At 39.1% G+C, this 143,168-nt stretch overlaps 7 protein-coding genes and 2 long non-coding RNA genes across 23 annotated transcripts; 4 read left to right on the top strand and 5 right to left on the bottom strand.

Moving 5' to 3' along the window:
- Positions 1–185: 185 nt before the first annotated feature.
- Positions 186–9,332, bottom strand: LOC144025886 (myozenin-2-like). 5 transcript variants are annotated; one of them, XM_077532272.1, is made up of 6 exons: positions 9,258–9,332; positions 8,090–8,183; positions 6,522–6,685; positions 4,500–4,653; positions 2,590–2,764; positions 186–417 (listed from the first exon to the last, which is right to left on the bottom strand). In XM_077532272.1, the coding sequence occupies exons 2-6, from the start codon at positions 8,172–8,174 to the stop codon at positions 234–236; spliced, it is 762 nt and encodes a 253-aa protein (XP_077388398.1). In that variant the 5' UTR covers positions 8,175–8,183; positions 9,258–9,332; the 3' UTR covers positions 186–233. The 5 variants fall into 5 exon arrangements, with proteins under 5 accessions (XP_077388398.1, XP_077388400.1, XP_077388399.1 ...); XM_077532274.1 differs by having other exon boundaries at positions 4,572–4,653; XM_077532273.1 differs by lacking the exons at positions 8,090–8,183; positions 9,258–9,332 and adding an exon at positions 7,778–8,045.
- A 2,261-nt stretch (positions 9,333–11,593) lies between these two features.
- On the top strand, positions 11,594–23,526 carry LOC144026293 (soluble guanylate cyclase 88E-like). Of its 3 annotated transcripts, none has more exons than XM_077532882.1 (19): positions 11,594–11,666; positions 11,765–11,951; positions 12,288–12,428; positions 12,945–13,084; positions 13,328–13,462; positions 14,225–14,348; positions 14,438–14,557; positions 14,643–14,760; positions 15,940–16,026; positions 16,135–16,252; positions 17,473–17,602; positions 17,747–17,893; positions 19,290–19,436; positions 19,512–19,668; positions 20,219–20,328; positions 21,381–21,470; positions 22,421–22,567; positions 22,782–22,919; positions 23,021–23,526. In XM_077532882.1, exons 2-19 carry the CDS (start codon positions 11,832–11,834, stop codon positions 23,147–23,149), a joined length of 2,298 nt encoding a protein of 765 aa, XP_077389008.1. In that variant the 5' UTR covers positions 11,594–11,666; positions 11,765–11,831; the 3' UTR covers positions 23,150–23,526. The 3 variants fall into 3 exon arrangements, with proteins under 3 accessions (XP_077389008.1, XP_077389009.1, XP_077389007.1); XM_077532883.1 differs by having other exon boundaries at positions 11,595–11,666; positions 14,643–14,727; positions 22,997–23,526; XM_077532881.1 differs by having other exon boundaries at positions 11,595–11,666; positions 22,997–23,526.
- A 122-nt stretch (positions 23,527–23,648) lies between these two features.
- Positions 23,649–34,197, bottom strand: LOC144025636 (uncharacterized). Its single transcript, XR_013284930.1, has 4 exons — positions 33,991–34,197; positions 33,821–33,896; positions 24,570–24,676; positions 23,649–24,453 (listed from the first exon to the last, which is right to left on the bottom strand). It is a non-coding gene; the product is annotated as an uncharacterized LOC144025636 (long non-coding RNA).
- arl3l1 (ADP ribosylation factor like GTPase 3, like 1) lies at positions 25,567–29,924 on the bottom strand. 2 transcript variants are annotated; one of them, XM_077531886.1, is made up of 6 exons: positions 29,621–29,924; positions 28,057–28,200; positions 27,164–27,280; positions 27,019–27,069; positions 26,044–26,229; positions 25,567–25,940 (listed from the first exon to the last, which is right to left on the bottom strand). In XM_077531886.1, exons 1-6 carry the CDS (start codon positions 29,636–29,638, stop codon positions 25,893–25,895), a joined length of 564 nt encoding a protein of 187 aa, XP_077388012.1. In that variant the 5' UTR covers positions 29,639–29,924; the 3' UTR covers positions 25,567–25,892. The 2 variants fall into 2 exon arrangements, with proteins under 2 accessions (XP_077388012.1, XP_077388011.1); XM_077531885.1 differs by having other exon boundaries at positions 29,597–29,913.
- rgs14b (regulator of G protein signaling 14b) lies at positions 33,757–47,542 on the top strand. 3 transcript variants are annotated; one of them, XM_077531883.1, is made up of 19 exons: positions 33,757–33,971; positions 36,141–36,162; positions 36,301–36,452; positions 36,533–36,625; positions 36,734–36,877; positions 36,956–37,132; positions 37,248–37,323; positions 37,413–37,510; positions 37,873–38,058; positions 38,229–38,302; positions 38,552–38,678; positions 38,953–39,034; positions 39,706–39,758; positions 41,023–41,092; positions 41,390–42,842; positions 45,649–45,696; positions 46,074–46,157; positions 46,217–46,270; positions 46,344–47,542. In XM_077531883.1, the coding sequence occupies exons 1-15, from the start codon at positions 33,858–33,860 to the stop codon at positions 41,635–41,637; spliced, it is 1,716 nt and encodes a 571-aa protein (XP_077388009.1). In that variant the 5' UTR covers positions 33,757–33,857; the 3' UTR covers positions 41,638–42,842; positions 45,649–45,696; positions 46,074–46,157; positions 46,217–46,270; positions 46,344–47,542. The 3 variants fall into 3 exon arrangements, with proteins under 3 accessions (XP_077388009.1, XP_077388008.1, XP_077388010.1); XM_077531882.1 differs by having other exon boundaries at positions 41,023–41,113; XM_077531884.1 differs by lacking the exon at positions 33,757–33,971 and adding an exon at positions 34,871–35,243 and having other exon boundaries at positions 41,023–41,113.
- Positions 47,543–49,402: 1,860 nt separating this feature from the next.
- Positions 49,403–109,599, top strand: simc1 (SUMO interacting motifs containing 1). 5 transcript variants are annotated; one of them, XM_077531679.1, is made up of 12 exons: positions 49,403–49,501; positions 50,201–50,318; positions 90,238–90,408; positions 102,906–104,690; positions 105,182–105,429; positions 105,555–105,624; positions 107,070–107,230; positions 107,474–107,566; positions 107,732–107,863; positions 107,977–108,133; positions 108,660–108,744; positions 108,946–109,599. In XM_077531679.1, exons 3-12 carry the CDS (start codon positions 90,283–90,285, stop codon positions 109,155–109,157), a joined length of 3,069 nt encoding a protein of 1,022 aa, XP_077387805.1. In that variant the 5' UTR covers positions 49,403–49,501; positions 50,201–50,318; positions 90,238–90,282; the 3' UTR covers positions 109,158–109,599. The 5 variants fall into 5 exon arrangements, with proteins under 5 accessions (XP_077387805.1, XP_077387806.1, XP_077387809.1 ...); XM_077531680.1 differs by lacking the exons at positions 49,403–49,501; positions 50,201–50,318 and adding an exon at positions 84,288–84,457; XM_077531683.1 differs by lacking the exons at positions 49,403–49,501; positions 50,201–50,318; positions 90,238–90,408 and adding an exon at positions 84,291–84,457 and having other exon boundaries at positions 108,946–109,597.
- On the bottom strand, positions 52,842–54,282 carry LOC144025530 (uncharacterized). Its single transcript, XR_013284903.1, has 2 exons — positions 53,711–54,282; positions 52,842–53,012 (listed from the first exon to the last, which is right to left on the bottom strand). It is a non-coding gene; the product is annotated as an uncharacterized LOC144025530 (long non-coding RNA).
- adra2db (adrenergic, alpha-2D-, receptor b) lies at positions 86,521–88,367 on the bottom strand. The gene has a single exon (XM_077531687.1). It carries the CDS (start codon positions 88,052–88,054, stop codon positions 86,783–86,785), a length of 1,272 nt encoding a protein of 423 aa, XP_077387813.1. The 5' UTR covers positions 88,055–88,367; the 3' UTR covers positions 86,521–86,782.
- Positions 109,600–111,406: 1,807 nt separating the features above from the next.
- LOC144025528 (CCR4-NOT transcription complex subunit 6) lies at positions 111,407–121,526 on the top strand. 2 transcript variants are annotated; one of them, XM_077531685.1, is made up of 12 exons: positions 111,407–111,651; positions 112,770–112,891; positions 116,180–116,366; positions 116,558–116,643; positions 116,727–116,831; positions 116,901–116,969; positions 117,333–117,490; positions 117,617–117,771; positions 117,938–118,092; positions 118,168–118,401; positions 119,446–119,648; positions 121,149–121,526. In XM_077531685.1, the coding sequence occupies exons 2-12, from the start codon at positions 112,780–112,782 to the stop codon at positions 121,362–121,364; spliced, it is 1,680 nt and encodes a 559-aa protein (XP_077387811.1). In that variant the 5' UTR covers positions 111,407–111,651; positions 112,770–112,779; the 3' UTR covers positions 121,365–121,526. The 2 variants fall into 2 exon arrangements, with proteins under 2 accessions (XP_077387811.1, XP_077387812.1); XM_077531686.1 differs by lacking the exon at positions 111,407–111,651 and having other exon boundaries at positions 111,794–112,891.
- Positions 121,527–143,168: the final 21,642 nt, after the last annotated feature.

Here is a 143,168-nt window from a genome sequence, read left to right as displayed (position 1 = left end):
CAAGCTTTACAAAAGAGTTGTTGGCTGTGACTAATCAGTTTTATGCATCCTGCTAATCCTGTGCTTGAGTGTGAAAATTACAATTTCAAAATCCTGACTTTGCCTCAGCTGCCGCTCCTACTCAGTGTAGCAGCTAAGCACTTTATCTATTATGTGCCCCCCCCCACCCACCCCACCCTGCTGTTGCTGCGGACTAACAGAGAGATGACAGTCTTAAGCTAATTAGTCCTTTTTCATAGTTCATTAGATTCAGGGCACCGATGACCTGCCCATCCCCTGGGCGCTCTGTTGAAATTAGGCCGATGACACAAGCGGTCCACGGTGGCGCCGGGCAGGTTTTGGGATTCTTGGGCCTCGAAGCTAATAACGGGGATCACCCTCGTGCTGGACAGTGCACCTCCAAAAGGCATGGGAGACCTGCAAGTCAAAAGAAGAGCTTTTGATTAATCTTAAAACACAATTTGCGCCTCACACAGTACCATTAAATTCGATCAATATCTCCTCTGGATACGTTCCTGATTGAATTTTAGGTCTGACAAGGGGTCAGAGGACCACATGGGATTCAGGATGACTCAACCTGTTCATCACCAGCTGCTCTGTCCATTAGTTGAGCTCTGACTTGATGGAGGTTTCACAATTTCATCAAAATCTTGGGGGGTGTAAATAGATCAGCCGCAGGGGGCTCATTTTCAGAGCGGCTGGCAGAAAGAAGGTGACATCATGTGCATGCATCTCATTGGTGTTAAATAGGAGGCATGGGGGTCAGGTCTGGACTGCTGCTTCACTTTATGTGGCCCCCCAAAGCAAGTAAAGGTGTTTACTGTACTTCCTGTTTCTTGCTAAACAGGGTTTGATCTTTTAATTGTGACAGAAAGTCTTACCACAGTTGCAGTTGTTTTTTTTGTTTTTTTTTCATTTTACAAGCGTCTTTACCAAATTCCTTCTTGACTTACACTGACCAAAACACAAAAGTAACACTTGTTTTGTTTTGTTTTTCTGAACAATATTGCCTGTACATACAATTATATAGTTTTCACAATCATACCTGCCCACTAGGGATGTAACGACATCCAAACATCAAGATATCCCGATATGAAGGTCATGATAGGATAATTATCACAATATAGAGGGGAGGTCACAATATTATAAAAAAATTAATAAATAAAAATAGCTCATACAAAAAAAAAAAAAAAACAATATTGTGGCACTTACTTACTCATGCAAGCACACGAGTTCCTCTACATATTGACTCGCTTCACAAACATATTCCCGTCATCTGACCATTAGTGTGGACTTTAAACATAGAGGGCCAAAACATGCTTTGTGAAAATTAAACTGCACTCTAAAACTAACCACCAGAGGGTTCTAAAACTGCACAAATGGAAATCAACCTGACTTTTTTTTTTTTTTTTTTTTTAACTGTTGTGCTGCTTTTAATATAGTGACATAACGATGACAATATATTGTGGCAGTTTTAATATTGCGATATCACGATATTGCAGTTATAGTTACATCCCTACTGCCCACTGAAGGAAATCCTAACTATGGTGTAATCTGCAACAAAAATGAGTTATTTTATCTGAGCAAGAAAGCACAAACAAGGTCCAAACGTTTGTCAGACCATGTGACATTGAGTAATAAAAGATCTTAAAAACCAGAATTCTGGAATAATGCAATCAGAGCATAAATGTGCGTAACAAATGGCCTTAATTAACGGATTATTTAGCATTTATGTACAAAGTCGGAGTCTTAACAGATTTACCGAAATGCTATGAAATCAAATGTGGATTTTCAACAAAACTTTCATTTAAGAATGTTCACTACATCATAAATAAAAATCCAAGTTGATATACAGAACCAGGACAGTCTGTAATTAAGAGTTTAAAGAGTTTTGTGGCCTGCCAAATTTGTATTCCTGCCTCATGGAGTATGGTGGTGACCAGATGGCCACTTCCATTAAGATTTTACATATGGTGCACAATAAAATACTGAAAATAAATTACTGTCGCTTAACTTTTATTCAGACCTTTGTTGGACTGGATTTTTTTGGGGGCCATATTTAGTGTAAATTGCTTTTTCATTTTGGTGTAATGACTTGAAAAAGGTTAAAACATTGGAATATACTGTATATCAAATTCAGAAGTGGCGTACACACAAGCAGATAGATGAGCCTATGCCCAGAACAACACAACCCCTTTGGCCATAAAATCTGTTATATCGTGTTCGCCATCTGCCAAAAGGCAATATTTGTCTTTCCTCACGGTGCAGATGCATTTCACCCTGTTCCATGGTTTCGATTCTCCGTGTCTTGCTAGAGCTTTGAAAACTGAGCCCCAGTGGGCCGTCTCGAGTGCCAAGATTGAAAATAGCCACCATGCAGCTATAGTCCAAGGAGGTGCACAGCAGAAGCTGTGTGAATATTTAAGTTGCGGAAACATGGACTTGAGCCCAGATGATTGTGGCGGTTAGATCATCTCTTGGTCTTGCATGACCTCTTTCCACCTCTAATAACTGTACAGACAAAACTAGTGAGATACACCTTCTCTATTTTTTAAATAATTAAAAAAATAATTGTTTCCCAATCTTTACCTGTTGAAGCACCTGTAGTGGGCAAGCTGATGTCTTTGTGGTAAAGGCAGCCGGACATTGAGAGCTTCCAGAAGCTCCTTGTCATGGCGCAAAGCTTCCCTCCATGGAGACCAGTAGGGAATCATTAGCGTGTTGAACTTCTCATGGGGAATCTCCTTCAGTGGGGCAGAGTATCCTGATAAAAGAAAAACTGAATTCAACATGGCACCGAATGAGAACTTGTGGTCATTTTGGCCATACCAATCTAATTATAAACCTTATTCGGAAAGGTGGAGGATTCGATTCACGACTTGACTCGAGTCAAACTTGAGTCGCCAATTTTAGGTTCTGGGTCTATAACTTGTGAAAGATTCAACCTCATGACTTGAATGCCCGTTCACGTGATCAAAATCTGCATTTTCCAGATAAGTGGTCATTTGTTTTGCTTTGGAAAGCAAAGTTATTTTTGTGGAGTTTTGCTAGCTTAGCTAGCAACGATACAGATGAGAGTAGAGGCCACCTCGTGAAGGATCATGGATGGAGCTCAGAAGATTATCACATTGGAATAAAAGGATTATGTTTTTGAAAAAAATGGAGAAAAGAGAATGGCAAGGCTTACAACTTTAGGAAAAATTAGGACAGGTAAAAGACAGGTTAGCTATGTTAACGTCACAGTTTAGCTAAGCTAAGCGATAGCTTGTCAAACGTTAGGCTATATGCCAGTTATGTGTTTAATTGAGGAGACAACATAGATTTTAATTTAGTTTGGATTATATAATATTTCATGGTGAGATGCCCATCCTACACGGTTTACAATTAAGACACTAAAAAACAAAACAAATGTGAGCAATCAAGCAGTGATGAAAACTCATCACAGTAATTACCTGACAGAAGCTAAATGTATAGGTAGCCTAAATACATCGACTGGATTTGAAAATGACCTATTATTATTATTTTTTTGTCATTAATGTGTTACAGTATGTGTGTACAGTACCGCTAACACAAGTACATACTTTTAGTGCAAAGTGACTAATGTACGAACGAGTGTACGAATAAATAATACAAAAATATTTCTTGAGCTAAACTCAAAGACCATTTCTACATAAAAGGCCTATTTCGACTGTCTAAATCTAATATAAATAAAGATTATTCAGAGAAACAAAAATCTCATTTTGTCTGAATCTGTGTTAGTGAGCACTTCTCCTTTGCCAGGATAGTTCATCCTCATCATTGGTGTGGCATTCAAGATGCTGATAATGCAACATGATTATCGCACTGGTGCTCACAACAAAAGGGCACCAGTGCCATAAATGTGTTGCATTCTGTGAGGGAAAATGTGGGTCGCTTTCAATTTTCTGAGTAACATTTTGGAGTGGCAGCCTAAAACACGGCATTTGAAAAAAGGATAAATGGTCACAAACACAGGTTTAGACAGATTGGCGAACAATACCGTATGTAATAGCATTGGCCATTTGGGTTCACATAAAATGGTTTAGATCATTTTTTATCAACTCCTGAAAAATGGAAGCAAAATTGTGTTTATATTTATGCTTAGTTGTGGTTTGACTAAGCAAGGCTTATTTATGACAATGACATACTTAACCCAAGCATTGACTTGACTTGGTTTGTGTAACGTACTCGCTTGAAACTTAAGACTCGTGATTTGCACGTGTGACTTACTCCCACCCCTCCTTCTTACTTCCAGCATCACTACAACATCTCTAATATACAACAGCATATGGTCACAAACTCTACACCATTTATGCCAAGCGGCAATCAAAACAATGCTGTCATTGTTTTGTGACTATGAGGCAGAAAATCTACAAGCGGCTTTGTACAGCCAACCAATCCCCTTGCATTAGGCTGAGCTAGCCGTTATGCTCGTCAGGTCACACTGCGGCGTCCATTGGGCGCAGTTAAGCACCATTTACCTGGAGCGAGGACATCAGGACTGTCCTTCTTTGCTAGCGTCTTCTGAAGGTTCATGACCAGGCTATGCTTACCAGGCATAGAGAAAGCTTGGTTCTCTTTTCCTCCCTGAGGCCCTTGGATGATTTGCGGGGGAGGAACAGCCATCGGATGGGCCTGAGAAAGGGACAATTAGATTGGTTGCAGTCAAAGGGTTTTAGGAGTTGAGTTTAATCATGCCTCTGAGCTAACGGGGGACACAGTTCTGCAAAGTTTTCCAAAGTATGAAAGGAGAGAGGTTATCCGAGCCTTCTTCTGAGACTCTTTATAACAGAACAGCCAGGTGACAGACTGAAGTTGACTAAAGTGAACAATCCAGCCACGTGAAATTAGAAACGAAATGTATTCTTTGAAATGATAACTGAATATACCTGAATCCCCAATTGAGGAAGGTATAATCTTTAGTTTTATGCATTAGACCTGACTATTAATACTACAGTGTTCACCAGAGATTTGATATACTTTCACAAAAAGAGCTAGGGCTGGAAAAAATAATAATCACAATTATTTTGGCAATAATTGAAATCACAATTATTCAAAACAAGAAAATGTTTAAGCATTTAAAAATATTAAGACCAATTTAAAAAAAAATAGAAACACTATAATTATTTAAGTTCCTGTTGGACCAAGCATAATTTAAAATAATATACATTTATAATAATATATATTTATTTATTTATGTTGGCAAAAACTTCAAGTTGTAGTGCAGCTTGTGCACTGTGCAGTAGGACGATCATTTTTATTTTTTTATTTTTTGGTACAAAACTAGAAAATATTAAAATATTTAAAAAAAAATATTAGGACCAATTAAAAAAAACACTATAATTATTTAAAATTCTTTTTGGACCAAACAGAATTTATAATAAATTAATATTTATAATAAAATGAAGTTGGAGTGCATCATTTATTTTTTGGTACAAAACAAAAAAATGTTTAAACATAAAAAAATATATATATTCAGACAAAATTCTTTGAAACATATTTATGCAAGTTACTTTTGGATGAAACAAAATTGATTAAATTAGTCATTTTAAAATTTAAAAAAGGTGCAAATGTATACATTTAAACAACTGAAAAATTTGAATTAATAATCTTTTTTCTTTTTTTTTAGGATGATGCTGATTTTGTGATTGTGAAGTGTAATAATTGAAATTGTAATCGAATTTTGATTAATTGTACAACCCTAATGAGAGCCATAAAATGATCTGCACACAAAAAAATTGGCCTTCTTATGGTAGTAGCCAAAATATTGTACATTAATATATCCTTATCCTTATATTAATATACATTAATAATACTGTACATTAATGTCAATGTTAACATTAAAACGGCCATCATCAGAGTAAAATTTACTGGAGTCTGTTTCCTAACAAAGCTACGGGCAAAATGGGCGCGCTACATATTTTTTCAGTTTTGTTAGAGAAACTAATGTTCTCTTTTTGCCGTTTGATTCAAGATACTCTCAGAGCCAAAAATAGTCCACTACAATCATCAACCACAAAGAAGGATGTGGATTGCTAACATCTAACATAACATGTACCAGTTTGATTATTTGAAAATTTGTATTTGGCCTTTATGGATTGTGAAAAATAGCAGCATGGTTAGCAATGCTGCTCTGCCACACAGATCTGATGTGGGGTTCAAATCTCAACCCCAGTTCCCTCCTGGTACTCCAGCTTCCTCCTACAAACTCAAAACATGCAACTGAAAACTCTAAATTGTCCATAGGTGTGACGGACGTCATCAGCCACCCATTTGTTTATCTAAATGTGCGCTGCGATTGACTGGCGACCATCCCGGAGTGTGAGCCGCCTCTCATATGAATTCAGCTAGGATTTAAACACCTACAACCCGATTGAGGCAAAGCGCTTTAGTAAATGAATGGATGGATTGTGCAAATGCTCCTAATGTATTACCGATTCTCATTTGCACTTGAATCGCAAGCTATGAGTCACTCGTGTGCGAGGAGCCCCTCTGCGTCTTACACTCATGACGTTGCGAGCACTGTTGGCCACGTTCTCCAGCGTGAATCTCTCAGCCCGCCTCTGCCTCTCCTGAAACATGCGAGAGCCTCGATTGGACGGGAGGGTGAGCTCTTCTATCATCACGTCTTTTGGAACGCTGACTTTCTTCACCAGATTCAGACGCCCTGACGTCACATGAGGACAAATATGCTTTAGTACGCGATCATGCGTGAGGTTAGGAAGCATGTTGTCACCCTCTTAACTCATTTGCTGCCAAAAACGTATAAATACGTCCTATTTTAAATGTTTTAGGTGTCCCATGGACGAACTTATACGTTTTTTTTTGTGTGCTTTTTTTTTGCCAGAGCATACAGTCTCTCTACTGCAGAGAACAGTTGAAGCAATGGTACTTATTACAAAAACGGCCAGCAGGTGAGCAGGTTATTTTACTCTGAGACGATACGCCAAAGACACAACTAATATGCTATTTCAATTTAGCTTTGTAAAGTACACAAATTACTTGAGATTTTTCCAACAAGAGTCAAGTAAAACTGAAAGCAAAACTACTTTCAGTCCATGCTTGTCCACTTTATCCCAGTAGTTAAGTTCAGTTGCGGATATGCCATCACAGGAAGTAAATAAAACTAATTTAACTGATTTTTTTGCTGTTGATATTTTAAAGAGTTTACTCCAGAGTTCAGACTTCAAGCCCTAAATAAAATATGTCATACTCACATGTGATGCAGTATTAAATGCAGCAATGTAAGAAAATCAATCCAAATGTTAATTGTCCACTCAAGTTCGCTATAACGGGTTTCGCACTAACCAACCAATCAGAGAATGGAAAAGTACTGACATCGTCGAGCCTGTGAAGGTGAATTTGAAAGCTGATAGCTGATAATGTGAACATTAAATCAACATGGGAGCACATAGAAAACTCAAATCTCACATCCGCAAAGCACCACAGCCGGAGAACTGCTATGAAATGAATAGAATTAGAACTGAGGTTGTAAATGTAGGCCACCACTACGTCCTACTTGAGCTAAACAACAGAGCGCTGCTGATTTAAATAATATCACACATAATCGAGTTGAAATCCACAGAACTCTCGTATGCTATCGAGGTCTAGCAGAGACACTGAAATAGCCTCGAGATGATGTCAGAGGGTGTGCGTTTAATGTTTGTTGCTGTCCGGGGTTGCAAGAGTAACTGGGCATATAAATAGGAATCTCGAGATGAAAGGCGCTCCCAAACGAAAGGATAGTCTTATTTCTCACATATGATAAGTGTTTGGAGAAGCTGGGGCATTCGAGGAGCGGCCCGGGCATGAAATCCGTTGGTGGGAGTCGCGTTTTGCTGAGGTTAGGGGAGCACTCTTTCAAAGCTTAGCTGGCGGGGAGAACAGCAGAGAACAAACACAGCGGATGCGACGCTCCCTGCTGCAATGTTTGGAGAACATGTCGGCGCGTTTGGGGATTTAGATGTGCACATCTGCAGTGTCTCCAGGCAGCCTTGACACAGCTTGTGCCACCAAGTACAGTATCATGTTTATGTAGGTCATCGGAGAGTGCGTCATCTTCATGACTTACCTCCTCTGGCTTCTTTTGACAGCATACGAGCCTGCAACATTCTCTGCTTGGTGACGTCATCAGGGCCTGACTGCGTGAACATCATCTTGTCCCTCTGATGCACAAAGAAATATGGCTCAGGTCTCAAAACCAAACGGATGTAAGAGCTAATTTAAAGTTCATTTAATGCCACAATTTTTTTTCTTTTTTTTTTTTTAACGCACGATTAATGACAGCCCCTTACTTTAAAGCCTGTACTGGGGGAATTCCAGTCGCAACGCAGCAGTCCACGTCGAATAATAATAATAATAATAATAATAATAATAATAATAATAATAATAATAATAATAATAATAATAATAATAATAATAATGCATATATTTGTGGAGACTGGGGTAATGTTGTATTTTACAATTTTACAAATGTGCAGAATTGCACAAGTTACTTCATGTTAAAGATAAGATAACTCTAAATATGAAAAGGAAAGTTGTCATTTTGCATACATGTAAATGAATCCATACTGTAAATGTATCTTTTCCTTCAAAGATATATCCCTCCAATAAAAGATCATTTGATATGCATCTTGATATATTTTAATAATAGGAAATTTTTAATATTTTATGTTAGTTATGTGTTCAATGATTCGGTCTTTCTTTTTATAACACAGGTGAGTTCCTTTAGATAATGTATATACCCTGCAGACAATGTCAAAACAGAGCATGGATTCTATTTATATCTGTTTCTTGTTGTTTTTTTTTTAAATATATCCAGGTGTTTGTTTTTTGATATAACAATTTGTGAGTCACAAACCATGCTGCATTTGTAAACACATTAAAAAGTAAAATTTAACTGCTCTAATAGCTATTTATTCCCCGCATGATTGAATACAAGACACCTGCCGTTATTTGGTTTGAATTAATGTTGCTATTTCACCAGCAAAATCAAATCCAATATGACTTTGGATCCAGTTCTAGACATCTGTTTGGCTAGCAAAACATTCACCATCTTTATAAGCAGTGCATGATATGACATAAGACATTCACCTTGCTGTGCAGCAATTACAATATATTATATTATGATTTATTTCTGTGTTATCAACATCAACAGTATTTCATTGCCGTGTAGTACACACGGTGAATTTTGCCATAATTGACTGCGAGCGGTAATTGTCTTGCATGTGCCGCCTTACCTGAGCGCCCTGATGCCTGTCTGTGTATGTGGGATGTCAGAGCTGATCTGTGGGGTTTATCCCACAGCAGCATAGGAGGCCTCCCCACAGCAATGTGACACTCCCCAAGTAGAGAAGGAATAGCCCGTGTCAAACGCATCCCGGAATGCTTCCGGCTCTTAGCTCACCGGGTTATTTTAACATGAGTGAGGATGGATGAATGGAGTGATTAGCGGGATGGGGCAAGTATAAAGATTTTCATCCTGACCTCAAAGCTTTTTGCTAATAAAAACAGATTTTGGCTGTTTGCGTGTGGGTGCATTAAAACAGCTGGCATGCTGACAGTGACACTAGGTCAGGCTAACTATTCTACTGTGGGCACAAATATTATTACTTACACTTTGCTTTTCACTCTCCCCTGCAAAATGGTGTAAACGTATTTGCTCTATAGGACCACCTGCTTTTAAGATAAAGAACATTTCAACAATCCAAAACTGCTTTTCTTTTCTATTTTAAGATGTCATTAGCCTTCGCTTCCTGACTTAACTGTGCAAGACATTTTTACCATAGTATCAGTATTTTACTAATACGGCGGGGCGTGGAAAACCAAATAAATAGATAGGGTGAGGAGAGGAATCTTCAGAGAGTGCAGGAGTGAATTGCATCAGTCAGTTCCTCTCCTCTCTTCTCGCGAGCCCTGAACTGAGTCTTCTCTCCTTTTTGTGTCGTGTTTAATAGATGTCAAACAGCTAACCCTGACACAATAACGTTTTCATTTTTGCTGTAATTTGTTAGAGCTGGAGCCTATCAAAGCTGACTTTGGCCAAGAGATGCAGGGTACCCCATGACTGGTCACCAACCAGTATATACATGTTTTTTTATTTGATTTGAAGTGATTTCAGTGATTTGTTTCACAACTAGTGCTGTCAAAGTTAAACCGTTAGCTAATCAATTAATCACAAAAAAAGCTATTGCATTTATCATATATTAACGCAGATTAATCATACTAGCAATTTTAGTCAACAAAATTGACAGTTTAGTCGATATTTTCCATCATCATACATTTCATATAATTTTATACAGAAAATTATAACAACTATTTGTAACTGGGGGTGCTTGTGAGTGTGGTTGGTTGTTCGTCTCTGTGTGCCCCGTGATTGGTTGGCAACCAGTTCAGGGTGTACCCCGCCTTCTGCCGGGAAGGGCTTAATAGCTTCTATTTTAGTAAAAAAAAAAATCATGACAAAATTATCACTGCTCCATACAGGGATTCTTGGGTAAATCACGCCGTGATAACAGTATTTTCCGTGAAAAATAACATACATTGTCAGTAAAAGTGTTCCTCTGGCTTCAGCCGCGAGGGGCCTGTTGTTAGTCCATTCATATGTAAGTCAAGTACAAAAGTGCAGCATTTTCTTTCCGTATAGTTCAAATAGCACACTTTGCCATCATTTCCCTTAACTTTTCAGAACTGTTGTTGATTTCACTATTAACTCTGGACTGCTCCACTCACTAACATCACCCGACAGCTGCATTTTATCTGCAATTTCTTTTAGAAATCAATATATGTGGGGTACTAGGTTTACAACAATTCACTAATACAAAGACAAAAGTCATACATCAGAACGCACCACAGCTCAGGTTAATAGACTATGGCACATTCTGCAATAGTGTCATAATTAGAGTAAATACTTGTGTGAAATCACATCATATATGACAAACATTAACATATGGCGGTGATTAGGCTTGCCTTCTTGTGTCATGTCTGTAACATAATTAGATGCATTTTAAATGTGAGAGTTGTGATTTTTCTTCATCACGTTGTTTATGTTTTCACTTTAATACATTTTAATTCCAATATTATACACACTTTGTGGAACCCTGTTGGTCTTTCAAGTGGATTTTATGTACTGCGCAGATTGATTCATTGAGGACAGCAGACGTCTGGGAGGAAAGCATATTTTTCTTTTTATCTCTGTTGAGATTAGATATCGATTTTGCACCTTCCCGGCTCCACAAAGCCACCATCCCTTATTAGAAAGCCTCACGGTCTCCGGGAGAAAATGTGGTGTCATTCAAGCTGGGGGGGGCATCTGCAGACTAACCATTAAATAAGAAGAATTGTTGCCCTTTAACTCCTCTGGTGTCTATTTGAGCACGTTTGTCCAAGTACATAAATAAAAGCAGGGCAGAGCATCTAATTGTTTACTTCCTCCGACTGGTGTCATCTGTGTGTGAGCGATGGCTTCCGTGGTGTGTTCGTGTCATTCCGCAGCCACCAGGTGCTGACAGCTGACACAAGAACAATGCGCACCCGTCCGCACCAAAGTACTTGTGGTAATGAGAGGCCCTTTAAAACCGTTTGCGCGGTTGTCCCTCGGATGAAACCCTGATGGGATGTCTAATCTGATCAAGCACTGAGCTCCGCAGGTAGCGGCGTTAATGGCAAAAGCAAGCACGGTGCAATTAATGACCTGTTGAAACGATTTGCACTAAATGAAGTCTGGACTTTTCTCATTCGCTTGCAGGTGCCTTTGGGAATACTGTTGGAAGCGCGCCGTCTTTGCGGTTCGACTGTCAATCTCGGGTGTCATAATGTATGGTCTGCTGTGTGAGAGTCTGCACGACTTCATCAAGGAGTCGTACGGGGACGACGTGTGGAAGCTGGTCAGAGAGAGGGCAGACGTGCGGCTGCACTCTTTTGTCACTCATCAGGTATCCCAGAAAATGGATATCGACACACATGAATACTGCCTGAGAAAATGGAATTGCCACACAATTGTGTGGATTGGGAAATGTATTCAACTGGAAATTATTCTGGAGGTGTAACTTCAGAGTCATTTTTCAAAAATTCACTTGACTTCAAGGTTTAAGGTTACGTTTGCGGTGTGTGGAAGTATGGGCTATTTATTTTAATTTTTTTAAATCTCAAGGTCTGAGCAAGCTGACAATGCCATATCTCAGTACATACTATACTTGCTCTGTTAAAAAAAACAAAAAACAAAAAAAAACATCTCAAATCTTCTCGCTGGTGTGTTTTTATATTTTTAGGTGTACAGCGAGAGTGTGATTCCTCGCATTGCAAAGGCAGCTAGCGGGGTGACGGGAACGCCCTACAATGAGCTGATGAACTCCTGGGGTGTCTACTTCCTGGGATTTGTGGGAAAGTACGGCTATGACAGGATCCTCAAGGTGACAAGATGAGCTCACGTTCAACTTGTATGTTGTATGTTTGTAGTGAAAATTTTGAACACACAATTGTACGAAACTAAAAGAAATAATGTGAAATAATGGGAACTGGCTTAAATGAATCTAGACTGAAATTGTAAAACACTGATTAGTTTTACAGTCAATATCCCCCCCAATACAACTGTAATGTTAAGCACTATTAATAAACCTAACATAAAGTAACTACTCACCGTTTGAAGTCTGACTCTAAAACCCTTTTCACACTGCACTTACTATAGCATAGCCCCCCCCCCCCTTTTTCCTGCTTGTCATCGCCTCCTTAAAATGAACCAGGGCTTTCTATTGCAACAAAGACTTCTTGTCTAAAGTCGCGGCAGAAATCTCTGTGCTTACTTCCTAGTAGGCTGCTACGTCAGAATTTCCAAATATGGGCATGCTGACAACGGTGGCATTCTGCTAGTTAGTTGTATGTCTAGTGAGAACAAAGAACTGATGTTTCATTTGTGCTTCTGTTCCCAGGTGCTGGGCCGTCACGTCCGTGACTTCGTCAATGGCCTTGACAACCTCCATGAGTATCTGCGTTTCAGCTACCCTAAGGTGCAGCCCCCAACCTTCTTCTGTCAGGAGGAATCCGCCACTGGAGTCACCCTCCACTACAGGTCTGAGAATCTGATGGAGTTCCGTGTAATACGATCAACAGGTCTTTGGACTTGCTTGGGAAAGGCATGGAGAGTGATTAATTCAAGTCCTAAATTAGGGAAGTGGTTGCTGGGGAAGTTCCAGTTTCCAGTTATTGCCAAAGGGCAAGTAAACAAATGTGCAGCCCATCTCCTCCTAACAGCATGTCCATAAGATCAAGACGTGTGTTTATTGAATTCCGCCCCCCCCATTGTGATCTGCAGGAGTAAGCGCAAAGGCTACCTGCACTATGCCATGGGTCAGCTGAGGCAGATGGGGAAGCAGTTCTATGACACGGACATCCATGTGGAGGTCTTGTCTGAGCAGATGGTGGGGGACTACTCCCATGTTACCATGAGGTTGGTGAGCACAACCACAGACAGAAACAAGATTCAATTTCAAACACCACACCGGATTCCTTTTGTGTTTGAACTAATTTGCTCCCAAAAACGTATAAGTTCTATATTAAATGTTTTAAGTGTCCCGAAGACGTATTTATACATATTCTTATGTTTTTATGCTAGTGCATACAGAAGGCTTTGATGCAGCCTCTGAACTGCAGAGAAAGGTTGAAGCAATGGTAGTTATTACAAACACGTCCAGCAGGTGACAGCAGAGTATAAGAGATCAACCAGGGCAATTTTGCAACAAGCTCTTTTAGCTATATTCTAATGCTAATTGCTGCAAAACTATAGAAATAAACTTTTTTTTTTTTCCCCCGATGAAAGAAGAGACTAATCTTTGTCTTGGTAGGTTCCATGTTCTTATAGCAATAGAACACAATATGTGGGCCTAAATCAGTCAAAATCTAGTAAAACAGCTGGGAGTGAAAGGGGGTTGCTTCAGTGAAAATGGCTGCGAGTCAATGAGTTTAATGGCGATTACGACAAACAGGAAGCTTGACCTGGTGCCTTTGCCGTCCCTTGGTCCCGTTGGTATGAATATTTGAAGACTGGTGGCGAATAGAAGGAGCTAGAGAGGGACAAGCTAAGTGCTGTTCTCATTCACCACCAGCTTTGTTTGTATTCTTGGACCTGTGCCGGCATCAGCGTCACAATTGGGTTGATCTGAAGAGATGTCCTTTGCGCCGTAATTTTGGTCATAATTTTGTGTCCCTCCAGGTTGAACTTTGACAACTCTGCTTACCGCTACATCATGAAGGAGGATGAGGAAGAGCAGGAGATTCTGCCAATTACCTCGGATTTCTTCTTTGAGGTCTTTCCCTTCAACATCGTCTTCAGACAGGTAAAAGCAGCATGCACGGACTCCAGTAATACGCTGGAACGAGGCGATGTATCGTGCATAGGAAGTGGCTGATTGATTTGACTCTCCAGGACATGGTGGTGCACAATGTTGGCTCAGGACTTTCCACAGTCTTCCCTGATTTAGATGGAAAGAAGATCAATGACGCTTTCTTGCTGGCTCGCCCCCTGGTGGAGTTCACATGGAACATGGTGATGTAGCTCTACCGAATAAATTGAAAATCATTCACGAGCGAAGGGTGCTGTGACTGTCAACGTTTGCGCTGCGTGTTCCTAGATCATCTCCCATCCCAACAACTTGTTTGAGATCATGTCCAAGGAACCTGTGAAAAGAGAGAGGAATCTCCACAACCGAGTCCAGAGTAAGAGTGGAAGCCATGTAAACAGTCGCAGGGGTGTGTGTCTGCTGGGCAAGGGCTCACTAATATGTGATTTTGCTTAAGCGTGGTTCACACGTACAAACACACGCACAAAGTGTATACCAGAATGTATGGTGTTCCACAGGGTTCAGTTCTAGGGCCTAAGCAATTCTAGCACAGTACTCTCAACTCAACTCAACTCAACTCAACAGTACAACTATCTATTTAGCAAAACTAAAGGAACACTTCCTTGACTCATTTGCTGCCTAAAACATATAAATACGTTCTATTTTAAATATTACTAATGTCCCAAAGACGTATTTATACGTGTTTTTTTTTTTTTAATGTTTTTTTTTAATTTATGCTAGAGCATAAGAAGGCTTTGATGCAGCCCCTGAACTGAAGAGAACGGTTAAAGTAATGGTAGTTATTACAAAAACGGCCAGCAGGTAGCAACAGAGTATAAGAGTTCCATGCAACAAGCTGTTTTCCCCACAGTTTTAAACAGATTTGTGAATAATGATGAAACTTAGCTATATTGTAAACATAATGCCTATTGCGGCAAAATGGAAACTTATAGAAATATACTATAGAGACTCTAATCTTTCTATTGGTAGGTTCCATGTTTTTATAGCAATAGAATACAATATTCGGTGGGTTTTGCAAAATAAGTCAAAATCCAGTAAAACATACGAGAGAAGGGGGTTGCTTCATTGAAATGGGGAATACTGTACAAGAACACCATAGTTTCTGAATTCAGAGTCAGATTTGATGTAAAGGCTGATCTCTGTTCATTTTGTTCACCAATGAACCCTATACCTATGTCTTGAATAAAAAAAAAAAAAAAAAAAAAAAAAAAAACATTAGTTTTCAATAAAGAAGGATTTGGTCAATGTGCATAGAAAACCTCCAACAAGGTTCCGAGCCACTGTTATAGACCATAAACCACGATGCTACAAGATTGCGTCAAAGCACATTTTGTCACATTGAAGTCCCTCAACTCACTTCAACAATATGTCCGTGGCATCAAGATGCCACAAAAAGGCATCAAAATTCTTTACTGTATTGCTACACTACCAGCCAAAAGTTTTCTCCTTCAGTTGCATAAAGAAGATGTGTCCAAATATTTCACAGTCGAGGGGTCACTGTAACTATAATCACAATGATTTAGAATTGTCATCGCTTTTCTCTGAAACTCCTTCTTGTACTCGACAGATTCCGACTACGACAACGCCAATCGGTCTGCTGATGTGGACGTGGAGCTCATGGCTTTTCAGTCCATCATTGGAGACGATTACAAAGGTTTTGAGCTCTCTGTTTGGCACACACAAAAGAAACTCTTTCAGAAGCAAAACAGCAATATGAAGTTTGAGTTTATATGCGGTACATTTCGTTGTGCTCTTATTTAAGACGGTAACAGCGCCAATGCCATGGAGAGCTGGGGTGACGGGAGCCGATGCCTGAGACTGAAAGGACAAATGCGATACATGCCTGAGTGGGAGTCTATCATCTTTCTTGGAACACCTGTGTAAGATTTACATGAACACACTCGACATACACAAACGGGCGCACGCTCGAGGACAAAACCCCTCATGAATACGTTTTACTTGCAAAGCAAAACATTAAGTGCAATGAGCGCTACAGTGAGTGTGCAAATAAAAGGCTGGGCACCGAATCAGTTTGGGGGCCCATTGGAGCGGCTCTCGCCATGCATGAAATGAACTGCTAATTAGCTTGTAATCAGACAGTGCAGCTCTTGTGAGCCTAATGGGAACCCATTTGCAACAGAGAGTGTTTTTCCACAGAGAACATTACCAAAACATCCACATCCTTCTATAAAACGCGCAATTTTGTGCGCTCATGCCTACATTGAAGCAGTAATAGGCATTACATTGGTTTTAAATCTTTATTGGGTAAAACATGGCAATTAGGACCATCTATGCTGAAATGAAAATGAAATGACAAGAATAAAGTCAGAATGTTATGTGAAAAATATTTTAAGCACGAAAGTTGCAACCATAAATGAGATTATTTTTACTATTATATGACCTATTACCTGTAAAACCCAAGTGAATTAAAAAAAAATAATATTTTCAGGAGGGGAAGTAAAAATGAAGACTACCACCATGCTTCAACCTGTTGGACTTATGACTTTAAAAGTTCTACCTTAGTCTCATCAGACCGAAACATATTTCCCACGTGTTTAGAAGATTTGGTAATGGTACAATGAAGCTGCAGTGAACTTTTGAACAATTCGAAATGCCAGTTAGGCCAAAACCTCCTAGAAAAAAAAAAAGTCAGGGAAAGCCTACTAGAACATCTGTAATGTATTTGAAATGGTGACATTTAACACAGGTTTGAATGCGATTAGTTGATTCTGAACACAGCCAGACAGATATCAGTTAAGAGGGTGTGTGTACTTATGCAACAGCACTATCTGTTTCTTTACCTTGCCTCTTTTTTTTTTTTTTTTAAACGAATGTAATTGAGTTTTACAAGACTATTTTTTGTACCACAAAAAAAAATGTCCTTTGTGGGAGTGTGCAGACGTTTTATATCCACTGTATATTTATTTGCCTTTACGGCACCAAATATGGTTCCTTACCCCATAAAAGGATACTATTATAGACGAAAATAAAATCCTCATAATCGCTAATTCTTTTGCAATGTTGATTACCTATTTTTTCAGTTTCATTTTGTCATTCTGCCCCTCTGTCTTTAACTTTGTTTGTGTGCATTTGCGTGCAGGATGGAGAGCCTGAGTGCTATGTTTAAAACTGGCCTGTACATCAATGACCTGAGCATGCACGACTCCAGCAGAGATTTGGTGCTGGCAGGCACACAGCAGTCGGAAGAGCTGAAAAGAGCACTCATACAGGTTATAAAACATTTGATACATGTTGCGTCTTTATTTCTATAATATTTGAATATTATAATATTTAATATTAATGTCTCTAATATTTATATAATCTTAATTTAGGACTGTACATGTTTAGAAATCTCGATTATTGTCTGAACACAGGAGCAAAAGAAGTCCAGCAAGCTCGAGGAGAGCATGAAGATGTTGGATTATGAGATGAAAAAAACAGATGACCTCCTTTACAGAATGATCCCCAAGCCAGTGGCAAAGAGGCTGCGCAAAGGAGAGCCGGCTGTAAACACTTGTGAGGTCAGGAATGGACGGCAAAAAGAGCTTTCTCGTTGCATGACACACTTCGACTCCAGTCATTATAGTCAAATAATTTCCCCAAGAGTCAAATATAAATAAATAATGGAGACGCTAGGAACCACATATCACGTTCAATGTGCCAAAACACAATAACAAATGCTTCATCACAAAAGTCCATTGCTCCTCTTTAGCTCGCTTTCATCTGTCCAAGCTTTGCTATATTTTTAGCATTGGTTCTAAATAAAGATAAGATCCAATTTAGCATCTGTCACTATGGTTAAATATTTTCTTGTACGGTAAGAGGCCATAACATTAGGTACAACAGCACGATCTCAACAGATCTAGGACAAGCGCTCCTATGTAAATACAGACATACGCATGCACACACAGCAGAAGATTTACATTTAATTTCACACTTAAACTCGTAGGTGGTATTTTATTTTGAAATAGCCTGGTCAAAACTATCAAAAAGCCCAAAACGGGTCATAATACCACCCAGGGGGGAACTGGGTGGACATTGGTACTCGAGTGACTATTTTGCCTTCATTGTTCCTCATTGAAATGAATGGAAATGCCATAAATTCGTTCCAGCCTCCTCAAGAAATCCAACAAAAAATGTTTTTTTTTTTAAAATAAGGGAAAAAAATCATTCTAAATTAGAAAAACAAACAGTAATATCATAATTAAATGAAATGTAAAGAATTCACTAAACAGTTTGTGCATCATGATTGATTTATCGTGATTTCTGCTTTGTATACTTTGGCCACATGGGGGCAGTACAATACACACAAACGTATAACCATGGGAACGGTTACGACTCCTCAGTAAGCTGCATATTAGTCACTTTTCACTGTATATAAAGAATATATGGCATATTAGTTATAGACCTTCTTAGTCTTTTCAGCATCAGCCAATATAAAGAAACAATCTGATGGCAGATAACAGATCCATTTAAAACTCAACTTTAGGGAACTAGTGATTTCAATTTTCAGTTCACTTCATAAGAGATACTGCTGACCATGGATAATTTCTGCACCTTTTGTTTTTGTTTGAAATTAAAACTAAGATAAGTGAAAATTTAACATTTAAGATATTTTGAAATTTTTTAAAACTTTATTGAAGAACTCAGTCTGGAGCTATTAAGACATGCCGGTGACTGAGAGCTCCCTGCACTGCACAAAAATCAACATTTTGCAAATCTGCAATGTTCCCCAATAAACATAATTCTTAAAGACATTTAAGTTTGTAGTTATTAAAACATTGATGCCAATAATCGGTATCGGCACAGACAAAACCATATCGGGTGGTTATCTCTAATATATATGCCTGTCTTCATCTATTTTGCTGCAACACCAACGCAATTCATTAGCAATTAGATTCACCGTGTTTCTTGCAGGTGTTCCCTGATGTGACCATTCTTTTCAGCGACGTGGTGGGATTCACTCGCATTTGCAGCCACATCACGCCCTTGCAGGTGGTGTCCATGCTCAACACCATGTACACCTTGTTTGACACGCTCAGCGAGAAGCACAGAGTCTTCAAGGTACGCGCACGTTTTCCTCAGTCGGCTAGTATTTAGTGCGTTCATGTGCTCGAGTCAAGTGTGTCGCCTCGCAAGGTTGAGACCATCGGAGATGCCTACATGGTGGTGGCGGGGGCGCCGGAGAAGACCAAGTATCACGCTCATAACATTTGTGACATGGCACTGGATATGGTGCGCTCCATCGACCACTTGAAAGACCCCTCGAATGGAAACAACATACAGATTCGTGTCGGTGGGTTGGACTTCGCGCCTCTGCTGGTGTTAGACCACATAAACCACAGGTCGTGCGATATGCTTCTGGCAGAATGTCAAACTTGTTCACTCATTTGAAACAGCGTCACGCCAATGGGAGTATCAAGGCAGCGTGAGAAAAAAAGAAGTAGCACAATACAAATGCAACTCCCGAGGCATTCAAACAGTCTCTACCGGGCTCTTCGGGGGAAAAAAAGCTAAAGCAATAACAACTGCCAGTGGTGATTTATAGGATAATAATTCAGAGTGTTGAAAATGTTACCGTTGCATCTTTCATTCCCTTTAAAGAAGACAAACTAGTGATGCACTTTCATAATAACAGCAGTTGATGTTTCATTTTAAAAGTAATTAAAGCTTGTTCTGTTTAAACAAAATGATGAAATGATTTTCTTCCCCAGTTACATCCTTAGTGATAATACATTTATATGGTTTCAGTTATTAACCTCCCCCCTGAGGGCAACCACAAATACAATAGGGCCTGTGATGAAAACAAGTCTTACATAAATGGACCTGTTTTGTTGTGGCTGCAGGCATCCACTCTGGTATGGTGGTAGCAGGTGTGGTAGGACACAAGATGCCCCGTTACGGTCTGCATGGCGATACAGTCCACACGGCGTCAGCCATGGAGAGCAACGGAAAGGTGGGGACAGAAAAATGATATGAACCCTGGTAGTCAGAAATTCACCAATTCATGTTGGCCAGAAGATGGCGCTAAAGCCCTGACGAATAGGGAAGTAGTCAGGCGTAGCTGGATGTTTTTTTTCCCCTTGGTCAACCAGCTTTATGCTACTATGACGGCATATTAGGCTCACGTATAAATATTTTTTTAGAGGGCAGGGGCAACATTTTGAGAAAAAAAACTCACAAATTTGCGACTTTCTAAAGTGGCAAATTTGCGAGAAAAAACTCGTAAATTTTCAAGTTTATAAAGTGGCAAATTTGCGACTTTCTACAGTGGCAAACTCACGAGTAAAAAAACTCGTCAATTTGCAAGTTTAAAAAGTTGCACATTTGCGAGAAAAAACTCATAAATTTGCAAGTTTATAAAGTGGCAAATTTGCGACATTCTAAAGTGGCAAATTTGCGAGTAAAAAAAAAAATCGTCAATTTGCGAGTTTATAAAGTGGCAAATTTGCGAGTTTATAAAGTGACAGATTTGCGAGAAAAAACTCAGAAACGTACAAGAAACACACGTAGCGTAGCTACAGTCCAATCATTTGAGGATTCGTTGGGTGGTTAATGGGACCGTTTATAAAATGACAATGCAGCATGGAGACAGATTCATTCTTAATTTAAATTTTTCTTTTAATTTAAACTACGAGTTTTTTTTCCTCGGAATATTGCCCCGCCCTCTCAAAAAAATATTTATACGTGGCCCTAACTCGCCGCCGTATGCTACATTAGCGCCACTAACTGATATTGTCCTTCCACAGCGGGGCAGACAACGTGAATTTGTGAAATTTACTGCCGCCATCTACTGGTGGGGGTCTGAAGTGCATTATTATCTCAGATTTTTGCTTGTTTCAAGACAAGAAATTGGTCAATTGCTCAAACTAGGCTCGGTCAATATTTCCCTAATCGCTGTGAGAAGCTGTCTGGATGCTTACAAGCTTGGCTCAACATTCAAAGAAGAGGTCATCGAAAAAACTAAAAGCAATTGGTCAAAAACGTCTTCCTTTGTCTCTCATCAAGGAGATGCATATCCAACTCAGCAGCGCCACCTACGAGCACCTGAAAGGAAGCCACTTCATTTTTGAAAGGAGGGGCACCATTACCATCAAGGTTGGAGTCCAAACAACACACTACAGAAATTGTAGCTTTACTGTACTTAATCCGCCATGACAACATAATTAATTGCTGCAGGACATGTGAATAGCACAGTGGGATAATGCGTCGGCAGTAAATAAATGTTATCTGCATACACAAAACCTTCCCCGAGGCGCCAACTGGTGCAAATGCAAGATGTGCGTATCAAACCAACAAAAATAACTGGCAATGTTTTGGCTTTGGGCAGAGAACATATTTAGCATTTTGAATCTGTAAGTGTCGCCTACTTGCTTTTCTTTTTTATGCGCGAGTCTGACTTGTGTAGAGTACATTCGGTGATAATGCCAGCAAAGTTTCTCCCAAAGCAGCCGTCAGGAAAGAATCTTGAGGAAAAAGTGAAGTTTTTTTTATTTTTTATTTTATTTTATTTATTTATTTTTATTTTTTTACTTCCTTTCATAAGACAAGCTGTGCTATGAATGTTTAAATATAGGAACAGCAAAGGTTTTTCCAGGAAGGAACCATATTTGGTTACCTCAGTGGGAGTTCAAATCAGACCACACTTTCAATTGATTTATTATTGTAAAGTATTATAATTTTGATAATTGAGACAAGTACACAGTCAAGTTAGAAAGTTGGAAAATCTAATAAAAAAAAAAAAAAAATCTATTAAAAAACAATATATTAAGTTCAACTTTGTCTGCTGGCCTTCATTTGTTAATTTTCATTTTTTTCACATTGACCCATGAATATAGCTGGAAATGGCAAAAAAAAAAAAGAGCAGCAAAAGACAGGAAGTTGTGTAAAATACAGGCAATTTTCAGTATTTTACATTATGATTTAATCTGACAATTTTAAGGCGACGATACCCATTAAACCAATAGAAATTTAACTGCAACTGAAAATTGGGCCAGGGTATGAATAATTTATGAGTTTAAAAAATGTCCCTTTCTGTAATCCTTAAGGGCAATGTTGAGATCGAGACCTACTGGCTGAAAGGTAAGCGGGACAAGGACGGAAACGCCCAAGCGGCGTGTCCCCAATTTGAGACCCAGACCATCAGTAAGGCCACCATTGCTGAGGTCATCACCGAGGGGGACGCGGAAGGACGGGTAGGAATGCAACAAAACCGTTTTGTGGCCTTCCACATCTATATTGACAATCGCACCATATTTTTGTGGTTCAATAGAAATTTGAATACAGTTCAATACATTATGTATGGAGCCTACATTTTTTTTCGATTTCCTAAAAAATTTCCAACTTTAAGTTGTGTACTTACTCATTTATTTCCATTCTGAACATGATTTTGGATATCCTTACTTCCAGGTTTTCCCACTGGTGCCAGGTGAGGATGAGGATGATGTCAAGTCAATTCACTCTCATCACATCAAGATGGAGAATTCAGGCCATTCCCTGGAGGAGTCCGTGGAAGAGTGTCGGGTGGAGCAGATGTCCGTTCATAAGGTAGAACGGAAAAATTAAGTTAAAATAAAGTTTTGTTTCTTCATTCAAATTCACAATATTGTTTGTTATCTTCTCAGTCCCATTACAAAGATGCCTTGCAGGACTGTTCGGAGGACGCTCACCTGGAGCTGGGGTTGCCCGGGTGTGACGGCAGAGATTCCATGATGGAGTCACGTGACAGCTCCTGCGACTCCAGCTGCTCCAAGAGCGCCATGTGTTCCGTGTCCTGAGCTGGTCCACGCTAAAATGGGAATGCCAAACAGACGCTAGTTGATGCCATAGCTGGGAATTGACTTAAAACACTGAACATGAGCCGTTGTTTAAGATATGTTTTAACCTTTTGGTCTGTTGATGCTAGACATGATGAGCTTCAGTGATGTGTGGTGTGTACATTGACATTGACTTTTTTTTTTTTTGCACCAAAAAATGTTCACTGCTGTGTGATTCAGTTGAACACAATTGGAGTTATTTCTTGCAGTGTTGTCACGCTGTAGATCTGACAGTTGAATGGCTTTGTCCTTTCTCTTTCGGAATGTTTCCGTAACAACAAACTTGTCAGCTCAGTAGAAGTAAAGCAAGTTGGCTTCACAGGGGTGTGCAGACCTGACCTGTTTGTTATTGTTTATTTTGTCACTCCACATTTTCTTCTACACATTGCACCATTGGAGTACAGTATTGAAACTCAGCAAACAGGCACAAACAGCAACTCGAATACCAGCACATGTGGAATTGGCTAGTTCAGTTATTTATTAATTTTAATGATAAAAGCATTGACATTATCAGATAGGAAAAGAAAATATATGTAAAATGTGGATCAGATTCCTAAAATGGAAAATAATTTAATCATTACGTTTTTTGTTTTTTTGTTTTTTTTTAACTCTTCACATGCAGTGGAGGGGAAAGTGAGGCTCTGCCTCTCCTGCCTACCCTGACCGCATATCCCTGACTTAAGGAAACAATGCATCCCACTATAAAGTAAAGAAAATATGATCCTTAACAACACAACGTATAAACACATTTACACAACCCTGTAAACGGTTTATATACAATTAACAAAAAGTGCAAAAAGTGACTTTTTCTTTCATTTTAGCTTTCCATGTGCTCCAAGGCCACATCAACTAGTCATAAATGATTATGTGACGCTTGTATGTTTGGTATATCATACACGCCATTAAACGCAACGATCCAGTGTGCCAGTCAGACACGATTCCCAAATGACAGGCCTTCAGTCGAGGTGCACCTAAAGGTGGCATCCTCTCGATCTATGCTGCTCCCGGTGCCGCTGTGGGACTCTCTTGGCGTTGAGGTGATGGAGCAGTGGAAGCAGAAGGCGTAAAAGAACGCCAGGAGGAGCAGGAGGCAGACGGCGCAAAAAATCACCACGATGACGACGGTGTGCACTTGCATGTGCACCTCCTCCCACGGAAGATGTGTAGTTGTGGTCTGGGGGCGAAAGGTCATCTGTGTGGTGTGGAGGCTCTCTGGTGCGGTTAGTGTGGACATAGGATGGGTGACTTCTGGCATAACTGGAGCCCTACAGGAAAAATAAGAGCATGTACCATTCACTGATATGGTTCAGCATAAATCAGGAACATATGAATATATTGTAGATTAAAAAACAAAAGGGCACAGGATATCTTTTGTCCTTACCGGTGTGTGTGTTTTCATCCAGTCTGTCAGGACGTCTTCTTTTGAGGACTGCGGCTATGATTAAGCGACAGACGTACAAAAGGATGGAGGCTGGAGGAGAGAGGGAGCTGGCGGATGGAGAATAACAAGGAGGTTTGCTATGGAAACTCGTGTGACAACGTGACATCACACTTTGATTCGATTTGATTTTACCCATTCATCCATTTTCCATTCAGTCTTTGTAACATCTGGATGTAAAGTCTTTGGGATGTAGGAAGTACCACACAGAAGCACAACGTACAAAGTGTACATGAGATTCAAACCCGAAACCTCTCGACTGTGACGTGCTAAAACACTTGCGATGTGACAGTAATATTTCTCTTGCACTGCCACCTGTTGGTTAAAGAAGCACCACTGAACAATGCAGTGTGCTTTCACGCTCCAAATGGTTCCCACTGCCTCCCGCAGAGCTCCTTCAACAGATGAAGACGCCCACGGAATGTTCAAGGATTGCTTCTACTTTGTGTTTCCATGGAGATTTTCACCACATTCAGCATCATTGTGTCAGAACGTGAAACAAAAAGGGCCTCCCGCCCTCCCTCAAATATCAAGCAATCACTTCATATGGAAGACAAGCTAACATAGTCTGATGTGCTGTTGAAATGCTTTCAGATGTGTAATTACATCTCCACATGATAGCAAGAAAAGAGCCATTAAATATGAGTTATGACGGCAAAATGCACATCAGGGTCAAACTCAAATACAATGTACGGGAAGGTGAGGGAAAAAAAAAAAAAAAAAAAAACAGCTGCATGGGCTTCTGGGCACATTTGTCCAAGGACAAACAAGTGAAGACAGGGATTCTTTTCAATGCAACTCTGCAAATGACAGCAATGAGAGTAAAGGAGAATGACATACAATGCTCTCATACAGGTATGGTGGGTAGATGATATTTTTGCCTCATCATTTAAGATAAGGACATTTCAGACTGATTAGAAATGAAAGTCACAAAATCAAATGAAGATGACTTAACATTTTATGGTCAAAAATCTGCAAAATACACCCACATCGAACTACAGTATAAATGGTACGGATGGCAACAGTACTAACATATTTAAGCATAGTTTGCATAGTTTCACAAGATTACCGGGCAATGATCTTTGGGATGAGGGGGCAGAAACATTTAGCAATGATAAACACGATACAAACCTAATTTTCTTATCGTAGCCTAAATATTTAATAGCACGACAGACGATATAATGAAATAATTCACATCTGTATTGTGTGTATGTGTGTGTTTTGACATGGAAATGACACTAGTTGCTTGTTGCATGTTGTTTGGGCTCACTTCTTCTTATTCATGATGTTGTTGCAAATCCAGTTCATGCCGTCCTGTTGGACAAGAAAAATAAGATAACCATTTTTAACCTTTCAAATGCACTCTCTTAACGCTTAGTAAGAGGAGAAATAAGGAAAGCCATCGTTTCCAGCTGACCTGAACTCCTTCCCCAGACACCGCTGAGCAGGCCTGAATCTGCCACTCGCGGTCTCTGTACGTATGAAGGTTGAGACCCTCGGCGATCTCGCTGGCCGGCGACGCTGTGGCCAGATCTTGCTTATTAGCAAAGATGAGCACCGGAACGCCCTTCAGGTTTTCCTCGTCTATCAGCTCGGATAACTCCTGCAGGCAAACAAGACGTTAAGCTGCATGATGCATGCTTCACAGTCACAGGCTCTGGGTTTGAATCTCTGGTCTTTCTATGTGGACTTTGCATGCTGTCCTCATGATTGTCTGAGGTTTCTACGAGTACTGTGGCGTCCTTTCATACTCCAAAAATATGCACGCTAAGTTAAGCAATTGTGACTCACTTTTTGTGAAGAACCTTTCATTTTCTTTCTCATCCCGTTACTTGATAAGACTTCTTTTTCAATACATTGTATGAATTTTAAATCTGTCACTGTCTTTTGCTGTTGTAAGCAGTGAATTTCCCCACTGTATCTCATTACATGTGATTATTTGATTATCCCACATTTGGGTCTCGTTTTAGACTAGCGTGCAGTTTTTCAAATATCCAATTTATTCCTGCTCATAAATTCATATATATTCCTGATAAGCCGATGGAAGATTTGCAACTTTCAAGTGCAAGAGTGCTTAATGAAATGGCTGATAGTGAGTGTTGTGCATATAGGAATGCAAATTTGAGACCCTCTTGAGGTTTATTGTAAAAGGAAGTATGCAAGGTTTCAACTTCCCCGTCCATTATGTTTTTGTTTAAAAACATTTTAAAAGGTAATAAGTAGACGTAAAGGACACTTCAAATCCTGTATTGTAACTAGATTGCTTGCTAAGCAACTTAACTGTGAAGTGTGTTATTTATTTAAGAAAAAAACAAAAACAAAGCAGGGGCAGGTTTGTTGCAAGATGTTGTTTTTTTGGTGAGAATAACATTTATTTCAGAATCAAACTCACCAATCCAGTTTCTTCAAATCGCTTTTTGTCCGCACTGTCAATAACATAAATCTGAAAGAAGCAATCGACACATTGGCTTCAGACAGTTGATTGCAATTCACACAGGTGCAAAGTGCATTTTTATTTGACTTTTGCTGTCACTTACCAACAGATCTGTGTTCTCCAGATACTTTTTCCAGAAAGGTCTGATTTTCCTTTGCCCCCCAATATCCCACACGTTGAGTTTCATGCCATGAGAGGCCACACTCTTAATGTTGAAACCCTGTAGCGAAACACAATGCCTGAAGTTACTATGATATTCACTCACTGTAGTTGACTCCAATGTGCTGGAAGGAACACACGGCTGTCTGTATCAAGTTCAAAAGCATCTTTTCAATTGAAATTGTGCAAAAACTATGAACAGACCTAAGGAGAAGAAAACACTTGTTTTCAGCAATTTTGACTTCCCCAAAATCAGATTTTTTAAATTTCAATCCTGAATAATAAGCAGACTCACACAAAGTAACAATATGTGCTTATATTGGCATGTTAAAACCATATGGCCAATTAATTCAGTGCACATTCACGAAGGTCACAAGTCATCTGAATAAATTCCCTACTTTGAGTGCGAGACTGCAGTGGTCCAGCTGTCGCACCAAATTAGATCCTTCAGACGATACCACTCTCCAATATGGTCAAATAACATTACTTTTACTGTGGTGTAGACTTTCTTGCCACATGTGTGGTTGTTATTGCTATGTTTTTTATTGGATACAATTTCCTTTAGAATCAAAAATGTATCGAATGTACCTACTTACTGTTTTAGTGCACATTTAAAAGCAATATATTGTTACTTCAGAAAGAACTCTCAAAAACATTTTAAAATGCAAATGTTGATTTGCAACAACGCTAAATAATGTGATAGAGCTACATGTGATGATTCTGTGGATGTTGCCATACTGTAATTACATGACAAGGCAGCGCTTGGCTGAGTTAGGCAACCCATATGACACACGGACAGAAACTAAGTGACACTACAGTGTCACTACAGTACCTCACCTGTGTAGGTGTGATGGTGTTGACATCCTCCGAGGCGAGGCTCTTGAGCAGCGTGGTTTTGCCGGCATTGTCCAAGCCCAAAAGAACGATTCGCACTTCCTGCTCGCTGGTTCCCTTTAGTTTCTCAATGACGGAGAGTAAGCCCTGAATGGACAGGATGGGCGGGGGAGGCCTTTCAGATGTTGCGTGTAATGTTTTTGTATGGCAAGTTATACATTACAGTATAGTATTGATGCACAAGAGTCAAAATATAATGATACATTGAATCAAGACCTTAACACACGACAGTGATTCCCAATTGCGCCTTGGCATGCAGTGTGTTTAGGGGTGTCAATATTAGTGTGTTAATTTTGAGTTAAAGTTCCTTTAAGGCTATTTCTTTTTTTTTTTTTTTTTTACAAAAGAAAAATGCACCGAGCTATCACCATCGTCTTACAAATGTTATTATGCCATCTAGTGGCAGAAAACGACCTAAACACAAATCTATATCACACTCGTTTTTTTTTTTACATCTTTTTTAATTTTAACTCAATTTGATGCATTATTATAAAATTACTGTATCAATGACTAAAACATGCAGCCATATTTCTATTAATTTAACGTTTTTCCACTTTTCGGTTAATGAGTATGAAAATTTAAAGACAATATTTTATTGTACATTCAGAACAGATATAAAATTTACGATTAATCGTGAGTTAACTATTGAAGTCATGCGATTAATTACGATTAAAAATCGTCTGACACCTCTTGATGAGAGAGATCATAAATTATCATCTATCTATGCTAGTGACGTATCGTGACAGGCAGAACAGTTGAATTATCTTAAGTCATTGCTTCCTGTGAAGCTTCCTAAAAATTAAACCGTCCCGAATTTCACAATCAAAATGAGATCATCATTCCAGTATTGCTCCTTTTTGAGTCATATTTGTTAGTTGGTGTGTCATGACATTTATCTGATGTAAAATGGGTGCCTTGGCTCAATAAAGGTTGGGAAACACATACATAACAGTGCAAGATACAGACTATGAAAAAAATAGGTTAATTTGAACTTTTGTAAAACCTTAACCATACTGAATATCTATAAATAATATTAATAACAAAAGTGTCCGTCAAATAAATGTAATACCATGAAACAAACGACTTGACTATGGACTACCGAGCCTGAAATTGGCAAAATATAATTGACTTGCTCATGATTTGAAGTCAAAGCTCCCCTGGCACAAAGAGCTCATACATCATCTGAGCCCTGTTTTGTAAGACGTAATCTGAGGCTTCATTTAGAATAGCGTCTCCATTCATGTAGTGATGCACGATGTAACGTGATTAGCCTAAATCAAGGTGCGCCAAACAGAATACACACTGCTGTGCGACTAAAAATGAGGCACTGTCGCTTTAAATTGCGATAAAATGGATGATTGCATCAGGGGAGGCATTAAAATTATAATCATGAGCTTGTTTTCACATTTTAACCCAGATGTTGAGCAATACATCACATTTAGTTCATCACATACAGTCTGAACATGTAGAAAAGTTGGCTAACCTGTGGTTGGATCCCTCCACTAACCTTCTGAGCTTCTCCCATGGTGGCGCGTCTCCTTTAGCTTGCCTTGGAGGGCCGATGCTACATTCTCCAATGAGGCTCACTCATGCGCCTTCCAGGTTAGCTAGCCACAACGATACACGCAGCCTCTTTTTTCAACCTCTACCTTCGGTTAAGGGTGTGAACTTGTGTCTACCTGGTCATCGATTGCACCAAACCATCAGTGTGGAGATGGCAAGCAGGAAGAGGGGGAGGGCGAACGGGAGCAGGATTATAGAAGGCCAGAATTAGCCCTAGGAGTCCATACAAAGGCCACTCACTCCATCCATCCATCCGCCCACCCCCTTTCCTCAGTCCATCCCTCCATCTCCACTTGGCAGTGGCTTTACCTGGATTATCTCCTTAGCCACCTGCTACAGGAGGAACCAAGTAAACATTCACACACATGCACATTATCACACAGTTGGGACCGTCTGCCATATGGCTGAGGGCGGGAATGCTGCTAATGCAGGAAAGCAAAGATGAGGATTGACAGTATGCATGGATCCGAACACTTTGCCACCTCAGAAGGATTATAACATTGAATTTATTCCGGAGCGGATGCAGCGACTCATAAATAACCCATCCCCACATCCAATGCTCTCTGGTAGAGGAGCTGATAGCGCCATCGTCTTATGTATCTTTTCCACGGCTGCCTGTCTAAAGCTGCACCGTGTCTGTTAGTGAGCGCTCCTGTGAGCAGGGCATTCAGTGGGATTAGTCTCAGCACGCCTGTTCTGTGTCTGGATTAAAAAAAAAAATTGAGGCTCTTTTGCTCAACTACACAAGCTTTCTGCTCAGTGGGTGTGGCCACTGCTGTGTTACACAGTGGCTTGAACTGTACTGTGCAAATGGTCCTGAAAGCATTCACCATAGGTACTTACTAATACTGTGTATTCATGCTTGAGGTAGATTTTTTTTTTTCCTTTAATTTGCAATATCAGCACTTGTTCAACTAGAATATGGCACTTACAAATAAGACAATCTTGACAAAAATCCATCCATCCATCTATTTTCCACTTGTCCTCATTAGGCTCAGAGTGTAAATCAAATGACGGGCTACGCTGTCAGCCAATAACAGGGCACATAAAACAAATGATCTGTCACCTCACCTCACACCTAAGCCAAATTTTTGACTCTTGAATTAATTAATGACATGCATGCTTTTGGAACCCAGGTGATCACGAGGAGAACATGCCAACCTGAATCGGGATTCAAATCCAAAACCTCAAAATTATTTGGTTGCTTTACAAACCGGGAAAACGCCTGATAACATATACTGTAAATGTGATTAGGGATGTTCAATACCTCTTCTGTTCAGACCGATGTCAGTAAGACTATCCACTCTTTGAGTACTCTCCGTACCTCTAGTACTTATGATGTATAAAATATAATTTAACACAATGACGATCAATTCCTTCTGATAAAGTTGATGGTTCACTACCAATTACTGCAAGGATGACTTACTCGGTTAGATTTTTTTTTTTTTTTTTTGGTCTTAAGTATCTGTGGCTGGCATCAGTAGCCTCCCGATACCTTAAAGGGATACTTGACTAATTGAACAATTTTCAGCAGTGAAAAGTTAATATTTTGTCCAGAATGAATTTGCTAACTTCATTATTTTTCATGTACAATTATGTAATACCTTTAAAAAGTAATTTTTACTACTTGCTGTCGACTGATGATGACATCACATGTGCTGAGGAAATAGGTAACGGCCAATCATGGCTCACCTGTTTTATGGGTTTGTTCAGTAAACTGAGCCATGATTGGTCGTTTACCTACTTCCGCAGTACAGGTGATGTCATTATCAGTTGCCAGCAAGTAGAAAATTACTTTTTAAATGTATTACTTGTACATGAAAAATAATGAAGTTACCACATTAATTATAGACCAAATATTATCTTTTTACTGCTGAAAATGGCGCAATGAGTCAAGTATGCCTTTAAAGTGGAAGTCAACCCAAACATTTTCTTTACACAATATTTTCAATGTGCCCCCCACTAGTCTAAACATAGCAGTCTGATAAATATTGCATTTATGGAATTTAAATTACGCTGCCAAATACAACACTTTTTTTTTTTTTTTAAATCCATCTCAGAGGGCGGCCATTTTGCCAGTTGCTGTTGACTGAAATTGACATCACTGACTATGCTATTTTCAGTGGACAAGTGGCAAAATGGCCACCACCCAAATGGATTTAAAAAAAAAAAAAAAAAAAAAAAAAAAAAAAAAAAAAAGGGGTGGATTTTGCTGCTGAACTCATATTCACAAAGGCAATATTAATCAGAATACCGTGTTTAGACCGGCCAAATAAAGTTTTCTGTACTATCCCTTCCCTAAATGTGATCCATGATTCTTTCCCCCTTTTTTGCTAACCACCTTGGTGGGACGACTGCTATTGTAGATAAAAAGTGTGTCAGTGTAAAAAGAGAGGACCACCATGACTTGCCCGTGTCTCCTTCTCCTAATTTGCATACTTCTGCGCAGACAAAGGCCAGAAGAGGGGCTCACATTTACTTAATGTGATTTGTCATATTTGCTTTCAATTACACTCAGATCAATAGCGTGTTTGTGCCTAAATTATATTGGAAGCCAGATGCTAGGCAGCTTGGCCTTGCGAAAGGACGGGAGACAGATGGCAGCCTGCGTATAATGGCAATTGATTGTCATCATCATTTTGTATCCTACACTGGACTGGGAAGAGATTGAGAATAACACTTTTTCTTTTTTTTAATAGAGCTTTCTTGATTGTCTTTTGACAGTATGTTGTATAGAATTTATCTTACAATCTTTTACTTTATTGAGTAATTTCCTGCAGCTTACAGTTCAAAGGTTCTTTTTCAAATCTCCACTAGCTGAACCACCATTTCAGCTGACTTCTTTCCAGCTAGAGACAGCTATCTTCTTGCTGCTAACAGTGACACCAAGTGGCAAACACTCATAAATGTCAGAGGAAATGTTCACTGCATTGTCATAGGAAGACAATGCAAATTCACATTTTGACAGAATTGAATTGCAGCTGGATGAGTTATTATTAATATATCTTTTATAGATTTGTGTTGGGAGTCATGGCAAGGAAAGGGAATTCAGTATTGATGTTTTGTTGTTGATTCGTATTCAATAGCACAGAGGGATGTAAAAGACAAAAAAGAAGTCTAAAGACGTAAATCCAAAAGATATATCGATAAATAGATACTTTATTCATCCACAAGGGAAATTATTACGAAGCAGAAGCAGCCCACAGTGACACGCTGCCTTTGCACACAAAATGAAACATGAACTGCAACATTGGAGCAGCAATATTCTGTATTATTTTAATCAGGTCATGCAAAGTGCCTCCCACACAATATTTATTTGCACAATGCCCAGCAGAGCACTGCTGCTTTTCAGAGTACAACCTGACATTAACAATTTACACTAACGTACGCCATGGGGCTTATTACTAAACTCTACTGTTTGCACCTTTCAAGGCCCCCCAAAAAACGCATATGTATGTTTCCAGTATGTAAAAGTAGGTTACACAAGCAGTACATTTGAATGTAGCAGCCTGTCTCAGACAATTAAGTTATTCAAAATAAGTTTACCCTTCCTTTATTCTCTCTAAAGCCTCTTTTAATTTCAAAACTATTTCTCACACAATAGTAATTAGTAGTGAGCTAATAGTTTAGATCCCTAACCTGGGGAAAACACTTGCAAGCCTGGTGATAACATGCAATTTCGGTAGGTCGACTCTGAAATTCACACCAAAAAACTCATAACGGCGAAGCAGACAAACCAAAATATTTGAAACTACCTCAGTTTTGTGAGGCGGATGTGCTTACCATCTTTTCAATGTTCTTCCTCAAAATAAATAAAATAAAATGTATGTAAAATTAACAAAGTTCAAATGTTCTTAAATTATTGGTCAACTAGTTATAATTAAATTCATTTTAAATAAAAAAATAATGACCATTGTTTTGCACCACCTACGCCACCAGACCAAGTAAATATAGAGGAATTTTTGACTTCAGAAAATGTAAAAATAACACTTTAAACAACATATTTGATATCCAGGCCTTGGTAGCTAACGTTAGCAGCTAACTAGCAATTAGCAAGGCACCGCAATTAAGCCATCCTATCTCACCTGGTGCAACACCCCAGCGCGAATGTCAGGAGAATCAAAAGCTGTCAATCAATTCCTACCTGCGCGTTCTCTTTGGTTTCCACTCCCGGACGGAGCATGGTTGCTATCAAGGGACTTTATCATCGCTTCTCCCACCTGGCCAAGGTGATGGCAAACAAACAGTTAAGAAGATATGACAAGTGGCGGGCTGAAAAAATGGACAGTGAAAAGGTAAACCAATGTTTCAGACCAGGTGGTGAGCTCCCAGAATTTCACAGTTGTACATGTTTTACCCAATTTCATTTAATTAAGGCATTCATTTTTCCCCCCAATGCAAACCAACCACCTTACATGCGGCTAATCCATGATATTAACCTGGCAAAGTAGCCTAAATAACATGCTAGCACAAACTGACATGACATCAGATGGACAAATGTGTGCGCTACACCAGTGGTTCTCAAATGGGGGTCCGGGTACCTCTCGGTGTACGTGAAGGCACTCCAGGGGGTACTTGAGATTTGAAAATATATTTTAAAAAGTATATGTTAATATTTCTAAAAAATATATGTTCATAAAATGAATTTTATTTTCAGTAGTCAATTAAATTTAGTGTCCAAAAAGCCCAGCATTACCCCCATATCAGAAGTGGTTTGTCCCAATGTGTCATCTGTCAATCACTTAACTATGATCCCAAAAGATGACACTTTATGTTGATAATAATCTGTATGTGCACATTTTTTATTTATAATTAAATGGTGTATTTATTATTTTTTTAAGTTATATCTTTTGATTTCCAAATAGTTCAAGAGACCACATAAATACAAATGGAGTTCCAAAGTTTAACAACCCAGACAATGATGGCACAGCACTCTGTATTATTCTTATTCTTATTCTTATTCTTATTATTATTATTATTTTATTTATTTTCTAAAATTATTTTTATTATTTTATTTATTATTATTTATTATTCAATCAGAAATGCTTTGCGCTGGGTTAGGGGTACTTGGCTAAAAAAAATATTTCACAGGGGGTACATCACTGAAAAAAGGTTGAGAACCACTGCACTACACTATCGGCAGTCAAATGTATTTTCAATAAGTTCTCAAGATAAATAAGATGAACTACAACCGGTGGCAAATTAATCAAAAGTATGAAACAAGTTGAGTGGTATTTGTGGTGGTTTTAGTTGCTTACGGGAGTTCACTTTTCACTTTTTTTTTCTAACACAAGCTCTCAGTTTCTCAAGATATTGCTTGAGAACAGTGTGATGTGATCATAGTAACTTTACTTCCTCTTTTGTGGCCTGTTGCTATGGTAAGACTCCCAGGCAGGAAGTGACCAAGGGAACCCAAGTGAAGAGGTTTTTGGTGTTTAGGTGGAGACCTTCATTGTGTCATCAGGCAGCGTGGGTGTCGCATTAATTGTACTTGGACATCCAAGTGCGGTGTCGTGGTTACCATGGCAAAGAATTGTAATTCTCGAGGGATTCCTGTTGGCCACATGGTAAGTAAGAAAGATTACCAAAAGTGTTTTAGTTTTATTCGATTAGAAAGGTCTTTCATATCTAAAAGGGCGAAGTAAGGAGTCCTCAGATCTCCATGTAGAATGGTTTGGATGTTATTAAAGTGCTCATAAAGTGTTTGTGAGGGCGTTTGTTGAGCAGTTCCTATTGCTACTAAAAATGGACAGTGAGAAACCACACAAGGCCTATTTGCCAATCTGTCATGTGTAGGCTGTGTGTGATCATGCCTGATGGCATACTTTTGTAATGGAAAAGACCTGGATGGGCTCATTTTTATTTATAGAAATGGGCATGCGACGCTTTTCGTTTTGTGTGATGTGCCTGTTCCTGTCATTGGCAGTGCAGACGCTTGTATGAAAATTTGTTCTGTTTTTGGATCATTTCAAGTGTGCACTGATGCCTTTACGATTGTGTGTGTGTGTTTTTTTTTTTTTAAAGTGTTTTGCTGGACTCCTGTAAGACACACTTTGAGGTGTTCAAGAGTTGTTAATATCTGCTGTCAACGCTTAACGACGCTCTCACTGAGAACCAAGTAATTTTCGGTTTGTTCTCAGCATGAAGGCGTCTCAGGCTCCAAAAGCTGAATGAGAGCCAACCATCAGTGTCACAACCACTTCCTGCGCAGCCCGTTTGTTGCTACTGTAAATGAAACAAAAACATTTAACATGGTTTGGCACTTCAAAATCTGCCTTTTAAGGTCATAATGAAGCATTTTAAGATCACTTGTTCTATCTAATGCTGTTTATAGTTTTACTCTTTTGAATAGAATCTCACTTTAGAGCCAAAGCATCCTAAATCCAATGTGTCTTCTGAAAAATGGTTATATCAAAGTTGTGAGCTTTCTTTTCTTCACCCCATCTTCCACTTTCTGTTAACAGAGCCTTGCAGTGTCAGACGGAGGTGAGCATGAAGTGCCTGCTAATCGCAGAGTGGAACAAGTCGATGCACGACACAAGAACATATCTGATTCAACCTCATTCTTTTGTTGTGCTTATCCTTTCTTGTAAATGGGTGTGTGTGTTTTGCCGATGTGTGCAGAGTTGAATATGTCTACATGGAGCAGTACAGGCAGCAGCTCCAGCCTACCTGGGACCCCGGGCGGAGAGGCCTACCCAGCGAACAGTGTGCTAAGCTGGGCTGTCTCCTTTGAGAAGCTCCTGGAAGACCCCAGTGGAGTCAACTACTTTACAGTGGGATGCAACACATAATCAAATAGCTGTTTAGGTAGGTGTGCGCCTACGGTAAATTGTCTTGTGCATATTTCTTGCAGGCCTTTCTGAAATCTGAAGTGAGTGCGGAGAACATATTATTCTGGCAAGCGTGTGAGAAGTTCAAGAGGATCCCGGCCACATCATTGGATGAGGTATGACTGCTTTCCCTCCTTTTTATGCTGATGTCATTGGATCGGTCTGAGGATCAGGTTGCAGTGAACCAAAAATGAAAAATCCTGTTTCTCGTGATGTATTTGTAGCTGAAAATAAGAGCTCGCTCCATCTATGAAACGTACTTGTCTGAAAGTGCTCCCCACTCCATCAACATCGATGACACGGCCAAGAAAGATGGGAAAGACTTGCAACAACCCACTCCTGATATGTTCAACAAGGCTCAAGCACAGGTCTGTTGAAATAACATTTACACAATACAAACAGACAATTACAACTTTGGCCACTTTCCCCCCCTTTGTGTGTGCCAGATATTCAAGTTGATGAAGATGGACAGCTACAGACGCTTTGTGCGCTCTCCTCTCTACCAAAGCTGCACCTTGGCAAGTGTAGAAGGCAAACGTTTACCTCAGCTGTCTGCGGAACCTTTTCGCACGGTATCCTGGGAGGATATGGCCAATCGGAGCCCAAACTTAAGTGACAAAAAGGTAGCACCCAGGCAGGGAAGGAAGATAAATGAAAAGTCAGTGAATTGCTTTGCAAAACTGATCCGGGATCTGAGTTTTAATAGCCTTGTAATGAGGTCATTACTGTCTCAAACAGAGCAAGAAGTCGGATGAAAGCACTTTCCCAGCTGGCAAGACCAACAGACAGCGACAGAAAAGGGGCTCCTGGGGAGGTGTGATCTTTTTACTTGTTTATCTAAATTAGACTTTAATGTGAATCATTCAACTTTATCTCATTGTATTCTCTTCTGTCTGATCTTAGACTCATCCCACAGCAATGTTTCACTTTATCACAGAGAGCAAAAAGCTGTTAAGTCGAACAGTAATGTGGAGCTTGACTCCCTCTACAGGCCGACAGAGGTCAGTGCAGCTTTCACAATGATTTGAATGCGTTAATATTAGTTTATTGAATAAAGGCACATATTAAATACATATAAAGCTCATGGCAAGCTTCCATAGAAATATCACAATTATATATATATTTGAAATGATGATTTTGTTTCCATTTACACCCAAATTTTCTTACCTGGTGTCAAATATGGGCCTGTTTTGTTGAACACAACGCTGATATAATCTCAGGAATTGAAAATTGACACACTTGGTGTGTTCTAGTTTGTAGATGTTAGTTAAGTTCTTTGTTTAACCAGCTGAACTGATTTTCTATCATATGTAAATTACTTCAAGAATCTCTTCAAATTTAAAGATATCCCCAAATTCTTTAGAATGGCCAACCGTGTCCTCATTCGCCGGAACAAGCCGGCTATTGCTGCGTCTACCTGCCTGACGGGAGTGCCTCCCTGGCTCCCACCCCTTGTGGCCTGCCCATCAGGGACATGATGGCCGGCCTATGTGAGAAAAGAGGCTTCTCACTGAAAGATGTCATCATCTACCTTAAAGGCAAGGACAAGGTGAGGATGTGGCAGGTCATGACTAAGTCTTTTGGAAGAAAGAAACATTTCACATCCCAAATTTGCTCGACAACAGGTGTTATGCGATGATTGCTTTTCCTTTGCCAAGCTTCATTAATGTTTCAAATGAAGTCTGAATGACGCAACCTCTGGTCCATGTTCCTTTGCAGCCATTATCACTGGACCAGGACTGCGCTGTACTAAGAGATCAGCAGGTTTTGCTTGAGCTTCGGGTGATGTTTGTGTGAGTCATTGTTCTTGACTCATTTCCGAGGGTTATATTTGGTCTTTCTTACCCTAGCAGGTTTACGCACACACACTGTAACATTTCTGCTCTCACACTTGTAGAGGGAAAGCCATTTTAACACTTGACACTTTATTGGTTATAATTTGTTATGATGTGAAGTTAGATTTGCTGGTGTTTTTTTTTTTTTTTTAGTCGCTTGGCTGATTTTGATATCCTGTTCTAGCTTTTTCTCTTTGTGTGTTTCAGTCTGGAAAATGTGTTTACTGGAAAGACTGGTGGAATCATGGCAAAGTCCAGTAAGACATTGCAGGATGCCCTGTCCACAGTCTTACAAAAACATAGTCTAAAGCCTCACGAGGCCCTGGTTACCATTGTGAGTATTTCTAATATTTCTTTCTATACGCACAAATTTGTAGTGTTGGAGGAATACTGACATCATTGATATTTTATTACACTTTTTTTTTTCTCCAGTTCTTGACACAGAATTGCAGCTATTTGATATTTATTTTTTCTTATTTATTTTTATTTTTTTTTAAAGATTATGATAATCAATGTTGTCAGCATTGTATCAGACACATCTTTCTACCAAGCTGATTTGGCAAGTGTACTGTGTAATTATGTGCATGTATGGTATAATGTTGTCTTAGGTTGGCAGCGACGAGACTGTGAACATGAACACAATTGTGTTCAAACTGGCCAATAAGATGCTGCGGCTCGACAGAGCTCGAGGTATAAATACAAACTTAGATACTTTGTTGTTGACAGTACTTGTCTAAGCACTTTATCCATAATGCTAATGATAGATATTACATGCTATGCCCCCCCCCCCCTCTCCCTTTTCATTGACTTGTATCTTTAATGGATCCTTGAAAGATTCTTTTCACCGTCCACTTTACTGTCCTACTTTTTCTCCTGTGTTACGGTCAATGGAGTTATCATTCTCTTAGCCTGATATATTCTTGATAAGTGTGTCTCTCACTGCTTCTCACTACAATGTCCGAGTCCATTTGGTTTGTTGTATGCTATGCCATGTCGAGTTCACACACCCACTTGCCTCCTGCTGATACACCAGAACCAACTTCACTTCAGATCAGCGACCCTCGTCTCAACTTCTCACACTTGCTGTGTGGGAAGATACACAGTAGTAGACAGTATATTGTTGTAGTACAAGAGGATCCATTCAAAGCCTTTTAACATTGACTCCAAACTCAAACACTGACTCGTAATAGAAAGCATGCCACTTTTGACTTAACACAAATTTCACACTTCAAGCCTTTGATTCACATAAGAAAGCAACCCAAAGTACTGTCCTTATCCTATGACTGCTTTTCTTGCTTCACGATGAAGTGATCAATGTTTTCTCACAGCAGAAACTGACTTAATTTTTTACGTTTGAGCAGGAAGAGACCAAAGCAACATCACTGGAGCCAGTGGAACTGCTGCTGCCACACAGGTGAGACAAAGCCTAATTTGCAACATAAATTGCATACAGTGCTCCCCAACTGTTAGCAACAACTTGAGTGATTGATGCCCATCATAAAATGTTTCTAATTGCCTACGGATACCACTAATTCCATCAAAACATACATATATATGTATATATATATGTATGTATATATATGTATATGTATATATGTATATGTATATATGTATATGTATATATATATGTATATATATATATATATATATATATATATATATATATATATATATATATATATATATATGTATATATATATATATATATGTATATATTTAAATCTGAAAGGCCTCTGAATAAAGTTCTTCTCCTCGCTTTTACATATAGTTACTTGGCCACAAGATGCTTCCAAAGCAACATTTTAATTGTACATCTGTTACACTATATATACTGAAGTCAATACAATACTGTATATAACAAATTCTTCAGTGTAATGTCATGTGAATATTTTTGACAAGTTTTTTTTTTTTTTTTTTTTTATATTTTTTTAGAGTTAAAACAACACAACTTTATGAAAGACCTTTCCACTAAGATTTTTTTTTTCCTCCCTCGAATTAATCACGTAATTGTGTAATAGCCAAATAAAAATTATTAGCTTGACACTGGAACTGGGGGATTTAAAAAAAAATCAATTTTCCCAACATGGGGAAGTGGCTTTGTCTGATCTCTTCTTATCTATGTTAGTATCTCTTTTGGAGAGCCAAACAAAAAGCTAAACACAAAGGGTAGGTACCAAAAGCATCATCTTGAATCCAGTTTGTTTTCTGAAATGGATAATATCAAATTCTTAGCCTTTATTATTTATTCATTTATTTATGTATTTAACAATCTCTTGTGTGCTGCTGTAACATCTGAATTTCCCTTTTGGGATCATGAAAGGATTATTTAATCATGATATTAATTAGACATAGCTTAGCATTAGGTGAGTTTTTCAGCGAGTGAGGCTGTGTTCCTAAGTAAAATCTGCAAAAAACAAAACAAAACAAAAGGTGGGGGGGGGGAAATACTGAACCACAAATTTGCAGTGGTTCACTTTAGCGCCCCCGATGGTTTCAGGAGCTACTAATACGCTGGAACACAATTACCTTCACAACAGCAAGTCATCACAATGGCAGATGTGGGAGTACTTCTTCCTCCAATAACATGTTGGTTGCTGTGTTAACGTGTTTATTTGGAATTGAAACCCTGCCAGTAATTTTCTCAATAACAAAATGTGTCTCCTTTGTCTTGAATCCAGGCAGGACCAGGTGGTCCGGAGGCCCGGTTGTCCCCTCAGAACGACAAAGCAAAGACTCCACCAAAGCCCAGTAAGAACCCCGACATGGATGGTAGGACTCCTTAGCAGTAATGTAGGAAGGGTGAAGTAATTTATAAGCAGGGGTGCACACGAGCTGTCAATCCGCATCCTTTCAAAGGAAGATTGGCGCCTATTCTGCTGCACGCCACCTGGTGACTGGCACATACTGTAAAACGTGTGCACCCCTGATTTATAAGAGGCTGTAAAATGAGAGCTGCTTCTTGTTTACAACAAAATCGTGATAATGTGGTTGGATAACCCAAATTTACTTGAGTGAATGCTAGATTGTGCGCGCTCTTAACATTAGGGCTCCTGGACATGCTGACGAGGGCCCAGTGCTACAGGGTGGACGACCAGCGAGGTCTTCTCACCAAAGAACAGCTCGAGGTTCCTCTGTTCTTGCAGCTGCCCCCAGACCAGGGAAATGAGCCCCAGTCCGAAGAGTCGAGCACAACCGCCTGTTCTGCTGCACATCCCTACAAGGTTACCGAGAACTCACCATCCTCTACTTCAGCTGAACCTGAACAGAAAAATTTGCGGGAAACATCTTTATGAAAGACTTTGTGTATGGGATGGGGGGAAAAAAACAGAAAAGAATGAAATGTAAACATTCTCAATACTCATGCGGTCACATGACTTGTGCAGCACTTTTTAGTCACTGTTGACAAATAAGCTCTCAGACAGTAAAGTGCTTCCACTTGGTTTGACCTCCTTTAGGTGGGGAAAAAAAAGAAGGCATGAGGATATGTTTGACAAACACTACACTTCTTTATAAGGAGAGTGTTTTATGTGAATATTTTAATTTAGCTAAAATGAAAGTACCTTTCAGTAAAGCATTTGGTTCTAATTATTTCACTTGTTTGAATGAGATTGCAAATCCCATAGTTATCCCTCAATGTCAATGCTTAACTATAAACTATAGCTACGCAGGACTTCACAGTTTCAAAGAATATTGCATGTTGTTTCAATTCAAGATATTTTCAAATAGTTTTTCGTGTTGAAAGGATTCCATTTTGTGTGTTTGCTTGTTTTCCTAATGTTTTCTTTTCTTTTTTTTTCCCAGTGTGTTTTGTTTGCTGTGATGTCACTTTGAAAAGTCCTGCTCTGCTTGTCAATTCACACTTGTAAATCTCAGGATTATTATCACTTAGTGGTGTAATGCAGTGAGTCAATAAGTAGATTTAACAGCTCAGGGCGAATATCCAAACAATTAAAATCTTGTCAAATATGAACCCTACTCTCTTCTATTTACATTGCATCCCATATCAGCTGTGAGTTAATTTGCACAGATGTCTTTGCTTAGCACCCAAATTTGGATTTACTATTTCCTATCCTATAACATTGAATGTCCCTATAACTTGTATATAGATCCATATATCACCTTATAGCCCCACTTATGCTTAATGTCTTATTAGACTAATAGACTGCAGCGTAGAGCTTTTAACAATCAATTTCAAGGAAAAGGATCCATTAATCAATATACTTTGTATATCTGCCTCCTGTTTGCCATGATGCATAGCATTAGCAGACAGGATCGTGTTTGGCATACCAGGTGTTTGGCATTATCTCTCCCCCCCGTCTCTGTGTGTGTGCGTGCATCTATCCAATCCATCTATCCATGCATGAATGGTGCGTCGGTGGAGCTCTGAATGGGCACAGGGAGAGGTGTGCGAGTGCTCACACAGACTCCATCACAGCAGTGACACCGGGAGCATCTCCTTCGGCCGGACGTCTGCACTGAGAAGAGGACGAAAAAGCAGGTGAGCGCTTCACTTCTATTAATCTATTGTGTGCGTTTCCTTTACAGTCTAACGTACTATGCCAATGCTAAATACCGGTACTCCCGGTTTTGATCTGAAATGATGTAGCTGTTACCAATTGAGCTTAGTTCCGTGCATTTTGCATTTTATAGTCTTACAGAATAGACATTAGGCAAGTGATAGGAGAAGTGATTGTATTAAATAAATGTATGAATGTCACTGGTGCAACATTGAGCCTGCATGTGCTTGGTTCACACGGGCAACCCCCCCCAAAAAAAGATTCTATGTGGGTGATAATCTGATCAAACAAAGTGCATGATGTCCTCATCCCTGTCAGCCCAATTTGAAGTTCTTTCCCAGCTGTGGGATCTGTCCACATGATCACCTTGGTGGTCGCTCACCCTCTATGTGCATGCATGTCTGCTTAACAATCAGCAAATTATTGCTGGTTAATGCTGTAAATGTTATTTACCATATAATAGGTATGAAATTGGATCTGGGAGTGCCTAGGAAAAGATGTATTTGACATGTCTTGGTCCATTTCCCCCATTCCGGTCCATTTGGGACATGGATGGGGATTTTTTATTTATTTTTTTGGTCCACCAATCATTGGACGGCAGTGTTCCAAGCTCCACCCTTGTGTTCAGTCCTGATAGGTGGTTGCCAAGTTGCCAACCTGTAAAAATATTGATTACATTTCTATTGGCCATTCGGTTACATTTTTTTTTTTTTGACTCGGTGATAAATATACATTAAAAAAAAATACATGCAGTGCATATAAAAAGTCTACACACCCCTGTTCAAAATGACAGTTTTGTGTTATAGTGACATGTTTAAGGGTAGTGGTGTCTAACTTATTTTGTCACAGGACACATTGAAGTTCTGGTTTCTTCTGCAGGGCTGTATAATATACACACTTCACAATTTGATGGATAACTATATTTGAAGGCAGAAGTCAAGAATAATGGTTTTGTTCGACTATTGTGTAAGTTTATTTTTTTCTTTATTTATTTGAGTAACATCAGGGTTAGAGAAACAAACCACAAAAAAGTTATACAACAGTGGTACTCAAAAGGAGCAGGTAGAACTTCAGATAATTTATAATAATACTACCCCTTATTTTCCATTATTTGGTTACGTATTTCTTGTGTGACAGATCCTTTAACTGAGGACAAAAACAAAACGTCAAAATATACTCCCTCAGTTACAGAGTTACAATATTTCGCCTAATCACTTTGGCAGTTTACAGAAAACCAATCACAATTTGTCACAATTATATACAATTAATAACAGGCATCAAATATACAAAAAGAAAACAATTGGCACAAATAGAATACTCGTTTATGATCATAATTATAGTTTGAGTTATTATATGACCATACACGAGTATTCTGTTTGTGCCAAGTTGCTGTAATAAGGGATTTGGTAACAAGAAAATGCTTGAAAATCTCAGTGTTATTTATTATATGACAATTGGAAATTTTGGTACAGATTTTAGCAAGCATCATGGAAGATGGTATGCTTGATTTTTATTTTGTGAGCCACAAAAAAATGACAGTGGACCAAATCTGGCCCTCGGCCTCGAGTTTGACACGTGCTATAGTGACCACAGTTAGGAATTAGTAACTTGGGCCCTAATTATGAACACAACCAAAATACCAGACCATGTTGGCACACAGCATTCTGGTTTTAGCATGAGTTTGAATATGATTGATTGATTAATTATGAACAGCCACATCCCCAGGATGTAAGGGGCATGTACATTTATGAAAACATATTACCGAGACTAATTTATTAGCTCAAAATCTTTAATATTTTTTTTATTTGGTTGCATAGACATAGGTCACAGTACAATCCGAAGTGTCTTAAAATGATATCTTGGCTTTTTTTTTTTTCTTTCCCCCCTCAACGTGCCCAAAATGTTTCATTTGAAAAAGGGTGTGAAGACTTTTTAATAGCCACTGTAAATCTTGACGTTTACCAGCCTTCCTTCTGTAACGTTAACCAAACATGGAGCCTCACTTGACTAGAAGCTTCATGTCCACTACTTTTTGCTGTCGAGCCGGCCAGCTATCAGCGGCAGAACAGCCATGCCTCTGAAGTACTGACTCTGCATTTTACTACTAATGCACTGTTACATATTTCCCATCTCGTACTCCGCCTCCTCTTGCTGTATTGCGTGCCCAAACGTGATGATGGGTGGGAGAAACGTATGCAAAAGACTGAGAGGCAACATTTTGTGTTTGCCCAGTCTTGCAGAAAGTCCCGCATTAGCTTTTAAGACTCCAATCTGTTGCTTTTGTCGTAGCGCACGCCATTGTATACGAGCACGGACATGTTCGTGCATGCAAAGAGTGAGCAGGATTTCTCACATTGTGAGTGACCGGTGAGACTATCTTTTCGATGTGGGTCACCTTAGCTGCTCGGTGAGCTGGTCAGAGATGTACTCAGCCATCCTGCTGAGATCCTCCTCCTCGGTCCATAGCGGACATTTCATTCTAAGTGCCTTGAGTGTGCCAAGTGAAGCAGCTTGGTGTGGCCGTAATGGATTTGATGTAACGTATGAGCTGCTGGGAACATCCCACTGGGTCAGTCAGTGACTTCGATGGGCTGCACAAGCACATCCACCAATTGATTTCCTGGCAACATGAACGCGATGCTGCCGTGACATCGGCTGGATGAGTGACTCGAACAGAACTGCCATTTATTTTTAAACTTAGCGCAAAATGTTTCCCGAATGGCTTTTCTTCTTCTTCTTTTCTTCTTCAGTAGGTTTTACTTAATGGAATTGTGAATTATTTTCCAGTTGAAGTCATCCTCATTGAAGTCCGCCATGGAGCAGAAGAAAAATGAGGTATAAACATGAATACATCATAACACTCTTTAATTATATTTTTGAATTGTGACATCACTGTGGAGGAAGTAAGCCAATCCCAAAGTCATAAAAAAAAGACCCAATAATGCCCCTCAATTATACACGAATAAGTTTCCTCAGTACTGTTACAAACTTTACTCGAAACAAAGTGCAAATTCTGCAGAAATTGCGTAGGAATGCTGAAAAGCTGAATGCTAAGATTTGAATGCTTTTGCTTATGAAGTAAATTGAAAGATAAATTATGTGAAAATTACAATAATAAAAACGTCAATATAAACCCAATGTATTTAATTATGAATGAATGTACTTGAGAAGCCAAGGCTTTTATTTCCTCATGTTTTTTTTTTTATCTCAAGGTCTCCACCAGTACCTCTCCTCAGAAACACATGAGGAACCGCTCCAAATCCATAGAGGAGTCGCATCAGCAGCCGTCCAAGAGGGTGAGAACAACTTCAAGTCAATTACGGTAATAATATAACCATCATGTGTTTCTTTGTAGACCATTTCTTCTCAGAAATCCCTCCCAGGAAGACCAGACCTGGACAGAGTGAAGGTGAACTACTTTTTGTGTCTTCTATTGCAACATGTCTTTTATACGACATACTGTACAGCTTCCTGTCTTGCAGGAGGGCCTTGAGGGTTCAGAGACGCCCTCGTGCTCCACCGAGGAATTGAAGGGATGAACGAATGTCATCAACAAAATGTAGATACCATTACGAATACACAGAACACAAGACAAATGACACAGTTGTAAGGAAAAGTGATCGATATGAAGATGTTAAAAAATATGACATGACTTAAATATTGTAAGCTGCCATAAACACATACAGTAGATGCACATTAAGATGTTGCATGTAAAGAAAACATGTTTTTGTCCTGTTCTGTTTTGAATAGGGTCCGATAGATGGAAGATTTTCTGAGGGAAATACCGATTCTGATACTTGGCAGAATAAAATGCCAATGACTTATTATTCAGCCAATTAATTAAATAACTTCTTTTTTTGGGCCCTTAACACAACAATAAAGGCGTGAATTCAGTGTTTAAAACTTTACAACAGAGTGAAAGATTAGCCCAGTTTGGGGGGTTGGATTGTTTGAATTTAGCATTATCATTGTCTTTGTCTTATGTTGTAATGTGTTTGTAAAAATGGCAAGAATAACAGTTCATTTTAGCCCATTTTAAAAGTTGATATTGGTCCATTAATCAGTCGGACCATAGTTGTAAATATTGAAAAATGTGGATTGGGTGTATTCATCATCATTATTGTTGTTTTTTGCAAATGTGGTCATCTTCCAGCAGAGATGAATATCTTTCTGAGTGCTCATTGTAGCCAATGAATAAAAATATCAAACGCTACATTTAGTTCGCATCTCTTGGCCTCCTACCAGCAGAAGGTGTAATTATGGAACATCTAATGTATCAAATTGTGGGTTGATACTTGTTGGTTCTCTATTCTCTGCTGCACCAATTTTGCAAAAGTATATCCCCTTAATTCGGTGCACCACTCAATATAAGTGCAGCGCAAACCTACAACAGGATATTATTAAGGCCACTCTGCTATTCAAACCGAAACTTTTTCTTTTTCCTTAATGGCTCTCGTGGTAGGTGATTTTGTCACAATTAAATAAAGTCATTTACCAAAATAAGACTGTGGTGATGTTACTGTTGCATATCTTTGTTGCTATGGCAACCGAATTCATCGTTCTCAATTTCACTTCAATCTAACTAGGATATACAGCATGTGGATGATGTTGCTGCTACTGTATATCTGTTTAGTAGATGGGACCGTAATTAAATAAAAGAAAAACATTGTGCACCAAGAAAGGAGTCTTTTATTGTCAAAACTCCCCAGGCAACAAACACAAGGAAGCTGCAGCATTCATCATCTGTAAGGACAAAAGTGAAGACTTTGGGTAGTTCAAGTGTAATTTCACCGACACAGCAGGATCTTCTTCACCTTCAGTTTAGCTGTGCGCAGAGCTTTTATGTCTCTCAGAGTCCCAGCTCTCATCACTGCTCGGAAAACAATTTGTCTAAAGGATGTGGGAGTTATTAAGTTGAATTTCTCTGAGGCCCTCATGTTAAGCCTACAGTATTTGTTTGCTAGCACTGCTGATGTGACAAAACTGGCCATGGACAAATTGTTACCGATCACCTTGTGCTTTCTGGAACATCACCGCTGTCTTGTATGCCAACACTGTAGTTCATGTTTACAATTTACCAGTAAACGTAAGTTTTTGACAGTTAACTATCAGAAGTGATGATGCAGTATATTTGCTCACATATATCTAGTTGTATAAGCTTCTCCTTAGAATATAGAGAGCTTTTGGATTTAATGTAATTAAGCAAAAGCATCATTGTTAACGGGCAGTGTGTTGGACTAGTGTTTAGCATGTTTGCCTCACAGTTCTGATTGGGATCTCTGTTCCTGCTTTCCTGTAGGAGTTTGCATGTTATTGCTGCGGTTGTTTTTTTGTTTTTGTTTTTTCTCTGCAAACTCTAGCTGCCTCTCACATCCTAAAACGTGCAACACTCTAAATGGTTCAGACGTGTGAATTAAAGTGTGAATTGTTGTCCAGTGCCAGCATGTGATTGGCTGGCGACCGGTCCATGATGCTCCCTAACGCAATTAAAACACAACTACATAATAGGAGGACCAGAATTTGCCACTAGATGGCAGGCTCCTACTTCTGGTTGACGCAGCACAGCACCAGAGCTATTATTTTATAAATTAAAACGGTCCTCATTTCTTTTTGACATCAACCCCTGAATAAAAAAAATTCTAGACACATAATCATTCATTTTTTTTTGGTACAAAGCACGTTTTAACAATGTATAGGCATGATTAAATTGAGGCTAAAAAAATTAGGCCAAAATTAATTAGCCTACAGGATGTGTGAATCATCTGTGCTTTATTTTATACACCACGTGTCAAACTCGAGGGCTGGGGACAATTTCTGGCCTGCCACATCATTTTATGTGGACCATTTGGGGTAAAATTGAGTCAAATAATCAATAATGATAATCAATAATAATTGAAATAGCACCACATCGGCCCCAAAACCGGTGGGCCGGTGTCTTTTGGGGCCAGATGGCCAGTCCAACCCTGGACACACACTGCAAATGGTTAAACATAATTTACAATATTTTAAATTAAATATTTATCTGTTATTGTTCCTTTAATTTAGTTTTTTTTTTTTTTACATAGGTTCACGTCACATAACCTGTGGTATTTTCAAATTCCCATCTTTCTTAAATTGAGCATTATCTTTCACCATTTAGCTCCCCCCCCCCCCCCCCCCGCCTCCATTCTTCATTTAGAAATACAAAAAACATTTTTTTTTAACTCCAAGTACCGCCTCAAAAATACTTACCTCTTCAAGTACCACAATAATGACCAACATTAAAATATAGTAAGGTGGTAGATCCAAATGTGGCAAATTTTTATTCCTAATAAATGCACCTGTATTTATTCTAAGCTGCTGTACCATTATGCACAGTTTGAACATTAACAATACGCTTACACATAATTAAAAAAAAAGTAATGAAGTTGTGTTCCGACTCTTTGTTCTTGAAATCAGACACACTTTAGGGCAGGGGTGTCCAAGTTCGGTCCTCGAGAGCCCCTATCCAGCCTGTTTTCCATGTTTCTCTCCACTAACACACCTGATTCATGATCGGGATCGTTATCAGGCTTCTGGGAAGCTTGCTGATTAGCTGATCATTAGATTCAGCTGTGTTGAAGGTTCGAGGACCGAACTTGGAGACCCCTGCTTTATGTTGGTAAGTAATCCATCTCTTTAGGTACCTGCAGGAAAATGAATTTTCACAAGAGACTTATGAGTGACAGAACGAGAGGCAATCACGGCCATAGATGTGCACTGCGCAGGTAGCTTGGATGATATCGCCCACCTAGAAGTGACTGGAGTTGACGTGTTGCGCAGCCTCAGTGTATTCTGACAGTGCCTGTATACAGCCTCCACCAGGATGCCACATAGGGCGATAATGATGCTGCTGAATGTAATTACTGTAATTCCGGCTGCTGTAATGACTCAAATCACTTGCATCCTCTTTGCTTTTGAGACACGCGTTAGCGCCCCCTCGGCCGGGGTCTCCGAAATACAGTCAAGTGGTAGACATGAAAAGGGGTAGAAACGGCTCTACTTTTGCAACCGACAGCCTTTGAATGCAGTCGCTGCTCCTTAGAGGGTGGAGAGAGTCCCTGAAAGAAGTGACTGGCTTGCTGCAGCTGCAGGAAACGGCTTATAAGAGGGGACATTAAAAGGCCGCTGATTTTTCCTTATTGAATCTGACTGGGTGTTTATTGGTGGAGAGGCTTGGTGGTGCCTTGCCGGTGTATGTGATTTAAGAGCAGGAATCAACGTGGGCTGCTTTTGTCCTCATCCAATTCACAGTGTACATCTTTTTCCTGCTCCAGGAGGCTGATCAACATATTCATTTACATCTACATGTGCTCTTTAGTGTCAACCTGTTATTCCTCCAACATACTCCTGTCCGCCATCGCTTCATGTCTTCTCGACCGGGGGTTTGAGTCCATGGAGAGATGTCTCCAAGGACCCCCTCATACATCAACTAACAGGTGCACCTCTAAATGATATAGGAATGAAGAACTTCCCTGTTTACATTTAATCGCTAAGGGTCTTAACACTATGGCCGAAATTACAAACATTTTAATAATGATCCATATATGAACGTCAACAATGATCTGGCCCATTCACCCATTATACAAATCAAATGTGTCTCTTTAGCACAAAAAAACTCACCCTTGCAAGAGAGTTTGGTCCACGGACCACCATTTGGTTATAATTATGACACCACCTCAATTTTCCAAATACTCTACACAGTAATAAGTAATAATTCAGCATTGTTGATATAATGTATAAGTGCAAAAAGAATTTAAAATCACCAGCAAACAAACTCTTCTATTGAACAGACTTACCAGTCAGAAAAATAACATGTTTTCACTGTAATTACCTCCGCCCGTTAGAACCTTTTGTTCGCACACAGGGACATACTAAATTACTGAGCCCATTTCATTTGTGTTGCTACCTAAAATAGCAGCACCGAATTACGTGAACTGTTTTTCCAATTAATTAATGCGAGGAGTCTTTTACAGCAGAATTGGATATGATCGGGTTATCTGGTTTATTAATTACCTAATGTTAAAAAACTAACAGCAATGTGCAAAAATAATTTGTACAAAAAAGTGTAAGAGAAAATAGTTTAGACATGTACAAAAAAATCAAACAGACAATTGCCACAGTTTGGCTGTAGCCCCTCGTGCTAGCTAGCTAGCTAGCTCCCTAGCTAGCTACCCGGGTCCTTGTTTACTTGCTAGGGCACTAGTTAGCATGGGGGGGCTAAAGCCAAATTGTGGCAGGGTTTTTACTTTCTGGACCTGTATTTGCTATCTCTGATTACGTTTTTTTTTTTAGAATGGATTGTCCAAATGACTCTTTCCATTTAATAGTCAAGCAATGAAAATGTCTGTATGTACAGTGGTGCTGGCAATAGTTTTGTGATTGACTTTTTTTTCCCAGCCCTAACATCAATATTGATGCAACTGAACAGATTTACTTACAGTAAAAGAAACAAAATGGTTTAAAAAATATTTTAAAGTTGAATAATTAGAAATGTGAAAAAGTGTTACTTGAAAATAAATAAAAATAAACAACATTAATGGCTCTTGGGGCTCCTGGTGTTCACATGGCCCGAAGCAGGCGTTTAGCTTTGACCAGCTTTGAAGAGGTGGTCTGTGTTTTATTGTTGTTGTTTAACATCCTTCCTCTGAAAAAAAGTTTGAAAATGAAGCTGAGAATTCAGGCACACAGTTGTGCTAGTTCTAGTGTCAACAGGTCATCCAGTGTTTGGATAAATTTTCTTTGGCATCGATAACCTTTCACAAGACCCTCCGCTGTGATGCCAGAAATCAAGAAGCTCCTCATTGGCCTCTCTAAGCTCATGCTCGTCTTCATCTTCCTTTTTGTTTGCTCCTTCTGCCCACTAGTTAACAGGGGCAAAGCGTTGTCGAGTGAGTCACACTCACCTAATGTGTATTTACGCTTCAAACCATTACAGGATTTAGCGAAAATGTGAATTCTTTTTTTATTTCCGCAACCCTGTCGTTTTTTTCCCCAAACATTGTGGAAAATCGCATTAATTACTGTAAACATGTATTGAATAATAGAATATTACTGTATTTTTCACTTTTTTTTTTTTTACTGTATATTAATTATAGTTACTGTATTCTAAGCAGCTTTAATTTATAGAAAATTGTACAACAAAAATTACCTGTATTTATATACAGTAATTAATTGTAAAAAATAAAAATTACAGTAATATGCTGTATTAATTTATTTATTTATTTTTTTTACAGTAATTAACTGAGATTTTATTAATAAAACGCTGGTAATTTATGTACTGTAAATTCTTTACAGTGAATGTTAGTCCACTTCATTAGTTTTTCCCACAGGAAATAAATGTAGGTCAAACAATCATAAAGCATTTATTAACTGCAGGCACAACTGTCATACAAATGTAACCAGAACTTAAGTGCTGTTTAGAGTAATGTTGAAAACACTAAGGGCCGTTCCAAATGTGGGAAATTGCCAAGCAGCTCAATTTGCATGTTGTGAGAGGGTTTATGATCAAATAGATTAATTTTGCGCATGCAATGTGATTTATCAAACCTAATGTAAACTTACAATATGATTCTTCAGCTTTAAGAATTATTACTGCTATTGTGCATGCACAGTAGCTCCACATTTTGTGAGTTTTTTTTCTTCCTTTTTCTAGTTCATCCGCTTCGGCACTTTTTTCTGCTTTTCCATGAGAGGTTCAAAAAGTGATTTTCGAGTTTCCTTTCAGTAATAAGGCAGACTCTGCTGGCAGTAGCACATCTGCGTTGAAGTGATGTCACGCAAACTCATCAGCCATAAACCTCTGCCACTGCTCGCCCACTGCTGACAGTCACCTCTCCTCTCCATTAGAACTCACGGCGCGTTGTGAAATGTGACAGGGCACAGGTCTGTATGACTAATGCATAACCCCCCACACGGAAAACCCATTTAGAGTTTTTTTTTTATATGCAATGAGAAGCAGGCACAGGCGAGAACTTTCTAAGGGTTATTTGCGACAGAGACAGAAAGACCTTTGAGTGTTAGGGGTCAGGTCATGCGTTTCCAAACGGCGTCTAGAACAGCATTGGCAGAGAGGACAGAGTTTGAACAGGGAGGCATGATGGTCTGGTCACGGTTGAGAGGATTGAGAGCACCTGTGAAGAAATAGAAAAGTAGGCACTGTGTGGAAGGGCACGAAGGTAAGAAGGATGCTGCAACATTTTTGACCCATCAAATAACAGTTGAGGAAAGGGAAAATGTAGTTTTAATATGCACAAACACCAATTTCTGAAATTTTTATGAGTCTGATTGACTTTTATAGCTTACATCCATTTTCGATGGTGCTCGTTTTATATATATAATTTTAATTAATTAACGGACCAGAATAACTATAAATAAGAAAATTGGGTCAAATTGACCCAAGTAGTTGATCGGTCCGTTTTTTTTTTGTTTGTTTGTTTTTTACCCCAATTGGTTTATTTTTTTTTTGGACCCAACTGTTTTTAGAGTGTAATACTGGACCATAGCAACTGCATAGCAGCTGACATCATCATCATAAGGGACATGTACTGAACCATATAAACACAATGACCCCATGACCCAATCCAAAACAAAGTCATAACAATTTGCACATGAACAACTACGGACAATTTTGATAATTGACCATGTTCTCCCAGTGCTTTCATAGGTTGTCTCCGGGTCCTACGATTTGCTCCCATTTTCTAACACTAGTTCACATAATTGAAGACTCTCTAAATTGCTCATTTGTGTGAATGCGTATCTGAATGGTAGTTTGTCTATATGTGCATTGCAATTGACTGGCGACCACTCCGGGGTGTACGACTCTACTCACCAAAAGTCAGCTGGATTGGTGCCCTCTTTCCCACCACCCGAATGGGGCCAAGTGGTATGGAAAATAGCTGGACAGCACGAATCAGTATGGCACATAACAGATGCCACATTACTTAATGTTTTTCTTCGTAACAACAATAAATTATTAATCCTTCATCTTGTACTTACACCCTCAAACCAAAAACTCTCATTACATTTCTCGTTCAAAGTGTCTGAGGCATGAAAAGCAGATTAACACCCAATCATTCAGAGTAGTTAATCACACTGATGGCCGACCTGAGTCAACACTGAATTATTGCAAAGCCTGCGCTGGGGCGACAATCAACTATTGTTTCAGCTGCCTGTCGGTTCTGATTATGTTGCCGCTGGAGACCGGTGGCGGCCTCTTTGCTCGCTTGACACACCTGGCGTCTAACTGCCAGGCGGCAGTCTGGGGGGAGGAGCACAAGCTGCTCGGGGTCATCACGGGGCCAGTCACCACCCGCATGCAACTAAAACCGTTTTGGGATCTGACAGGATTCGAAACCAAAAATGACAGACAATAAATCACAAGAAATAATTTTGCAGATCACACAGACATTCACACATGCATAATTTTGAATGTGGCCAAAGCCAATGTATGCTAAAAAAAATTATTTTATTTATTTATTATTTTTTTTAACAACAAAGGATGTACCTTTTGTGTGTCTATTGCTGGTGACATATTGACAGGCAGAACAATGAAATGCTCTTCCCCAAGATGACAGAAGGTACAATTAGCCTGTGTATCCACGTGCCGCCATTGATACAATAGAACAATAGCATTGTTTTCTACTAAACAAGACAGGGTTTCACACTGTCAGTAAATTGAGATAAGATCGCCATTATTTCAGTTGATATACTGTACTTTTTGTAACGTTTGGTGGTGTGCTGTAAAATGTTTATATTGCACAATGTTGCCAAGATGGCAGAGTGACAATTTGGTGGCAGAAAGTTGGTTTAGACTTACAGGGTTAGGGATTAAGGTTAGGACGCAGGCAGCGTTATTCTGAGCTCTGTGACATGTGAAGTGGATGTCAGACATTGGGGGGTTTCCATTTTGCAGAAATTAGCGTTTGAATATAGCTAAGTTTCATCATTAGTCACAAATCTATATAGAATATTGAGTAATTGAGCTTTTTTTTTTTCCCCCAACATGGCCATGGTCGATCTCCTTTGCTCTGCTGCCACCTACTGGCCGTTTGAGAAATAACTATTTCTTCAACTGTTTTTTGCAGTTGAGATGCTACATCATATGCTCTAGCATAAAAAAACAAACCAAAACATAAAAAACGTATTAATACGTCTTTGGGACACTTAAAACACTTAAAACGTATTTATATGTTTTAGGGAGCAAATCAGTTAATTGATTACTGAAATAATCATCAATGTATTATATTTTACATCCAGTGCTCATCATATATGAGTAGTACACCCCCTTCGAAAAATGTATCATTAAATATCTCAATGAACATAAGAACAATTTACAAAATTTTGACAAAATGTTTTCTGCAGAATATGCGCTTAACTCACAACATAAAAGTAAGGTTGTAATAGAATGCATAGATTACAAAATCTTCAGTTGAATCAAATTAATGCATCCCATAACAAAAACGACTACTTCTAGCATTTTTTATGACCTCCATGACTGTTATGGATAGCAACATGTCTGCATGCCTGTCTTTTTCTCAGGGTTTACTTATTTGTGCAAAATATACTTTAATAAATTTGAAAAAATGTCAACTACTTTTTAGGGGGTACTAATTATCAAATCGTGTTTGCAATCAATGCAGTGCAATGGAGGATTGTTTTCAACAATGTAAACAGTCCAAATAATGAAAACCTTTTGAATTCACTGAGATTATGAGACACGTCATTCGCATAAACAGTTTGAAAGTGAAAGTAAAGGAGACGCTGATCATGTTTCTCTGCATACAGGTGAGCAACTGATCAGGTTAGGTCCTCCATATTCATGCAAGAATCACCTAGAATACAAAACGTCAATTATATTAATCATCTTAAATACACATAATTGGACTCATTTGCTGCCATTATGAAATCACATATAATGGGGCACTTAAATAACTCTGTGTGAGTGTGTTATGAAGGATGAAAGGAGTCACACTATTCTGTTTGATGACCTTTCTGAGAAGAAGAGTGTATCGGAAATCTCAACAGATCTGTTTGCTTTCTAAATGATTTGTATAAACAGCAAGCAGGAAAAATAACCACCAAACCAGCAAATCATCAAAACCTGAAGTAACCACAAGCCCAGTCAAGAGTTAAATTATTACAAATTTGCTGCACTATGACATCATAAAATATCTCCATCGTCACCTCCAATGTGGCCATTCAAAAGGCCAATAAATCACGATGTATTTTCAGGAATATGAGAAATACTGAACTTTTATTATTTGTAACATTTTCTTACAGTGTTGTACCTTTTAATGTTTTTACTGGAGTCACCTTGTCTTTTTGACATCCTCATTGTTTGAGAATTTACTGTAACAAAGCCTTGTGACAAAAGAGCGAGCAGGTGTTGCCTACGTCAGTAACATGAATTTTGGCAAAAACATTTTCACAGTAGATCCCGCCAGAAAGGAAACAAACGCCAGCTTCCTCCAAACACGTTTCATTTTTTTATTTTTTTTAGTTTTTATGTATCCTTTTTTTTATTATTTATTTATTTATTTTTTTATTTTATTTTTTTACCTCCGGTTTCTGTCGTGACCAAGGGTCATGGATGAGTTTGTCTTGTTTTGTTCCTTTTCAGGACCAGCCCCTTTAATCACACACAATTACGCACAAAAAGCGAAACCCAAATGATGCATTAAATTACTAACAGGGAGGAAACATACTGTATACAGTGGACATGTTTTCTTGCAGGTCTCACGCGCCCTCAACACACCAAAGACAGTGTCACATTTCATGAGCGGAGCTAACATAATTTTTTTTTGCCGGATTTGAGACGACAATTGCGATTAACTATTATTTCTGGGAAGAAAACACAACTATGCTAGTGCAATTATTATATGATGAAATTTTGCATTGGATGAGGCAACTCGTCACAAGTCAGATCAGTTTGCTTGTGATTTAGTGATGAAATAAAAGCGTAATATTGGTTAGTTATCATTTTTATATTCACTTAAAGGGCACATAGGGCGCATATTATGGAAAACATGCGCTTTGTTTATGTTTGTATAGTTGGGTCTTAGCCTATGGATTTAAACCACCAAATACATCTTATGTTATTTAGTTAAGTTAGCAAGCAGTGGGTTAAACATCTCTGGAGGGAGTCTCTGAGTCTTTAAATTTCTGCGCCAATTTATGGCGCCATAAAAAGCTGCTAGGTTTGGTATCATAACATAACAACATAACATAGCAATTATGCTAACTGATCTCCATTTACATAATCAACGGGAGTCTATTAATCTATTGTATCATCTTATTTATCTCAGGTGTCAAATAACTCACTTTGCGTGGTATGCTCTTAATTATTTGCACATTAAAACAACGTCAATCAAAAAGAAGAAGGAAAAAAAAAAAACACGCCAAATTGGATTTCTCAAGTACGTTGCCTTTAAATACGAACGATGACAGACTGCAGACGGGCCACGTCGTACAAACACACAGATGGACGGAGAGATTTGTGTCCTTTGCAGTCAAAGCATGTTGCTTTTTTTAGGTCAGACTCTCCTTGTTGTTGACAGTTTTTTGGCGGTGCCACTTCGGCAGGAGATGTAATAAATGTAGCTTAAAAAGTGTGATCCAGATGACGCAGGAAGACCATTTCTTTATCCAAGCAGTGCATTATGGAAAGTTGTTTTTGTTTTTTAATTTCAAAATTAATCATTTGCTTCCTCCAAACATTACATCGTATATTGTTTTTTAAGACGAATGTTTCGAGCAAAAAAATGTCAGCATCAAAGTCTTGAGTATTTTTTTAAGGGGGGGGGGGTTATTATTTTTTAATTTTTGTTTTTAAACAGTTGTATTCCTTCTTTTTCTTTTTTTTTAAGAATATGTTTTTCTGTTTTGGGATTTTTTTCCCCTTCTTTTGTGGAATAATTTTCTTTTGTTTTGTTTTTTGGAATTAATTTTCTTCTGTTTTTCGGCGTCATTGTTTATTCTATTTTTCGCAATATATTTTTTTCTTTTAAATCTTTTATGGATTTTTTTTCCCTGTTGTATGGAATATTATTTCTGCTTTTGCAACATCTTTGGGAATATTGTCTCCTCTTCTTGTCCTCGCCGTCAAGCGCCCGCTCCACCGCCACCACCACCACCGCCTATCATGATAGGTTACTGTTAGAGTGCAGTGACTCTGTTCTAATTGGCAGGTTCCCATTGCACCTTGGCCTGATTGTGTGCAATGTGTAATGCATGAGGGGGCTACCTGCTTTGGATTCCAACAAGCAATGGCACTGCCAGCCACTTAATTGCTTTAGTCCTTGTTCCTCCAGCTGCTTGTTTGGCCATGAATGCTAAATGTCCGTCAATGAATTTGTGTGTGCGCGTATATGGACCAAAATCGTCACTGATGATGTTGATAAAATGTTATCACAATAGTAACGTATTTGTTTCTTGTTTGGACCCTTCCAAAGCAAGATTTTACAGTACAGATTTCTTCATGAGAGGCGATGACGATGTTACGTATTCATGTAAAGATGCAAAGAGTGTAAAAAATGTGCAATGTATTGCGGCGCTGGGTTGCGCCTTCAGAGTAAAGGCAGAGTACAAAGGCGAGGATTTGCATGAATCACCAGCATAAAAGATTCATTTGATAGCGGCAGGCTTACGGAGGGGTGGATCAGAGTAGTGGAAGCGGGCTGACAAAATGGAGCTCGTTTCAAATGCCGCTCGGGTGTTTTCCCACTGATCCATATTGTATTTATTCTCAGGTTTGGAACACGAGTACTCTCTGCTTCTCAGTTCTTTAGCCAGCTGCGATGACACCAAGCCTCTAGGTGATGGCTACAGGAGGATGCTAAACCACCTGTCGCTTTTGCAGGGGTGACCTTAGCACAGCAGATGGTGCCTCTCAGGTTGATCGTCATCATATTTGGAAAATTTAGCAGAGGCAGAAGACTGTTAACTTCCTGCCGATTTGTTTTGTTTCTATTTTTGTTTACTTTCACAAGTTATTGTGTTTTTAGATGGCTGCTTTTATAGGGCAAGATGTGTTGTTTTGCTCCTGTTTGTCAGCAGGACTGTGCAAAAACCTACCCAACACATGCAGGGCTCGAACGCATTTAATTTTGACGCAAATGCAGAGTGAGGATTTCAGTTTTGCTTTTTGAGTGCCTTGTTCAAAGGCACAAATGATTATTTTGATTGCTGTTGGTTGGCGTGTGGGAATATGCAAAAATGACACAAGTGATTTGCAGAAAGGGAAAAAACAAAACGTAGATGGGTGGCACATTCATAGTGGAAGACATTCTTTAGAACTTCATCACTTGAATTTTTGAGTAATTTTACATGATTTTTATATTTATTTTGATTCTATGCCATCTACTGTGATCTACTATGCCGTCAATGGAAGCCATGCATGTGGAATTAAGTGGCATCGCTCATCAATTCAAATTGTTTTGTGTCATTCCACATGAACTCGGAAGTATGATTCGAACACACAGTGACAAGACAAATGAAAAAGAAAAATACATTTTTTTTAAACAATTATTTATAAATAAGGTCAATTGTGATGTCATCAGCCTCTGTAATTTTGGGTGAATTCCAAACTGACTTTTCTATTCTTCTAGTGAGTAATTTCCAATATCTTCACTCCTTCTCTGCAGGTTTTGAAGATCTATAAACCGTGCGTAGGTTCTTTCTTTACAGCTCTCACAATGTTTCTGCCATCAACTACCACTGTGTTCCTTGGTCTCCCATTTGTGCGATCTTACTTCTTCTGGATTTTACAAATGGTCGTGTTAGCTATTGCGGATTGAATTTTTGCAATAGCTTTGATTTATCCATCTTCTCAGTTTCACAGTTACTTGCTTTTCTCCGGCTTTCATGTCAATAACACCTCAAAGTAGTCTAAATGTAGTCTGCGCCGGCAAAAACCCACATCTGAAACTGAGTGAAGACATTCACTGTTATTTTATCTTTGAATTCACACCTGTCAGTCACGCGTTTGCTCACATCAAAAATCAGTGGGCTCATCTTCTATATACCGAATGTAAGTACCTGAAAAATGTTTTATCGCTTGTTTCATAGTCGCCTTTTGATGTCAAATTCAACAAATCTGCGGCGTCAATGTTCCAATATTTTGGCCTTGTTGCTGATTGCAGTGGCCACTCACGAAAATACAGGGCGCCGCATTTTTGCTTCATTTTTCTTCACAGTGCAGCCTCGTCCTTTGCTGAGTGACATTCTTATTCACCACCTGAGACACAATCATTAACAATCAATATCTAAAAGGGAGAAAAACAACTCGCAAACGGTGTAATCTTTGCATGTTTTCTTTGAAATCCTTTTCAATTTGTTATAAGCCTGTCTTGAGCCACAGCTAAGGTAAACTTTCAGGGTACACGAGTCGAGTCTGACATTTGCCGCCGCCTCAATGACAGCAAAATGCACACAAAGGTGTTGACAGTCAGCTCAGACGTGTTGTGAGATTTGTTTTGTTCTTGTTTCTCAGGAAACGGCGATCAGTCATGACACAACTGTGGCGTCAAGTTCTTATTCATGCTTCCATAATCATCCATTGTTTGCTCATCGTTCAGTATTAGCATAGATATCTTTAGCCTCGTGCGTCTGTCGGGTCAAATGGTCACTTCCAGTGTGAAATATGACGCATGGCTTGGAACAAAAAACATGTTAAGGTAGTTGTATGAAAAGTTGATTCTGTTGTTGGAATGATGGGCTCATTGATTTGGAATATATAATAAGCTGCCTTGAACAAAATGTCAAAATGAGTGAACCCGGAAATATCCTGGGAGTTTTGTATTACGTCTTCCAAAAGTGACCATAATTCAATTAGAATATGACAAAACGGGGATCTTAGAATTTGGGCCACATTTATTTGTTGTTTGTGGGCAGGAGTTGACATTGTTTAGATTTAGAATGTGAAGTGAGTTCTTTTTGCCAGTTTTGTAAAAAAAAAAAAAAGAAAAAAAAAGTGCCTAACTTTTCAGATTGCAGTAACATTATAACTTTGTAGCAATGCACAAAATGACCATTAAGGAATCCAACAGCTTCTATAAATCACGATGCACCCACCATTATGCATCTAATTGTATTGAAAAGGTCACAATGCCATCCTCTACCGCAAATATTATATTAGAAACAAATTAAAATGTTTTGGTGCTGAAACCAATAAACATTATACTTGAAAAGCAATTTTATTCTGGTGCAATAAAATCCTTTATTAACTTTTCAGGGCGGCAGTGAATTACAATCACTTTGAGCTTTTGTCTTGCATTATGTAATATTGGATAAGAAAATGAGTCATAGAGGCATTGGTTATTTATAACATTTTCAACTAGTGTCTTTTTTATTGTAGTATGCGATTAAAAAAGAAAAGAACATCTTATGGGCATTTTCTGTAATGTGATAAAGATATGAAAGTGATATATTATTTTTGCTGCTAGCTAGCAGGAGACATACAATATTTACTATACTATACTTAGAGAAATTGCAAAGTCGTGTTTAATTTACATTGTGTAGTTTCGAACTGTGGTGATATTCATGCGAAGATCAAGCCCCAGTTGTAAAAGTTGCATAATAAATGATTTGTATCAATGACCAAAGCATCCACTCAAAATGATATGGATTCAACAAAGAAAATTAAAGTCTGCTAGGCGTTTGGGACTAAAATAAGAATGTATGACATTAAGAAAACTTCTGGACAGCTCACATTTTGCTTGGGCGAGGCTGTTACTCCGCCTCACTCTCTCCTTTACAAAAATCGAAACCCCTTGGGGTAGGGGGTTATGGATAAAGGCAGCTATCAGTGGGAGATCAGATCAAATAAAAATGAAAAATGCAATTTTAATGATAGTCCTTGTGGGGAAAACAGAAGAGCATAACAGAAATACAAGTTTGGAATGCTCAATGAAGGTAGAGGTGAGTTTAATTATTTGAATTCATACACACACGATCCGCAAGCACAACCTCAGGTACGACTGGAAAGTAAAATGAGAACCAATTTAATACATTTAAAGAGGAAAGTCAACCTAAAAATGTTCTTTACAGTAATATGTTCTATTCAGCCCCACTAGTCTAAATGCGGTATTGCGTTTGCGGAATATGAATTAAGCAGCAAAATCCACCCGTTTTGATCCATCTGCCAAATAACTGTCAACTGAAAATGACACCACAGTGCCTAAGGGCTCAGCTTGTGCACGTCACATGTCCAAACCCAGAAAACAGGTGTGCCGTGATTGGACGTTACCTGAGCCCTTAGGCACTTGTAATGTCATTTCTAGTCAACAGCAAGTGGCAAAATGGCCGCACCGCAATATGCATAAAAATAGGTGAATTTTGCCTCTTAATTCATATTCTACAAACACATTATTAATCAGAATACCATGTGTAGAGTAGGAGTAGTATTGTCATGTCTAGGGTCACACCAGGGTTAAGTTTGAGTTCATGACCTGTTAAGTTTGGGTTCATGACCGTGAGGTCAAGTGTCTGTTTTGAACTGATGTAACTAGCATCTAGTTTCAACTGGTTTTAGGCTATGTGATGTTATGTGATGTCAAGAATCTTTAATCCCTTTACCTGGTCAACAGCCAATCAGATAATTCCATGTCAGTCCTGTTACCCACATGTCTCGCCACACCCAATCAGATCGATTCCTTGTCTATATAAGCCTCCTGAGAAGCGTGTGTCTTTGTCGGATTATTACTTCTATCACCACTGCCTCTCTGTGCAACTCGCTTTCTTTCTCGTCTAGTCAAGTTTGTTCCACGCCTCTCGATGTGAATAAATAGTTAAAATCTTATTTGTGTCTGCGCTTTGGGATCCAACCTCAGCACATGACAAGTATTATGCAAGGTCAGGACAGGAGTGCAATGTTTGACACAGGAGACTTGGTCAATTATCACGTTCTGACAAGTATTTTAGATTCACACCACGAAGAGAATTATGTGATTGCGAGATGCTGATAATGCATACAGTTGTGACTATATCACAGGTCTTCTGATGCTGCAATTTTCTGGGCTCTCGGTATAAAAGAGGCAATTTTGACTTGTTGAAAAATGGTGAATAAATTTCGCAGGAACAGGAAGACCCTTTCGTGTTCTCTAAAGGGAGGCTCACTGTCCCATATGATGAGAAACCCTATATAAAGGAGTATCATTTTCCCATTCAGAGACTATATTAAGTAGACTTTCCATTATATTGGCATAGTTGCTCATGTAAATCAGGACCATGTTTGCCAGTCGTTAATTTCTCTCTCAGAAATTCAGTCACACTTTGGCTGATTAGCAATATGGTGTTAGATGAGGTGCGGTGAGGAAATGTCAGGGAAGTTCAGGGAGCATCGGGTGGTCAAGGCTAAAAATGACAAGGTGCGGTTCGAGAAGCGGAGGTGAGGATAGCTCTATTATGACGGTGTTGGACCCCCTCCTCACAGCAGCGGCGGATGATACTCCACATGAATACATCCATATCAGGATCATGATGATGATGATGATGAGGAGGAGGTCTGCATCGTTTACAACCAAAAGAGACAAGGCTGTGAGGCCGCATTGCAAAAAGCCAAATATCTAGAAAGCAACTCACAAGTAGGAGTGTAAATACACACGGGAGAGTTGTGGAATGACAGCACGCCTCTCCAATATCTCACTTGACACTTGCGACGATGAGTGTGAGTGTTAGTCAGGAAAAATTAATGTACAAAATCACATCACGATTTTAGGTCTACAGAGGATTATTAATATTTGAATGCCAGTCCAACATTCCTCAAAGAATACAGGAGGGGCCAACTTGTCAAATACAACATACTATAGGAAGTAGGGATGTAACGATAACGGCACAATATTAAAACTGCCACAATATACCGTCGTCATGTCACGATATTAATAGCAACACATCTGTTGAAAAGTCAGGTTGATTTCCATTTGTGCATTTCTAGCACCGTCTGGTGGCTAGTTTTTATTATTTTTTATTTTTTAGTGCAGTTTAATTTTCACAAGGCATATTTTGGCCCTTCTATTTTTAAAATCCACGCTAATGGTCAGATGAAGGGGAACGTAACATGCTTGTGAAGCTAGTAAATATTTGGAGGAACTCAATGTGTGCGCTCATTAACAAGTAAGTGCCTCAATATTAAGTCTTATTAGAGATTGTAGGTTATTTATATGGATTGCTGTTATGTACAAAAGCACAATATTGCGTGTGTTGTTTTTTTTTAAACAATTTTTTTTTACTATGAGTTCATTGTTTTTACAATATTGTAACTTTTTTTTTATATCGCTAACTTCCCCACAATATTGTGATATCGTCTCGCTATGTTTGGATATCGTTACATCCCTAATAGAAAGACTCAAACATGTCTGAAGATTCTTTTTTTTTTTTTTTTTGAAGAGCAAAACTGATTGAAAATGCAAATTAATTTCTCAGTTTTCTTTCTCATGGTGGTGAACAATCAACCATGTACAGTCACCTCTTGTCAGTTCATTTCACCACTGACTGACTGAGGTCGTCATCATCATCATCATCATCATCATTAATCCCAGCTGATTATTTTCCAAACAAGTTCTTCTCTGCCAGTGTACTGCCCTTATATGTCCCCGGCTTTCTCACAACTGCTGTGACTGTTGACGACAGCTGCTGAGAGAAGCCCAGAGGCTGCTGACACTTTGTGCGGCCTTTTTCAGTTGGCCTGAAACTTATTAGCAACAACATTTTGGATCACAGAGTGAATAGTGATCCAAAACGTGTTATTGACATGCCAGTTGGTAGTTTACTGTAAAACTAAATGTGTATATATATATTTTAAAAAAAATAAAAAAAATACATTACATATTGCGAGCAGTGAATAGAAAACCAAGCTAGCAAAAATTAGCATTACAAGTTAGAGAGTAACACATGAATACATGAGTCGCCCAGCCGTTCTAGTACATGATGATATTACATATATTGAATAAGTGCTCAAACACTAAACATTATGAGAATGAAAGAAGGAAGAAAATGTGTGCTACAGCCAGCTGTGGAGTATAATACTACACAATGTCCAGAGTGTAAGCACAGTATCGAACTAAGCTAATGTTAGCTAATGTTCTATGCTAATTTTTATTTAATCTTTTTTTAAATTTAACATTGCCGCATACATGATAAATCTGCATGTCCAATGAGAACCCTGCAGTCGTTTATATCAGTGGTCCATAGTCTCATGTGTGTCAAATTCACTCTCCATTCATATTTGGTACATTTTCAGATGTGATTTAAGTACAAAGAATTGGCTAGGTTACGCTCAATTTATTTTGTGTTGACGTATTTTTCCTCTAACAAAAATCATTATTTTGGCACCATTCAAACTTACTTTCATTGTACTTGATCCAAGCATAAATTGCTGTGACATTCATAGTGCATTTATTTGTAATCATTTTCAAGGCAAACAAACAAATCTAATCAATATGAAACACCCTAAGCTGAAGCATCACCTCAGCGGTAATATTTTAAAATTGAATTAGGGCAACGGGGATTTAAAAACGTAAGGAATTTTCTATGCAACTGTCATTGTCGGGCACTGTTGTCAAAGCCACCTGAGAATTGCATAATTCATAGGTAGTGTACATGCTCCAAATAAAAGCTGTTGTGACATGAAGTCTCACCTCCGACAGCAAAGAACAGGATGCAATGTAACAGAATATCAGCTCGCTGTATAAAGCAGAGTCCCACAGATGGTCATAGAGAGGATCAACACTAAGCCATATCCTCAGAGTTCACGTTGAAAAAAAACCCCAACAACAATCTTTTTTTTATGTCAGCACAGTCACCATGTTTAGAAGCGTTATTTTTGTCCCTGTCTGCTGTGTTAGCATTGCAATCTGTCAGCCTCCCATCATGGTTCAATAAGTAGAAGTAACAGCAGTAAGTTTGTTTTTCTTCTCTTCCTTCAGAGCTGCCCACTACAAGAATGAATGATTTATACACTAGTTTACTTTGTAGCCATTGTGGTAAACACAAAGTGACAAGTTAAAGAAGTCACTTTAATTAACAGTGTGCGTGCTAAATGCTAACAAAGCATCAAAAGTCTTAAATATTGTCTTCCTATGAGACGAGGGCGCCGCCAAGTTTTGTGGACATTGGTTTTGTTGTTTTATGTAGTTGCTAAGTGTATCTGTCCTACTTTACCAGTTTACATCTCAAAATGAATGCTATGGAAAAAAAGTACGTAAGAAAAACAAAGCTAGCGGTGGTCTAAGACTTTTGAATGGTACTAGACTCCATATTTACACATGAAAATTTATGAGCCTAATGCAGGCACATTATTCAAAGGTGGCATGCTCAACTCAAAGCAATGGTCCACTTGACTCCAGTCTGCTATGCTATTTCAAAAGCTAGTGTTTAGACACCGAACAGTTTTGTTTGGTTACGTAAAACGACAGCCAGGCTGTTTATTGCGTAATCAGGAATTGAGTTAGCTTGGTTCACATCACTTCCCTGTTTGCCTTTCCTCTGCAAACGACGACTGTTATTTATTTTAAGGATTTCCATACCACTTTTTTCAGACTGATACCAGTACGAGTACTGAATTCTTGAATAGTCACCGATACCAAGTACCGATAATGCTAGTACATAAACCTTCCTAAACAAAAGAGACCATTTTTAACGTTTCCCCCCCCCCGCCTTAAACTTGCATGAAATTAATTGCAATTTTATCTTCTCCTAATTGCTAATTTGTATTTCTTGATCGTAAAACAACCACAAGATGGCAGCCGATACTGGAATTGGCCACCGTCGCGAGTAGCGATGTAACGATATCGAAACACCACGATGCGATATTATCACGATATGAAGCTCACGATACGATAATTATCACAATATTCCGGGGAGGTGGGTGATATATAAAAAAAGGTCACAATATTGTAAAAAACAGCAATGCATATAAACCACCTACAATCTCTAATAAGACTTCATATTGAGGCCCTTACTTCTTAATGGAAGCACACATTGAGTTCCTCCACATATTGACTCGGTTCCCCGCCATATTACGTTCCCCTTCATCTGACAATTAGTGTAGATTTGAAACAAATAAGGGCCAAAACATCCCTAATGAAAATTAAACTGCACTAAAAAAAACTGGCCACCAGAGGGTGCTACAACTGCACAAATGGAAATCAACCGGGATTTTTGAACAGATGAGCTGCTTTTAAATATTGTGAACATGACGACGACGATATATTGTGGCAGTTTTAATATCACGATATCCCGATATAGTCGCGAGTATCAGTACCTTGAAATAAGTATCAATACCTTGAAATAAGGCCTGTTAAGAGCTCGATACAATATGTGGTATCACTTCTCGCCCATCCCTACATCATTTATTTAATATATTACTGTACCTTAGCTTGGAGCTGAGATGTCTCATTGTACAGTATATCTGTATATTTGCATTACTGTATAGTGCCCCCAGGCGGCCAAGAACAGAACAATTTCCATTAAACAAATGGAAAACATTTCATTTGTTTATATTCTACTTAAAGAATCAAGACTTGCATGCAGCATGTTGATAGTGCAACTGCAGAAGCATCCGCCGTTCATCCGTGATGGATTTGGGGTGTTTTCTCTGGAATCTAATGTTGCGTACATCATCTGCCAATGTGCAGATTGGCACAGCTAGGAGCTGAATTCTTAATCACAGCAGCTACAGGCGTGAAATGGATGAAATTACCTCGGTGGCGATCATTAAACCGTAATTACAGCAAGACGAAATGCAAAGTATCACTAAACACACATTACATGCACCGATGGCAAGGTTTGGAGGCCTTAAAGCGAAACGGGGGGAAGTCAGAAACGCTTAATGCATTGGTGACTTTACAAAAAAAAAAAAAGAGCAATTTCAAAATGTTTTCCAGCAGAAGTACAGCCAGAAGTCGGTGTAATCCGTCCTCCAGGCACCAGGAAAGTGTGCAAAGTGCTCATGTCGCTAGCGTGGCTAAAGGGATTTTATTTTGGAGGTTCAAACCTGACACTCACTGTCTGTAACGCGGACAAATTGTCAACCTCATTAAATCAAATCATGAACGTTAATCTTATATGAAAGGCATCTTTTCATTTACCACTTGACTCCCTCCCACATGTCCACTCCAATCTTCTCTCCTCTTACTCACCATTGTTTACCTGTCCTTGTGCGTGTCACATTCCTGTCTTTGCGCTCCCCCAAGTCGACTTCATTTCTCCATCTGCCTCACGACCCCCTACCCACCTCTGTATTATCTCGCTCTTCCCAGTCGCAGCAGATCTGAAGCCTCCTCGCTGAGCCACCAGCCCAGCATCGCACCTCCGTCGACTTCACAACAACATAACAAGGTTATTGTCACTCACGTCCATCCTTCAAGCATGAAGGCTTGTCGGGAGGCTTTCCTTACAATGTGCCACCTGAAAGAGACAAAGGCGCGTTGAAATTGTGCAGCCATGTGAATCTTGCTCATGTCAGCATATTATTCTTGCAAATAAGACCGATTATCTCAGAAATTCACAATAACATTTCACAATATTAGGTACACTTGCACCATCAACAATGGCAGAGCCTAACAAGGAATATGCTAACATAAAGATGACAATGCTTGTTTTTTTTATTGACATTGTAAGAGTGTGCCAATTTGACAATGTTTATTGTGGTTGTAGTTTGCAGTGATATAGAATTGTATAACCTCAAATTAAAATGTTAATATTAATATACAGTAAACACTTGCCTACTCATGATTTACCTATAAATTCACTGAAAAAACATATCTAGTAGGGCTGCTTGATTAGTAAGAAAATTATTAAGAAAAAAGACAGCAAATTGAAAAACATTTAGTGTAAGGAAGTTTAAAAATAAAAAAATGTAAAAATGTTTAAAAGACCTTAATCAAAGGTATGTGGAAAAAAAGCAAAGTTTTTTTTAACCTTGATTTGAAAGCATTTACACAATTATATTGGTAATAATTGAAATCATGATTAGGACGATCTTTTATTTTTTGGTACAAAACAAGAAAATGTTTAAATGTAAAAAATATTAAGACAAATAAAATTCTTTGAAAAACTGTATGCAAGTTCATTTTGGATGAAACATTTTTTTAATTTGTTATTTTAAAATAATATAAAAAGGTGCAAATGTATTAGTTAAAAAAAAAATCAAAATTATTATTAATAATATATGTACATTTTATATATTTTTTGCAATTATGCTGATTTCTAATTCCATCCATCCATTTTCTTGATCGCATATTCCTCACAAGGGTCGCGGGGGGTGCTGGAGCCTATCTCAGCTGGCTTTGGGCAGTAGGCAGGGCACACAGAGACGAACAACCATCCACACGCACAAGCACACCTAGGGACAATTCGGAGCGCCCAATTAACCTCCCATGCATGTTTTTGGAATGTGGGAGGAGATTGGAGTACCCGGAGAAGACCCACTCAGGCACGGGGAGAACATGCAAACTCCACCCAGGAAGGCCGAAGCCTGGACTCGAACTTGCGTCCTCAATACTGGGAGGCGGACGTGCTAACCAATCACCCACCGTGACGCCCTGATTCGTAATTGTGAAGTATAATAATTGATATTGTCATTTAATTTCGATTGCACAGCCCTATAATCTAAGGTGACCTCCGCTCGGACATGTTCACTATACATCCTTTCTGGGCATCTGGATGGGTTTTATATATTCATGAAAATGTCGGTTTTTCATTGTGCGGCTAATGAGAGGTGGAGTGCACCATGTTACCGTGTTTGAAAGTGCTATATAAATAAACATGACTTGACTTGACCTTTCATTCTCCACCCCTCAAAGGCTAGAAAATGTTATTTGTTAGTTATCCCACTAAACACATTTTGTGAAAATGTGCGTTTATATCGGCCATCAACCATCATTTTAACACCCAACTAGCCTGTGACGGTTTTGAACGTAATTTGCTCATTAAAAATGCAAATTCAGTACATCACCACAAGAGATGGCTGATGATAGTGAAAAGTGCTGGTATAATACAACAATACAAACTACAGTATAATGTCAATGACTCAAAGAGAGCAGACAATAGCATCCTTCATAATTATACGAGCTGCCATGATACAGTATGGTGTCATAGAGTGCTGGTGCTAGTGACTCATTCCATCAGCAGGACGCAGTGGAAGTGGATGCTGAGAAGTTGAAGGCTTCTGTATTTCCTGCTGCTTCTTATTTAATATCCAGACTTCATATTGTTTCACTAGTCTACCATTGGAAATCCACACTAACTCATTTGTACAGTTTTGCTAGTTTGGTCTCAAGTAGATACTGTAGTTGTTCAGGTTCTTGTTTAAAAATGGTTGGAAGCTCCATCACCCGCGCAAGTTAGGATTGACATAGGTGATAAACTGTCGAAATGCTCTTGGCTATCTTTTGGAAAATCGAAGCCACCCATTAGTTTATTTGGTTATGTGCCCCAGCCTAGCAAGATGTATTTATTTGAACATAAATCGTGTTCCTTGCGTGCCTTTATTTTAGATCCGATCTATCCCGCCTCCACTGCACGCAGCCCATTTTTCATTTGGACGATGACGAAGCAGAGCGATAGTCATTATTTTTTGCACACATCGTACCAGTCGGTGAAGTCAAACATTAATTTCCTTGTCAGTCTGTACTAATTTGATACTTTTTGTTGAAGTCTCTTGATGAGTTATTGTTACTTCTCATGGAATGTTCCCACAACCCCTTGTAATTTTTCACTCCCCAAGATACATTTTCACTCAGAATGATTGCAAAGGGCAAGATGACTAATCATAGAATCTGCGCTCTAATAAATGCATTGTATGTGTCAGAGTTTGAATTATATTAATACTCTGTATGTTGAGTCCATGTACTGTAAAATAGTTATTTGACTTATATACTGCATCGTCATTTTTATATGGTATATGTTTCCCTTTAACAAAAAAATACAAATAAAATAAAATCACTGAGAAAATAGTTTGAACCGGAATATTTGGGCAGCAAGATATGAAATATAGTCCTTTCGGATCAGTAAATGGTGATGTGAGTCTTGAGAGGATACTTTTACACAAGTCATAGAAAAGATTAACAACATTTTCCACTGAACTCTGCTTGAGAGCCTGAAAATTAATTCAGCTGGGACGCACATGTGGCCAAATACCAGCTCAATTATTAGACATGGGCGAGGCTTAAGCATCGAGAGGGAGGCAAAGATACCGTCAGTAGTGGTTCCATGTCATATAAATCCCACTAGACCAGTCTTAGTCTTGAGACCAAATTTTGAAGGTCTTAGTCATTCCTCGGACTCGACTCCTTAAAGTCTTGGTCTTATCTCAGTTTTGACTGGCCAGACGTGGCTTTTCCTTTCAAAAATGGAAGAGAATGCTCTTTAACCTTGTCATGGTTTTTAACTCATTCAAACCAAAAAACGTGTAATTACGGTTTTTAATACTTTGTCCTTCCCTACCAAAAACGTATTTACACGTTTTTTTTTGTTTTTTGTTTTTGTTTTTTTGAGCACACAGAAGGCTTTGATTCAGCTTCTGACCTGAAGAGGTCACTTAAAGCAATGGTAGTTATTACAAAAAAAAAAAAGGCCAGCAGGTGACAGCAGAGTATAAGAGATCAGCCAGGGCCATGTTGGAACAAGCTGTTTCTGCCAGTATGTTTTCAACAGGTTTGTGAATAATGATGATGAAACTTAGCTATATTCTAATGCTAATTGCTGCAAAACGGAAACAGATACAATGTATCTATTTTTTTTTTTTTTTTACTAATGAAAGAAGAGACTAATCTTTCTTTTGGTACGTTCCATGTTTTTATAGCAATAGAACACAATATTCTGTGGGCCTTGCAAAATCAGTCAAAATCCACTTGCTTCAGTGAAAATACCTGGTAGTGAATGAGTTAAAATGGATTTTTATGGTCTTGGTCTTGTCATGGTTTTGGTTCATTACAGTCTTAGTCTTGGCCCTTTCTTGACTCCCAAAAGTCTTGGTCTTGACTGTCTTGACACCCTTTGAAATTGTTCATGGTCTTGGTCTGTCTCGGTCTTGATCTTGACCCGGTTGCCATTCCCAAAAGTATTGGTGTCGGTGAGTTATGGACTCAGGCAAGTCTTGGTCTTGCATAGTAAGGTCCTGAGCACGACACGCCTCACCACTTTCAGACCCAAAAGCTTTGCTTGACTGCTTCCTGTTATTGTCATGGCGCCTGAAGTTCATCCTATTATTTGAAAATGCACAACCGCTGTTGATGTGGAGCAATGACCGCAAGGCCGAGCTTTGGGGTCGAGAAGAGTTCCACCGAGATAAAAGGAAGAGAACTCAAATATAAGCATGGCTGCTTGTAGGCTTGTGGGAACAGTCCGAGGATTCGCAGTGGGTGAGTGGCGGCGAGCAGCATCACACAGTAGGTCAATCCTTGACTGGATCCAGACTGGCATGCTTTTGTTAGTGCAGGATTAAACCTGTCACTTGACACATGATGATGATGATAAATGAACGTTTGAAATTTTTGATGTGCGTGTTGGAAGGGTGTCAGGCCTCATTAGGTCAGTGAGACGGAGGTCAAAGCTGGAGGGAAACCCCTTCCACCCTCCCTTCGTCTTCCTCCATTTCCTGTCAAAACATCTGGCTCATCCTCAATTCTTTTGCATGCAGTCTTCAAACGCTATGGAGAATTCCTATACATTTTAGGAAAGCAGTCTTTACATCAATAATTTTTGTTCTATCAACAATTTAACTTTTTTTCATCAAGACTTTCAGTTTGTGTACTTTGCTCCATTGCTATAGTGATGCATTTCTGCACCACCGCCACCACCAAAAACGAGCTTGAAGGCGATCTAGGTCAGTTTTATTTCTTCTTGACATTTTGTCACAGGAAAAAAAGACTCATTGCCGTGTAGGAAAGTGGGACACACATTTCTCTCCTGGCAGTGCAGTACAATATAGATAAAGCAAAAGTAAGTGAACATCAATAATAAAAGATGAAAAATGGTAGTGATAATCTCATTCTGCACATTCACATTCGACTATGCCTCTTATCTTGTGTAGGTTTGATATAGCCTATCTTAAAATGGAAGTCAACCTTAAACATTTTTTGACAATATGTTATATGTGACCTAACTAGTCTAAACATGACATTCTGATTAATATTACATTTATGGAAAATGAGTTATGAAGCAAAATCCACCCATTTTTATCCATTCTCATGGGGGCATCTCACAGTTGCTCAGGTCTCAGGCAACAACCAATCACAGCTCACGTGTTTTCTGAAGCTGAGCTGTGATTGGTTGTTACCTGAGACCTGAGCAACATCATGTGATGGATAAAAATGGCTTGATTTTGCTTAGTAACTCATATTACACTAACAAAAAATAACCAGAGTACCATATTTAGACCAGTGGGCCTGCATAGAACATAAAAAAATAAATAAATAAATAAAATAAAATAAAAATTGGTCAACAAGAACCAAAACTGGGTGAAATACTGTAGCTAATCGCTGATTTCAAAAGGGGCCTGGCCAATGCTGGGTTACTTACTACTACTATTATTACTTATTTATTTATTTATTTATTTTTAATTTTTTTTTTTACTTTGCTCATGGGAAATATGATTTAACTTGAAGGTCACCTGCTATCCCAGCACATATTGCTTTACACCCGAGAGGTTACACAGGACCAAAAATATATGTATATTGTAGTATTAGTAAAAGGGCCCATGCACATGTTTTTATAGTCATTTAAATGTGATCCTACTTTCATGTTCTGTGTAAACGCATGTAATGCCCTTCTAAGATTAAGGCATAAGAAGTGCAAATCCTGTCTCTTACTGGATTAGAATAGCTAGCGAGCTGATGATACTAAGGTAGAAATGCACTTTTTGAGGGGGTGGCTGCAAGACTTATTTCTTGAAATGGGGATCCAGAAATTGAAGAATGGTTACTGGTCCCTGTGTGGATTTGAATACCAAATAAGTGTTCTCATCTTGCATTTTCCAACACTGATTAAATGGGACATATAATACTGTACACTCACTGGACCCGTCCTGAGCTATGTTACACCTACATGATGTAATTTAAAACAGGAACTGTACCAAGAAATAGTACTTTAGTGATTCTGAGCATTGATTGACATTTAATTAAAAAGATTTTATTAGTGTGGTTGTAATTGCCACCACACTTCTAACTCAAGGTCACCGTGGATAGGCTCCAGCTCACCTATAGCAAAGAAAGGCGATGTTGAAAATGAACTACACTGCATTATCATGTTTCTAATATGTTTCCCTTACCCTCTAATACTGTTTTATATTTCTACCTTTGCATTACTGTTAAGCAACACAGTACACGTCACGATATAATTACTGAATGTCCTGGATTAGTTTCAATCTGGATAAAAACACAAAGCAATAATAAATGCTGATTCATTTCACAGTAGCTAAGCAATAAGAACAACAAATACTGTACAGCCACAGCAGGGTGGTGCTACTCGCTGATAAGAGGATTACAGCAAATAATAACTAGTTATTTGAGGGAATTACCTTGATTTTAATATAACCTGAAACTGCAAGAAAAGTATACATTAGCATTTTGACTTACTAAATTAAAAAGCAAAGAACATTAGCAATATTATAAACTTAACTTTAATAATAATACTGTATGTCGCGCATGTATTCAGTGACACTCCTTTTATAATGAATGTTGGAAAAAAAAATGGAAATAGATATTCATGCAATACATCAATACATATAACTTCTGGATTGTTTTACTTATCTGGGAGCGGAAGTTCTCAGCCTCACAGCTAATCATTCATCACTGGTTTTTGCCCTTTTCTTTCATTTGCCTTTTAGTGACGCTTACATAAGCGTAATCGTTAATTGGAGAGTGGCTGACAAGCCAAGAAATAATTATGCAAATTTCCAAACCAAATATATACACTTGCTGAGTGTTTCCATCCATCCATATTCTATTTCCTCATTAGGGTCGAGGGTGAGCTGGTGCCTTTTATTTACACTTTAACATAGATTTTGTTTAACTTTTCTAGTTAGTCAAAAACTAAAAGATATGGAGAGTAGATTTGTTTGTTATTTTCTGATGTGCTGTTATTTCCTTGAATGTCAGGTTAAAACAACAAACTGCATTTCTCATGGATGTGAATGTTTGGAGATGCATTTAAAATGCAGAGGAAACATGAATTGAGGACAATAAATCGCAGCTTAGAATAGCAATGCCCAGAGAAAGTCTGTACAGTGGATGTAAAAAGTCTACACACCCCTGTTCCAGGTTTATGTGATGTATGAACAAGAAAAATCATTTCAAAACAGTTTCTGCCATCAACGTAACATAAAATCTTTACAATTATTATTATTATTATTTTAAATAAATATTGTAGAAAGGGGAAGTAAGGATCAACAATTAAGACGTTGTTGCAGAAGTGCACACACCCTCTTTTTTTTTCTAAGAGAGCTCAGAATTGTTCATTCGGCAGTCTTACCGATTCAACATCTTATCATCATTGCTCTCTCTCTCTTTTTTTTTTTTTTTTTTTTTTTGTGCGTATGTGTGCGTGTATGTGCGTGCGTGCGTGCGTGTAAATACGTGGAAATTTGTACTCATTAATTCACCTAAAACCTAATAAAAATCCCATTACCCTTCACCTTAACCGGATATTTCAGAGTCTCGCCAGAGTTGTGAAGTTCAAAAGGTCAGGAGACCAGAGGAAAGGTCAAAGAAAAGAAAGCTAAATCAAAGTGAAATCCAGCACCAACTAAACACCTCCTGCCATCCACATGGTTACAAAACCAGAGTCTTACGCCAGCCCCAGAAACCTCTAAATTCCAACAAATTAAGGAGATCTCAAGAGACCAGAGGAAAAACTAACGAGAGGAAGGACGGAAGGCTAGATGAAGCACAGTGAGATCCACGGACACCAGCACATCCAATCCATCAAAGTGAAATCCAGCATCACACCCTCTTATAACTGGGGTTGTGTTCGAAATCAACCTCAACCAGTCACATTTAAACTCATGTTAAAAGCCCCAAATAATTTCCGATAGTTAAAATGGAGTTGTTCTTGGTAGCCACATTTTAAAGCACAAGCTATGGTCTGCATAAAGCTTCCACATCAATCAGGGGAATCATTGTTCAAAGGTATCAGTCAAGAGAAGGAATTTCCAAGCCTTCAAAAATACCTCGGAACCCAGTGAAGACAGTCATCATCAAGAGGAGGAAACATAGCAGACCAGTGGCATTATCAAAAATTGGACCTCCATCCAGTATTAATGAAAAGACTAGAAAACTACCCAAGAGGCCGACAGCAACATTGAAGGAGCTGCAGGAATTCTGACAAGTACCGCCTGTTAAGTCCATGTGACAAAATCTCCCGTCTTCTTCATATGTCTCAGCGATGGAGTGACGTGACAAGATGGAAGCCTTGTCTTACAAAGAAAAAAAACACACATATTGAAAAATGTGAACTTTCGCTTGTTCGCACGTGTGCAGCGAAAACAAGACACGCACAGAGGCTTGAAAATGTGTCCGCTTTAGGCCGCCGCTGCAGCCGGCTGATTTCCTGTGACGGCTCAAACTCGTGCAGAGGTTGTTTGTGCTCGACTGGGCTTGTTTGGACATGGCGGAGGCCCATTTAGACTAATGACACAATGCCTCTTCTCCTCCCGAAACACAGCTTCCTGGAATTGACGTGTGCGGCTTCACCGCCTGTCCTGTTAGAGACAATTGAAAAAGCAATTACCTGCAGATGCCTCAGTCACATGTACTGTATGTGTGGTAGAGGGCAACAAGTGCAACAGCAGCTGGCTTCTGAGGGCGGTTTGATTACGCTGTTCTCATCTTGAAACATTTTTAACAACAATCGCCCTCACCTGGTGGGACTGTTGATGGTCTTAAGCCCCACTGTTGGACCCAAACAATCGCAGTGGTCGTCTCTGACCTCGAGCACTCTGTAAGATCCAAATAAAGATTTCCTCTCAGCAGCCAACACCAGGAAGTGTTTTGGCTCCCTCCATATGGCCTGTTGCTCTCATTAGCCTTGAGAAGAGTCCACAAGGTGAAAGGTCACCAGAACTCTTTCTATTTATTTTTTATTTTTATTTTTTGTAGACTATAATAAATAGATGACGAGACCATTAACATTCACTGCCTTTGACAAGTATACTTGTCAATTGTATTTTTTAGAGCGGTGCTAAATGGGGGCGAATCTGAGCATGCTCCACTGTAAATATCAAACTTGGAAACAACTTTACTGATGCCCAACCACCGGTAGATGACATCATTGCCCCATTTTATAGGAAATAAACACAGTTTCAGAGTCCATGGGAGAAATGGCTGTATTTTGGCAAACCTACATTTTTCTGCTGTCAATTATAAAAGAACGGGACGGGACAAAAAGTAGGGAGTCTATTCTGTTATTTGGTAGATTCGGTTTATATATAATTATTGAATGTAATATCACGTGAGTATTGGAAATGTAAAAATTGTCTATAATGACTGGCAGTGAATGAGTTAAGAGAGGCTTGTTTGTCACTTAGCAAAACCGCAACAGTAACGGAGTGTGAGTGAGTGGCAACAATAATTACATAAACACATCCATTTTGAACACGTAAACTGCACTCTTTATCCTGTTTTAGAGTCACAGAAAACACAAGCCTGACCTGGCTGACTTTTGTCGAAAGGCAAAGTACTCCCTGCACTGGTCATCAAACCATCGCAGGTCACATATGGACTGCAAGAGGGTCAAGCATAATCTAATGTTGTATAATATGCAATGGTACAAAGAAGTATTAAGACTACAAACAAATATTAAGCTGAAATATTAACTCATTCTCTGCCATTGACGACTATAGATGTCAAAGATAGTTTTACTTGGTTTGGCAGTGAATGAGTTAAAGAAGGATTTTAAAACTGCTAACAAAATAGAATGATTCTCTGACCAATTGACAGTGGTAGCGATATTAAGCTAGCATTAGCAGCAACAGTAGCTCTGTAAACAAGTTAGTTTTAGCCACAGTTGTTATGTTGCTAGCATGAATTTTACATAATAAGTGATACTGTAACACTTAAATTTAGCACTTTGAAGTTTTCTTTTTTTAATGTACAATCAATTTAGAAGAAAGAGCTGCTCATTTAAGCCTTTCAAACACCCAGAATGCTAAATGTAATTTTTGTTGTGAAAGATCAAGTGCACATAACCTAATACATTTTGATTGGCTGTTATGTGCTGTGCGAAGCCTTTCACGTGCGAATTGACATTTAGAATCACCGCTAAATGGGTAGTGGTTATAGAATGACTTTATGTATTAAATTAACTGTATAGAATCCAAAAGCGGCTGCTAGTCTCAAACTTACCTAACTTTAAAGTCACTTCACGTTAAATCCTCATGATTACAATAGTCCAAAACATTACTTTTTTCCTTGTAATTTTACTGCTTTGTTTAGCTTTTCCATGCGGCCCTATTACTCCTCGACAACACCGATGACGCAAGTTAACAAGTGACATGACTGTTAATACCAGATTGAAGGTGAGAAAAACATGAGCACTAATTTAAAAAAAACACACACACACATTGTGCTCCATTGTTGTTGCTTCATTCTGTAACAAAATGTTGATGGGAAAAATAATTGAGTTGGTAAGCAAGTTCCATTGAGGGACTTGCATGTCTCTGTTGTCATCAGGATAAAAATTACATTTCAGCATTTGCGCAAATATTTTCACATGGGAAAAGTGGCGAGCATTGAGGGGACTGACCTCACTCTCTAGAGAAATTAAATCCACTTTTACATGTGCACAGTTAAATGAATTTGTCAATTAATGTAACTCGCAGTCAGATATTTGCGAAAAAAATGGAAGATTGTTAGTTTTACTAGTACAATAATCTTAATATTGAGTCATCCATTTGAATTCCCCCCACTGTAGCACAGTAGGGGAACGTTTATTCCTTTTAAATGCCTCATCTTTTTAAGTACAACTTACGTGAGACATCTATAAAATGTGACTCATAAGATCAATGCTTATCCTCACTTGTAGGCCTACTGATGAACTGTTTAAGAATAAAATGGAGGTTCAGATCGAGAGACAATACAAGACGCATTCGCCTCCACTTGGCTTCACAACACCCACACGTGCATCGACTTACTTACTTGACTAGAGATAAAAAAAAAATAGTTTTTGCCGTGACGCCCCTCAAATGCGGTGATTATTTTTGGCATGGTGCCAGCAGCAGTAGGAGACATTCTTAAGAGGATATAAATAGTAGTATGCGTACGCATGCACACACACATTCAACTTCATATCTGGCTGGTCAGCGTTTCCTTTCCACACTTTTCCCAGACAACGCTTCTTCACCTCCTTCAGGATGACACTTGCCTGCTGCCGTTTAAAAAGTGCAATAACATTATCCATGTGTTTTCCATCCTAGGTTAAGATCTGTTCCAGCCGTGAATCACACGGGCATCATATCTCATGCGTTGTTTGTTTACTTATGATTCAGACGACTGAGCCATGATAACGGCTCAGGCCAGCGCTTGACTCAGTAATAGATATTCTTATTGAATCACACTCATTTGCAACTACAGTAGATGGAAAGCCAGCTCTGGCAGAGATAGTTTTTTTTTTTTTTTTGCCACAGGAAATATAGCTACAAACTTCTATTGCTGATGCTGAGATTATTACTGTTGTTCCCACCATTTCTTTAGGGAATCTTGCACAATGTAAGAACTATATCAGAATTCGGCCATTCAAAACATAATAAAGCTCAAACTGTCAGAGGGGTATTAATTTGACAATTTGCTGACACATACTGCAAGATGTTTTCAACAGTGGCCAAGAGTCAAGGCAAGCAAAGTCTACTCTGCTGGCCAAAACACTATCAGAAGCATTTACAACATAAATTTTATTATTGTGTGAAGGCTGGAGGCCTTCACACATATGTTATTCTACACCATTCCCGTTATTCTTATTATTATTATTATATTTTATTCCTCGCACTTTTTTGTCCGCTTTCTTCTTCCACATTTTTCACCCGATTCACTCCGTTCCAATTTCAAACGATTCCAAATATTCGCGCCTAGAGCGCTTCCATTTTTCTTATTCCCACGATTCACGTGTTACCCGCAATTCCCGATTTCGTACCCGATTTTTCCCCATGTATTCTTAATGGGAGATTCAAAATTTCACATTTCCTTCCACATTTTTCATCTGATTGACTTCGTTCCAACTTCAATATATTCCAGCAATTCAAGCCATGAGCCAGCTTTTCAGTTCCAAAATTCACGCCTTGCCCACAATTCCCGATTTCGTACCCGAATATTTCCCACATTCTACATTTTCCATTTACTTCCACATTATTCATCCAATTGACGTCGTTCCAGCTTCAATATATTCCAGCATTTCAAGCCATTAGCTCTTCCAGCTTTTCAGTTCCAAAATTCACACCTTGCCCACAATTCCTGATTTCGTACCCGAATATTTCCCACATTCTACATTTTCCATTTACTTCCACATTATTCATTCCGATTGACGTCGTTTCAACTTCAATATATTCCACCACTTCAAGCCATGAGCTCTTCCAGCTTTTCAGTTCCAAAATTTACGCCTGACCCACAATTCCCGATTTCGTACCCGAATATTTCCCACATTCTACATTTTCCATTTACTTACACATTATTCATCCGATTGACGTCGTTCCAGCTTCAATATATTCCAGCATTTCAAGCCATTAGCTCTTCCAGCTTTTCAGTTCCAAAATTCACGCTTTGCCCACAATTCCCGATTTCGTACCCGAATATTTCCCACATTCTACATTTTCTATTTACTTACACATTATTCATCCGATTGACGTCGTTCCAGCTTCAATATATTCCAGCAATTCAAGCCATGAGCTCTTCCAGCTTTTCAGTTCCAAAATTCACGCCTTACCCACAATTCCCAATTTCGTACCCAAATATTTCCCACATTCTACATTTTCCATTTACTTCCACATTATTTATCCGATTGACTTCGTTCCAACTTCAATATATTCCACCATTTCACGTCATGAGCTCTTCCATCTTACCACCTAACTTACCACGTATGGCGGCCATTTTCCAACTTACCATGCACGGCGGCCATTTTAGACAAATGATATGCCCAGATTTCTCGCCAACCTGGCCTCCCAAGGCGGTGGCCATTTTGGCCAATTGATTAGGTATGCGTGTGATTCTTGCCAGGATATTCCCCGACCTGAACAGGAAGTGACCAATATCAACAGGAAGTGACCAATATCAACAGGAAGTGACCTCATATCAACAGGAAGTGACTTAATTTCAACAGGAAGTGACTTAATTTCAACAGGAAGTGACCTAAAATCAACAGGAAGTGACCTGATTTTAACAGGAAATGACCCGATTTCAACAGGAAGTGACCTGATTTTAACAGGAAGTGACTTCATATCAACAGGAAGTGACTTAAAATCAACAGGAAGTGACCCGATTTCAACAGGAAATGACTTAATTTCAACAGGAAGTGACCTAAAATCAACAGGAAGTGACCTGTTTTTAACAGGAAGTGACCCGATTTCAACAGGAAGTGACCCAATTTTGACAGGAAGTGACCTGATATCAACAGGAAGTGACCCAATTTCAACAGGAAGTGACCCAATTTCAACAGGAAGTGACCCAATTTTGACAGGAAGTGACCTGATATCAACAGGAAGTGACCCAATTTCAACAGGAAGTGACCCGATTTCAACAGGAAGTGACCCGATTTCAATAGGAAGTGACCCGATTTCAACAGGAAGTGGCCTGAAATCAACAGGAAGTGAGCATGCTATTGCTAGCTTAGCATGCTAATGCTAATGTTAGCTCAGCATGCTAATGTTAATGTTAGCTTAGCATGTGAATGCTAATGTTAGCTTAGCATGCTAATGCTAATGTTAGCTTAGCATGCTAATGCTAATGTTAGCTTAGCATGCTAATGCTAAGTTAGCATGCTAATGCTAATGTTAGCTTAGCATGTTAATGCTAAGTTAGCATGCTAATGCTAATGTTAGCTTAGCATGCTAATGCTAATGTTAGGTTAGCATGCTAATGCTAATGTTAGCATGCTAATGCTAATGTTAGCTTAGCATGCTAATGCTAATGTTAGCTTAGCATGCTAATGCTAATGTTAGCATGCTAATGCTAATGTTAGCTTAGCATGCCAATACTAATGTTAGCTTAGAATGCTAATGCTAAGTTAGCATGCTAATGCTAATGTTAGCTTAGCATGCTAATGCTAAGTTAGCATGCTAATGCTAAGTTAGCATATTAATGCTAATGTTAACTTAGCATGCTAATGCTAGCTTAGTATACTAATGCAAATGTGACCTGATTTCAACAGAGTGACTATTACTCCATTGCTTAAGTTTGCCACTCCTTACACCATTGCGACTCGATTCTACCCTCCTTACTTCATTGCTTACTTAATTCTTCTCACTTTACTCCATTGCTTACCCGATTACTTGCTACTTCCTCCATTTCTTACTTGATTCCTTCCTTGTTTTCATGTTTCTTGCTGATTTATTTTTACTTTTGTGGTATTTATCTTCCTTCAACTGCTTCTAGATTTCTGGATGAATTTAAACCATTCCAACTTCAGCATGTTAAGCTCATTCCATGTCATTCAGTATCATTCAACATCATTCAATATCATTCAATATCTTTCAAGATCTTTCAATATCATTCATCATCATTCAACATTATTCCAAATCATTCCACAGGTATTCATTCAGCTCTCCAGCCTTCACACGCCATTTCCCCAGAAATGGCATTTCTAGTTTGTTCAGTAAAATTGTATCAGTTTATTCCCAGAAGTTATTCTCCTCATCTAGTACAGTATGTGGACTTAATTGATTTGTCCAATCAGATTTCAGCCTCATGATCGTATGTGTTGCCATGTCAGTCTTATGTCTAAACTTTCTGCACACGCCGGGACATAGATGGACTAATCAGACATCAAATTTGTCCCAGTGGGCCAGTGAGCTGGCCAGTGATGATGCCAGATATTTTCCTTTTTTTTCTTTTTAAGAGCGCGAGAGAGCTTAGTGTTATTCATTCGGCAGCCTTCTCAAGTCAACATGTCATCATCATGCTCTCTTTATTTTATTTTTTTGTGTGCATGTGAGTTTGCTCTTTCACCTGAAACCTGTTATGAATTCCAGACCCTTCACCTTAAGCAGCTGCTTCCGAATCCTACCAGAGTCGTGTCGGGAGACCAGAGGAAGGATCAAAGGAAAGAAAGATGAAACAAAGTGAAATCCAGCACCAATCAGACACCACCTACCACCCACAGTTAGACGACAAGAGCCTTTCACCAATCCCAGAAACATCTAAATTCCAACAGGTTAGAGAGACTTCAAGAGACCAGAGGAAGATGCCAGATATTTTCCATAATCTGGTTGGTTGGTCAGAAAAAGACCAAATTTTACTTGCAAAACATAATCACAAAAAATACATGTAATAATCAAAATTTCTGGAATAATGTTGTTACGGTTCAGGGTGGAGTGAGAGAGGTGGACCCAAACGTGAACAGAAATGAGTAACATAGGGTGATTTATTTATTAAGTGGGCAGGGAAACCAAGACTTCGATTAGACTTGACAAAACTGCAGCTTGACTTGACTTGACTTGACTTGACTTGACTTGACTTGACTTGACTTGACTTGACTTGACTTGACTTGACTTGACTTTCAAGACACCCAGCATGACCCACATGACAACAGCAATACACCCACACCAACTGGGCAAACACAACAGACTAAATACACCAACACTAATGACCTAAAAGGACACACCTGGGCAAAAAAACTAGTGTCTGAGGACACTGATTGGTCACACACTGGGAAGGGAAGACACACTCAGGTGGACGTGGTTTGACATAACGAGACAAGGGAAGAAACCAGGAATACATGACAAAAACACCAACCACAGACAAACACACTCAAAAAACACCAAAAGAAAACAGAATCCCAACCCCATAGAACCAAAACATGACAAATATATTTTATTTTATTTTAATTTTATTTTTTTATTTTTCTCATGTTGTTAGACACAGGTTGATTCTGAACTGTTCCAGACATGGCACAATTGTGAGCGGTTATATTAGGTTTTTCTTTCATATTTATGGCAATGTGATACTGTTCGTATTCGAGGTGGATTCATTTGTGTAAGTGTCCAGTGAAGGTCCATGTATAATGCATCACCTGTCACTGGTTTCCACATAGTTTTGTCTTTCTGTTTTTAAATATATCCAAAGTTTAAAACATCACTTATTTGTTATACGTAAGGACAGAATTTTGAACATTATTACAATATGCATACAGGTGTACTCAATGTTGTAGCCAGTATAATATTATTGGTGTCAAGTGACTCCTCTTCAGCGCTTCATTTGAAACCTTGAAGTTGACGAACATTCTTCATCAATCACTTTGCTTTACCACTTCCTGTGCAATACTTGACAGAGCTGGAATCCATTTAGGCTGGCATTGGCCTAAGTGGTAGGATGTCATTCATTCTCCCATTGGTGGCTAAGTGCCTGTGACTGCCTGCACTCTGGCCTGCAACTTTATCACGGTCAGTAGCTCTCTTTATTTGAACTGATAAATTACCTGGATAGTGTAGTCTCTGTCTGAACGCAGCGCGCCACAAGAATTCCTGGTCACGCGGCACACTTGCTGTTGCTGTTCTTCATTTGATTGTTTTATACTGATTCCCTAGAAGTGTTTTTAATCCAAATATTTACTGTAATTATGACATTTTGTGATTCCGAACACCATGCAATGAAATGTGGCGCAGTAGGAATAATTTGTCATGCGGCAAAAGAAGGCACGCTCAAGTATCGCCTTTCTGACTGTTCTTCATTTTATTGTTTTATATTGATGGTTTAGATTTGTTTTTAATACAAATATTTACTGTAATTATGACATGTTGTGGTTAGGAATGGCACTCATTCTACCTACATACAAATTAGCTGTAGGAATGGAAGTCTTTACTGAGGACCCCCTGTACAGTATAGTACATGTCAATGGTTTGTTTATATGTTCCAAGGAACAGGCAGGTGACCAGTCCAGTCTGTATACCCCACCTCCCACCCAAAGTTACCTGTGATACAGTCGGCTTTAGCTTACCAGTGACCCTAATGAGGACAAGCGATATAGAAAATGGCCGTTAGCTGGATACTTCTGGTGAGGAATAGACGATAAAATAGCAGTGAACTCAACATTCACTCGACAGCATAACCCAGATTTGAGTTTACGTAAGCCTGTTTGTGTTTGAGAAAAGGGATGTCACGTGGTTTGAATGTTTGCACACATAATATGGATGTATTCACTTGACATGTGCAAACTTATCCAGTAGTGTTTGCACATCCATGCCTCAGGTCGGCCATTGTTGTAGAATGAAGTGGCACAATGAAAATGCAGAGATAAGAAAATTTAGAGTAAAAGCCACAACATTAGGCACACCTGCAAAAAAATGGGATTAAATGCCAGTTATATAAAAAAACTGAATGCCTTTTGCTCCTCTCACACAGCCCCCAAAAAATTGTCATCAGAATATGGCAGCAGCAAACACAACAGACATTACTTCCCAATAAGCAGCACTTTGACAAATAGTGAACATTTGTTCAAAAAATAAATGGCACTCCAATTTGAAATTTACTGTCAAACTTATAGAGAATTGTACATTGTGCATTTGAAACAACCAAACAACTGTCTAGGCAAAGGCCCTGTATTAGCCGTTGACATGCTAAAGATTAGCATCTACAGTGTGGTTTTTGAACCCTTTCGGCAACGGATGTTTTCAAATATTATATACATATAAAGATGTTCTTTATCCCCTGCGGGGAAAAAGACCAATGTGATCATAGCTATCATAGAAATTTAATAGCAATGTGAATAAACAAACGAAGAGCCACCGTCTTCATTTGTCTCTATCACTGTGTTATACTGCCACTTGGTGGCCAAGGTGGGCATACAAGGAGCAGCACAAATAATAGATTTGAAGCATGAAATCGTGATACACAAACTCTTAAATACTTTTACTTTTTTTTTTTTTTTTTTTTTTTTACTGTTTTTAGAAAGTATACAGTGCTATTTAAAAACACATTTTTATTTTTTTTAGGAGGGCTGTATTAATTAATAAACAGCATTCCCATTCAGATACAAATGTTTTCAATTACAAGCAGTGACAAATTAAACTTGTATCTCAAGGCAGTACTTTAAAAACGATAGAATCAGTTAAGTCACCAATATTATCTTACCAAGACCACAAATATTAATACAGCTTTTGTATTGTGCAGTTGTTCCTAATATGATGATTATTTATTTATTTATTTTGCAGTTGGAACCCTGCATCAAATACAACCATGTGTAAACTTAAATTCACTAAAAGATCTTTAATAATAATAATAATAATAATAATAATAATAATAATATATTTGCTTGTTTTTGTGACTCATCTTTTAAGGGCTCCAAGGTCAAGATGCTGTGGCTTTTATTGATTTAATTTGCATATCACCCTCTCAGGCCAGCAACCCACAACACTTCAACCTTGTTTCTCTGTTTTTGTTGTTGATATTAAAACTCGAATCTGATGATTTTGTTATATGTTTGCAGACAATCACCAACAGAAACACCTCTGATTTACATTTTTAATACTGACCATGCACATTCCAGATTGTTATTCACATATTTTTCTACTGTTTTTGCTCAACGTTTTACATTTTAGTCAACATTGTGATGTGTACAACACCCATTGTTCCAAAAGTCACTTTATAATTGTGCAGAGGGGAAATAATCAGCTCCGGGCTGAGTTCTGTTAATCTGCCTAAATTCCTTCCTCGCTCTTGCAAAAGAAAGCCGGGAAAGCAGCTTTGCCACCCAGAAAGCCTTCCTGTGTTTATGTGCGCTTAGGAGTGGGCCAAATGATTTTTTTGAAGGCTTTCCTGAAATCCCTGTTGAAAATGGTGTAAATGATGGGGTTGACAGAGCTGTTGCAGTAGCCAATCCAAAAGAAAAGGTTGAAAAGTGTGCCAGGGATGTAGCAGCTGTCCCTGCAGATAGCGTGCAGGCTGTAGGTGAAAAAGAAGGGAAACCAGCACAGCACAAACACCCCCATCACCACGGCCAGGACGAACGTGAAGCGCTTCTCCCGCATCTGGGCCACTTTGGTCTTGTTTACAGCGGCAGCGTGTTGGCGCCCGACCGCCACGTGTTTGTGCTCCGGGTAGAGCTGTGACGCGCGGGACGAAGCCCAGGAAACACGACAGTTCTGTGACGAGCGGCTGTCCGAACCTTCCACTTTCCCCCTCCTGGTGAAGTGGTGGTTCCGCGTTTTGGTATCCGACGGACAGCAGCTCTCCTCCAGGTCGATGTCGTCAAGCTCGCCTTGTCTCTGCGGGCGGCTGCCCGAACTTTGGCTGCTGGGACTCTCCATCTCGAAGCGGTCGTTCCGGACGAAGCATGTTTCGGACTGAGACGGTTGCCTCTCCAGTCCGTTTTTGGCCACGAACACCGTGGAGGAGCGCTGCTTGGCCACCTTGTAGATCTTACAGTAGACCAAGATCATGATGAGACCCGGCGCAAAGAAGGACACCACGCAGGAGGAGAGGATGTACCACGTCTCGTCGTTGATGAGACACTCCCGCTCGTCGTGCTTGGTCATGAGGAGAGGAGGGAAGGAGATGATCGCCGAGATCACCCACACCATCGCGATCATGGATTTGATGCGTTTCGGAGTCCTCTTCAGGTTGTAGCTCACCGCCTTGGTGACGGACCAGTAGCGATCCAAACTGATGGCGCACAGGTGCACGATGGAGGACGTGCAGAACAACACGTCCAGCGCCAGGTAAAATGCGCACCAAGTGCTTCCAAAGTACCAGTAGCCCATCACCTCGTTTACCAGCGAGAAGGGGATGACCAGGGTGGCCACCAGGATGTCCGCCGACGCCAACGAGACCAAGAAGAGGTTTTGCGGCGCGCGCAGAGCCCTGCTGGTCAGCACCGCCACGATCACCAGCACATTCCCCACGATCGTCACGGAGATGATGACGGCGACCACTAAGATGATGAGCGCGGCGGCCGGCACCGTGTGGGGCCACTCGAGCGCCGCGTCCGTGCCGTTGACATCCCTGGAGACGTTTTCGAACACGTTCACCTCACTTGAATCCATCGCGGCTCAAATCTGCGCCGGTGCGTCATGTTTGTGCGTGCGCTTTCCGCATGTCCTCCCACACAGCCGAGACGCGGAGTCGAAGCGCGCGTAATGCTCTCGTAATGCTCCGGAGTGAAACGCTAACCCAGCATTACAACAAGACCCCCCGAAAGTCCCGATGCGACCAAGTAGTTCCGAATGCATCGTAAATGCGAGACAAAGCATGTCACATGCAGTCGAGGATCCGTGCGTAATGCTGCTTCTGCGTTCAGGTGCCAAAGCGTCTAGTGGTTGCGTGGCCATGCAGGAGGGAGGTGACATCACTCCGAGGACCAACCCGTTTTCTAAACTTCAGAAGAGGAGAGGGAGAGAGACAGAGAGAAACCCATTTGAGGGAGAGAAAGCTAGAGAGAGAGAGAGGCTGTTTGGACAGCTGGTTTTGAGATTTCTTCTAAACAGGAAGCACTTTCCCTTCAAGGATGCCCTTGGGCTTGAGTGTTTGATTTCATATACACTTTGTTTTTGTTTTTTTCCCCCCTTTGACTTTCATCTGCTGATATGCAGAGTGTAGTGCAGTAGAAAGAACAGCCTTGGACTGCCAAACAAGATGAAGGCTACCATGTTATGAAAACATTTCTATATTTAATGAGTCTTTTACTAATTCCGGTCGCTGCTAAAAGGCGAGCGAAATGTCCCTTGTGAGTTAAGCAGGTTAGTGACAACTTAATCAATCCAATAATTACACCCAAAATCCATTTTCAGTCACTAAACCAGCATTCTCCAACCTGTATTAAACTAAGGCGCATATTTTACATCCAAAAATCTCATGGCACAACCACCAAACAAAAATATCTCTTAAAAAAAATTCTGAAATGATATTGTCTCAGTTTACTTACACATTTTGTGAAATTGTGGCCTGTTTTGTTAAATTAGACTACTTACGTTTAAAAAGGGAGTTTGCCATTAAAAAAAAAATAACAAAACAAAACAAAACACTTTCTATCATATTTGTTGTACTACCAAATATAACCTGACAGTACGTGACAAAAATCATATGTTAAATCATTCAGCCCTCTCTGGCCTCATCATCTTGTATCTTTAGTTAGATTTTTTATTTATTTTATTTATTTATTTTTTTAGAAAACCACAGTGCCTGAGGAAAAACAACCAATCCGATTTATTTTTTTTTTTTTAAAGTATGACTGGTGGTGTCAATCATTTGTCATCCAGGCTACTCTTGCAGCCTTGCACTGACCTGTTATTGGGCCTCAGGAGCTTTGCTGAACTATATTATTATTTTAAGAGGGCGGGGGCAATATTCAGAGAAAAAAACTCAGTAATTTGCCACTTTAGAAAGTCATAAATTTGCCACTTTCTAAGGTGGCAAATTTGTGACCAAAAAAAAAAAAAAAAACTCGGAAATTTGCAAGTTTAGAAACAAATGCAAATTTGCGACTTTCTAAGGTGGCAAATTTGCAACTTGATAAAGTAGCAAATTTGCGAGTTTATAAAGTGGGAGATTTGCGAGAAAAAAAACTCAGAAACTTACGAGAAATACACGTAGTGTACTACTTGAATGTTTGCGCCAATACTTTTCGGTCGGGTTTTCAATTTCCCCGAACAAATGTCAACGTTATCAGGTTATGCCTTTATGGAAAAGAAAACCATTTCAGACAACCAACACTTCAGACTTTCGTACAATTTTGCACAATTACAGAAGTCAAGGAAGTGTTCTTCCAAAAATGTTTACTTTTCCAAGGGAGAATGTCTTGCCAGGCCAACAACGGCTGCTTTCGTAACTTTAAAGCCCGTATCATTGAAAGTTGCCTTGGGCTCTAATAATTAGCCATATTACTGTGAATTTTACCTTGAGGGACAGAATCCCCCCACTTTACCTCTAGAACACGACACCTGTTGGCTGAGGGAGCTCTGGTTATGCAACATGCATGCTGACGTATGACCACGGGATATTTAGTGAGCAGCAGTGATTCAAAAGGACACACACGTGCACACCCAAAGCTGTGGAGCAAATGTCAACGGCAATCTATGCCGATCTGTGCCATTTTGGGCTTCTTGAATGAAGCAAATTGGCTATTGGACAAGTGCTGTAAAAAGTTTGCAATGGAGGCTTATAGTTGTAATATTGCAGCAATATTACAGCACACCAAAAGACATTCTTTCTCTCTCACATGCTAACTCAGGATGAACATGAAACGGTGGAGATTGTCTTCAGGGTGTCTGTCACCATGTATCAGGGCTGTGAAGACATCTGCTGGAGGACATACCTGCCGCACGGGAACACAGCGACCTCAGCAAACTCCCAACACGCGCGCTCTGCACACTGCATGACTCGCCAACCCACAGGGTGTCTGGTAAATAAGATGCAATTATAATTATTACAAATGAGCAAGCCTTGTTATGCAAGCCGTGATGGACGATGTAATTATGTATATGCCCTCTGTTTTACTGCGTTTCCTCTTGAAGATGATTTCAACATTAACAGGGTATTAAACACATTTATGGATTTGTTCCGAGGCACAGAGCAGATGGGACAACAATTTTTTTTCCTGAGGTTTAATTAAAGAAATATATGACATTGATATATAACTGTGCAGTTGAGCCTGAATGCACTTTTTATTCTCTCTGTCACGCGCAATTCAATATTTCAGAAGGTTGCTTGCAGGCGGTGACCAAATGTGGTGAAAAGAAACAAAAGGAGCCATCTTATGCTGTACAAATGATTTTTTTTTTTTTCAGAGAATAAAGCGTAGACTTGCTCAAAACAGCAACAAAGTCTGGACTACAAGCTCTACCAGAACTTTGAAAGTTCAGTATGCATGATTACATAACACAGTTAAATCTTTGAAGCTGAAAGTGGCTCTCCACATCCTGCTAGATAATTCCAACACAAGGTAAAAATACTACACAATTCGCAATGTCGAGACCATATTAATTAAATACAACTTCCGTACTTTTTTCTGAAAATGGTACAACACCGCCCAGCTCCCTTTTCCCCAGGATGCAGTTTCCTGTTATGATGCAGTCATCATACCTAATCAGTGGTGTGTTCAAGCTACATTACCCTAGCGACCTTGCTGCTGTTTGCATAAAGAAATTACATGAAGCAAAGTGCAGGACAGTGGAACCTTAGTTATTAATCTTTTGCCAAAAGGCTCAGTAAAAATTATATGAAAACTGAAGCAAAATTTCCCTTAGGAAATTATGTACCGGTAGCCTAAATCTAAGTAATCCGTTCCAGACATCTCAAAATATTGATCAAAATGGATATTTTACAGAGAACAACTACCGATTAAAATACGGAACACAATGTGACATAAATGACTAATGAAATGGATAAATGAACATTTTTGTACTTTGCTATGAGGGCTTTCTTGATGATGTTTTCATCCTTTTCTTTAACAAACTTGGAACTTTCTTTGGCCTCGTGGTGACTTACTGAGAAGTCAAAAAAGCACCAAAAACTTTCGAAATGTATCCGATGAATGCATGGGGTGACACTAAGCATCACTCACGACAACATCTCACTGTTCTTAAACTCGGCCGACGAAATACAAACATGTCAGGAAGAAAGAATAGAATTGTTTTTAACGTAGTCTAGAATTTATAACACGTCTCCCAATCATATAGACCCGTAAAAAAAAAAAAATATCCTCAAAAAGTTTAACAATTTGACAATTTTAAATAACAAATGGCTCTAAATGATTATGTAATTATTAAAATTGTTGTTGATTTATTTAATTATTGATTACTTGTCAATTAATCAATTAATTTTGACAGCTCTACCCACAATTTACCCGTAGGCAGCATCTTATTTTGAAATGATTTGGTCAGAACCATCAAAAAGCCCAAAACGGGTCACAATACTGCCTAAGTATTTATTTGTTTATTTTTAAAACAATTTGGGCTTCCAGCTCAAAAATAACACGAAAACAGAATTTCATGATGCTTTCTGTCAGAATTCTTTGCTTTTCTTCCAACGAGGTGTGGTGGACCCAAATGCAGGGAAGCAGGTTGATGAGTCAAAGAATGAGGTCAAAAAGAAGTTTAAGAAACAAAAACGAGGAGGCAAAAATGAGCTAGAGACTACGAAACAAAAACAATAAATTCCAAACGGGTGTAATGAGACAATACGTGGAACAAAACCGGCAGCATGACATGAGGAAAATGACAATGAATTGACACAGACAGAGGGGAGACTAGAGACTAAATACACACACAATAATTGACACGAGACAAAGCTGGGCAAGACACAAGTGGCAGAGGGTTCTGTTAGGTTGGTTGACACACGAGGAAGTCAGGCAAACACAGGTGGACAGTACAATGCTTGATGAGACAATGGGAGACACACAAGGAAAGCAGAACATAACAGATCAAAACAGAATCTTAAAGGATCATGATGACAAACTCAAACAAAACCCACTCAATACTCGATCCCTGACAAAAGCAAAAAATAAAAAAACAAACCAAACCATGACAACGAGCAGGTAAACACTCCAATTGATGATGTTCAACACTGGTTATTAATAACCCCTAATAGACACCAAAAATTCACTGCAGCATCATAAAATCTGTCAGTGGTTCAAAACTAGATAAAAAAAAAAAAGATGAGAATTGTGGAGTGAACAGACATGTCGAAACAGCAGGGGGCTGCAATTCCCTCCGCTGCCTCAATCCTCTTACCTTTGTGGGTTTTTCCTCCTCTGTAAGGAGGCTGTTTGAGCTGAATGTGGTCGTTATGTAATATTCCAGGAATAAATGGCCTTAGGTGATATGTGAAAACCTCATCTGAGGCTGCAGGTGCTTTGTAAAAGTAATCATTCCTTCTGGCATTTCAGCCTGCGCAAATTCAACCGTGACCCCCCCCCCCCCCCCCCCCCCCCCTTCTGATACCTTTACTATTTGGATAGCTGCTCTTATTTACATGCGTGAGTGCGACCCTGGCTACGCTCGACGTGTTGGAGGTGATGGAGAGTGGGAGAGGACTTATGAGTCGGTGTGAGTGTGTCACACAGCCACACAGTGATTCACGTGTTCCCCTCCCCCCCTCCACCCCCACCCAGACATTTTTTCCACATCTTGCAGCCATTCGTCTCGTGTTGCCGCCGCTGTCTTTCGGCATGGCAGGTTGGGGATAAATACATGACTGCTGACCTTTTGTTGCGGTACAAACAAACAAGATTTCCTTTCTGCATTTTCTCATAGCTTTGGATTAAAACATAGTGGAAGTTGAGAGTGTGACCACACTAATGAAGCATTGAAGGTCACACTTGACGGCACTAAATAAAGTTTTCCTGTTAGATTATAAAAAGCCCAGTAGATTTATCTACCGGACCGAAATTTCTAACATATTGGCCTGTGGCATTTGTTTATTCAACTGCAGCTAGTATCAGGTGATTATTTGCAGTGTCTGTTTTACAGCGGGCCTTTATTCGAACAAATTATTAAAGTAGCGCTAGATTAGATGATGTCCAGTGGTGTGCATAGAGGGTGGGGAAGGGGTGTTCGTGGCCCGAGGCATCCATCTTGGGTCAGTTCTTATCAAGACAGGCTTCAAGTTGATGAATGCCAATCCCACTTGAATTTACTTTCATACTAAACACGAATTAAAGCAAAATATAATTTTACTTTAGTCAGCTAGCTTAATGCTAGCACACGAGAAACATCTTTAGCTTTAAACACAGTAAGTTTTGTAGGGTAAATTTTACTCTAAAAAGAGTCTATTTTGTCTCACTCTAAACCGAGTAATTTACACTTGAAGAGAGTAAAGTTTTCAGAGTAAACTTTACTCAAAGTATTTTTAGTGTGTGCGAGAGAATTTGCCTATCCCATGAAAAACAGGTTAAAGATTTTTCACTCAGATATTCTAAGTAAATTTTGCAAGGAGAGATTTTGACTAAATTTTTCTAGTTCATTATTAATATTGTTATTATTATTATTATTATTACAATATTTTATTATTATTATTATTATTATTATTATTATTATTATTATTATTATTATTATTATTATTATTATTATTATTTTTTTTTTTTTTTTTTTTTTTTAATAAAGTCACTCAAGGGTTAAGGAACAAACCCACAACTTCAGTTTGGGAGGCAGCCAATCTACTCCCTGAACCTCCTACTGCTCCTACTGTGTGTTAGTATATTGCCCATCAGCTGGAATCTTTGTACCTGGTCTCCTTTTGGATGTGAGCAAACAGTGGGATTGGCATTGCTCAGGTGGTAGAGTGGCATTCTCCTCAACCCTTGTACATTTTTTTTAACAAACTAGTAAAATGTACTAAATAAATTCCTTCTAACATCCATCCATCCATTTTCTTGACCGCTTATTCCTCACAAGGGTCGCGGGGGGTGCTGGCGCCTATCTCAGCTGGCTCTGGGCAGTAGGCGGGGGACACCCTGGACTGGTTGCCAGCCAATCGCAGGGCTCCTTCTAACATGCACTTAGAAATTCTGAGTGAAAAAAACTTTACGATGTTTTTGTCATGGGATCGGCCAATTCTCTCATACACAGTAAAAAATACTTCGAGTAAAATTGACTTGGAATATTTTAGTCTATTCCAAGTGTAAATTTTACTCTCTTTAGAGTGGGACCAAATAGCCTCTGTTTAGAGTACATTGTATGTACGCTTCAAAATTTACTGTGCAGATAATTAAACACAAATGATGCAGTATTTATGAGACTCATACTGCTATGATGATCTGCACCAATGAGAAGCCAATGTTTAAGGACATAACATTGTATGACTGATTCATGAAGGCACATGAAGGAAGGTGTTCACCCTTCAAAATCCGTCTTGGCAGGCCATTGTTGGTTTTCATCCACAGTTAGTGTACCCTGACAGGCACGAAAACACGGTTAATTAGCTTTGCAGTGGTCTGACACGAGTATACGGCGAGGATGCCGTTGATGACACTCGCCAGCATCTCGTGTCACAGATTGTGGAGTGAGTCATCGGGCCGTGATCCACGTCTAATCCTTGTGAAGCTCGATACCTGCCACGCTTTGTCAGTCAGATGTTGGGGATAACCAGCGTCACACACAAAAGCGTGGGTGACGTAACTATTCGAAAATGAAGCAGGCAGGCGTGGGTTAAAAGCTTGTCACCGTGACATGGCCGTAGACAGAAAGCAAAAAGACAGAAAAGTCTATTGCTATCAACCAATTTTATTTGTATAGTATGTAACGTGTACCAATAAGAGTCCATTAAAAATGAGTTTGCCATGTTTACTAACCTTCAATGAGGTGGAAATTGCTAACATTTTCAAGGATAAAGTAATGTTTTTAAGATCTGGAAAGCACAGGTGAAGTAGTAGGTTGCAAATTTTGCCAAGCTTTAATCTTAGGCGCTCTGCCGTGCGGACACTAAAAAAGATTCGCCTTCATTTTAAACGAATCATTTAAGCTAGTATTAAGCTAATATTAGCTTAAGCTAACATTGACCTACAGTATATTTCCAAAAATTTAAGAGACAATCAGATTTTTTAAACATGCCGAAATAGATAGAGTTGTAAGTTTTCAATATGAAAAACTAAAAGCTGTAATTGCGGACAAACCAAAACAAACCAGAAGAACTAACACACCAAGAAATAAACAAAAACAAGGTGTGTTGAAACCAGACCGCAAGTGACCGCAAATCACCCCTTAAGAGGGGATTGACCTTTGACAATTGCTGTTGACAACGATCCAGAACATTAATTGAATTTCTTTTGTCATGGGATTTGGCCTCTCAAGCTATTTTAATCTCTCAAATAACAAAGTGGAAACAATGTAGACTGTAGAAATTGGGCTTGTTGCATTAATTTGTTCAGGTAATGAGTGGAAATTTTGTTGGACAGTTGAAACTAGATTAAGTGTCGCCAACTTAAACATTAAAATAATTGTTCTATCTCTTCCGTTACCTGAGGAGACAATGCAATAAATACATTTGGACCTCCGCTATACCATGTATGTCATATACATCATTTAAAATCGCTACAGTTCTTGCATTGTTCTTGTTTTTGGAACTAAAATCAGCACAGGTGAAGTGACATGATCACCACGTAAAACGATGTATTGTATGATTATTACGTAGTTGTGAAGGCTACAACTAAATGAACCTTTCTGACTGGAACATGCTTATTACTGGTCATTGACCAAACAATAACGTTGACACAATCGTCTGTTGTTGATTGTTCGTTTTTATAACCATATCCAACTATCTAAAATGTCCAATCAATCTGTTGGACAATCGTTTTATTCTTTCTATTGGTGCAAAGGGGCTTGACAAAACAATGAATGTACTAAGAAATTCTATTTGCGAGTTCCCTGTGGACCGTTCCAATATTTTTAGAAGAGACAAAGGGTGGATCCCATGGGTACCATTTCTTAGCCTTTCTCTTTCTTCACATGCAACAATCACTCTGTGTCCAAAACGTGGACTCCGTCCAATACTTTTTAAAATACATCTATAACACGAGAGTTTCTCAAAAAAAAAAAAAAAAAAAAAGGTCAATTTAAGCACTCTATCTCAGTCAGTCATTACCGATATTGACTACAAATTCACAAGTAGTTACTACAAGACAATGTTGACATTGTTGATTTTCTCTCTGAAGAGATTGGTTCATCAGTGCCTAATCGAAATATTACTCATTCGGCAACAAGACAGCAGAAGTGACCTCTGCCTGGCTGCGGCAGAGAGCGTTAACAATCTCCCGCCGGTGTCTGGCTTGAGTCAGACATGATATTGAAACTTCTTCGTATTCAGCTTAGTGATGTTGCTATTGTCTACACGGTGCCGTGAAAAAGTCTTCATCCTCTTCTGAAATTCTTACTTTTTTGCATAGTTTCTCAACTTTAATTTAAAAAAAACATGTTTAAAGCTACTTGGCCCTGTGTGCAAAAGTGCTTGCCCCACTTGTTAAGTCATGAATTAAATGAGGCTAATCACTTCTTTTGGAAAGCTGTGGACTATTGCAGCGAAAGTTTGGAATTCCTGCGTCTCGTTACGTCAGGCGTAAATGTAACACAGATCTTCAGAAAAAGAACATCATCTCAACAGTCAAACATGGCGGTGGTAGTGTAATTGTCTGGGGTTGTTTTGCTCATTCAGGACCTGGACGACTTGCTGCAATTGATAGAACCATGAATTCTCTTTACCAGAAAATCATGGGAAACAATATTTACCATCTGTTTTTGCTATCATGTTGACACATTTGTGTTCCAAAACACACCAGGCAGTCACCTTCTTTATTGCTTAAAATGAAGGTTTTGGAGTGACCTAGTCAAAGTCCAGACTTAAATCCGACTGAAATTCTTTGGCATGACCTCTAAAGGACCATTCATGATTCAAAACCCTCCATTGTTGCCGAATTAAAGCAATTGTGCAAGGAAGACTGTCCCAATATATCTCCACAGAGGGTTTTAGGGGAGAAGCACTTTTTCACACAGGGCCAAGTAGCATTTTATGCTTACTCGGGTCATCTTTTTCCTGATTGTTTAATGTGATTAAGCATTAAAGTGGGGAAACTATCCAGTGACCCCAAAAAAAAGAGAGAGAGAATTTGAGACGAGGGCAATCAGGATGGGTACAGAAGTCAGTACTTCTTTAGTATGGACGGATTTGGGGCAGTAATATTGGTCCATGTAAGATCAAACAGTGGATAGCAAAAACTGGAGAGCAACAAAGAAACTGGAAGTCCACCTTTTATGAAAAGGAAACAAAAACAGTGGGCGTCTCGATAAGCGTACGCACTGTCAAATACATCGATGGCCAAAACGGAAAAGTGGTACATAGGCACAACAAAAGCAAGGAGGCGCCACCCTGTGGCGCGGTGCCACACTGCGGATTGTTACACTACGCAGATCCTTGTAAATTGTGCGGGATTGGAAGAGAAAAAAAAAAAGAAAAAAGGGGGGAAGAAATGTTGGCCGTCTACCATGGTACACTTGAACGCAGCAGGGAACGCACATCTCATCTAACCACTGGACATTCATGTAGAATCTTTGTGGCTTGTCATTATACATCTTTGAAAATTCAAGTCTCATTAGTTCCAAGTTGTTTCGGTAACCATTATAGTTTGTTTTTTTTTCTTTCTCCAATGGAAGGGCACCAATGATTTTGCCTACGTGTGTAGGATGTCAAGATTTGGCACATTGGCATGCTCATCCCACAAATGCACATTCCTTACAAATGAGATACCATTTAAAAAGGCTTTCAACTGTGTAAGATTTATTGGCAGAAAGCACTGTTGCGATTGAGAAATCATCTAGCAACCACAAAGTACACAGTTTTGCTTCAGTTTCTGCATGAATACATTTCTGGCTGGATGGGAAGTGAAATGTGTTTAGATGGTACAGCGCTTTTAATAGAGCCCCCCCCAAAAAAAGATATTTTCCTGATACAATTTTCTCCGAATATGTGCAGACATATTGTACTTTTGCTCTTGTCTAAAATTGTTACCCTCATGGTCCACTGCTCATTAGGCATCTCATTCCGTGTCCATATATGGTTGCAGGACATTTGTTGCTACGGTACATCTGTACTCTTAAATGGCCTTATAGCTCTTACTCCCGTCTAATTTAACTTGGATCGCATTGTCCTGCAGAATGATGATGATGATTTTTTCTCTCTCTCTTTTTAGATCTAAAGAACTAGTGCTACAGCTAACAAAACAAAATGTTAGCGATGATGTTTTTCTAAGCATATCCTTCACTCCAATGTACAGATGCACCCACACGCTGATTTTTCACCTTATATACACTATATAGGCACACATGCATTATATCCCTCTTTGAAAAAGCATCCTACAGTCTCCTATTGCTGCCGTGTCAAGCTTACGTCTGACCATGATTCATCCAGTGTCAGTTGGATGCAGGCATCTGAGGTTATTTGCTTTATTCATCCAATTATGTGACTGTTTTTCTTAGAAAAATGCTTAACAAACCACAATCAACACATTAAGAGAGGGGAAAAAACACATTACTTTCTTAGAATTGTTCTTGACAGCTAAATCCTTTTGGAAAAACAACTCAGATAACACAAATAAGATTGCACAGTAGCCCCTTGTACACATTTTTTGTTTGCTCGTCTTGGCTGTAAGACGAAAGTTGGCTTCACTGTGCCAGTAATATTCTTTTAGGCGGTTTCATCTGACCTTGTTCATTGGCAACTTTGCATTGAATTTGTATGTATTTCGAGTGGTGAAGGAGTTTGACTATTAAGTTAGGAATATCTGCATCAGTGTCAAAGTCTTATAGTACGACTATTTGAATGAAAGCAACATATTAAAAATGTATTTGTTTATTCGCATATTCGAGAGGCCTGACATTTACAGACTTGATCATTTTTGCACTTTAGTCTGAATATTAACGGAGAGCGTCACATGAGACGTCTGCAAAGCTTGAGCGCCCCCAAGTGGCGCTCATTGGACAGATGATTTGTTTGTGGCATTTTGTTGCTGTCAAGTCATCTTTGGTAGAACTGAAATGAATACAGCTTCCTTCAACGGGTTAATGACAATAAAGAAATATTTTCTTGAAAAAATGTCAAACTAAATTATCTAATTGTCAAATTAAATGATCTAACTAAAAAAAAAAAAAAACCCGACATGAAATAACTGAATAATCAAAGTTAGCATCGACCTCTCAAAACAAAAAATATCAAGTATTTAGCTATGTATTGAGTTATGAATAAATAAAATTGTTTATTTTACATATTTAGCTGAGTGATATTGTGGATGTCTTAATTTCGTAAGCTTTGCTTCGCTATATAAGGCGGACATTTTTTTTAAAAACAATTAGGTCTTTTTTTTTTCTTTTTTTTTTTTTTTTTATCAGTAAGACACTGATGAAAATGTAACCAAACTTTATGAAGATCTTCGAGTTCTGATGTGATTATTATCCCTTTTTACATTATATTTATATATGTATATAATTTTTTTAATTATTGAGTCCCTAGTTCTACATTTTGTCAGTTTTAAATTACATTTTACATTACATTTATAGCTTTTTAAATTATTCAGTACGTCACTCAATATGTGAGGGTAAGCAGTGAATGATTGATGAATGGATTGATGAATAAATGTATTGCTAGTAGTAAAGTGTATAATTGATAAATTATTATTATTATTATTATTATTATTATTATTATTATTATTATTATTATTATTATTATTATTATTATTATTATTATTATTATTATTAACCCCTCATCTACGTTTGGAATGTTTTTAAGAAATCAAATGTGACCTTTTGGAATAAATTGCCCATGCCTGCTGTACCACTCCTTTACGGCAGATGGCAGTGTGCCATATGAATGTCAAAAATCGCAGTCTACTGGCTAGGCGCAGAAGAAGACAAAACACAAGAAGAAGCAAGAGGGCGTAAACAAAAGTCAATATGTGACGACAAACGTTCGAATAATTGCCCTACCAATCTGTAGCTGACTTATAAGATTTCTAACCTTTTTCCCCCTCTGAGGGACTACTTTATCTTCGAGTCTCTGCTTTTACGGTACATAAATGTCGTTAAGGCAGCCTTCGAAAACCTCGACCGTGTGCAAAAAAGAAGAGGGATGAACGGTGTCATCGCCATCAGCTCTGACTCTGACAGTGACGAAAACGGCTCGGATGTGGAATTTGTCCAAGTAATCCACCCACCTGTAAGTAAGCTACATTAGCGTAAATTGAGTATAAAGCTTTTTGGGAAGCCGCCAGTTACCACTAGAGCAGGGTCGCCGGTTTACTTTCACTTTCATAAACTGTACGCTTGGGCGATTTATGTCATCAAGTAGGCAGTAAAACGTCTTACAGAGGATAGTGTGGAATATGATAAAGTAAAAAGTAGTGTTCGAAATAATTACTTGACTAAGAATAAATATTTTGTGAAAAATGTACTCGAGTAAGTACTGAGTAACTGGTGACTGAATAACTTGGGATTTTGTTTTTCCAAATAGTACATGAATGTCAAATAGACCAAATGTGCACATCAATTATTTCCCAACAAAATTATTTTTTTTAATAAAATAAAAGCAATCTTATTGCATAACATAAACGAATGCCAATTTAGTAATTGAGTATTTGTTTACATGCGTGAACCTGCACAATAGACTCAGAAGACATTGATTATTACTAGAGATGTAGCAATATCAAAATCTGACGGATCAGCTTTACTTCGGTCTTAAAATTGCACCCCCCCCCCCCCCCCCCACACACACACACACACACAAAATAAAGCCCCCTGCCCCCACTCCACGCAATTTTCACATTTGTATACCTCCAAAATATTGTTATTGCTCCAGCTAAAATCATGCTATGCTCACAATAACAAAACTGTCCACTGAGAATTTGTCTGTTCACGAATTTGACAGCATGTGTCATATTTTTAACAATAGAATTTATTTTTGCTTAAGTCCAAAAATTCAAGTAAAGTCAGAAAAGAAACACAAGAAAGAACTTAAAAAAAACAATGCAATTATAGAAACAGACAAGCAAGCAACAATAAATAAAATTATCCTTGGTAAGCTTCTTCTTGGAATTTGGAAATTGAATTATTGCAAGGATAAATGCTGTGTAGTATTTCAAATTGAAACTCTTTGAATAGTGTATCAAAATGTGAGTGGTTATAGGACAATTTGCATCAATTTACACCAATCAATCATCATCAATCAAGGTTTCACCACTTTCATCACCGATAATTAGCATAGCTTTTCTTTTCCGAGGTGACTCCAAAGTCCCGCTTCAATGTGATTGGCTGCTTGCAGAAATCTGTCAGCCATCTCTTTGAAAATAATTGGAAAGCCAGCAACTTTTTTTTTTTTCTTCTCTCTCTCACCGGCTGAAATAGAGATGGGAGGGTGAGCATTTGCACACAGAAGGGAGGAGAGAGGAGGAGGGACGAAGTCAAGAGCATATACGGCTGAACTTTATTTGCTTTGTCATAAGGGTGTCTGTGATGTCTTTGGAAATTAAAATTAAAATCTTTGGAAATTAAAATGCAAAGGAACAAGTATAAGTTTGAAGGTTGGCTTTAAGGGAGGTGCCGGTAGTCAGTGTGCAGAGTGACTTGGCGGGATATGAGGGAGTTAGAATATCCTCCATCCCCTATTGTTTATCTTCACAAGGGCTCTCATCATATCTAACATGATTTGAACTTCGTCAGTTGGATTCACCCACGTTTATCAGCAATGTCAACACCAGTTTCATTATCAAAACAAGAAAGGTGAGTTTTGACAATTTGCATCTTCTTTTTTCAGTGCTGTGCATACACACTCTATTCTCCTTTTGGATGTGCTCAAGCCTTTCTAATGCCAGGAACAGAGAGCTCAAACGGGTCTGATTGGGTCAGACGGACTGTAATTTGCATTCTCACGTTGCTGTTGACGTGCTGGTTTTATTCCACTGAGCATTACATTTTGCATTCGCGGCGGTAGGCAGCCTCTTGTATGTTTCTCAAGTTCAAAGTGTAGGTCGTGTTTGCTGCAATCTGGACATTTTTAGGCAGAAACAAATGATATGATGCTTATCCTTGCTTTGAAGGTGTGATGGAGCATATCCACAAGGTAAATATAGATTACTGCCATGTTTCTGGTCTGTAAGCCACTTTGAAAATTCACTTCGGTCTGAACAAGGCCTGCAACTCTTCTCTTATTTTGTAGCGGTTCTCTTGCCTGCACTGCTTCCAGAATGTTTTTTTTTTTTTTTTTTGGTCCATTTAGATTCTGTGGAGCTGAGGTTTTAATGTTTAATTTGTACACTTTTTTTTGTTTTGTTTGTCAGCCCTTCATGTACATTTTCTATGTGGCCATATTTTTCCTGTCTGTATAAACAACAATTACAAGTAAGATATTCATCTTCCCTTTCTCTAGGTTCTGATTGGGGAGAGACAATCAACGAAGGCTCATCGAGACGGGAAGCTGCATGAAAGAAAAACAGACTGCAATGCGAACTCGTTGATGAAGAAGGCCAAGCAAGAGAAAAACATACCAAAAATAGCATTAACACATAACACTTCAAATGGACTTGATTTGCATATACATAAATCATCAACGCCGAACTGTGCCAAGTTTAAGCCAAATTTGGAAGTGCTGGCATTTCAGTTCAAACCTATCCAGAATTACAGAATACCCAAAAAACGTTCTTTGCTAGAAACAAGAGTAAGAGAAGGCACACGTTCAGCTTGTGTTGACTTAAATAAGGATGCCACTCACAGATCAGTCTACCCCAGAAAACCACACAACACTCATGGAGGCAAAACGGATGAGTCCTCCTCGTCGGTGCACGTCCCCTCTTCATTCACTCCTACCTCATCTTACACAAACAATATCCAAAAAGACCCGATCTCCACATCTAACCACACACAACATTGGACTTCTTTACTGGAAGATGTGTCTGATGAAGAGTCAGACATGTCTGGTCACCCGAGGCCCACATGTGACCATGGGCAAGATGGGACGACCATTTCGCAAAGAGGGACAGAAGACGTGACTGTAACTGAGTCAAACAACATCCAAGAAGACCCGATATCCACATCTAACCACGCAGAAGATTGGATGACTTTACTGGAAGATGTGTCTGATGAAGAGTTAGACATATCTGGTCACCCGAGGCCCACATGCGACCATACGCGAGATGGGACGACCATTGCGCGGAGAGGGACAGAAGACGTGACTGACACAGGACAAGAAGACCCGATATCCACATCTGACCACGCAGAAGATTGGATGACTTTACTGGAAGATGTGTCTGATGAAGAGTTAGACATGTCTGGTCACCCGCGGCCCACATGCGACCATACGCAAGATGGGACGACTGTTTCGCGGAGAGGGACAGAAGACGTGACTGACGCAGGGTCAAAGAGATCAGACGACCTGTCCCGGAGCATTCCTGTTGACTCTCCAAAGTCCGTATCAAAAATTGAAGGCTTGTTGACGGGTGGAAATGAAGCAGAGCGCGACAGGCTGAAAGACAGTCATCGGAACGCTGCTGTTGAAATCAGGGGAGGCAAACAAGAGGAGAACGTACCAAAAAGAACATTGAAACATGATGCTTCAAATGAACTTGATTTACATACACATAAATCATCTAAGCAGGACTGTGGGAAGGTAAAGCCAAATTTTGACGTGTTATCTTCTCAGTTGAATCCTACCCTGAGTTGCCAAATACCAAAAAAACGTCCTTTTTTAGAAGCGGAAGACACTCATTCAGGACAAAACGCTTCACTTGGCGTAACTGAAGATGCCACTCAGAGGTCACGGTGTCCCGGACAACTGCACGACACTCATGCAGACAACATGGATGGCGCCTCTTCATCTCTCACAAACAACAGCCAAGAAAATCCAATCTCCACATGTGACCGCGCCCAAGCTTGCACCACCGTGTTGGAAGTTGTGACTGATGAAGAATCAGACCGGTCTGATCAACCCTCCCAAAACATTGCCATTGACTCTCCTCCTTCCGTATTGAGAAGTGAGCAAGATTTGGATTGGTCAAGTGGAGATGAAGTGCTACTAGAGAGTCCGACATATTTCATGTGGCAAGAAGGGGAGAGTGACGGCGAAGGGAATGCTGATGTAAAATCCAGTCAGGATGAAAGCCGTTTTGTGTGCCCACAAGCGTACCAGAGAATCATGGATGGATTAGCAAATACTATGGTTGGAAACATTCCTAATTTTTTTTTTTTTTAATTAGTGCTGTCAAATTATATTTCTTATCTGTTTCATCATTATTCACAAATCTGTTTAAAACACTGGGGAAAAGAGCTTTTTTTTTGCAACATGGCCTTGGTTGATCTCTAATACTCTGCTGCCCCCTGCTGGTCGTTTTTTGTAATAACTACCATTGCTTTCAGCTTCCTCTTCAGCTCAAAGGCATCAAAGCCTTCTGTATGCTCTAGCATGAAAAAACAAACAAACAAACAAACAAAAAACGTAAAAACACTTTTTTGGGACCATGGCAATATTTAAAATAGAACGTTTTATACATTTTTGGGAGCAAATGAGTTTAGCGATTAATCGTGGTTAATCCAAATTCTAAAATGTGATTAATATGATTAAAAAATGTACTTGTTTGACAGCCCTAATTTCAATTCACCTATTCACCCTTATTAAACATCGGCTTATCTTATCGTATGCTTGTTTTCTAGACACATGAGGAAAACGGCAACTGTGAAATAGCGGCGGTTCAGTGCCAGCAAAGACTCAGCCTAGTTCACATCACCATGGAAGAGAACCACCATGAAGCCACGTTGCAACTTTTGTCGGACCTCCTACGTCCTGGTTACTGTCTTCCCAAGGATGTCGCGTCCCACCTGCTAAGTGGCATCCTGCTGGACCCACTGTGCCCTCCTCATCTTTGTGTGCAGACCTCAAATCTGCTGATGAGGGCACAAAGGTGAGTGAGTGAGCCAACAACCCCCACAGTGAATGATGTTAATGATGATAATCTCCAAAGCAAAAAGACAGCTCACATGAGGACATTTTCAGCTTCTTATTCATGGATGGAAATTTTGATTGCAGACACCACCTGGTTGATAAAGACACAGTTCCATGGAGCTGGGAGATGTTGACTGCAGTCATGTCCACTCAGGTAATTTGGACAAGCAGGGCAATTTATCACAGCTAGCTAGCTAGCTAGTGAACAATTCATAGTGTAGTTGGACATGACCCTTTCAGTGACACTTGTTAACTTCCAATTTGTTTGTATTGTAAACTAATTTCTTACCCAATCTTGATAATGGATCACATGGCCTAAAAATAGAGTCTCCCTTATTTTTTCACAATAAAAAAATAAAAAATAAATCACAGTGACTATTATTATTTCTATATTTTTAATATCTTCTTTCCATGTATTTTGCAACAAACCATAAATTAATCTCTAGTACAATAAACAATATATTTATTATACATAAATATGGTAGTGTTATACGTTAGGCTTCTGCAAAAATAGTAAGTTAGTAAGTTATAAATCGTCTTTTTCTTGCTCATTACGTCATCAAATTCCCATTGAAATAGGCAAAGACGGCTTCCGGTTACGCACTGGATACGTGGCGTTCCACACAGTACGTTCGAATTCTGATACTTAATCGGTTTAAAATAAAATTCAGGGAATAAGATGCCATAGATATTTGTACTTTGATTCTTTGTACACAATGCCTAATCCAAAACTGGAAAACGATTAATAAATGTATGCTTTAAGCACCGAACTTATCTAGACACTATATATAAGTATATAGCCTCATACAGTATAAAAAAAAGCCTAAGCTGTTGCAGCCTTTGCAAGTTGAAAATTGCATTCTACTTTCTCTTCTTTAAATACAATTAATTGTTCAGCCATAGTTAATGTTGGAATAATTGTAAGTAATAAGTTATCATACATTTGCTGCAATGAAGAATTGCTTCTTCTTGCAATGAAGAATGCTTTCCTCTGTTCCCACTCACATTCACATAGCCTGGCTATTTGAAGACGACTCAAAAACTGAAGAACCACAGCATCTAACGCATTAGAATATTTCGAGCCAGTCTGCTTAGGTCGCCTGTTTTCTGTTAAGAAATGATTGCAAACGACCACACAAGTACTCAGCAATCTTCCACTCACATGCACAACACAGACAAACAAGTACACTGTGTTCCAACTATGCCTTGCATTTGCAAATTTAGGGTTGGAACACCCATGTAACTAGGGTGTGAAAAACCAAATAAATAGAGAGGGTAAGGAGAGGAATCTTCAGAGTGAATTGTATCAGTCAGTTCCTCTCCTCGCGAGCCCTGAACTGAGTGTCTTCTTTCCTTTTTGTATCATGTTTAATAGATGTCAATCAGGTAGCCCTGACAGTTAACTTCCAGTGTATATTCTTATTGTGCCACCATCCTTTTCTAATGTGTTGAAAAAAGCCCCCCCCCAAAAAACAAGCTCATTTTAATAATAGCTGAAATAAGGTCAGGTGTAACGTGCCAACGGTCTGATGTCCAAAATCTTTATGACAATTAAGGATTGTCCGAGCTAATGTTCTTACTCTGGCCTCTCTTCATCAGGATGAGAAAAAGAAGCATCGACCTGAGGTGGTGCGCATGTTCCTGGAGTATGTTGCGCAGACTTTGGAGGATGACTTCTTCCACAAAAAGTCCACGTCTGAACTCTATCACTCCATCGCAAGAGCGACATTGTCATGCAATCAGCGCTTCCCACAAGTCCAGTGAGTTCGGCACTTTCAAGGTCTAGCAGAGGCAACTTTGGGACTCAAACTCTCTCTATTTTTTTTATAAACAAGCCTTTATGATGTTTGATTCACTCCATCAATGTTGCGCTAAATCATTATTTGGTGGAGTAATTTTTTACTTTTGCTGAAGAAAAAGTCTTATAAATCTTGAATGAGCTTGCTTTTGCTACTATAGCCACTTCTGATGAATTATGACAAGAGATATTGTTGTTCTTCTAGGGGTGTCATTAAATGGCTGTTTTCTGCCATTATCAAGTCGACTGAAAGTGAAAAGAGTAGTGAAGCCGCCAGAGAAAGAGACGAACATATCAGGTGACCCCCGCATATTTTGTGAGCACTCTTGTAGAAACGACTCAAATATTAACGACTTCAAACATTTAGTAATGTTTTTATGTCCCAAAAAATATTATTTTCCTTTTTCAAATTCACTCCTGCACTCTCTGAAGATTCCTCTCCTCACCTTTTCTAACCTTATAGAATCGTGTCCAGCCTCCAAAGAATGTTGACTCTGGCTTTAGAGGTCGATCGCTCTCCTACTCTAAGCGCGCCCAAGTTATCGCGGGAGCTTTTTTCCACGCTCATCAGCATCGAGCCCCTACGAGCTCACAGGTGAGCATGAGAGAAGAATGAGCAAAGTGGTGAACCAGGACACAAACTGGAAAACATTACTGTTCGCCTGCTACACAATTGTCCTGTTCCGTCTCTGCCCAAATGACTCTCAGGCAGCTGCTGCTGGACAGCCTGCAGAGCAACCTCCTTAGAGGGAAGCTGCTGGAATCTCTACTGGACTACGCATCGCCACTGAAATCAGCTGTGCCCATGTCGCTCAGTCACTTGCTGTACTTTTTGGAGAACTGCACGCTGGCTGCAGACCCAACGGTGACTACTGCACTTGCCACTAGGGATGAGATCAATTCATTCAATGTTAAACTGTTGGGTATGCATAAGTGTTTCGTTTCCTTTTTAAACAATGGACAAATTTAAAATTAAATTAAATTTAAAACAAAGGTTGTTGATAATTTTTTTCATCAGTTTTTTTTCCAGAAACATTACAACCATAACATATTATTTTTACTTTCTTTAACAAAGTGCACAAAGGGATCATTTGAAAACAAATTTAAACATTCTTTATTATTCTTCATATACTGTTCAGAAACTACAAATACAAAAAACAACCAAATTATGCCTTCAGTGCACTTTTTTTGTGGATTTTTTTCAACCTGCCAAACCGCAACAGTGCATAAAAGAGCCAAACTGATATTATAGTGACAGATCATATCAATATTTGGATCAATACGCCCACCACTATGTCAAACCCATGAAAAATGTCCGCTTAAAAATCTGCAATATGGTGGGGACGCAAATGATGAACCGACTACCTGATGCATCTTTATGATCCCAATAGGATGATGGTGACCGTTGGAAGAAGTGGGAGGAGTTAGTTCAACACCTCTGGATGTTGCTAGTCAGCTACAACACAACGATGAAAGGTGAGATGTTCGGAGGAACCAGGAAGTTTGATTTCCCAAATTCATAATTCAATCCAATACATCTGGATGTAATCTGATACATTTATCGGATTAAAATGTCAGGATTTACCCATTTTTGTGCAAGTTTGTATTGTCATGACATGAAATTGACCGGCCCACTGTGTGGTGAGAGAATGTTTAAATAACTGATGTCATCTGTAGGATCTCTGTCCAGCTCCGTCAGCGAGCAAATCAGCCGGCCTGACTCTGTGGTCTACAAGAGCAATGATGTGCTTACCAAGGCGGACGTTAGTAAATCGGTGGACGTCTTCCTGACCAGATCGAAGGCAGATGTCGGTCAAGCGTTGCCTCTCCACGTGGACGAGTCCCTCACTTTTTTACAGAACTTCCTACTAGATCTCTGTCAGTCTTAAATGAGGAAACTGTTAATTTTATTGAATTTTGTCATTACAGTATACTGCCTGTAAAGTGTTTTTTATAACTACAACCAAATGCTTATTTTTTTTATACATGTGAAAAGATTCATTCTATATTTGCATTTATTTTGTATGACAAATGAACAAATTATTATTTTATTTTTTTATTTTAAAAATTATTTTATTTTATTTCTTGTATAAATGTTAAAAAGTTGTTTTGTATGTAGATTTCTGGCTACGTTGTTTTTGTTCACATTTATGGCCTCAGGTGAGCTGTTGCCTGTTTATTCCAGCTGACTCTGGGCGAGAGGCGGGCAGGGTACACACTGGATCGGTTGTCAGCCACTTGCAATGAGCATTGTTAACAATTCACACTTGGAGGCTCTACATTTTATTTAAAAACAAAAACAAAACAAAAAAACATCACTTTACAAACATCTTTACATCAGTTGCACAAAATTGTTAGTATACCCCAGTGATTACAAATCACTTGAATCTGACAAAAGTAATGACACATTTACAAGCTCTCCGTTATTACTGCCTTGCTTTAATCTCCTAAATATTTTTTCCAACGTGTCTCTTAAGGGTTTCTGAAAATCATCTTGGTGTGTGCGCGCATAATACTCCCCACGCACCCTCTGACAATGACAGCATTGCTGCCACCTACTGTAGTGGATGTGAAATTACACTTTATTCTAGTACAGCATTTAAAAAAAAAGAAAAAAGTGCATGTTCCCTGGGGTTATCTCATGGGTGTGTGTAGGATCCCCAAAACTGTAGTGTAAACAATTAGTTGAGTGAATGACACTTGATTTAATAACAAAATCGTGTCTTGAGCCACATAAATGCAAAAAATAACTCCAGAGGATGAGATTAAAACAGTCGCAAGAAAGTGAGTAGCACGCAAAGGAACAATCTCACGATTTGGTAAGAATTTGGGTAACTCAGGGAGTATGTTGTAGATTTGGGTTAGTTTTGGCAAGCATTTTGTAGATTTAAGAGTATTAGGTAACTTTTAGTTAGAACTTAGTAGCCTACATCTGTAGATTTAGGAGTATTTAGTTTGTCTTTTAAGAAGTATTTGAGTACAATACAGCCGAGAGCTGGAAACAACTACTTTGAGCAACTTTCTTGCTTGCCATTCTCCAGGCCTTTTTTTTTCTTTCTTTCTTTTTTAATGACCTCTTGGTTTTGTTTCGAACTCGTATCGCTGCAGGATGTTCACGGACTCGCTTGGGCAACCTGCAAAGAGTTGCAATAATCCAAATTGACATCACAGAATGAACTAGTTTTCCGACATCAGCAAGTGGCAGGAAATGACCGATCTTGATATATGTCGCAAGTGGAAAAAAATAAATAAATACTATTCTTGACACTTGTATGTGGAAACTAAAAGATTGATCCTGGTCAAAGTAAACACAAGAATTTGTTACAGTGCAAAACAATAGAGCAGTTATATCATTACAGGGAGCTAAGGACTGTATTTCAGGTGTGTTAAATGACAGATGTTTTGGGATGTGTAGTCAAATTGGAGTATGCAGAGAAAACTGACAAAAGCATGGTGAGAACATGCAAAGGAGATTCAAACCGACAACCTCCGAACTATGTGGTAGACATGCCAATCAGTCTCCATCTATCTTCTCGGGCTTGTATCCTCATTTGGTTCATGGAAAGTTTATTAAACACAGCAGCACAGGACATTATTCTGCATGTGGCTCACTCTTGAGACAGATAAAGGCCTTTTCACACTGCACTTGCTCAGTGTGAAAGGTCGACGGTGGCCCGGCGCAACCTTGTCCATATTTGAAAGTGCTGACATAGCAGCTTACCAGGAAGTCAGCAGGGAGGCTTTTTGGTTTAGACGAGAAGTACACTGCACCTAGACAAAAAAAAAGTTGAATCTATGTTGTTGCAAAACATACCTCGGCTTTGTTTTTAAGGAAGAGGAGAGCAAGTGGGTGCATCTCATACTAAAGGCTCTTCGTGAACTTGGAGGCAGTATTATGTTGTTTACATGCCAAAAGATTTCAGAAATCACTCAGCCAGCTCTCTATTTTTCATGATTTTGGACTCTTTGTTCTTTGTGTGTGTCACGTTTATAAGACATTTCATTGTGTGTGTCACGTTTATAAGACATTTCATTGTCATTTTACAGGAACTTGAAAATCATCATGCACACATCTATGCTGGTCCTGTTGATCTAGTAGTGCAGCATTATATCAGCGTATGAAAGCTACCCATCATCATTACTAAAGATAAAGAAGGACCAGATGCCACCCTAGTAATGTTCCCTAACGGTGAGGGTTTTTATTTTGATTCAACAGCTGTTCGAGCCCGTTAGACGCGAACCAATAGGCGCGCTCGCCGTTATCAGCAGAGTGAAAAAATCCCCACCGTCGCCATAATACAGCAGCAGCGGAAACGGCTGAGAAGTGGCTAGAAAACAAAAGAGAGCACGCAGTCGTCCTCGCCATTTGGTATGCTCTTGCAGGTATAAACCCGACTCTTTCCCATCCAACCCACTCAGCATCCACTCATCTCGACGCACATTTAGTTCGAGTCGATACGGAAAACGTCGCTGTTGTTTTTTTCCCCCCCCCGTAGCGAGACTTATTAGAATGGCAAGTCGGTCAGCTTCGAATAATTGGATCTGTTAGCTTGTTGCTAGCTAGCTAGCTAACGAGCGCTAAAGCTAAAATAGCTCGGACTGAACAACAGACGCGGTGTTGTGATGCTTTTCTAAGGCCGTGTACTTTATTAAAAAAATTACACTATTTTGGTGCCTTTTTAATGTTAGTTAGCAGTAGCTAGCTGCTGCGTTGGTTTTTTGGCCTAGTGTTGTTCGCTAGGCAGTGCAAGGCTGTTATGTAAACAATTGTGATGTATCTTTTGAGAAAATTTCCGTGCGCGTCTTTGATAAGCTCGGCGGGGCAACGCTAAGCATTATAAACGCGTGATCTGACCCATTTAGCGATTCCGTTTCCCCTTCGGTTTGCGAGGAAACGTGTCCGTGTTAACGTTAGCTGTGGCGTGTGTGTTAGGCAGAGTTTGGTGGCCAACAAAACCTATTTAGGTTAAGCTAGGCTAATCAGCGATCGTCAATGAGGGGGGAAAAATCGTCTAACCAGGACCTAGGACCATAACAGTTACAAATACATTGCCAGATTATGTTTTGACATTATCTCTGTAAGTTTTGCAAGAATTTAATACAGTAATAGGTGGTCCTAAGGAGACATCTAAAATGATGCTCATGCAATATATTTTGCCAAGACTTGTTAAATGACATTTTCATTACGCTGTTATTTTTCAGGCACATGCGATTGTAGAGTCTTGACTTAATATTTGCACACATCTTCAAATAGCGTTCATCTCTGAACCTTGAGAGCAGGATCTCCCAAGTTTAGGCTCACCAATGGATTGTGGTGTGTGTGTCATTTCACTAAGCCATTTTATTGATCAATATGTGGGCACACATCATTTTTTTTTTTTTTCATGTAAATTACTTTGGCTGTAAGCAAGTCTGCCAATTGATGACACAACGTGATATTTTTTTTTCCAGCCACTCCTAATAGCATTGATCTGTCTCACTCTTGCTCTCTCTCTCTCTAGTGTTACAGGAATGCCCAAGGAAAAATATGACCCGCCGGATCCCAGGCGGATGTACACGATAATGTCCAGCGAGGAGGCAGCCAATGGGAAGAAGTCATACTGGGCTGAGCTGGAAATTAGTGGTGCGTATTTCTCAATAGTTCATTGCTGTAAATTGTTAGGCCACCCCACTTGGTGTTTTTTTTCATTTATTTTGCCAGGCAGTGTTATTTTGGTAGGGTTGCACTGAAATGAAAATTCTTGGTCGAAACCGCAAATCGGTAACAAATGCCCAAACGCGAAACACTAAATGAAATTATAATATTGTACCTTAAAAACTTAGGGGGAAAAAAAAAATCCTCAGCTGTTTTTTCTGCACTCTTAACTAAATAGTTAATCCCCCGTTTCTGTCATTTCTTGATTATTTTAATTTGCATAAACATGTTTAGCTGAGTGTGTGTTGTTTGGGGCAGTATTTGACACCAAAATGACTTAATCACACGTGTGTCATGGTTACGACACCTAACTAACCACCTGTTGTTATAATTAGGGTGTTATTTTGCTCAAATGCATTTCACCGTCACACAAATGGAGGGAAAAACATTTTAGATTATTTAACTTTTTTTTTTCTTTTTTTTTTTTTGCATTCAACATAATACTTCAGCAGCATGTTGACACTTAATACATATTTATGAGGCTCTCTATAATGTGCACTAGGCGTGTAAGGATGGGTGGAGATGGACATGGGATGGATTATGGACCACTCACGATTGATTGTGTTTCCATCTGAAAAATTCTGAACAGTAACAGTGTTGATCATATTTGAGTTTAATTTAATCCCACTTGAAAAATAAAACTAAGTGGACAAAAGATGGTTCATTTGTAACCCGAGTCGATGACGCGACGCGTCGCCTTTAGTTGCAATCTTCCAGAAATTACGTCAATGAGGGACGGTTGTCTAATTTCTGCAAACATTTCATCACTCCTCTCACCTCGCTCTTCAAACTCCTCTTGTTCTGGTGGGAGGCGTTAACATGTAAACAAGAATGAGGACCGAGGAAGAGCTCTCACTTCTGTTAACACTTCATGTGATACTGTGTTTTGTGTGCATGTTTGTAACTTCACGTACGCATTCTGTTCACAGTGGAAGTCACATTTTGTTCTGTAATGTGAATGAGTACGTAAAAAGATTAAATGTAAGAACTCATGCCAATTTGAATTCAAGACTTGACCGTACATTGTTGAATAGGACAACATATATTGCCATAGCTCTATGTGTGCTTTTGTTATCACGATGCTGTGCATAACTCCTTGGTCAGAGTGTGGGCGGTGCAGCTGCAATTTGACTGATAAAAATAATAGTGTTGTGTTATGTACTCAAAGCAGTCTTCAGTCTGCAGTTGAGGTTTGGCAACATCTAAAAAGTAGCAACAAGTGGAGGTGAAGGCTAGTGGTCTGTGTTGTTCCGTGTCAATGTTGTCGAAGTTGTTAATCGGCGTGTCTTATCTAAATCTATAAACCACTGCTAGTTGCTTATTGGTTGTTGTCGTCGGTTACACGGCTAGAAAGCAAAAGTAAACACAAATGCTGACGTGACCTTAGTTGTTGCTGTTTTATTAGCTCTGCAGTCTTCACTATTATTAGCAATGTGACAGGAAAAGAATTAAAATCTGTCGAAATGCAAAACCTTGTTGTGAAGGCCACCTCAATCTGAATACAACACAGCAAGAATTTTGAAAATGAGAATTAAGCATTTAGGAGAAATGGCCATTTTGGGAAATGCTTTTGTGCTATGTCTTTTTAAAATCTGGTAAAAAAATGACCTTCAAATTAGAGCAAAATAATTGAACTTAATTATTTCTCAACACAGCACTACATAATATTAAACAAAACCTGTTAATGTATTTGGCCTTCAATTTTGAACGTATTTTTTTCATGAAAATTCTCATATAAATGCCCTAATTAGCATACATTGACACAAAAGTAACAGTAGGAGCTTTTTAAAGGGATGGACTAAATAGAAAATATTGAAACTAATCTATTCAAAGTTTGCCATAATGCGATTTGAATAATATATAACATTTGGGAATCTCAGTTGTGGTTGCCATGTTAAGCAAGACTCTGTTAGTTCTATTTTATTTCAAATTTTCACCACTAGTAATGCTATTTCTCAGCAACTACTGTATGGATTTGACTAAAACTTGTTATGCGCCTTCTTATAAAGCTATTGAGTGCAACTTCGAAATTTGGTACCACACAGTTAATTTATCTTGATGCTACTGTATATTTGCCTGGAATTATAAGACACCTCCACAAAGCTTGTCTTTCAGAACCTTGATCACAATATCTTGGGAAATAGTCGTTATAAATGGTTAAAAAAAATGTATTTGCCTTAAGGAAAGTATCATGAAAAAGCTGTGAATATTTATACTGCTATCTAGGTGATGTTAACACAGGTCAAGATCATGTAAAAGTAAGTCTGCCACGAACTTCCTGTTTTATAGATTAAGTTTGTTTCCATCGGGTCCATCCGTCTCCATGTAAAAAATGAGGACATTCTTCAAAAGATGACTCAAGACATAGCGGATATTTCGCTGCTACAAATTCATCAATGTGGATATAACTAATGCTTCATGCTTATGTATTGGTCAAAACTACCGTACGAGACTACACAATCGTTGACATCTTAATAACAACCACAAGCAAAGAAAAGTACATCAGCACATGATTTTTTGTCCTTTTTTTTTTCATGGCGACTTCAAGTAGCAAGCATGGTTGGCCACTTTATTAGGGACAGAGAGGAGGAGGTAGACATGACCATGTATGTTATTTTCTGTATTTAAAAAAAAAAGGCGTTTGTGCTTTGTTAGTAGAAGAGGCAAACAAACTGCTGGAATATACTGAAACCTGAACATAATATCACTACTTTGGCGTTGTTTTATGGATGTCCACAGCTGCAATTGATCCTTTTAATGTTGTCTTCTATTCTAAAAAAAACACCTTCTTCGATTAGCTGACAAGTTTCATTCAAAAATGTCCCCAAATAAGCTCGTATGGGCAGAAATTCCTTGGTGTGCTCCAAGTGGGCTCCTTTAAAATTACTGTAATGTTTTAAACTGTGTTTTTAAAAAACAAAACAAAAAAAAAACACTCACTTAAATAATGCAAATTAAACATTTTTCATAAAGAGTATAGGGTAGGCACATTTACTTTGTCAGCAATTGTTTTCCCCTGAATGTATCTGTTTGGGATTTTGTATGTTATTACATTGTTTTTCGAAAAACTCCACCAATATGATGGCCCCTTGTCACGTTATTCTATGATAATCCACAATCGCCTCTTAGATCCCGTGGGAAATGTGTCAAGTGGTTGACTTTTGTGTCATGCAAACATAATGGGGTTATTTATTTATTTATTTATTTATTTTTTAGGTCGAGTCAGGAGTCTCAGCACAGCCCTTTGGTCGCTCACCCACCTCACTGCCCTGCACCTCAGTGACAACTCGTTGTCACGCATCCCGCCAGACATTGCCAAACTTCACAATTTGGTGTACCTGGATCTTTCATCCAACAAGATCAGGAGCCTGCCGGCAGAGCTCGGCAACATGGTGTCTCTCAGGTGAACCATCTCCCGTTTTTTTTCCATTATCACTTCATTTAGACAGATTGTGCTGAATTGGTTTTCCACACGAGCACATTTCACGCAATCCCCCTTGTAGCAATCGGCTGTTTTATTGTTAAAATCTTATCTTGTGTATTAGGTACTTATGAAACATTTGATCAACAGGAAGTAATATTTTTCCTCCACAGGGAACTGCTTTTAAATAACAACCAGTTGCGGGTTCTGCCGTTTGAATTGGGGAAACTGTTTCAGTTACAAACACTGGGGTTAAAAGGTGAGTAGCTAATTATAATCAGGCGCAGCCTCCCTTTCCTCGAAATGTCATTTTCTCTCTCTACCTTTCTTTTCTCCCTGTAGGAAACCCACTTGCACAAGAAATTATGAGCCTCTACCAGGAACCTGATGGCACGCGGAGACTGCTCAACTACTTGTTAGACAATCTGGCGGGGGCTATCAAGCGCAGTGAGTTGCCAATTGCCAATTTGTTGATGTGAGGGTAAACATTTAAAGTGTTATTTTCCTCTATTTCAGTACCAACAGAACAGCCCCCGGCCCGGTCGTGGATTTCCCTCCAGGAGCCAGACCGAGCCCGGCCATCAGGTCAGTCATCAGTAGTAATATTAGTACACCGTGGTTGAAAATTAGCCAACGAGGCTCAAATGTATTTACATTATAGACAGAAGGCTGGCTTGTTTAGTGCAGCATAAAGGTCACTTCCAACTGAAATAATGGTTGGAATTGTACACCATGGTGGTGTGTTCCCCTAATTCTTCTCACAAAATATTAGTCTGCATGATATGATTCCAAAATGAAATTGCAGCACAGACGCAATCTCACGAGTGTGTTCCCTTTTTATTTATTTATTTCATTTGTTTTAAATGTTAGTGACCGAACATGGTGCCTACTTATTTAAAACTTTATGAGAGGAGCTAAAATGTTTTCTGTGCTTCCCCCCCCTTGCAGCACTGTTCTCTGTCATGTGCTACAACGTGTTGTGTGATAAGTACGCCACGAGGCAGCTGTACGGCTACTGCCCCTCTTGGGCGCTAAACTGGGAGTACAGGAAGAAGTCCATCATGCAAGAGATTATGGGCTGCAATGCCGACATCATCAGTTTGCAGGTGAGACGTGTCTTATCTGTCATCTTACTAATTAATTTTTTTATTTTTTGCTGTTATTTAAATGTTTGAGGATGTATCTCATCACCTTCCTGTTGTGTCCACCCTGACCATCCTTGTTAAACATAGGAAGTGGAAACGGAGCAATACTACAGTTTTTTCTTGCCTGAGCTGAAGGAACAGGGTTACGACGGGTTCTTCAGTCCAAAGTCGCGAGCCAGGACCATGTCCGAGTCGGATCGCAAACATGTGGACGGATGTGCAATTTTCTACAAGACTGAAAAGTAGGTTGTCAACAGTTTTAAGCATTATTTATTGATTTGGTGGGTTCAGGCTGTTTTCACCTTGACTGTCACAAACCTTCTTTTACCTGTTGGAAACGATGATGGACTAGTAAAAGTCACAAGTGATTAATCCCCACCCTGTCCCCCTACATCTCTTCAAATCCAGGTTTGGTGCTGTGCAGAAGCACACAGTAGAGTTTAACCAGCTGGCGATGGCTAACTCGGAGGGCTCGGAGGCCATGTTGAACCGCGTGATGACAAAGGACAACATCGGGGTTGCCGTGTTGCTCGAAGTTCGCAAGGAGATGATGGAAGTCTCCTGTGAGTAGATGCTACCTCCATATACTTTGACTTTTTTGGAACTTGTGTGTTACACGCGGGGTTTTCGTCTTTCAGCTGGGAAGTCACTGCACGGCATGGAGAAGCAGCTGCTGCTGGTAGCCAATGCCCACATGCACTGGGACCCGGAGTACTCTGACGTCAAGCTGGTTCAGACCATGATGTTCCTGTCGGAAGTGAAGAATATCGTGGACAAGGCGACGCGCAGCCTCAAGTTGTCCTCGGTCTCTGGTGAAACCAATGGCATTCCACTGGTGCTCTGCGCTGACCTCAACTCTTTGCCCGACTCTGGTATGTCTGGTTAGCAGCTAGCAAGAAGCAAATGTTATTCTGGTTATTCTGTTGTCACTAATCATCCTTTAAGCTGTTTAATGACACATCAGTTGGTGTTAACTGTAAAACTAAATACACAGTGTTAAGAATTACATCCACTGTATATTTAAATACGAAACATACTTTGTTTTAAAAACATCGCTAGCCTCACGCAAACAGGAAGTTAGCAAATGCTAACAGGAAGCATCGACTTTGGGAGTGTTTTTTTTTTTTTTTTCTTCAAATAACTATCCACACACAAATCTTGTGGGAACATATACCCACAGATGAGATAACACTACGCAAAGGCACAAATTCTTCCCAATGTGTGAAAAACGAGTTATATTAATAAAATGCAATCGCAACTTTCTTCTGCACTCACTTTAAGTGTGTACGCTATGGCAGTGCGGTACCACACTGCCCCAAGAGGCCAAAACGCACAGGAACAGTCAGAATTTGTTCGTTTTTTTTCAGTTGCTATATTTTATTTACTTATTGTTTTTACTCTGTCATTGTTATATTATACATATCTCTCAAATTTCAAAGATTTAAACATCCAAGGATTTTTTTATTTTTGTTTTGGCTTAACACATTTTGTCTTCGACATGACATACAATACAATCCCCGGTGTCCCAGGTTAGCCCAGTAAGTCACACGACTTGTGAAAATAACACAAGATAAAAATATATAAAAGAAAAGGTTAATGCTTTACAGCAGCTGTAAACAAGTCAGAGAGCTTTTATTACTGACACATAAATCTATGCAATAATCCTGTATACTCATTGAAATGTTTTTATATGGACCTGTCATTCAAAGAAGAGAATCTTAATAGCGAAAGTTCCATTGAAAATGATTTGGGGAAGGGCTTAATTTCATACATTATAATTTTTTTTTTAAATAATTTGCAGATTAATCGACGATCAGAATTTTTTTTCTGCCAAAAATCCCATTTGGTCTAAAAAAAAAAAAAATGCATATTGGTTGGGTCCTAGTTCTGACGATGATTTCTGCCTCCCAATGCAGGCGTGGTAGAGTACTTAAGTACGGGTGGAGTGGACTGCACCCACAAGGACTTCAAGGAGCTTCGCTACAGCGACAGCCTGACCAAATTCAACTGCAACGGCAAGAACAGCACGTCCAATGGCAGGATCACCCACGGCTTCAAGCTCAAAAGCGCTTACGAGAACGGCCTGATGCCTTACACCAACTACACGTTTGACTTCAAGGTAAGAAGGTTGACTGCAGATAGTCTAGGTCAGTGGTCTTCATACTTTTTGTTGTGCCAAGGACCTTTTGCTGCATTTTTTTCCCCTCCTCCAAGTTATCCAATGACGTTTGTGCCATAAAAAATGTAGTTTTTATGCTGCTAGTATTGTGCAGTTATTAGCAATTATTGTTTTTAGGTGATCCAGAGTTCACCCAGACCCCACATCTGTTGAAAAACAGACCCAAATTGACACAATTCGTATGTTGCTGCTTGTTTCCCGCACGCATATTATAATTTTTTATTTATTTTTTCTTCCTAAAGAAAAACATTAGGTAGCATGCTTTAAAATGGCTACAGTAGGTTCTCTAAAATAAAGCTCTCATAACAAAAATTAATATACTGGTTATTAAGAGCCCTTTGAGTAGCTTTTCAAATGTTTCGCTTAGTTTAACCACTGTTGTTCACACCATATAAAACGTTTTGGGGTAGATTGGTTTAAATAAAAAATAGAATTCTCAAAATAATGCAGAGGTATCGGATCAGGAATCGAGCCGATCGTCAAAATTAGGTGGCTCGACTCGGACTCTGCTCCAAAAAAATAAGTGTGATCGGGACATCCATAATTTTGAATCAGGGTTCTGATCTCATCGCAATACTGAAACAACTCTTGTTAAAATCCTTCTAAATGATTTAAGGAAGAAGGTGTCTGTGCTAGCTCGTCTTACTGGTTTTCAGTACAGCGTCAGATACATTTGATCATATCCATATGTTTATTATGGGTGTGCAGATGACACAAAGCTAGGCACGGGCCGATATTAGAAGCTGACAGTATGATAAGCGTGAGTGAGAATATCACGGTTTCATAGTATTAAAATTAAAGCTATAAAATGTCCATTTAAAAAAAAATATTAAGGTAAAACCCCTCCCCCCAGCATTTTTTTATTTTTTTATTTTATTTTTTTTAAGAATATGTGCTACCATGTAAAATTTAAATGAATAAATGTCAACATTCGTCTTCTGTTATAATTCTTAGGAAGTCAGTGATCTATCACTGATGAGATATTTTTAGAACAGACCCCTGAGCTACTCATGTTGTCCTTGGGGATGCGCTGGCACCTATATATGTATACTTTTTTTTTTTTTTTTTTGGAAAGGACAATACAATCTTAAGGCATCTGATTTAATTTAAATCTCATCTGGCTCTGAGGTCTGCAGACTGGAGTCATTTAATAGATCCCAGAGTTCAAAGCAAACATGGTGAAGTGACATTTAGCTGTTATGCTGCATGCAAATGGGGTACGTTGCCAACAGAAGTGAAGTCAGCCCCAAATATAAATGCTTTTAAATACAGGTTCAAAACATTTATTTTTTATTTTTTGCATGATCTAAACATTTTTAAATCGGTTTCACGGTACAAGTCATCTGTAATCCCATTTTAGTCGACAAAATAGGTCAAGTGCCTCATTATTAATCGCAATACCAAATCAGACTCTTGACTTAACCTTTGATCTCCTTTCAGGGTGTCATCGACTACATTTTCTACTCCAAGCCTCACCTGAACGTCCTGGGCATCCTGGGCCCCCTGGATCCTCACTGGCTTGTAGAGAACAATGTCAGCGGCTGCCCGCACCCCCACATCCCCTCCGACCACTTCAGTCTCTTCACCCAGTTGGAGCTGCTCCTGCCCAACGTGCACCCCCAGGTCAACGGTCTCCATCTGCCTGCACGCAGGTAGTGAGTCCCTGCCACTCCACCAGGGGGGGCTCTCTCCCTCTCTGCCCACATCCCCTCCCACGACCAGCTCTTCCCTCTGCCGCCCTGGAGGAGGAAGGCAAAAAAACAACAACACAACCTGTAAAATATTCGTACAGTGAGGTCTGGCCAACAGGGATTTCGTATGATGTTATAGATATTCTATATTTTTCTTTCTTGTTTTTCTCTCTTTTTTTTTTTTTTTTTTTTTTTTTTTTTTAACTGCTAAATTCAGTCCAATTTGTGTATCATATTTTGTCTTTTGGACTCCCTCCCCCACCCATCCGTACACATTACCGTCTTATCACGCTACACAGGATGCTAGCTCATCCCGCGTTTTTCGACGCGAGAGGGGAGGGGCCACGTTTAGCGGCGAAGCTAAAGGCGTGCGTGCGTGCGTCTGCCCGTCCTGTATAAACGTGAAACCAGCAAAGACGGCAGACGCGTCGCGCGGGAAGTAGAGAGGGGCAGGTAGTCGGGAGTCGAGACGGAAGCTTTTCCCGCGGTGCTCGGGGCCCTGTCGAGCGCTCGCGGCCCCCCTGTGGTGCTACACCTCCGACCCCCGACCCTGGCGCAATAGCTCCCACGCCCACAGAGCCACCCAACGGTGCTCCACGACTCCACACAGCCTGGAGGGACGCTTTGAAAAACAGCTAGCAACCTCATCTCAGACTGTTTTGGGTGTTAACGCTATACGGCACTCTCAGCCCGCACTTAATTTTGGGCAGGGGCCATTTGGGGAATGGCGGTTTTGATTCGCTTCTAGTCAGGAAGCGAGAGAGCGAGTCATGGGTGGAACGACCAGCTTTCCTCTCACTGTTCAGCTCAACACACATACACACAGATTTGTAGCACTGTCTTTGACGGCCAGTAGTGACGTTCCCGCTTCATCAATCCCACATACACACACTCACAATATCAGTGTTTTCTGTTCTTTAGTTGGTTTTTTTTCTCACAAGTGTTTGTACAGAATCCAAAAGCGTAGACTCAGTCTTTACATGATTGTATATGAACCACAGAAGACTTGTTTTCTGGCGTTTTTTGTACCAAGAGTAAATTATGATCCCATTTGAGAGAAGATTGTATGTAAACTATGGCAAAATTTTTATCCCGTTCATGTCGCGGTGAAACCAGCTTGTACAAACGACAGAAAAAAAGAAGAAGAGGTTGTTCATGGCGTATTGCCATCACTTTGCACTCCTTTCCAGATGAACCATCCCGTAGTGTAGCGAATTGTTGTTTTTAAGCCCCCCCACCACCGCCGCCATAACCGATGTTGATTTGGTTTGTTTGTGGCCATTTTGTACATAGACGCTGAGTCAACGTCCCCGCCGCATCATTTACATACACATACACGCACACGTTTGTGGCGTGTGACTGACACCCGATTAAGAGTCCCCCATGTCGGAGCAAACATTGTGCCTCGTCGTAGCAGTCGTCGTCTTGCACTACTAAACATTGGGCAGATGCCTGAACAACCTTTTCTGCTTTTATTTTTAAATACTGTTGAGACATTTGTGAAGATTTTATGTCATTTTGTGTTTTGTTTTTTACAAGCCGTGGCGATGTTAATGTTTTTTTTTTTTGTTTTTGTTTTTTTTTTTTTTCCCCCCACCCCCTCCAATAATCAGGTATGTGTGCCCCCTTACCTTTAGATCAGGTCTTTTATGAAGTCATTGTACATTAGCACAGCTCCGCTACTTTGCTTTCACAGACAGACCATCTCCACATTAAAAAAAAAAATGCACCAAACTCCTCCCACCAACTTTTAGTTAGTTGAGCTGTGTCATTTTAAATTCCTCCCGAGCAACCATTTTGTATCTTCTCACACACTCGCGTCTGCAGCTACTGTACCATCCGAGGACCCTCCCCCACCAACATACACGCATTACCCATTTGCCATTTGGTTCCTACCCACCCCAAAATATTAACGACGGCCTGGCTTTTGATGCCACAGGAAGATGAGCACTTAGTTGACCCCGCCCCCCCCGTCACATCACCACTTAGTTTTAAAGCAACGGAAGCATCAATTTGGGCCTCCGAAGTCTTTCCTGTCTTGTTTTGTTTGCCTCCCAAATGTTTTTAACTCATTCACTGCCTTTGACAAGTATACTTGTCAATTGTATTTTTTAGAGCGGTGCTAAATGGGGGCGAATCTGAGCATGCTCCACTGTAAATATCAAACTTGGAAACAACTTTACTGATGGCCAACCACCGGTAGATGACATCATTGCCCCATTTTATAGGAAATAAACACAGTTTCAGAGTCCATGGGAGAAATGGCTGTATTTTGGCAAACCTACATTTTTCTGCTGTCAATTATAAAAGAACGGGACGGGACAAAAAGTAGGGAGTCTATTCTGTTATTTGGTAGATTCGGTTTATATATAATTATTGAATGTAATATCACGTGAGTATTGGAAATGTAAAAATTTTCTATGATGACTGGCAGTGAATGAGTTGAAAACCAACAGTGTCCACTTTTTTGTTTTCTTTCTTTTTTTTCCTGAATGGCATTAGTATTGTAGTAGATGAAAAGGCTAGCTTTTTTTTGTAAAGTGTGAATAAAAGATGTATCTCATGTTTCCTTTCTAAAATGATATTGAATTGTGTTGATGTATAAATAATGAATTCTACGACTGTATTGTTTGCTACTTTTTAGTACTTTTCCCCCCCATCGTATACGCTTATCCCGCCACAAACCAAATTCTCCGTAGATGATGACGATGATGTGTACAGGAGTTGAATGTTCCGGAATGAAGGATGAAAGGGCAACATCTTTTAGTGTTACGGACTCAACATCCCCCACCCATCTCCTTTTTTTTTTTTTTTCTCTCCTCAAGTTGTAGTTTTGTTACCTTTCAGCTTTATTGCGGCAATTTTGCCTGGCACTAGCTGGAGAGTGCTAGTGCCTGAAGGTGAGGGCAGCAGAGCTGACCTCCTCATGGCTGCTGAGCTTTTGATGTGCCGCTGGTCGCCAGACTGATCCTGTGATCATTTCTCTTTTTTTTTTCTTTTTTTTTTTTTTCCGTAATGTTCCGTCGCTTGATTTCGCACGCTTCCCTCGCGAAGGCAGCCTGCCGCCTCCGAGGGCCGAATCGCAGAGCAAAACTCGTGTGACCGTGTTGTGCTTTGTGATTTTTGTGCTCCTTTAGGCGTAGAGTGATCTAATTTTTTATTTTCTCCCAAGCTGCATCTTTTTGTTGTCGCGGTGCACACCAAAGCTGCTCGTAGTAACGGATTTTTTTTTTTTTTTTTTTTTCATCCACGTTATGTGAAATGGAAGGCTGCATGGAATGTTTTCCTTGCAGTTTTCACAACTTCATTTTTTTCACGTTATAATTGATTGCATCCATTTCAGAAAAATGGCAATAATACTCAACATTCACTTTTTATTTTTTTAAAGGCATTTTATGTGGAGACTAATGTAGCTTCTTTCATCCTTTAATACTTGCGCTCACTGTTGTTAGCTGTTGCATTGATTTCACCTGTATATTTGCTCATCTCCTTCCCCTGCTGACCTCGTGCTAGTTGTTCAATGATCAGGATTGTCTATCTGTAGTCAGCTGAGTACATTTTATTGATCTGTCACTGTGTTTATGCACTGGACCAACTATTGTTTACCATTCATAAAATACCAGCAAAAAAAAAGAAAGAATAAATTAACTGACGAGAAAACACTTGCACAATGTTGTAGAATGTCCATTAACCCAGACAAAAAAAAATCAAGGCAGCTCTTTTCAAATCAACGCTTATTGTTTGAAAAAAGGAACTGAATGGTAAACAATGTTTTCTGTTGTACACTTAGCCGTCCTCTCAATTCTCTTTGGACTAGTTTTGTACTTTTTTTTTTTTTTCATTTTTTTTTTTTCATTGACTACAGGTTCTGCTTGTTTCCTTTTCACCTACCTATGTATTTTCCTACTTCTTGTTCAGAATAAATTCTATATTATCTGTTTCAAGCTGTGTCACCTTTTATTCTTTGCAATGAATATTGGAAATAAATTCTATATCTGTTCTCATTTGGCCTCATATTCCTGTTTAATCATTTTATGACAAATGCTCTTACTGTACATGTATACACCACAGAAGCTTCCATTCTTAAAGCCCTAATCTGGTAACTTTACCTCTCATAATGCACAAATGGGCACATTCAAATCAATTAAAGATGAAAACCCACTTGGACTTGCTTTAAATCACCGTTTCTCTGACAAAGTGCGGAAGAACAATCAAATTAGGGCCATTTTTTATTTGTAATAATGACGTAATCAGGATGCGCGCGCATTATTGGAGTAGAATTAAGAATGGCGGCGTTCGTTCACTACTCGAATGGCCCGATATCCAATGGCCAGATTGTTATTGTTTTTATAGTGTAGAAAACGATTGTTTACAATCGAGAAAAACTGCAGCCTACAAGTCCTTGGATGCAAAATAAAGTAAATGTGTGATGTTGGACGTATACAGACCATACAACATCATGATTTCGACTGTTGTTTTTTTACGGTCGGAATTGACAGAACACAAAAATGAGAGACTATGAAACGAATTATCCAAAAGTTTGATTCAACCCTAGATTTCACATGTTTTTTTTCCCCTTTCGTTTAACAGTCCGTTTATTGAGCAATATAATAAGTTTAAAAACGCGTAGGCCTATTTTTTGTGTGCAATTCAGTAATTGGTCATCTTTTTTTTTTTTCCAATGTCTTAATTGGAAAAAAAAAAGAAGCTCTCAACTGCAGGAAATTACTTTCCTTGTTATGGCCAAATTGCTGCAGTAATTTATCAAAATCATTTTTTATGTCTCACTGCTAAAAAAAATTTTGGGATAGTTTTTAATAGCTAGTTTAGTTTATGTTTAATGTGTAAACCTGGCAGAAAGTGACATTTCATCGGAGGAGCCATGGACAAAAGAGTTAAGACAACAACACATCAATTAACTGTTCATTATCGCCACAAATATTTATCACATTTTGAAAACAGTAACTGAACTTTTCCTGTCAGTATACAGGGGGTCTTTGGCAGTCTCGAGTCCCGTCATGTATTGAGGTTACGACGGCGCACGGAAGATCTTGAGTCCCCTAAAATAGGTCTAACGACGCCAATGTAATTACCGTCGTACGCACTTTATCTAATTTGTTTTTTTGATATTCATGGCCTTGAAAACATGTTAAAGCAAATATTTATTGTCTTACCTCTAGCTGCGTCAGCGTAGACAGCGTTTCAATATACGAACTGATTTGTCCAGGCGGAACTAAACTCCAACGTAAAACGAGGACCTCCACCTCGGCTGTACGTATGGAATAGCATGTAGGATCGCTTTTAGGCACTAGGTGGTGCCAAAGGTTCACACGTGAGTTTCATCCATGAAGCTCAGATTCCAACGTTCAAGAGTCAGGTCAACTCTGTGTGCAAGAAGCTGGTGAGACAACAGCAGCATTCTCCGTGTCTTGGAAGAGCAGCAGATGGAAGTCTTCACATATTTCGTAGCTGGATCATGAGACTAAAACACGTTTTGAATTTTGATAATCATGTGAGGAGATGTAGAGATGGTGGAACTGAGTACTCAGACTTTGCGCATAAGTGCAGATACTTTTGTTTAAAAAGGAAAAAAAACAAACAAAAACCTGACTGGTAGAAATATTAATTGTACTACTTTGCTTCCCGCCAACCCACCCACATTATAATCCCCCCAAGAGTTCAATCAATCAAGTTCTCGGCCATAGCAGACTTTACCATTCTCTATTTATATATACATTTTGTGTCATGTTTGTAGGAACTAGAAATTAGAAATTAAAGAATAACAAATTAACATTAATTTCATGCAATTTATTTATAATTTATTTTTTTGGAGGGAATTCAGTGTATCAAAAGTAGCCTACTAGTGGCATCTGTACTTGGTATTGGAATAAAATGAATGGATTAATACTTTCCACCACTGACGTATAGCTCTTAAACAATCCTATGTTTTCGGAAGCTATGTTGTCATAACCCTGTAATTGTATTATCCCAAGTACGGAAAACAGCTTTTGAGCACCTCAATAAGTTACATAATTTGACCGAGGAAAAGTCATCCAACTATGTGATTGGAAGGAGAAGGTTGCGTTTGTGTCTGACGTCACTTTTCATCGCTTGGCCGGTGTTGCGTTCACTGTCATCTTTCATTTGTATTGGCTGGACTGTCGGGTGCTGCTGCAGCTGGGAGCTTCGATGATCATCAATGTTTTTGAAGGACATATTTTAAACTGTGAGCCCTATGATCACGTCCATGTTTGTGTGACCCAGAGGATGTTGTTGTGAGACACACTCCTCCTTTTTCTTCGTCTCCTCCAAGTTGGCAGACGACGTCTGTTGTGTTGACGTGGCAGCGCCATTGGAAAGCTTGTGAAGTCCTCTCGCACATGTATCGACTCCGCACTAAACCACTTTTTCAAGGAAAAAATAATTCCCTCCCTATGAAATTCCCACTTGTGTCTATGTGTGCATTCATGAGGCCATTTGACTGAGTGATGCTCTGCCAACTTCCGCTAACATGCTTCTTTGGCTTTTGTGCTTGTGAATCCAAGTTGTGAGGATCCAGAAATGAGCCATTTGAAATATGGCTCTTTCTACGTGTGTGTTTTGATCGAGACCGCCAGACGAGACATAAAGAGAGAAGAGAAAGCCGCCCATGAAATATTCCAGATGATTCCTGCTGAGTGAAAGTCAACAAGTCAAAGTGTCACTGAATTGTGACAAAACAACCAAAACACGGAAGTCTTGGCAATGAGGAGGAAATGACATCTAAGAAGCACTGAGAGGGGTCCAAACATATCGACAATCAGGGTGAATTTTCTATGTGGTGTTTGTATTTTCCCTTGAAAATCACAAATGTGAAATTGTTCAATATTTGTAAATCCTCATTTGAGTGGTCCACCATGATGGCTGCATCTGCCCGTTTGTGGACTGAAAACGGTCCACAGTCTTTGACATGATCAGACGTTCTCACAAGTGAGCATGTGAATCAAATTATGAATTATCTCGTTCAGCTGTGCCAATGACAAAACAACACAAGTGCCTTGTTCGCAAGAGACCTTACTTTATACCACCGGATTGCATTATTAGAGTGTTTTAATGTGATTTTAATGTCTATCGATCCCCAAGTCAGAGACATTGCTGCCACTACTGGAAGTTCTGCGAGTTATCTTTCAAAATAAGAGCATAATACAGGAAGTGTTATGTTAACTGTGTAAACGTGGCTTACTTGACAGCTTGATATCATTTGTAAGAGGACCAATTTGATTGTTTGAGTTTACTTACCAATATCTATTTGGCACACAAACACACGCACACTGGCACACACACGTAAGTGTGAAACCACAATATATATGATACTATTATTAGTTGCGGTGGAGAGTTGAGTGGGAGTACGATATATTTTCTCCTTCCTGGGGGTTTATAATAAAAAAACAATTGAGAAGCACTGGTTTGTATTTAAAAAGAAAAATGTTCTCAACCTCCTGCTGGTATGTTTATTTTAATTCATCACAAGGGTTGTGTTTTGTCATCTAGTATTCATTTAAATTTATATGCAAATGGAAATTTTTATAATATTGCATTATTCTCACATGTGACATGAACTGAACCTTTATAAACAGACCTTTGACTCATCAAAAAATTCCTTTACAGCCCTTTAGGAATGATATGACATTTCTCCCAAGACATTCAGCACAATAAAACATGACAAGGAGAAGCCTTGCAACAAATTAGCGTAGCATGTTTTTTCTTCTTCGATGTATTCTCCAGCAGTGTGGATGCCTTATGCAACCGTGCTGCCCCTCACAGGTCAGTATTGGTACTACAAGAGACGTGTACTTTATGCTTTTAAAGATAGCTGAATTATAAAATAAAAAAATAAAAAAGCAAATCTAGAATTAAAAATAGCTATTAACTGTTATGCCGCTAGGGTTCATTTTGACAATGTTGCCATCGACATGAACATTTTCAAACTGTTTTTACTCAATGGTTGGGCTGTAAATGGCTGCTTGTGAAGTGGACATTTTTAGGATGGTGAAAGTCTGACGAAAGCATGCGCACATGTGTTTCTTTCAATGTGAGAGCAGCGTGCTCATCTGTTATCATGGCCATATGTAAAAAAAAAAAAAAGCAAAAAAAAAACAATTAGTCACCTCATGTATGTCTGGGTGTAGCAAGGATTGACGTATCTCACATGTGCACAAGGTCACTTGCAATGACAAGGCTGTATTTCATCACATGCATTTTTCCCCCTCCAAAGTTCCTTCATCGTGCACCATTCAAAGGCTGTTTCTCATTATTCCCTTTTATTGTGATGATTTGGGACGAGACTCCTTGAGCATATTTTGTGGTGCCACGTGCTGAAAAACATGAAAAACAGAGAACGGTCTGCAAACGGAAGACATACTTTAAATGTAAGAACTCTTTCTGCTTTGATGCGCATTGTTTGTGCTGTGTATTGTACACGCTACACGGCTACTGTATTCCTGCAAACCACAGAAGTTACGTGATCGCAGCTATGAGTTAAACCAGAACAATAATGAGGAGTCATGGCTGAAGTCTTTCTGGTAAAAATAACCTGCGGCAACAAGGAAAATAGCCCCACTTTAGAGAAAAATGGACAAATTACAGGTTCCGGAACACAGATTGGGAGATGCTGAATTTTACCTTCTGTTTTTTTTTTTTTCAAGATACATCAGTTTTACATAGTGTTTGTCCTCATTAGGGTCACGGGCGAGCTGGAGCCCATCCGATCTGCCTTTTAAGCAGACTAAACTCAATTATGCCACTTTTTAATTTAGTTCGATTTTTCAGTTGAATCCCATTAATTCCCATTCCAGTGCTGAAAATCATCCAAAACCCGTTTACGTTTACCTAATGTGGCCAGAGAGTGTTTATTATGCACCAAGAGCCAGCAAGGAAACAAGGCAACACGCCTGTGAAGCTGAGCCAAGAATTCGCAGCATCTATTTGAGAGAGAGAGAGAGAGAGAGAGAGAGATGTTAACTGATTTTTCTCAAAACAACGCTAGGTTCCGTGTTTTCTGCGTTTATTTGGAGTGGAGGTGTGAGCAGTCAGACTTAACTGGCCGGCGTGCTTACTTACTCATGGATAATTGTTACAACGCACTACTTGGAGAGCACTTTTGCACATATACAATGTGAAGATGAAAGCTAGTGTATAAAAACAAACTGATTTGGTCGAGACTCAGTGGAACAAGATGACAGATTGTTCATTGAGGACTATAAAGCTGCGGAACCATTCAGTCTCTTTTACTCCTTTCATGGCCAATAAACGTGTAGTGTATATCAACACGTAAGATCCGAGGATCACGACCCGTCATCTCTTTTGTGACAGCTTGTCTCGTTTGCTTCCTTGGTACTTGGCTGACCAAGGTCCACAGCTTGGATCTGGTTCTAGAAGTGGTGCCCTTGGTCTTTCAGAATAAGAGCGTAAACAGGAAGTGAATGTGTAATTTAACAGCTTTCTTGATGGCTGTCATTTGTAAGTGGAGCTACTAATTTGACTACGGTGCGCCACCGCTTACTCTCGTTTCAGCACCCGTGGTTTATAAAATTAGCTGATTTTGTTTTTTTTTGTTGACTTGTTTTTATGGGAGACAACGCCCATTTTGCATGGAAAACACCTATTTAATATATAAATGGCCGGCGAAGGGCCGTAACCTCACAAGTTGCGTGCTGAGGTTGGATCCCAAAGCGCAGACACAAATAAGATTTTAACTATTTATTCGCATAACTTGACTAGACGGGAAACAATGAGAGTTGCACAGAGGAACAGTGGTAATAATCCGACCAAACACACCCTTCTCAGACAGACTCATATAGACTGTGAATGGATCTGATTGGCTACGTCAAACATGTGGGTAACTCCGATAGGTCACTGAAACAGGACTGACATGTATTTTATCTGATTCGCTGCTGACTACCACGCGGGTAAAACTGATTGGCTATATATATATATATATATATATATATATATATATATATATATATATATATATATATATATATATATATATATATATATATATATATAATATAAATTTAAAAATAAAGTGAGTCTAAACATCTAAAATATATAAGTTTTACATTCATAACATGTTTTGGTTTAATGTTTATTTTAATTCATGTCAAATTTTCCCTGCGATTGGCTGGCAACCAGTCCAAGGGTGTACCCCGCCTACTGCCCAAAGCCAGCTGAGATAGGCTCCAGCACCCCCCGCGACCCTTGTGGGGAATAAGCGGTCAAAAAAATGGATGCATAGATGTCAAATATTAGCACTTATTTTTGTTGTTTTAGTAAGAAACACTGCAAAAATGGCCCTTTGATTTTAGCATATTTTCATCATTTAGATGAATACCAGGAGTTTATTTACAAGACTCTATAATTATCAGTAATTTGAGCATTTTTTTTGTTTTGTTTTTAAAGACATGCATGTAACATTGGTATCCATTTGCATTAATAGGTACCCAACAAGAAGACTTGGCTGGTGACCCCTGATGCGGAATACAGTGAAGAAAAATGACCTCATTGCGGTTGTTGATTTAGAGAAGCTGTGACTGCGCTGTTGCTTCTGTCACACTTGGAGTTGATGCCTGTGTATGCTGTCAGCCTGTGGGAAAGAGCACAAAGCTGTAGGCGCGAGCCGGCCGGCTGGCTGCGGTCGTCTCTTCCTTAACTCTTGTTTAGTCTCTTGTATTTATAGGTGGAGCTGCCTGCCTGCTCCAGCGTGTCATCTCGTGGCCACCAGAAGGATGATTGATGCAATCGCTGGCCAACTTTCCAAAGAAGTTTGACCTGCTTTCTTTCCCAGTCACTGTCAGTGTTATCCTCACTCTGCAAATACGCATGGATGCAGTCACCACATTGGGATGCCGCCTCGTGGCATTTATTTTATTTTTTTATATTTCATTCTCCGCCATGAACCGGTGCACCTGACGGGGGCCGAGGTCTCCTTCTTAGCCTATTTAACATGCAGAGACAGACCCCGGGAATGTTCTTTAATCAAACTTAATTATGGTTTCCCTGACGCGGCCGCTCGCAGGTTCTTGTTAATCCAGGCTTCTGGTTCAAAAGTTCACAGAGGTTTGTTCAGACAGTGAGGGGAGGGGGAGGGCGCGGACCTCCTGCACAAGACTAACGAACCGTCGGTGATGCAACATTCATTACGAGCTTCTTGTCTGCACTCCCACATGTCGATGTCCTGCCAACAGGACACCTTTAATTCAAGTGGAAGTCAACTATCAACATTTCTTGACAATAATATGTTATATGTGATATCACTAGTCTAAACATGATATTCTGGTTAATATTACATTTGTGGAAAATGAGTTGTGCCATTTTTCCTCATCTCAGGGGGCGGCCATTTTGCCACTTGTTGTCAACTGAAGATGACATCACAGTTGCTCAAGCGCTCAGGCAACAGCCAATCACAGCTCACCTGTTTTCTGAAGTCATTTTCACTCAACAGCAAGTGGCAAAATGGCCGCTTTCTTCTGATATTGATAAAAAACTGCTGGATTTTGTGGCTTAACTCATATTTAAATAAAATGCAATATTAACCAAAATACTGTATTTAGAGTAGTGGGGCTGCACTTAATATGTTATTGTCAAGATTTTGTATTTTTTTTTAGTTGACTTCCTCTTTAATGCAGCTCAGTTGGAGGAAGTTCAAATACTTGGTTGCTGTACTTAAGTACATTTTTTTCAGAATTTTGTGGGCTTTTTTTCCCTGATAACATTTTACCTGTACTTCCTGTATTTGAAAATGAATATTTGTACTTCCTATACCAACTTTGTGAAAATCATACCAACACCACTAATACATTTGATCCATTAAAAAAAAAATAAAAAAATCTTTAAAGTTACATCAAATTAATGGCAATTTTATGTTCTTCTCATTTTTAATTTATAGTTTTGGATCGTAAAACAAGTCACGAGTACCGATACCTTGAAATAAGACCAGGTATCATCCCGATATTGATACCAGGTATTGATACTTGTTCATTACTAGTCAACATGGGCATTTCCAACTTCCACAGATGACGAAATGATGTAAAAAGACATATAGAGAGAGATTAAATGTCCCCATTTAAAAGAATTGTGGCTAGCGGACAAATGAAGCTTCATGAAGCACTTGTGATATTTTTTGTCACTTCTACTAGGTGGCACTCTTGATTTAAAGATGCACTGGGAATTTCATCCATTTCTATTGCACTAGCCTTCATCCTTAAACCAAGAGCACCATCTAGAGGAGTAAAAATATATTGCAAGTGCTTCGTGAAGCTTCATTTTCCGATTTTTATTGCTGTGAATACACTGCATCTAAGAAAAAAAACAAAACGAGTTTGAACCTTCACTAAGCTATCTATGTCTGTCATAATTTCCGAAATAAGTTCTTAACTCTCACATGTTTTGGTCTTGCAGCTGCACGAGGAGAATGAAGACGGTGACAGGTGGCTACGTCGAATTGACACATCCCCGAAAGAGACTAATGCCTTTGTTGTGTCGCCCTGCGTTTGCGTGTAAACAACCAAAAATTCTGGGGGTTGCTCCAGCGCAAAAGAAATATGGAGAACTCGTTGAGCGAAGCTTGAATAATAACTCAGGCCACATCAAGATAAACACAAGACACATGTGGAACGCGGATGTTATGCGCATAGTTTGGAACGGCGGCTGACACGTTTTTTTTTTTTTTTTTTCGAAACACTGCGCACCGCTTGAAAGTGTGCTGGACGGGTCATCGGAGTTTGACAGGAGGAAAAACAGTCTCTTGTCAGCTGCGCGCAACTTATCGTGTTTGACTCCCACCTCAAGAGGCCCCCGTGTTTATACACACATTTGGATTTGGGGGGGGTAATGGGAAGTGAAGTGCAGACTATCTGGCAAATTTCAAATAACGATGCAGCCAAGTAAGAGCACATTTCCACGTCTTCTTAATAACTGTGACTTACTGACACAAATTGTATAAATAGCATGGCTATTTGAATGGGAATAATTTTATAATATGCGAAAGCATTTAAAATTTTCGAAATTCAAAATCAGTCTATTCTTGCAGTACATCCATCTATCTATGGGAGAACTGGAGTTAAGCCAATGGCCAGCCAATGACCGGTTGTTCATTTGAACCCATTTCAAACTAGCAAGCGGAGCAATACCAGTTGCTAGCGAGCTAACTTAATATGTCCTCTTTTTTTTTTTTTTTTTTTTTTTTTTTTTTACATACCCACTCATTATATCTAGAAATGGTCCGATATTAGATTCTGATGGTATGATAACCATAAAAAAATATATATATATTGCGATATTAAAATTGCAGTTCGAAAATGTCCACTTACAAAAATAGTTGGGTAAATAAAAAACAGCATTTCCCCCAGCTGAACACAATATATTATATTGAATATTTTATGTAAGACGAAACATGCACCATGTTAAGTTGAAATAAATAAATAAATACATACATACATCTACATACTTGTAGCAAAAAGGCATCTGTCAAGTTCCCTCAAAAACCAAAAGAAAAGCTCATTGCCGGTAAAGAACAGTTTTACCGGTAATTAAAACCTTCACTTTTTAAAATCCACAGTAAACCGGTAATCAACTGGGTTATATGGATATGTTTTATGGGACACTGCTGAAAAGCTTGACATCATGGTCTACTTCTACTAGTGGTTAGCACATCTGACTCAAGGTTTGAATCATGAATCATAATTTTAAAAAGAACACATTTTGAGTGTTTAAAAGACAGAACAGAACAGACAAATATACTGTCATTGTTTGTTCACGGGCTACTCCAAAAACGTTCAGCACAATCAAGTTATATTAATTTAAGGTTATTGTAGCTGGATTACGTTAGAGTCTACGTTTTATACCAGGTAACTACTGAAGGCAAGGCAAGCAAGGGCAGCTTTATTTATATATATTTACGTGATTGAAAGTCCAAACTAACAGCTAAATTCTGCTTCACCATGTTTGCTTTAACCTTAAGTGACCCTCCCAAAACTACCTTTGATTGACTGGGAGCCAGTCCAGGGTGTAGTCTAGGGAATGGTTGGATGGAAAAATGACATGTAGCTAAAAAAAAAAAAAAAAAAAAAAAAAAAAAAAAAAAAAAAAAAATCATGTAGAGTTTGTCATGACTGGGTCATGACAGGGTTATGTTTGGGTCATGCAAGGGTTATGTTTGGGTCATGACCGTGAGGTCAAGTATCTGTTTTGAACTGATGTAATCGGCATCTAGTTTCAACTGGTCTTAAGCTATGTGATGTCAAGAGTCTTTAATCGCTTTATCTGGTCAACAGCCAATCAGATAATTCCATGTCAGTCCTGTTACCCACATGTCTAGCCACAACCAATCAGATCGATTCACTGTCTGAGAAATGTGTGTGTTTGTCGGACTATTCCTCTGTCCAGCTGGCCACCTGCTTCTCTTTTCCTTTTTTTTGTCTGCGTTTTTGGGATCCAAATCCAGAACGTAACAGAGTTGACATTCTTTCATTTTATGGCACTTTTGACAAATGTTGAAGTCACTCATGGCGTAACGATTCATATTCCTGACTTCCACGCAGGCAGCGTACGGTTCAATTTCCGCTTAACGGTGGCGTGAATGCGAGTCTGAAAGGTTGTCTGTCTCTTTACGTGCTTATGATCGACTTGCCCAGACCAGGGTGCCATCTGCCTTTAACCTGAAGTCACCTGGGATCGGCTCCAGCTTTCTGTGACCCTGATCAGGATTAGCGGTGTAGAAACAGTCCTTCCTTGTTTATAATGTGGCTTCTGCGAGAATATGTTTATACATTGCAGACACAAATATGTTTGCATAGAGAGCAGACTAATGAGAGCTGATCAGCGGGCAGAGATTCATTCTCATGCCAGGTATGGAGCCCCTGTCCGCGTGCCCTCACATCGCCCAGGAAGAATTTTAATGCCGGGTCCGAACAGGGCCGCAGAGACCCGGGGAGTGTTTCGGAATATCGATCTCGATTGAGCAGAGCCATTTGAGAGGCGCGCAAATGACAGCTGCTGGTCGCCGCTTCCATTTCTTCCATTTCATTATGCAGTCTGCGGCGCTTTATTCGCATCCCACTCGGCTCATTATGTCCTGCAGCAGTACTCAAGGCAAGTAAGCGGATGTGTGCGTGCCTGCCCTCACCTCTGTGGGTCGGAGACTTTTTTTTATTTTTTATTTGTGCCTTGCGATATCCAGCAGATGGCGCTCTGAAGAGCAATTACATTCACTTTATGCAACAATTAACTTTTATTCGATACTTAATACAGAGTATAGTTCATTGCAATCTTTATTATTATTATCATCATCATCATCATCAATATTATTATTATTATTAATAATAATAATAATAATAATAATAATAATAATAATAATAATAATAATAATAATAATAATGATAATAATAATCATCATCATCATAATCATATCTAGATAAACATGTATTCCAAAAATGAGCTTATTTGGAACCCCCCCCCTCAAAAAAAAAAGTCCAAATGTCATGATAACAATTTACAAAAGTTGTATTATGAAAGTAGTATATTTTGAGGGGGTGGGGGGATCTGACAAGTGAATTTCATAAACATCAAGTTAATTTACATAATATTATATATTTTATTTCCCCGAATCATGCCTTTAGGAAATAGGACTGTACAGTGAAGGGAGATAAGAACCAGTAAGGTTCGCAAATAGCAAAAATCAATTATAATTGATGCTCATTATAAATGCATTTTGAAAAATTGTAACATAAAATTGTGGCTGGCTTCTCAAAAAAAAAAAAAAAAAAATCCCCAAAACCTCCCCCCACAAAAAACAAACAAACAAACTAACTAACTAACTAACTAACTAATAATAATAATAATAATAATAATAAAAATAATAATAATAATAATAATAATAATAATAAAAACATATTTTTTTTAAGGTGAAAAAAATCTGCAGGTTGGAATCCACTATAAATGTGGAAAAAAAAACAAAAAACATGTCAAGTTCCGTTACTTTGAATACTCCTTTTTCTGAGGTCTTGAATGCATCACTCTGTTCGCTCGGGTGGGAATAACAGCGAGACAGTTAGTGTGTGGCCACAAACAAGTATTAGCTGTGTTTTGGTTGTCAATAAGCTGGAGCTCGTGTGTTTGCATCGCGTTAAGTATTTTTTTAGTATTTTTTTTGTGAAATGCGCTCCAATTTTCAGACTCTGTTGCTAAAATCGGTTAGATCCAGTGATGGGAAAATGAAGCTTCATGAAGCACTTCCAATATTTTTTTTTATTTTTCTAGATGGTGCTTTTTGTTTAAAAGACAATAGCTAGTGCAATGCATCTTTAAACCAAGCGTGCCACCGAGAGGAGACAAAAAATATCACAAGTGCTTCATGAAGCTTCATTTGTCCATCGCTAGCCATGACACTGCCACCGTGCTTCTGTTTACATCACAGATGACCCAGATAATACTGTGCAAGGGTGTGACAGACAGTCAGAGGGCCAGTAATGGGAGACGAGACAGTTTAGAGAGGAAAAACAAGACTGCAAAAATAACAATATGTCAACTACCGGGAATTGGGACATAAGGCTCAAACCGGGACTGTCCGGTGACCAGTTTCCCGACATTAGCTTTCTATCAAACTAGCCTTTATCTAATCTTGGTCTTCACTTGGTCTAGCTTAGATCCGATATATTAGTCGCATGCTGTATTGTTGTGCTGTTCATTCCGCATCAATATGTTCAACCAACTTTGTCGAGGGGGGAAATCAACAGATCATTTGCTGAGAGCGGAAGCTATTGTGTGAGACGGAAAAAGAGCTGAGAGGTGAGAATAGATAATGATGCAGCTGGCATGTGAGCCCCTGAGGATTCTGGGAAAAGCGTCTCAGCGTCCTGTGGCACAGATCACATGACGGTTGCGTTGTCATGCCAGTATTGATAAGATTGCGACTTCACAATGTACTGTAAATTGTCTCATAAACAACAAACGGTAACAGCAACGGTTCACTGTATTTCTCATTTCAATACTTTTCTTTACGCTCAATTTTTGCAGTGAATATCAGCGCCTTACATTACATTCTATGATAATCTACTTTTTCAGACAATGTTATGTTTCTTCAACTCTCCTTGCGCCTTTCATGTGAGTTGCGCTCATGGCAGCTGTTGAAAAGTTTGCCCATCTTTGGACTTCTTTTGAAGAATGCAGACACACAGATGGACACTTAATGGCTTCCTTGAGAAGTGATGGCAATTTCGGAGTGGAACTCAACTGTTCCCTGTGTCAGCTGTTGTTTTAGCTGCTCGCACTATTGGCGAGATTGACTTCAGCCGCCAAAATGTACAATTTTCTCTCAGGTGAACGCTCCATCCGTTTCAGACGGGCAGTTAAAGGAAAGGTGTCAGCAGTCCTCCAAACCGACACATTTCCGTGCATCAATGACAGCGAATGTTTATAATAAACACAACCACAGCGGCCTCTTTACTCTCCACCCAGCCTTGACTTCATGCTCTGGACCGACCGATGACACTCGCGTCAAACCCTATGCTTGAGTTCTCGCAGAAATGCAAGTTTTTTACTTTCATGTTGTCCGCCGTGAAGCAGAATGGCGCAAGATGTTGAAAGAGAGATGTTACAGAGTGACCTGTCGAGGCGGCGGATGATAGACGGCTCGCTTGTTTTGTCTTCACTTTGTGAGGCGGCTTCTCTTGCAATGCTGTATGACAGCATTTATCGCTATGTGGTGGAAATAAGACCATATCAACATATTCACTGTTGGAAAATGTTTTTGTCCTACTTCCTGTTTATTTCATGAGACATCACAGAGGTATGTTTGAAACACAGTAAACCAGAACTTTTGAGGAGGATAGTGACAGAGCAAAAAGTAAATAAATAAATAAATAAATAAATAAATAAATAAATACATAAATAAATAAATAAATAAATAAAATAAAAACAAGAACAATCGACACCACCTAAAAATGCTTATAATTACCATATTAATAATTTAAACAAATGTGTGGTATGTCTTGCATTAGTGAAATGTGGGCTCCCTCCAGTGGTAAACAAAAGAATCACTTAATGTACTTTTCAAACTGTCCATCACATTACAGTGGCTTAAACCTTCTAGTATTCCTTATTCATAATGGAGTATTGCTAAAAACGAAATGTTACCGTTTTTTTTTTATTTTTTTTTATTTTTATTTATTTCATTACAGTCACTTAAACATATATGAGAAGCCATCAACTTGGCTGATAACATATGAGCACCCGTAATTTGTTTTTTCAAGCCTTGATTAGTTCAAAGATAAAAATAAAAAATAATACTTTTAAGGAGGGGCCATTTTCCCCAAAATAACATTTTAACAATATTTTATTGTTTGGGTCATACATTATTTATCATTATTACAGCAAGCACAAACTGTCCACTTTTGTTCGATTTCTTTTTATTCAGTTTCTCCATTAAAAGTGATTGTTAATGTAGTTAAACAGACATAGAGACTTTCCTAAAAGTTGTCGAATGCCACAGATGATTTTTCAGTCAGTCCCAAACAACTGCAGTTGAAGGATGTGGCAACAGATGACCTTTGCCCCCTAGCTTAACTCCTTGAATATACAGTTTTGTCTACACATTACAAATCGACATGCATGTAAAAGCTTTTTTTTCCAGAGCTGCAAAGAAGAACACATTCAGATACTCTCTAAAATATTTAATATTTTTTTCCCCCCGTAATGATACTCGCAATCTTCTTCTCTACACTCCAAAGCTTGCTTACTTTGTTCATAAATAATTACGCGCAGGGCGAGCCGCGGCCCCCGGGGCCTTTGAGGAGACCTTTAGCTGAGGAGAGGCGGCTTTACGCCTGTAATATAAATTAAGAGCGGGCATGCAGGAGAGGAGAGAGGATGGACACCTGAACCTCTTTCATGAGGCAATATGTGCACGCTGACTTTCCTGGCTTGTGATTTATTGCACCGAGGAGAGATGCAAGTTCTGCAAACTGAAGTCCTCTTGTGGTGGCCTGTCATGGACTTGTCTGTTGACAAGAAAAGACACCTGACTATATCTTTTTTTTTTTTTTTTTTTTTTTTCTGTGATGATTTTGTCATGGCCTTCATTCTAGGTCTGGGGAAAAATGGCAGCCGTTGACAGAGAATGGTGATTCCACTCCGCCCCCCCGCGTTGGACTCCACCACCCCAGTTCTACGATTCCCCCATTTAAAATTCCACTCCCTCATGTCCCACACAGGAGTGGAACTTGGAATCCTGCATTCCAAGATTCCAAAGATTGACAACTCCAACTTCCCAGGGGGTCTCCATCGGCCTCCTGTCCCCGATTTTGAGGCCCCATCTGCGGGTAAGAAATCCCCCACCTGACCGGGGGCTTGGAGGTCCAAAGTTGTTTTCCCTTCCGGAATATATATATGGTCCCACTCTATACAGAGTAAAATTTAAAATATTCTGAGTAAATTGTACTCAAAGTATGTTTAGTGTGTATGAGAGAATTTGCCTATCCAATAAAAAACAAACAAACAAAAAACAAAACAAAAATTTTTCACTCAAAAATTCTAAGTAAATTTTGCAAGGAGCAATTTTGACTAACTTTATAGTTTACAAACAAAAACATGTTACACAAGGGTTGAGGAACAAACTCACAACCTTCAGCTTAGGAGACTGCCACTCTACCACCTGAGCTAAGCCACTCCTACTGTTTGCTTACCTTCAAAAGGAGACCAAAAACATTGGCGTTAACGATTCCAGCTGGCGAACGACATACAAACACACAGTAGGAGCTGCAATGCAAGCTCAGAGAGGAAGTTGAAGTTGTGGGTTTGTTCCTCAACCCTTGAGTGACTTTTTTTTTTTTTTTTTTTTTTTTTAACTTTCTTCCAAGTTTCAATTTTACTCCGTTCAGAGTGGGACCAAACATACTCTGTTTAGAGTAAAATTTACTTTACAGAATTTATTGAGTACCTGACTTGACCAAGTATACGTTAGGGTTAGTATTTAATATAGTATTTAATATAGAGAGTTAGGGTTTAGGTTTGATGTATCATTTGGATGTGGGTCTGAGTTTATTTAAGGTTTAGGGATTTAAGTTGTAAGTAAAAGATCGAGTTTGGGTTTATGATTAGCGTAAAGTTAAGGTGAGTGTTGTTGCACAACTGCAGTTCTCCGCTGCTGAATATTCAAACCACAATTCCAAATAGAATTGATCCCGTCTGTGAATTTAAAAGTGATCCATACATTGAGCACATGAATAACATTTCCCACTCTAATTTACATTTATGTTTCAACATCCTGGTGTCACATTTTAATGGTTTGAACCCAGGTGGTCTGCCATAAAAATGATTTGTCCATCGATAATGTCTTCTAATTTCCTACCATGACATAAGTAACCATTGTATTAAAACGCCAAATTGCATTAGTGCTCACAAAATTCATCATTCCATCTGGCAGAAGATCACATCTGGAACATCTGCTCACCTCACATGGAAGACAATGAATCATTTCCCCCATCTAGTACTAATTCTTAAAATAAAAGTTCACGAGTAGGAGAAATCACTCTGGGTGATATCACTTCTATTGTTCTACTTTTATTACTCGTCGAAGTTAGCACGGCAACTTCGCACGTACTTGGAAAGACTTCCAAGCGCTTTGCTCCACTCGCAAGCAATGAATTCATCGTCCCAAAGCGCATGTTATGAAAATCAAACTAAATAAACTGGTCATGAGTCACGACCTTGCGATTTCTGTCAGCCTGCTGTTGGCGTTGTCTGTTCAGGAAATCTGGAAGCATCAGCGGGCGCCATTAAAAAATCATGAATCAATTTGGGCCGGTTCGAAATTTCAAACAGAGCTCCCATTAAAAATTCACAGTCGCCTCACTTCTGTTGCATGTAAATGCATCATTGGTATTGCAGAGGCTGATTAAGGCTCCTTATGCGCTTGATATTTGACATTGGTGTTAAATACTTAGTTGGGCAAAATTCTCCTCGGAGGGTTTTTAACTCCTGAATAGTCACATTTGATGACGGTTTCATCATCACAACCCTAAAATACCAAAAACTTACGTAAGGTGAAAGCACCGTTATACCTGCTGCATCGCTCAACCTCTCACACACACACAAACACACAAAACCTCCCAGGTTTCTATGGATACCCGCAAGGAAGTAACAGAGATCTCAAGGACAGGTATGTTTGCAAATGAGAGATGGTCGCATGATATGTCCATCGTAGCATTAATATCAGCAATGTCATCTCCACAACATACGTGTGCATCTCCACATAAAACATTATGAATCATCCAATGAAATTCAGACATGACACATTCCAACGGTCATTGAAAGAGTCAGTTTGTTAGTGTGTAACAAGAAACAAGGAAATTATAAAATAATTATAAGAATTATATAATAATATTTGGTTGGTGGCTTGCATTGAACTGGCTGCAGTTGCATGTCAACACTGCAATTAGTTATAACGCATTTTGAGTTTATTTTTGATTATGTCATTTTGTGCTGTAGTTTTTCAAAAATTGAGTAACATTTTTACACTGCTCGTTCACCGAAAAAAAAAAAATCCACAAAATATTAAAAATTTATTCAATCATATATTTTTGGTAAAAATGTTCAAAATAACCAGAAGGTCATTTTATCAAAGCATGTTACAGACATTATTAGATACAATTAGAACATACGATCATAGGAGGCAACTAAAATTTTAAATTTACATAGTTATTCAGTGGTTGACTCATCCTGCTCCTTAACT

The sequence above is a fragment of the Festucalex cinctus genome, chromosome 9, assembly GCF_051991245.1.
Source record: "Festucalex cinctus isolate MCC-2025b chromosome 9, RoL_Fcin_1.0, whole genome shotgun sequence".
In the NCBI taxonomy this organism is placed as follows: Eukaryota; Metazoa; Chordata; class Actinopteri; order Syngnathiformes; family Syngnathidae; genus Festucalex; species Festucalex cinctus.
This window is presented reverse-complemented; position numbering and strand designations above follow the sequence as displayed.

What these genes read in the sequence shown, in the direction of transcription:
- LOC144025886 (XM_077532272.1), bottom strand. Translation starts at nt 8,174, where the DNA reads ATGATGTTCACGCAGTCAGGCCCTGATGACGTCACCAAGCAGAGAATG. An exon ending in GTCAAAAGAAGCCAGAGGAG is followed by an intron (nt 6,686 to 8,089) that starts GTAAGTCATGAA and finishes ATGTGACGTCAG; the next exon opens with GGCGTCTGAATCTGGTGAAG. An exon ending in TCCTGATGTCCTCGCTCCAG is followed by an intron (nt 2,765 to 4,499) that starts GTAAATGGTGCT and finishes TTCTTTTATCAG; the next exon opens with GATACTCTGCCCCACTGAAG.
- LOC144026293 (XM_077532881.1), top strand. Translation starts at nt 11,832, where the DNA reads ATGTATGGTCTGCTGTGTGAGAGTCTGCACGACTTCATCAAGGAGTCG. An exon ending in CCATGTAAACAGTCGCAGGG is followed by an intron (nt 14,761 to 15,939) that starts GTGTGTGTCTGC and finishes TGTACTCGACAG; the next exon opens with ATTCCGACTACGACAACGCC. An exon ending in CCATGGAGAGCAACGGAAAG is followed by an intron (nt 20,329 to 21,380) that starts GTGGGGACAGAA and finishes TCTCTCATCAAG; the next exon opens with GAGATGCATATCCAACTCAG.
- arl3l1 (XM_077531885.1), bottom strand. Translation starts at nt 29,638, where the DNA reads ATGGGAGAAGCTCAGAAGGTTAGTGGAGGGATCCAACCACAG. An exon ending in TGGAGAACACAGATCTGTTG is followed by an intron (nt 27,070 to 27,163) that starts GTAAGTGACAGC and finishes TGCTTCTTTCAG; the next exon opens with ATTTATGTTATTGACAGTGC. An exon ending in TGTCTGGGGAAGGAGTTCAG is followed by an intron (nt 25,941 to 26,043) that starts GTCAGCTGGAAA and finishes CTTGTCCAACAG; the next exon opens with GACGGCATGAACTGGATTTG.
- rgs14b (XM_077531882.1), top strand. Translation starts at nt 33,858, where the DNA reads ATGGTTGCTATCAAGGGACTTTATCATCGCTTCTCCCACCTGGCCAAG. An exon ending in CCTTGCAGTGTCAGACGGAG is followed by an intron (nt 36,163 to 36,300) that starts GTGAGCATGAAG and finishes CGATGTGTGCAG; the next exon opens with AGTTGAATATGTCTACATGG. An exon ending in ACGAGGCCCTGGTTACCATT is followed by an intron (nt 38,679 to 38,952) that starts GTGAGTATTTCT and finishes ATGTTGTCTTAG; the next exon opens with GTTGGCAGCGACGAGACTGT.
- adra2db (XM_077531687.1), bottom strand. Translation starts at nt 88,054, where the DNA reads ATGGATTCAAGTGAGGTGAACGTGTTCGAAAACGTCTCCAGGGATGTC.
- simc1 (XM_077531679.1), top strand. Translation starts at nt 90,283, where the DNA reads ATGTATCAGGGCTGTGAAGACATCTGCTGGAGGACATACCTGCCGCAC. An exon ending in GCCAACCCACAGGGTGTCTG is followed by an intron (nt 90,409 to 102,905) that starts GTAAATAAGATG and finishes CCCTTTCTCTAG; the next exon opens with GTTCTGATTGGGGAGAGACA. An exon ending in GAGCCCCTACGAGCTCACAG is followed by an intron (nt 107,864 to 107,976) that starts GTGAGCATGAGA and finishes AATGACTCTCAG; the next exon opens with GCAGCTGCTGCTGGACAGCC.
- LOC144025528 (XM_077531685.1), top strand. Translation starts at nt 112,780, where the DNA reads ATGCCCAAGGAAAAATATGACCCGCCGGATCCCAGGCGGATGTACACG. An exon ending in CCGACATCATCAGTTTGCAG is followed by an intron (nt 117,491 to 117,616) that starts GTGAGACGTGTC and finishes TGTTAAACATAG; the next exon opens with GAAGTGGAAACGGAGCAATA. An exon ending in ATTTTCTACAAGACTGAAAA is followed by an intron (nt 117,772 to 117,937) that starts GTAGGTTGTCAA and finishes CTTCAAATCCAG; the next exon opens with GTTTGGTGCTGTGCAGAAGC.